Source organism: Gastrolobium bilobum, unplaced genomic scaffold, assembly GCF_033153095.1.
Source record: "Gastrolobium bilobum isolate Gb01-03AN ecotype WA unplaced genomic scaffold, APGP_CSIRO_Gbil_v1 utg4095, whole genome shotgun sequence".
NCBI classification, from domain to species: domain Eukaryota; kingdom Viridiplantae; phylum Streptophyta; class Magnoliopsida; order Fabales; family Fabaceae; genus Gastrolobium; species Gastrolobium bilobum.
The window spans coordinates 101,550-211,047 of NW_026898132.1; the positions used below are offsets into that span (position 1 = coordinate 101,550).

Consider the following 109,498-nt stretch of genomic DNA (forward strand, 5'->3'; position numbering starts at 1 on the left):
ATTTTGCTTTTGTATCAAGGAAAGTGTGCACAGCCAACTTGTATGGACCTAATAGAAGGTGGAGCCTTGTGAGAAGCACACCATGCTTGTTTGCCACTTGGTACATGTAAATCTCATTTTGGTTACCACAAGCACACGACAATTACGTTACATTATTGTAGGCATAACCTTTCACATACTGCTGGATCCCACACCCGTGACAAGTGAAAAGGACAAGTGAGGGTAGTGATCACGTCCCTCTCATGTGACAATAGAATATAATGAGACTTAGATGAACATTTTTATATCATATTATTATGTACTAATTAAGTTAATGTCATTTGTGCATTCTTTTTTTTTTTTTTTTCACGTATCTCACATTTACTCAATCATACTATTAGTTGCATACTTTGTGGTCTAAAAATTCAGAACAAACTACGGATGTTCTCATAAGTAATTTTTTGATTTATTTGTTTTTGTGATGGCAATTTTATAAATATGAAAATTTATTAATGACACTTTTGTAAATAAATTTATTTTTTAATTTTAAATTACTTTACAATAATAATTTCATAATTATGAGACTTTATTAATAATCTTTTTGCAAATAATTATAACTTTTTTATAACTTTAAATCTAATTACATTCAAACAAGTTTTATTTTTTATTTTAAAAATAAACAAAAGTATATTCAAACAGACAATAAATTTAATGCAATAGTTATATTATAATTATGTATTATAGAAAGTACATCATTATAATATTATTATTATTATTTTCTCTTTCCACATAAGTCTATAAGTTTAAAAAAAATTAATATTATAACTATATATTTTTTTAAAATATATAATTATAATACGACCTTCAAACTAAGTTTTTTTCTGCAACTCAAGATTTATTCCAACGCTACGCTAGCAATGATGATTAGGGATAAGTGAGAAAATAAGAATGGGCAAATGATTACCCCTATAAGGTTTAAGTACGATTTATTAAAAAATTTATTACTAATAAATATATGAATTATATTTATTTTATGTCGTAAAAAAATAATTATTTTATGTTATAGAAATAAAATTACAAATGAGATCCAAATGTAAGAGGAAAGAAAAAAAATAGATGTAGGACCCACCTCTGTTTTATGTGTGTAGAAAATTTATTTATGGAATTATATTTTCTTATGTAACATGAGATAAGATATCTCACGTTACACTCACAAACACATGTGGGTCCTATTGCACAAGAAACGAGAAAAAAGAATTTGAAGTGAGTCTCACATCTTTTTGAGTATGTAGGAGAGATTTATTGTCTCCTATCACATAATAGTAATATTTCTCTTTATTTATATACTCAATATAACTCCAAATATATACTCAATAATATTGTATTTGTCTTGCAATGATTGTACCAAACGATTGTGGGATGGGATCATAACGGGGGGCAAGTCACGCTCAACTTTTCGATTACCCTTTTTTTTTCTTGAGAAAAATCTATTTTTACAGGTCACATGCTCTTGCCATGGAATCCCCACCCCACAACAACTCTTTACTTCACTTCTTTTAATAATTAATTAAATTGATTTCTAAAAGATGTAATGTTATTCGTTTTAATTTTTGAAACAAATAAAAGTTACCACATAAGTTTTTAAAATATTTATTTTGTTCATGAAATTAATCTTTGAATTTATTAACGTAAAAACTAATTTAACAGACCAAATACATTTTTAGAAAATTATGTGATAATTTTATTTTTCAAATATTAATTTGATCAGTTTTATATCTTTTGAGCACTGAATTAAATGTTTACACCTTTTTCCATCATAAAATTAGGCATTGAATGAATTTACTGCTACATGTATTTTTTTTAAATCATAAATTTTGTATATATTTAATCATAAATACTTTGAAGTCACATACTACTATTGTCTGATTATATATATTTTTTCTTAAAAAAAACTGTATAAATATAATATTTTACATACACTAAAACTCTCCCTAAAGTATTGATCTTTTCTTATACAAATTATAACATACACTTCAATAATTTATTGTTTAAAATAAATATTATTCACTGCCATTATCATTTTATAAAAATTATATCAAATATAATAAGTCAACATGATAAATATTAGAGTAAATACCCTTTTTCGTCCCTCACAAATTCCACGAAGTCCTTTTTGGTCCCCAACAATTAAAAAGGGACATTGTGGTCCCTGAAATTGTAAAAAACAAGCCACGTTAGTCCTTCTGTTAGTGGGGCTCTAACATTGTTACTAACGTTTCTGACATGTACCGTTAAGTTGCTGAGTCACAGCGAAAAAAATCACCTGGACAAAAAAACGACGTCTTTTGATACCTTTTGACTTTTTTTTCCTTCTTCTTCTTCAACTTCATTTTGACGAAGCGTATAGATCGAACTCCTTTCTGAGCTGCACGTTGAGGGAACTCACTCCACCACCACCCACTAGAGTCTTTAACCCCCCTTTCAAGCACACATTTTTCTGCGAGGTAATCTATTCATAACTGCCCAATGTCTCTCCTTGTATATATGTCATCATCATTGTTCAAACTTATCATGTGGGTCACAATTTTTGTTTTCTCTGTAGATGATGGGTATGAAATTCGTAGTATTCTTCTGGATTTGACTGGTAGAAACACAGTCCCACAAGAATAGGTGGTTGTTGGACCACAAAAAATTTTCAGGAAAACAAAATCATATCAAATTTGTTGGAGGACACAAATGTGATAGCCACCACAAGCAACTTCTTCTGAGTATAGAAGTTCACTAATCAAGGATGGTTTTGTTGCATTGCCCCTCCCTTTCAAGAGCTGAATATTTTTATTGAAGAAGATATTAGTCATTACAAATTACAATTAGTAGACAATGGAGTTAAAAAAAAAAAAAACTAATCGCTACCAATTGAACCTACCAATTTGTCAATCCCTCTTTCACCAAAAAAGAAAACAGAACCATTTTCTGCAATGTTTATAAAAGGAAGAGCAACAACCAAGGGTTATACTCTTCTCCTGATAATCTCTTGCAACTTACCCCTCACTCTCAGCTTGGGACTCTTTCATATGCATCTCTCCGCTTTCACTGCTCAACTTCTACTTTAAAGGCTACCCTAGGTGAAGTTTTATCTTCTCTCTCACCTTGATACCCTCAAATTGCTTTGCTGACATAGTAATGAAAAGCAAGCAAACAAACAAGCCAATGGAAGGTGGGTGTTTGACAAGTTTTGTTCTTGTGAATGGAAACTTTGCAAAAAATAATGGGTTCAGTTCAGTTTAGTAGATTCTTCTTTTTGTAATTCTTTCTGACGAGTGTTGGTTGCATTTTCATTATAGAAAAAAAGAGTGGAGATTGGAGATGGTACCATTATTAGATAAATTTCTTCCCTTTTATGCTAATCAGTGTTAAGGATTGTGACATATGGGATTGAAGTTGGGGTATTTTCCATCCGTGTTCCCTTTAGTTACCTCCTTTTTGCTCAGGACTTTAGTTGGATTGGATGTTTTGAAGTTGACAAAGGCTAACGTTTGTTTCTTGTTTCCAAATATTTTGGTTTGCTGTTGTTGTTCTCTTCTCTAGATAATCTCTTGCAATGTGCATTTTCTCATCAGTAATATGCCCAGCAATGGCGGCAGAGTTTTGCAGAGGGTGGTGGTGAACTGTAATGAACAGGGATGGTGGTGGTGGATCCATATATCAGAGAGAACTTGCATCGGAGAGAGGAGAAGAAGAACGAAAAAAAGAAGTTAAAAGGTGTCAAACGGCGTCGTTTTTTTGTCCAGGTGGTTTTTTCTATCATGACTCAGCAACTTAACGGTACACATCAGAAACCAGGGGTGCGCAAAATAACCGATTCACTTGCCCTGCCATTGGTTTGACCTTGACCTGACCCATAAATACCTATTTTTTTTAACTGGGTTTAAATACTGACCCACTTTATTTGGGTCAGTTTTAGACCTGACTTGTTTTAATAATGACCCATTGACCCAAAACTTGACCTATACCCATTATGTGAAAAAAAGAATAAAAAATCACATTTACATTAAAAGAAAAGTTTTAACGTAAAACAATTACGTCAAAAACTTTTACGCAAAATATTTCCATCAAAATTTGTGACTAAAAAATATTCCTGTAAAAGAATTTGACGGAAAAAAAAAAAATTTGTCAAATTTTTTTACGGAATCTAAATTTCGTCAAAATATTTCACAAAAAACATATTCATCAAAAATTTCGACGAAATACATTTCCATCGAAATTTTTTGACGAAAAAAAGTTTCATCAAAATTCTTTACAGAATTCAAATTTCGGCGAAAGTTTTCGATGAAAACATTTTCGTTAAACTTTTTGACAAAAAAAAATTTCATCGAAATTTTTAGCGAACACATTTCCATCGAAAGTTTTCGACTAAATATTTTCGTCAAGTTTTTTAATGAAAAACATTTCCATCAAAATTTTCAACGGAACACATTTCTGTCGTAAAATTTTTTGACAAAAAATATTTTGATAAAAAATTTTGACGGAAAAAATACTGTCAAAATTCTTTAGAGAATCTAAATTTCGTCGAAAGTTTCGAATGAAACATTTTCCTTAAAACAATTTCCATCGAAATTTTCGCCAGAACAAATTCCCATCGAAATTTTGAACGAAAAACATTCCGTCAAATTTTTTGACGGAATTCCTTTTTCGTTTAAAATATTTGATGGAGGAAATCATTTTTGTCAAAACTTTTGACTGAAACTAAATTTCGTAGAAAATTTATTTTTGTAAAAATTTTCATCAGAGAAAAATTTTCGTCGCTTTTCGAGAAAAAGTATTCCGATAAAAAAATAAGTTTGTGACGGAATTTTTGTCGTTTGCAACATAAATTTTTTTGTGACGAAACCAAGTCAAAAACGGATCAGATCAGATTTGACCCACTTCAAAAACCAAGTCAGAAGAACTTCAGAAATCATGTTAGGTCAGATCCGACCCAGTTCTGAACTAGTTCAAAAAAATTCAAACCAAGTCAGACCTGACTTGGATCAAATTAAAGCGGGTCGGGTCAAAATACCTGACCTATAAAAATCAAGTTTGGTCGAGTTGGCACAAAAATCTGACCCGACCTGACTCATTCACAGCCCTATCAGAAACGTTAGTAACGACGTTAGAGCCTCACTAACAGAAGGACTAACTTGGCTTGTTTTTTACAATTTCAGGGACCACGATGTCCCTTTTTAATTGCTTGGAATCAATAAGGGCTTCGTGAAATTTGTCAGGAACGAAAAATGATATTTATTCTAAATATTATATAACTTGAGCTACCTTATAATGATTTGAGAATATGAATTTTATTAAAAGTATCTTGCGGCAAGAATTATACCATCAAATGTGTGATTATAAATTACTTTCATACTTAAAAAATAAAAGATAAAAATGAAAAGACATCTCGTAAGGTGAGAAGAAAAAAATGAAACATTAATTAACGATGAAAAGCAGTAAGTACCTAATAATCAATTGGAAAACGGTCTATAATAGTAGTAGAAAAACATCACCTAATTAACTTAAAAAAACGCATCTATGAAAGGTTTTATGATGCTTTTACCATAAAATATTATATATTATTAGATTTTAGATTGGCACTCAATTAATAAACATCTACCTTTCATTAAGTCAAGATACCAAAATCATGACAAAGAAATTGGACGGACATCATCCATATACCAAATTAATCACATAACGTGACAACTATACTATCCAAAAGTTGGATTGCAAAATCTCTTGTTCCCTCATAAAACTGCAGGTATTACGTGATTGATTTTGCCAGAAATAAAAAAAGAAAAGTACTTGTTTTTCTGAACATATTACTATTATTTGATTGGCTTTGGTGCATGGAAAACATGGTGGGCCATAGGCCCAACTTGAATTTCTATGCGGAAAGTGTATGATTGCATATTACCCCATAAAAAATGTACTCAACCTTATAACAATATACTACTTAAAATGTCTGGTCGTCGCTATCAAAGTACTGAATAATACTCATTTCCAACATAGTGAAAGTTTCAGTGTCCAAATCTACTAAAATTCAACCACTTAACCAAACACGACAATTCTGTCGTCTAAGATTGTTAGACATAGACATGCTTTATCATATAACAAAGGGGTAAAGATATAATGTTTTGAGAAGTTGAGGTTTACCTAAAAAGTGTTTCTCTTTAATAAATTCTGGGAATATCCATTTGGAGTTTTGGTCTTGGTTGTGGCTTGTTCTGAACAATTATGTTTAGAAGGCAATATCTAAAACACAAAATGTCATCACAACTTTTTTTTTTAAAAAAAAAAAATTTAATTTGTATGAAATATGGATTTAATTGAATTTTACATAATTACAATATCAGCTATCCATATGGTTATTAAAAAATATAGTTGCAAGAAAAATCCTTAGTTACATGTATGGTAACATCCTTAGTCTTTCTTGTCACAAACAGAGGGAAAGAGAAAAGAAAGAATGATGATAGGAAGAAAATAGAATAGCTGCAGTAACCTGCAGAAAGTATGTACTTTCAAACTAGTAATGACATTCATTTGAATGTTTATTTAATAACTTATCTTCGACAGAAAAAAAATAAATTAGTCTTCTTATGAATGAGGACTGCGTACATGCTAGAGTTTGACTGGTATACGAAGACCATCATAGCTCAGTTGTGCATCAAGGCCCTCAGACTCCAATAGTTTTGTAAGGTAATCATTCACTTCTTCATGATCCATAAGATGCATCATACCTTCAAATTGCCAATGAGGAGACATGAGAAAATTATTTTTCTGAAACATTTTGCTCTGATGGAAAATTGTAATGCTTGATCAATGAACTGAAGTAGACCGTTGCATCAAGAAAATCAAGACAAGAAACTAGAGGGAGCATCATGCTAAAGAGGGAATGGATCCTCTCATGTGATATGAAGTTATGTGAGAGGATATCAACCGAACCGTTCATGTACAAATTAATGATTATCCTTTTATTTTATCACTTTTTATCTTAATGCTTTTTTTATCACCGTTGATATGTACATTGATAATTGAGATACTTTCACGTGACATCATGTCACATGAGAAGATCTTTTCCCTGGTAAGCTAAACTTACCTGTAAAAAGTGTCCTTTTGGGTTGAATTTTTCGCACTTCCTCTAAGGCCTGAAGTGAAAGATCAGAATAAACTTTATTTCCTCAAGAAAAATTTAACAAATGTAAAAGAGATTACCCTTGGAAGTCCAAAATGTGTGGAAGTAGAGCGATCAGGCCTCAAAGCATCCTGTGGAATAATCATACATCTAATGAGCGAAAGAGAAATTGTACACCGTACTTCCAGTTATTTCATGTAAAAATGTGGACACGTTTGTGGCAGAATAGAAAGGATGAGAGGGTGAGTCACCAGGATTAAGATTTCACAGTCCTTTAAAAGAGGGTAAGTTTCTTCAGGAATTTCACTAACATCACTGTAAATTTAGACACAAGATCAGCTCCACATATATTGATGAAAAAGCTGGGCTGAATTATAACATAAGCAAGAACTTTTCCACTTAGTTAGACATCAGAAGCATTACCTTATGTAACATATATTACCAAAACGAAAACCAAGGGACCGATAACCCTGGCCATGCCACACTGGTAATGGGGTAAACTGAAGTACAATAATAAGAGGTGGGAAAAATTAGAGGCAAACCCTATGCTCAAGAAGGAACATGGTCAGAAGCAATAAGCTAGAAAATAGATTGATGAATAGGAAAAAAGTACTAAAAAAGTTCACGGGAAACTATTAAAACCGTTAATAATACTGACCTTCAGTCCATGCACAAAAAATGGTTCTTCAGATATGATATTGAATTGCAACTCTGAGACTGCAGCACCAGGTAAGATAACACTAGTATCTACTAAATAATAATGGGTCTTCTTCATCACCTGCATATTTCAGTAATGAATAGATGAATAACTTCCCCCAAAAAAATATCTCAGCAGTTGCTCATTATAGTAATAAATGGTGAATGAATCAGCAGATCATTAAAAAGAAAACCATAAGCTTTCATTTTTTTTCCCATTCCAGTCAGGTTATCAAATTGCAATTCAAATGGTGAATTCCCAAGCTAATTTTTGAATCGTGAATAGTGGACTGTACCGAATTATAAGATTCAAAGATATAATGAAAAATACCTTGAAATATATCATATAAATTAGGTACAATGCTCAATGTAATAATTTGAAACTAGGAATTGACAAAATAATTTAACCATAACTCTCTCAAAATAAAATTATAAGTCACAAGTCACAAGTCATAAATAAGTCACATAAAATAACTACGAGAAGCTTATGTTTTAGAAGAATGAAAAAAGAGCCATGATATAACCAAACAAGGTGCCTATAGAGTGACTACATGTGTGAAACAGCCTATATTTCAAAAAATGAAAAAGAGCAATAGAATAACCAAATAGGACGCATAGAGTGAGTGAGTAACTGACTATGTGAATCTCCTGTTTCAGAAGAATGAACACAAGGAATGGAAAAATCAAATAGGGTGCATTCAGCAGCGCTCCTTTACTTATTTTTTAACTTGATTTAAGCTTATTCAATTTTTTAATTTCTTTCATGAGAATTGATGAAAGCAAAGAAAAAACTAATGAATCATTGAATTGTGCGATTTGTTTCTGTAAACTTAATTTAACCGATTCATGCATATATTTCATGCTTCAAAACTATTTTTGATTCATCACATGATACAAATAATTGGCTTGCCGAATCATATTGAATCATGAGATTCAAATTGCAAATTGTAAGATTCTAACAACTATATAAGTACCATTGAGAGGAACTCCAAGCAAATATCTAAAAAGGATGACAAGTAAACCTCAAGAAATCAAGCTTGTTATGCTCCATCCTGAAAGTTAAAATATTTGAGAAGAAGGAAACTTCCCCTAAAACATTTCTTCATTTTTTGACTACAGATAACAAGCAGAAAGTAAAATAGACAACTTTGATTTAGAAGGGAAGCAGAAGGGAGAGCACCTCAAAGTCACGCTGGGCAACAAATATTGGAATATAAGGCTGAACATTGTTTGTCCAATCTCTAAGATCATCAAGACCTGGGGAGAAGAGAGGAATGGAGTTAGTCTATAAGGCCAGTCATATTTATTATTAATTCAGGCAAGCATTATACTTGACATATTGATATTAATTATCCAAAGAGTATTAGAAAGTATTAATGTCAGAGACCTCCAATTGCATCAGCATGTGAATGAGTAATAATAACCGCATCAATTGATCTTATCCTGACAGAAATACAAATAGTTATAGAGAGATTAAAAGCAAAGTAGAAAATTACAAGAAGAAAACCTGTAAGAACACCATCTACTTCATAAATTTAAGGCTTCTCAATAATCAAGAGATTCCCAAGAAAAAGCATTTAAAACCACCAAAAAATGCCAGTGATGTACAAGTTTTGTAATACTTTTTGTCTCTTAGATTGTTTAATATCACAATGCTTTTCATATTATCATGCAACCAACTCTTCCAAAAGCTTAAGCTGTCAGGTGAAAGCAGATGAATGACTTCATATTTTATATTATATTTTTTAATACAGATATTTGATAATCCCATTTATTTTGCATGAGTAATGATACTTGCACAAACTAACACTTGTGCACTCCTCACACACTCCCATGAGAGCCATTGGACAACACCGTGGTCCCACTATAACATTTTTTGAATGGTCCAAATTGTACATATACCTCAAACAGTTTGTGCAAGTGTCTTTTTGCAATTTGCATATGTCCTGGCCAAATGTTTTACTCTACCTCCAGTTCATTACCCTTGTTATTATGTTGCATCATAGCTTTTCCTTAAAGATAAAATATGGAGAGAGAAAAAAGGAGAAGCCATCTCAAGTAACAATGTCATAAATAGCTAAAGAATTGAACCTAAACTAACCCAAACGCAGGAAACCACCGGAGAGCACTTTGATAGAAAAATCTGCAACAAGTAAAAAAATTGTTACCAGCACCCAAATGAAGCAAGCTCATTGAACAATCATATCCGAGTTTTCCTTGAAACTGAACTCAAATGGCCTTAGTCCCATCTTAAAGTTTTAAAAACTAATATATTCATGGTTAATGACCAGGCTAGCAATATATTGAAGGAAAGCTAGAAATTTGATCAAGCTAGAGTGGTAACTTCATGTTCAGCAATTCAGTAAATCATTTATTATCTGCTAACTATTAATTTGTCCATGTTCCAGCAAAGTTTGGATAAGTTCAAAAAACAAAAGAAATACTGATTTCCATACTGGGGCAAACCTAAAACCATAAACAAATCACATATTTGGAATAAAAGGAAGAAAAAAATCATCCTAATTCATAATCTAACATAAGTACAATTCACATTAAATAGGGAATTCAAATCATACTTTCCAGCATCTATAAGAATATTGTGAGTTCCTGAGGAGTCGGGGTGACGAATGAGGATGCTTGTGTTAAGTCTCCTATTCTTATTACCCGGTTCGGCAGCTTTTGAACAAACCTGTAATAATCATGAAAAAAAGAAAAGAAAAAGAAAATCTCTCTTAACAACCAGTTTTCATTAAACCCTTAACATTTAATCTCATACTCTTATCACATATACCGGACATTTGTTTAAAGTATTAGTCAAACAGCTAACTCGTGGAACCCCTTCACTAGTTCCAGTCCCCATAAATATAACTTCTGTTTGTTCAACAGGTAATTCCACTCCAGCATCTCCATTAGCAGAAGCTGTGGTGAATTGAGAAGTCAACACAAATTTTATCTAATAATCAAATTTTATAAATAAAAAAAAAAAAACAATTTTTTTTTCAAAATATAAAAAAAAATTAAAGACAATATTTGCAACCGTGTTCCAATTCAAAGCATAGGTTAGGTTCCAATATCAAAGGGTAAGCATTACATACATTTCTAAAGGAAGAGAATGAGAAATTGAAAATGAAAATGAGCAAGAGACAGAAAAGCAATGGTTACTGGAGTAGAGGCGAGAATCTGCAATGGTGGTGGGGAGTGAGAAGGAAGAAGGACGCCAACGCCATGAAAATCGAGGCAAAGAGGTGAGGGAACAAGGAAGAACGCGAATGGAGGCAACCACCATTGATTCACTGTGTCTGTGTCTGTCACACAAACATGTTCCAAATTCGTTCCTTTTCGCTTTCTTCGTTAGTTACCACTAACCACCAAAACGGGAAACGCAAAGATTATGGAAAAATCATACAAGTTTATATCCTTTTAGATTCTAGTTTCGTCTATCAACGGTTATAATTTATTGAATTAAAATTATTAATTAATTAATGATAAATTTGGCCCATTAAGTTTAACCTAATAGATTATAACCGTTGATGGACGGAAATCAACGGTTAAGGTCTAAAAATGATATAAACTTATATCCTTTAAAAGGATAGATGTTTTTCAATTAATTATTTTATAAACAAATTTATTTGAAGAAAATCTTATTATAAAAAATAATTTCTTTTAAATTTTTATATTTTTTCAGATATAATATTTTATGTTAGTTTAAATGGAAATTCAATTCAATAGAATCAACGAAGTTTGGCTTACTTCCAATAATGAAATCTATATAACTGAGGTTGAATTCAGAACTTTTTCATTGATAAGTAATCATAATCTTATTATAAATCAGTGTTTAGTATAAAAATTTTGGATAGGAATAACTTTATCATCTTAAATTAATCGGGTAATCAGTAAATTAAAAATATTTGTTACCTTAAATTTTCTTTATCACCTTAAAAGAAATAAAAAAAAAATTTGTTTTTACGTTTTTAAAGAGCTCTTTGCATTGTTTAAGAGATAAAATAAATAAATAAATATTTTTTTCAATATATTACAGATTCTATAAAATTCTTTTTATTGAATATTTATTATTTGCTTTAACAGCCTAAATAGAAAAATCTTTAGTAGCTATTGCTCAAAATAGTGTTAATTACTTGATAAAAAAAAAACGAATAACTGATTATTACATATTCTCACTTTTATTTTGTGTGATATTCAAGAACTTTTCAAACTAAAAGAGTATGACTATTATGTACAAAGAGAGTATGACTATTTTGTTCCATATTATTCAAATTTGGACAAACATACTTTTATCATTTAACAGACATATATAATGAAACCAAAAACCTCGAATCACCTAACACAAAGTTTGATACCTCAAAGATATAATTGCAACACTTTTACTACAAATAATGGCAATATCTAGTACAAGGCAGCCATGTTTTTCCCACAATTCGATTTTGGGGATAAAAAATGATTACTTCTTCTTCTCTTCTTTTTGTCATACGAGGAATTTAATTTTCCTTCCTTGACCCCCTTGAAAGAAACCAGAGAAAATAAACAAAAATGGTCCATATTCAATTTTTCTTTGGTTGAGAAATAATGATAGTCATGATACAATTTGCAAAAAGTATTTCAATTTCTATTTCACTATAGCCTGTTTTTCTAAAACCAACCACATACACGAATACATCCCAATCTTTTCCCATTCAAACTGTACCAAGCAATAACCCTTGTTTACTTCATAAGGATATCCAAGTATTGGTTAAATTCCACCTCAGCATAAGCCAAACCTCCTGTGCATATAGTATCCATCAAATCCTAATACAAAAGAGAGAAAAAAAAAAAAAAAAAAATCTGGCAAACTAATTCAGAAAGATCTTAAAGTTGAAATATATATCCAAACTCCTATTATCAATAGTATCGTTGGTAAAGTTGATCCAAAAATATACCCACGATGGCTCATTCATAAATAGATGCATGTTTACATACACAAAAATTCAATAATGATACAGGTATAGCCCCAAGCACAGCATAAAAAGCAATAAACAAAGGTTTAATGACCTGTAAAACAATGCAAAAGGCTCAAACCTAACGGTTATCATCGTTCACAGTGATTTATAACCATATATGTCGCACAAATGAAAATAGGCAAGACTACAGAGCTGCATTCAAAGGGGGAAAAATTATTGAATCCTAGTAGCCAAACATTGAACTTGCAATATAACACTTTGACTCCTTTACACAGTGATAAAGTTACTTGAACATTTTCTAAAGAATTTTATGACACTATCCATTATTACTGTTAGCCATTCTACATTTCCTTACCCGTTACAACCAACATGCTCCAAACTTTTACAAATGAGTAAATAGTAGAGAGTCAACTTCGGCAACTTAAATGCAAAATTTAGGTTGTCATTACATCAAGATTGAAGTTGTGTTAGAACTTCACGATGCACTTAGTTTGTTTTAGGTTCTCATTCTCAGTTGATATGCTTTCAAAAATGCTACCTTGTTTTCACTTTGTTTCCTGCTTTCAAGAATTTACAAAGGAAATTGTGAAAACAAACCAAACGCACCGAAGTGTTGTGTCTTCTCTATCTGTGTCACGTTGAGAGTAAATGACAGAAATGATGCAAACAGAGAACACATTAACTAATTCATCAAACTTTTGAACATGCAAAAAAAAGTGAAAAACAGCAAATCCCTATGAACAAAAAATAAAGGCAATGAATATTGTTGTCTAAAAGTCTCGAGCACAGAAAAACTAAAGGAGCAAAGCAAATGTAAGACTTTTTAGAAACTTAGACATTGAAATGATCGATGGATTTGAGCATTATCCACAAAATTGGAAACTTTAACCAATCATTGGACCAATTTCAATTTTAGATATATGATCAGATAGGACAAACAAAGTAATATAATCAGCTTTAGATATATGTTTTGAAAAATCATTATTATTGTAAATAAAGAATATAAATTATTTCAGAATAAAGGGGATTTATGAATACCTTCTAAACGGTCATAATATCAAAGTCTGCGTGCTGAGAGCAATTGCGGAAGTAGGCAGTTATATGGTCAAGGTTGTTGATGAAGATTTTATATGTTGATCCAACTCTAAAGTTCAATGACTTCAATTTGCTAAAAGACAAACATTCTGGCTTTAACAAGGCTGTAGTCCCACAGGTAACCTGAAATTGAAAAAGTCACAATAAATAAATTAATCTTAGGCCAACCAAACTTACTTAATTTGAGAATTTAAAGTAGAAACCCATTCTCTCTCTCTCTCTCTCTCACCCACACACACTGTTTGCAGTCACATGTACATACAGATAAACACACACAAAGAGTTTTCTCCATACCTCAACTGTACAGAATGATAGCTTAACAGCTTCAGCATTGTGACGTCCCCGTAACACATTGATCAAACCATGTAAAGTCTCCACTCTTTTCTCTCGGTGAGGCTTTTCCAATCGATCATGTGGTTCATGAATATCAATGATCAATCCATCCAAAGAAGGAATACTAAACTCAAAAAAGGCACAAGGTGTGGAATACAAGTAGCTGAAATTGGTAAGCTGCGGAGCAGCAACTACAATCTTACATTTAAAGCGGTTGCACATCAGAGTCAAGTTACTGAGTTGGGGAGCAGATATCACAAAATCCTTAGGATTCAAATCTGACTCAAAGGACATTTCACTTAAGTGCAAATTCTTCAAATTGACACAATTAGTAAATGGATCCAAACAGTCAATTCCCGTATAGCATAGAGTGAAGCTGTTTAGATGCAAAGTTGTCAACATTGTAAAACCAAAAAGCTCAGACAAACTTGAAAATGGATTTGAAAAGTCAGCTGCAGCAGGATACATTGAAAACTGTTCCAGATGCAACATGTCCAAAGATTTGCAACCTAAAGGGGATGAGGCATTTGTAGGATGGCAATCTTTTAACTCAAGCCTTTTCAATGACTGGCAAGTAAATAAAGCCAAAGGAATTTCAACCGGCGGACTGCCAGAGGATTTTGCTCGAAGATTGATTCTGATTTCTTCAACACCATGTGATGCTGCATATTCGATGACTTTATTCAATAGATTTTGATCTGTTGCATAATCTACCCCAAAGCGATGGTAAATGAGAACTTTGATTTGAGAAGAATCGCGATGCGACAGGACCCACAACACAAATTTCTTGAAATCAACCAACCTAGTGAATGATTTGCTGCTGAAGTTCAGGCAGGGAATTGAAGTCCAAAGATACCTCCACCTTTTTGATAAAACACAAGTTCGAATGGCATCCTTTGTTTCCATAAATGACAGAATATGATGGATAACGCAATCTGGCATTTCACCAAGTCTGTCCTGACATTCTGCCACTTCACAATTATCTACATTTTGAGAAGCCAAAATTGTGTTTTTTGACTTCTTCAACACAGGACCAGATTCCAGAAAATCAGCTTTCTGCATTGCAGCTTCACAGCACTCAATGGAATCAGTGGGGTTGAAGCTCTCAATCATATTCCCATCAAATCATTACTCTACAAATTTGAAATGATCCAGTTATTAGCTTATTGGTTCAGCAGCAGTACTCCTCTACGTAGAATCTAACAAAACAATAAAATAGAAAAAAATCAGCATATTAAGATAAGAAAAGTTATCCATATCTAAGAAACACGAACAGTCAAGACGAGGAATTGGAAATCAATAAAACCTCTCTTTATCTCTTTGACCCAATCTCTGGCTCTGATAATTGAAACATGACACTAAATAACTTGAGGCTCCTTTAATAACTGATAAATGCTCCACAATTTCTATATTTACCAAAATTTCTCGGTTTGAAAACTATTCCTCAAACCCAATCCTCAGAAACAAACATAACCCTCAGAAATCAGAAACACACTAAAGACTCCAAATTTCATGTAAATAAATCAAACCCCATAAATAAAACATCCAAGCCAACCAATTTCACAGGGTCAAGAACAATCAAGAAGACAACTTTACCATCCCACGGTTGGAAAAGTCACACAAAGGCACACCCCAACATATTGGCAAATAAAAAAATGAAATAAAAAATTAATGGGCAATTGAAAAAAAGGGAAAAGGAAGGGAATTTTTGCACCTGAATAAAGGTCCTAGGAAGACGATGATGATGTTGATTATGGGGCACGCGCGTTGACAAAGGTTGAAGGATGACTGTGTCTGAAATTCTGGGGAGAGCTTTTGTTTGTTTGTGTTGTATGTAAATGTAGGCAATGGGAAATGGTAGAAGAAGTGAGAGACTCTCTCACTTCAGAGCTTCCAATTAGTTAATTCCCTCATTTTGTGGCTGCGACCAAAGTGGCTCTCTTTCTTTCTCTTTGGGCTTTTTAGTTTTCTTTCTCTTAATTCTTCCACTAAAGGAAACAGAGAGGGCAAAAAAAATTAAAATAATGTTTCTACAATTATATCATTTATTTATCTATTTATAAAAAAATGTCAATTTAATGTGAGAGATTGAGAGGGGGAAAGGTGAGTGGCATGATTTTCCATTAAATATTTCTCCTTAGGCATATATTATGCACATAATAATTACAAGATCCGTTGGAAAAAGGTCTCTCTTTGTCCACTTGTTTAGGGTAAAAGGACTGAAATATAAGTTGTGTGTAGAAAAAAAAATTGAGCTTTGAAAACTCGCCTTCATATAAAGAGAAAGTGTCGTAAAATATTTATGTGGAGAGCCTGACTTTAATAAATATTTTAAGTTTTGATATTATTTTTTTATTATTAAAAAATTAATGTCAAATCATTAATCGTGATCTGTGTCTTTGGTCATTTTTTGAAGTAAATATAGTGTTATTAGTTAATCATTGATACGATCGTGGACATAATTACCGCTAACATAGGCATAATAATTTGGGTCTAAAAGGCTCATGATCATGGGCATAATATTTAGCATTAGGGCATGTTTGGTACATAGTGTAAGATAAAGCTTGATAGTATAAGACCTAATAGTATAAGGTCTGATTGAAAATACTATCCAGTGTTTGACAGATATTGTATAAAATAATATCATCTAGTATTTGGTAATGTACTGTGTAATACTATATATGATAAAAATAAATATTTTTAATAAAAATATCCTTTAATAAAGAATTTATATAATTCTTCAAAAAATATCATATGATATTAATTTTTATAAAAATTTATTGATTAGTGTGTCCAAAATATAAATTAATTTTTATAAAATAAAAATATTTAATATTTTAAAAATTAATATATTGAAAAATTAATTTTTATTTTAATAGATTAATATTAAAATAATATATTAATTTTTGAGAATTACATTGGTCAACGATGTTAATACATCGATCTCTTATCAGGTCTTATCCCTCACCCTTAGGCCGGATTAAGTTATACATCGTTTTGATGTATTAAGGAACTATGTTGTATAAGTTTATACTATACGATCTTCACCCAAACAACTGAAGATATCATAACGTATAGTATAAGCTTATACTATCATGTCTTATACGTCTGTTGCGAAAAATCGGTAAGTGTACCGATCGTACCAAGTAATAAAAAGTGAGAAGAGTATCGTCTCCACAGGGATTGGGTTGAATATCAATTAATTGTTTCTTTTAAGAATGGAAGAACAAGAGTTGATTTGAAAGTAATAGTGGTTGTAACAATTGGGGACAGTGACCAAAATGCCACGCTTTGGCAAAAAAATTATCAAAATGCCACGCGAACAGTAAAATTTCCCAAACTGCCACGCGGCATAATTCGCTACACAGTGTAGCGAATTATGTATGCAAGTAATTCGCTACACAGTGTAGCGAAATATGCCACGTCAGAATGCACAGAACCAAAAAGTGTCATGTGTCAGAATGTTGAAATTCGCTACATAGGGTAGCGAATTTCAACAATTTTGACACATGGCACTTTTTGGTTCTGTGCATTCTGACGTGGCATATTTCGCTACACTGTGTAGCGAATTACTTGCATACATAATTCGCTACACTGTGTAGCGAAATATGCCGCGTGGCAGTTTGGGAAATTTTACTGTTCGCGTGGCATTTTGATAATTTTTTTGCCAAAACGTGGCAAAATGGTCACTGTCCCTAACAATTGTGAACTATTCAATATTTCGTGAACAATTCAAAGAGAAGATTGAAAACTTAAAATCAAAAGTTGAGAATTGAGAAAATATTGTAAAGAAACTATTGCAGTAGAGGACTCCAACACCTTTCCGATCCCCACCTTGTAATAATGATTAATATTTATGTTTAATTACCCAATTGATCAAACAATTCACCATCTATAATTAATTAGTTAAGCCCTAATCCCTTAGTAATCTTAACCTTATTAACCCTATTAGAATCTTAATCCCTTAGAAATCCCTTTTCAAGTTAATCTTTAAGCCCAGTGAATTTTCCACGTTTGCAGTTCATATAGCCTATCCCTAGTGCATACATGAACAGTTATCTTACCCTTTGTCAGGAATTAGAATCCCAATATCCATATTGCGAACCCTAACCCTCGCAATCCTAATAGAGTCGCGAATTTTAAAAGAATTATGGGATAAAGAACGAAGTAAAATAAATTCAATTGAATAATTAACCATAAACTTAACCAAAATACAAGGGGTTCACATCAAGGGTTGGACCCTTACCACAATAAAAAAAACTAGCCAGACATATTCATGTCTGACAATTTAAATAATGAGAAAGAATTCATGAAAATGTAAAACCGGAAGAAGAAGAAGTCTTGAATCTTCAGTCACCGAGAGCTTCCTCTCCAATTTCTCCTTGCCAAAAGATGATTTTCTTTTAGAGTTTCTGCTTCCTTTATATAGCCAGCAACTCAATCAGGTCATAATCCTTGAATTAATTCTGATTAAGTTTCCATTTTCCTCATAATTCCACCAATCAATCAGGTCATAATCCTCTAATTAATTCTGATTAAATTTCCATTTTTCTCATAATTCCACCAATCAATCAGGTCATAATCCTCTCATTAATTTGATTAAATTTCCATTTTCATCAAACTCCACAAATCAAGGAATGCATTCATGACGCCCGCGTGATCAGTGCCAAATTCCCGACTCCACAAATCAAGGACTGCATTCATGATGCCTGTGCGATCAGCGCCAAATCCGCGCGGACAAACAGAAAGTAATTTGCCAAAATCACGCGGATCGCGCCATTTTCGCGCGTTTTGCGCGAGACTATGCAATTTCAACTTCTCTCTTTCACTTCTTTTTGGTGTTTCCTGCTATCAAAATGCATAAATTGAGTGAGAGAATGATTGAGAAGGAATAATCAATATTTCTTGTATTTATGAGCTTATTTTCACCATATGTTAGACGCATATCAACGTCACACCAAACATGCCCTTAATGATTGAGACAGGTTATTCTGCCTACTCTCATTCTGCCTACCTTTACCTACCTTTTTGATTACCGTTCGATTATAATCTAATCCAACGGTCCATATTTGCCAAATAAAATAAACCATTTTTCTCCTTTCTTTCTCCTCTCTTCCTCTTACACCCTTTCTCTCTCCTCCTCTTTCTCTCTTCCTCGGCGCCATACCTATTTTTTTTCATTGCTGGTGTCTGTCACCGTGGACCTCTTTAACCCCCCACCCTCTTCAACTCCATGTGAAGTGAGAAGCTATTCAATTTAAAAAAGAATTTGAAAAACAAAAAACAAAAACCCTTTCTTTTTCTGCATATCTATCCAAAGCGGCGGTGCCACAAGGTGGGTTCTTCATTGTCGGCTTCTAATAGCGAGAAACACAAGGCAACACAATGCAATAATATCCAAGAGGTTTCAGGTTGTTTATGAAGAAAGTGAGGTATTAAACGGTGGAGGTTTTGGAGTTTTTAATAAATTTAACAACCTATATACTAAAGAACTCATTAAATTAATGGTAGATGATGATGTAATTTTTTCATCTATACGAAAACAGATTAATTTTCGTTTTGGAAGAAGTGATTTTAGTTACTAGAATTTTGGATTTTCGTCGCTAGGAAGAGAGAAAGGGGAGGAGAGAGAAAGGGTGTGGGAAGAAACGAAGAGAAAGAAAAGAGGACAGGGTTTATTTTATTTGGCAAATATGGACCATTAGATTAGGTTGTAATCGAACGGTAATCAAAGTGGTAGACAAAGGTGGGTAAAATGGGAGTAGGCAGAATAACCTATCCCTTAATGATTAATTTGTCTGGTAATTTGTTACGCATAGTTATTAGGGAATGAGATCCAAGTATTTGTTAGGAAATTATTATTATGTTAATAGCCTTTTGTATTAGTTACTAGTTGTAAAGTGTAAAGGTGGTTGTAGATATAATGTATGTTTTGATGATAACAAAGTGACAAAAAAACATTAATCAAGAGCAAAAAGCATTAACCATGTATGGGGATTGAAGATGCATGTCAGACCCATACAACAAAATTAATGACGTCAAAGTTGCAACAACATGAATGAGCTTTGAGAATAGCAAGGAGTCAAGAGAAATTCAATCAAGTCTAACAAGGAAGAATAGCAAAACTAAGGTCAAAGACAACAAATCATGAACAACATCTAAGAGAAGATCAAATATCACAACCATGGTGAAAAAAGAGCAAAACAAACAAATTGTCAAACATTGTTATATCCAACAAGTCAAAATATCAAGCTCAAGTAAAGATCTAAGACACAAGACATGAATCTAAGTCGAAAATCATATTTAGAATATATCTTTAGGACTTAGACTTATATGTAAGGGTATATGGTAGATTGCATTATATGAGTTCAAAATTTTTCTCAAAGTAAACATATTTTTCAAATTGCATAATCCATAACCTTTAAATAGTTTAAAGAAATTTGAAAAACTCATGGAAAAGATCTTTGACATGTTTATAACTTCAAAACATATTTACCAAGTCAAGATCTTTTATAAAAAGTGGTTGGAAAAGAGGTAAAACACATTTGAACTTAAAATTTGCTACATAATTTGGTTGTTGTTTTCCATACAATTTTTCGTATCAAATACGATAGATTTGGATCTTGTGTTCTTCGTAAAAGTTGTATATCTCTTTTTTATCTTTCCAAAGATACCAAAATCACATCAATCTGACAAGTATAACTGAAGTTATGCCTAAAATACGAAACAATGTTCGTATTGTCATGTTGGGAATCAACTACCAGCATATAGTAAATGATTGCCGCTCTTTGGTAACTGATTATCACTGCGATAGAATACCTATAACGGTTATAAACAGCTAGTTTTGAAAAAAAATCATTATATATACATTCCTAATGACTCCAGAACCAATGGGGCATCATTCCTACTAGGGGTGCTAAACGAATCAGGGGCCTTTGGCTCGGCTCGTGAAGGCCTGAGCTTACATGTCTAAAATTGGTTGTTGGCGCCAAGCTTAAACTTGTATAAAAGATCGTTTAATAAAAAGGTCACAGGCTCCAATTCAAAAGCTCGGCCTTAGAGCCTCTCAGGCTGGCCTAGTAAATTGTTTTTTATTTTATTTTTATGTTTTTATACTACTTGTAATAGCCTCTCTTTCTCCTCAATCCATTTCACCCCATTTTATTGATTAAATAGACTTTTTGAATGATTTTTTTTTATATTATGTTGTTTGGATATATATTGAATTTATGATATTTATGAAATTACTAGTGTTGTTGATTGTATATTATGTTTGGATAAATTTTTATTATTTTATTTTTTTTAAACAGGCTAAACCAGGTTTTTACTTTTTGTAAATAAGCCAGGCCACAGGCCAATAATAATATTTATAACAGGTAACAGGCTTGGTCAGGCTGACACATTTAAAGGCAGGCTTAGCCTTTTAAGACCAAAGCTCGGCTCGTCTCGGCCCGTTAACACCCCTAATTTCTACACATATTAAGTATACTTTGAGAGTCTCAACACTATCATTTGCATGTTCTTTCATATCTTTCAAAGATCAAATATATTTTAGCTCATATTTTGAAAATTCATATACCCATAGTGCTTCAAATTGTATATCCACATTTTGAGAGTGTATAATTATTTTCAAACACCTCCTCCTTTGTATTATTTAGTTGTGAGGGTTGTGAGACCCATTGTATTTGAGAGTTACCTAAATACCTAAGTAAATTTGGAGTGAAAGGCATCTAAGAGGTCGGACATTTGGAAGGTTGTAGTGGTTTGTCAAGCACCCGTGAAGCTTGACGAATAGTGAAAGAATTGATCGATCGACTTCAGTTTGGACATAGGTCACAAGTGGTAGTAATTCAACCTGGATATATTGAGTTTGCATTTTTCTAAACCCTTATTCTTTATTTCTAGGACTTTAATTGCTTCTTTGATATCTTGTATATGCTAGCATAGGCTTTATAATTATGATATATTATGTGTTATGAATTGTTTGAATGTATTCATTAGCTTTCATATATTAAAATTTGCTTGAAATGATAACTTAGAAACTAGAAGGGGCTTCTGTGAAAATTTTGTAATACTCAATTCAACCCCATTGAGTATGAAAGCCACATTCCTAACAGTTAGGGTTAACAGTAGCTATATATAAAAGTTGCACGGTGACTTGAGATTGTTGTTGAATAAAAAAATTTCCTTTTGACTCTTTCTTTCATTAAATTCTCTCTTTTTCTCTGTTAGCAACGTAACAGAGGTGCTTTAATCTTGAACTTTATATAACTATCTTTCCAAACAAAAATTTTATTTTCTCTTTCATTCATTTTCTTTTATAGGAACCAGAGTATAGCAAAAGAATAGAGATAACTATGGAAATGTAGTTTGCTCCATTAAACCATGGAATGACAACTTCAATTGATTCGTGTTTGTTGTTGCAGTCCATTCAAATGTATTTCAACAAAAGCCAACAACATATATCTATGTTTATCATTCAAGATACAACAGATGAACTTTACATTGTTTACTGATTTTTGCTTTCCTTTTCTGTTTCAATGAAGAATGACAGGGATGATTACTTTCTCAAGAATGCCATCACTCACCAGCAATCTTCCATTTGGATCTCAAACCATTGATAGCCTTGGTCAAAAACAAAGATCCCACATTTTTGTCCCTTTAAGACTGATATGCCTATAGCAAATATATAATATTAAGCCAAAAAGAGAAAAAAATCTTGATCAATCTTGGATAAAAAGGGCTAGAATTGTTATTAAATTGATAAATCTTAATCAGATATCTTGCCACTGATTTTCTACTAATTTTGTAAGAAAACGGATCAGAAAGAAGTCCAAATTGAAAGAACAAGTCTGAAGCCCCGCGCTACTAGCGCGGGTGTGGCGCTAGTAGCGCCAGAAGAACTTTTTCATCTAGAGACTCCCACGCTACTAGCGTGGAACTGGCGCTACTAGCGCCAGCCATTCAGAACTCCCACGTTGTCAGCGTGGTATCCACGCTAGAAGCGCGAAGCTGCAGTAGGCTAAATAAAACTCACACGCTATTAGTGCAGAACTGGCGCTAGTAGCACAAGAGTTACGTGAGAAATTTTTAAACAAATCCCAGGATGAATCGGAGAAAGATTAGACCAAGATATATGATGAAGATTCGATCAAGATTTCAAAGTAAGGGAACAAACTCTATAAATAGAGACTCAGACCCCATAAAACATAATCTTTGGCTGGAGAGAATTGTGAGACCAGAGAATTAAGAGAATTCGTGGAGACTCACGCTGGAGAGCAGGATTCCGACAAAGTTGAAGACCGAAGACCATTGATCTTCCATCTTCTTCTTCTTCTTTATTGCTTTCATGAATACTTTTTATTTATTTAATTTGCTAAAAACTTATTGTGAAATCGGCAAGTATATCGTTCATTTCAAGTAATAAAAGTGATAAGTAAAGATCGTTCCCTCGAGGATTAATGCACCAAGTACTAATTTAACTATTCCCCTTAAGTTGGAAAAGAAAGTTTGTTTGATTTGTGAAAGTGATTGATTGTTGGAATTTAAAAACAGAAATTTAAAAACAATAGAATGCAAGAATTAATCAAGAACAGAAAGAAAATATGAATTTGATTAAAAATTGTAAAAAGCCTGTAGCCAGGATGCACTTCACCTCCGATCCTCCCTTATATTCCTATATTGTATTTTATAATTAATTAATTCGTTTGCTCAGACAATTCATTATTTCCCTATAAAATAGTTGAACCCTAATGTCTTAGTGATTTCAACCCTTTAACCCAATTAGAATCCTAGTGTCCTAGTAATCCCTCTTGAATTAAACATTAAGCAAATGAATTAAAAGTCTGCAATTTATGTAAGCCTGTGTCTAGGTCATGCACAAATTGTTATTTTATCCTTGTCCAGAATAAAACCCCAATATGTCTATTGTGAGTCCTAATCCTCAAAACCCTAAAATTTAGAGTGATCAGTTCTAGACAGGATATGAAAAAATTAACACAGGTAGAATAAAACAAACTAACTAATTAACTTATAAAATAGCAATACAGGAAATATAAAAGATTCACATCGGGCCCGTGACCCCAACTACCAAAAAAAATTAGCCAGACATATTCATGTATGACTTAAACAAATTAAATAAATAAAAAGTATTCATGAAAGCAATAAAGAAGAAGAATAAGATGGAAGATCAATGGTCTTCGGTCTTCAACTCTGTCGGAATCCTGCTCTCCAACGCGAGTCTCCACGAATTCTCTCAATTCTCTGGTCTCACAATTCTCTCCAGCCAAAGATTATGTTTTCTGGGGTCTGAGTCTCTATTTATAGAGTTTGTTCCCTTGCTTAGAAATCTTGATCGAATTTTCTTCATATATCTTGGTCCAATCTTTCTCCGATTCAGCCTGGGATTGGTTTAAAAATTTCTCACGTAGTTCTCGCGCTACTAGTGCCAGTTTCGCGCTAATAACGTGGGAGTTTTATTCAGCCTACTGCAGCTTCGCGCTTCTAGCGTGGATACCACTCTGACAACGTGGGAGTTCTGAATGGCTGGCGCTACTAGCGCCAGTTCCACGCTAGTAGCGTGGGAGTCTTAGGATGAAAAAGTTCTTCTGGCGCTACTAGCGCCACACCCGCGCTAATAACGCGGGGCTTCAGACTTGTGCTTCCAATTTGGGCTTCTTTCTGGTCCGTTTTCCTACAAAATTAGTAGAAAATCAATGACAATATATCTGATTAAGATTTATCAATTTAATAACAATTCTAGCCCTTTTTATGCAAGATTGATCAAGATTTTTTCTCTTTTTGGCTTAAAATCATATATTTGCTGGAGGCATATCAAAGACCCACAGACAATATTTCATATGTGAAACGTTACTCTACAATGTTGCCCATTGATCTTTTAACTCCACCTTTAGGAATGTACGATTACAGATTTTCTCAAATTCATGGACCTTGAGGACAAGGTCCATTTTGTAGGGTTAGGTAATGTTACACATAGTGATTAGGGAATTGGATCAAGTGTTTGTTAGAAAATTATTATTCTGTTAATAGCCATTTTTGGTAGTTACAGTAGTTACTAACTAGAAAGTGTAGAGGTAATTAGGGTTAACAACAGCTATAAATAAAAGTTGTATGGTGACTTGAGATTGTTGTTGAATAACGAAATTTCCTTTTGACTCTTTCTTTTATCAGTTTATCGCTTTTCCTTTGTTAGCCACATAACATCATTACATAAAAAAATGTAAAAGGCCAGAAGTACAAATATTTTGTTTGAACACATTGATACTATTCACTCTAGTTACACACCCAAATCATTGTAAACTTGAAATTCAAATAAGAATTTATTTATAAAATATTACAAACCAACTATCACATATTTTTACAAAAACCAACAAGTTCACTAAACCATATATACCAGTTGAAAATACTCTTCTGTAAATAATTGTCCTTGAAGGACATCTAGCAAGTATGATGACTAGTGAATTTAAAGAATAAAAAAGATATTGTTCATTAGCAAAAAAAAAAAAAACTTCAAAGTAACACTCTAGAAGAGGTCGGTGACATTTTATTAATAGATTAACAACTTCATATTTCTAGAAAAATAACACCAGAAATGGTCTTGATATCGGAAAATAATGAAATCTTATTAAAATCTAGAAATATGATAGGAGTATATGAAGTTATTAAATTTGTATATGTGTAATTGCATCTAAAAATGATTATGAAAATTTACCAAAAAAAATGATTATAAACCATAAATTCCAAAAGAATGTCAGCATAAAATTGATTCCTTAAAATGAAAAAAGCAATATAAGTTGGGAAAAATGTGTGTCATTTTAAAGGATGTAAAATTGTGTTATTTTAAGTGAGAGAAAAAGATAGATCATGGGAGGAATGGACAAAAAAATAAATAAAGATATGGGTCTCACTTCTTTGTGATATATATATATATAGATAGATAGGTAAAATCATTTCTGCAGCCGCTTTACATACAGCAACGACAGATGTATGGTTATGATTCCCCACATTTAATACTTTCATCCTTTATATGGATATGATTCCCCGCATTTAATGCTTTCGAATATATATATTACAAGTATTTGATTGTTGCACGTACAGCAGCTGCAGAAATGTAAACCTCATATATATATATATATGGGAAAAATGTTTCTGCAGTTAATGCATATAAGTTATCTGCATTTATTTCCAAAACGACGTCGTTTTGGTATTGAAATCTTAAAAAATTATAAATATAAAGACTATTATAACCCTGAAATAAATTAAAATTACAAAAATACCATGATTTTCGTCCCAAAACGACGTCGTATTGACTTACTGCAGATAAGTTATCTGCAGTAACTGCAGAAAAAGCGAACCCTATATATATATAGGGTTTGTTTTTTCTAAAGTTACTTTAGACAACTTTATCTAATGTTCGTCGAAACGACATCGTTCTGGGGCGGAAATCATGGCGTATTTGTAATTTTAATTTATTTCAGGGTTATAATAGTTTTTATCATTCTAATTTTTTAAATTTTCAACCTCAAAACGACGTCGTTTCGGCGAACATTAGACAAAATTATCTAAAGTAACATTAGATATTTTTTCCCCATATATATATATATATATATATATATATATATGTTTTTAGCCAAACATAAGTTATGTTGGATTTATTAGCAATAAGGATGTTCATCAACCCATTCAAACCGCGGTGATCGAACCGAAAAATCGAAAATCGAAAACTGAAAAAAAATCGCACATTTTAATTGGATTGGATCGTTTTTCGGATTGGTTGATGAAAATCGATCCAATCCAAACCGATCCAATATATTAATTCCCCTCTACCTATTTGGGCATTTCCTCAATCATAGGCCAAAAATTTCTAAAACCAAGATCCATTAACCCATCAATTAAACCCAAGAAAAAGCTTAGTCACATCTCATTAACAAAATTTCATCTATGTAGAGCTTCATATCTCATTGCCCAAAACAAAAAAATATATTATCGTTTACTGATAAAAAAATTTACAAAGTTAATATATATAAAAGATATTATTTGCACAATAATTATGAAACAAATTTTAGAATTTTCAAAAAATCGAAAACCGATCTAATCCAAATCGAAAAAAATTCGATCAGATCGGATCGGATTTGAAAAATCCAAACTGAATAGATCATTATATGATCAAACCGAAGGGATTGGATCGGATAATTTTTGTTTCCAAAATCGATTCAATTCAGACCGCGAACACTCCTAATTAGCGAAGATAAACAGAGACATTTACCCTTGCTTTTGATTCTTTTTATTAGTTTGACCGCCTTTGAAGAATTTGCAATACATACAATGGCTATAGTGAGAATAAAAAAAGGATTTAAAAGTATCTCTATTGGTCCATACGTTTTTGTTATCAAGATTTATTATTATTGTAGTGTATAATTTAACTAACATTGAGACTATTGAGAAGACTGCAAAATATTTAATGAATTTGAAATGAAAAAAAATCAAGAATTTGCTCCAGAAGAACCTAGTATTGTGCTTATTCCCAAAGAGTTTATTGCCCATGTAGTAGTAAGTGGCGGTGCAAACCCATACAAAGAATTTGGTATACCATATAACTAGGGGAGTAGATGGGCTGGGCTGGGCTTTGGCCTTTTTGGCCCAAGCTTACGTCAAAAAAAATTCAGCTTATCTGGCCTACTGGCCTATTAAAGGCTTTATTTGTAGGCCAAACCCGGCCCATTTTCAAAAATAAGAAAGCCTGACATGGCCTACAGGCCTCGTAGGCCTCCCACTATATATACTAAGCACAAAAAAAATAATTGTATAGAGCAAAGAAAGTTCCATTCATGCATGCACTACTACTTCTCATAAGAAAAAAATGACAAACAAGAAAGAGTCAACATAATATCTCAGCTCTAGAATGTATATCATAGAGGAATAGAGTCAAAGAAATGGGAAAAATAAGAAAAATACAATTACTGGATGCTGAAATAAAGTCTACAAGAGAATGTCATTCATCTAAAAATCTTTAAACCACCATCAAGACAAGGGAAAGAAGAGTATTATTGAAAGATCTTCATCAGTAACATCATAATCCAGCAAGGTACCCATTGCTCCATGGTTTTAAGCTGCAACAACATGTAAAATTTGGAGACATTAGACAAGTTTTCCTTTCATAAAATAAAATAGCACAAAAAGTAAGAGATATTGATATTTGGTACTTTGTGTCTTTGTCACATAAAATAAATATTATTTTATTATTTTAATAAATTAAATAGGCCAGCCTACAAGACTGTAGGCCGGGCTTGACAAAATTGGCTTATGGCCTATTTGTTAAAAAAAGCTTTTTTATAAGTCTAAGCCTACTCTATTTTTATGAAAGGCCGGGCCTGGGCTGGGCTCAATGTAGGTCAGGCCATAGGCTGGGCTGGACCAGCCTGACCCATTTACACCCCTACATATAACCGCTACTATAGTGATGTGTTAAAGTAAAAGTATTATTTTATTTATGTGTAGAGTCTCATATAAGAATATCAATTCCATGAAAAATGAATAATAAGTATTGGTGATATTCATATATTTTTCAAGTATCCATAGTTTGATATTCTCATTTTTTTTATTTCCTTTTTTGTATTTCTCCGCCTTCTGCATTGTTTGTTTAATTTGAAGAGTTGTGTTTGTAAATTTCAAATTACAAAAAAGTTTTTTTTTTATCACATAGCCCAAGATTAGGGTATATTCCTTGCAATTTTTTTTTCAAATTAGTCTATGAAGCATTTAAATACATTGTCAAATTTAACACTCCCAATTTCTATAATTTTTAATATTATGAAGCATAAAATAATATGTAAATAACAAGATTAATTAATTTGATTATCTTAATAAATTCGCTATGTTAGTTATAAAGACTTGGAATTAAATACAAAAATTAATTGAAGTGCATGCTTAGTTTTACGAGAAAAAGCAAATTTTTCGTTAGTTCCAATTATGCTTAAATGTTAAATATAGTTTAGCCAAGAGTACCAAAGTTAGGATGAATGAAGGTTCAAGCAAGTTTTTAAGTTTGATTTGATATATGTAAGGTATTCGCTCCTTATCAACTAAAAATCCCCTTTGTCCTTTTAACTATGTCAGTGTTTAAGAAACAAATTTCACCCATTCCTATGTACATTCGTCCTATTTCTTGCCACCATTAATAACATCAAAGTTTTCAATTTTTAGTAATTAATATAAATATTTGGTCAATAAGGAGTTCAATTTATAGAAAATTATCATATAAACTATACATCATTATATTTCACACAGGAAAATAAAAATTTCAGTAGTTTTCTTTTCATTTAAATAAAAGAAAGTCCAAGAATCCGACCCGTCAACATGGAGTTTAGAGAAATGATCCACACACGACACTTTGCAGCAAAATATTTCACATACACCATCACGCAAGAAACCATAGCATTTTGCAATTGAAAAAGGAAAAAGGGTTGCATAAAAGTTCATATAAATTTGACAATTTTAAGACAACTGCTTCGTTATACTAAGCATTTGATGTATATAATATTAAATTACATAGAATAATATACCTTGTGCTGAAGCATAACGACATGAAAAGGCTTAAAGGAATAAATTTTCAATGGTTTTCTGAAGAGTGGAACTTTTGGTTAGAGGGAAAAAGTTGGAGCACATTACAATTTGTTCCCAATTAATGTAAATGGAACTCCTGCTGACAGATAATTGTGCCTTTAACAGTTCTAAAGTTCTTTTGGTTTTTGATAAAGCTTGAACTTTATCCTTGGTTTAATAGTATCTTGTTAGATTTCAGGATTTAGTCTGCTTGAAAAATAGTGAATTTGAATAATGAGAATCACCTGACGAAGATGAAGAAGTACAAATTCAAAATTGAATTAGTCTGGTCCATTAATTAAGACTTTGAATATTGGTTGATATTAAAAAAAATACTTGAACTTTTTAGGCCAAGCAAAGTTGTACCACATAAACCCGGATATTGTAGACATTTCCTTATTTCCAACACGAAGCATTTTCAATCTCTCCATTTATATTACAACCAAAGAGATCTCAATATTTCATGATTGTTGTCATTCTTTAATGAATCACATGAATAAACTTAGTAATAATGAAATTTCTATTTTTTTTTCCTGAATCACTTGAAATTTTACCAAACTCCGTTAATGAATTCCTATTATGAACTTAGGAATGACCAGGAATTTATATTCAGATTAGAGCAAAACAAAAAGTAGAATCTATATTATAAAAGCAAAGGAATTGAAAAAAAAATCCCCCCTGGACTTACAGTACATAAAACGTCTCAGAAGTCAGAATGCAATCCAAAAATCAAAAGTCTGCACTCGGGTAAGCCCACATAAAAAACAAGCCCAATACAAAGTTTCTTGCATGTGTGAGTTGATCCCACGAAAAAAAGAGTGGGTTGGACTTGAACTTGATCTTGACCCAAAAAATATTGCAAATTTTTTAATGTGAAATAACAAAAACAAAAAATAAACATGAATTTAGTCTTGTACTTGTATGGTCTCTTTTTCTGCTCTGTCTAAGTCGTGGGGATATTCGGGGAAACCTGATAGACAATTATAAGGAAACAAGATTTCAATCAGCTGAATCCCATCAATTGTTATCGTATATTAAATTATTTTTTTTGAATTTGTCACACCTTCACTTGCAAATATGCAATTTGATAAGTTAGTGTTAATATTAGGATAAATATATATATATATATATATATATATATATATATATATATATATATATATGTATTTTAAAAAAACACTCATGAAGTCATAATTGGTTCAGTAGATGGTTGAAGAGCATGTCATGATCACAAAATGCAAAGGGCATACCTTAAGCATAGACGCACAAGAAGTCCACTTATCTTTTGTGAGAAGCCTGAGTTGCTGCTATATATGGGGATGTTTGGGTATTTCAAGCTATTCTTAATAGGTGATGAGAGTGTGTGGATATTTGTGATGATGGTTACAATGACTAAACACTGCATATGCTTACATATATATAGTAAACTGATATGGGCCCAAGTGACCCAAGCCCAGATAAAATGAGCAACAACCCAACCCAAAATGCACAACCGACAGATGGAAGTCAAGTGGTACTCTCTGAGTCAAGATCTGGAGAACTCTCAGAGGACCTGTCGAACCTGAATGAAGAAGGAGAAGGAGATTCAAGGATGCATGCTGATACAAGGGTTCAAGATGGATCAGTGGAGCTGGAAGCTAGACAGCCCATAGCAGAAAGGAGACCCAGAAGAGTTGTAAGGAAACCCAATCGATCCAATGATGAAGAATTTGTATGTAAGTAGGAATAACTTAATTGTTGTTTGCTGTACTGATTTTTATCAATCGCTTGTAGATAATACAGTTACAAGAAGTTGTAACTAACTTGTTCCCTCTGAATATAAATAGAGGAACAAGGGTTGTAACTGAGCAGAAAAAATAGTGAATAAAATTCTTGATTCTTCTCTCATCTCTTTCCATGTTCGTATTCTTCCCCATTTCCTCATCCCTATCCTACGGTAGAACTGTGATTCTATCAACTGGTGCTTTCATTGATGAACATGGCTCCCGACAACCGTGTTCGAACTCTCGACGATAGGGTTGATCAAACCCAATCGGAAATCGATAACCTCAAGAGTCAGATGAACAAAAAATTCCTGGAGATCACATGCAAGCTCGATGCGATCTTCGACAACTACAGAGAACATCAACCATCAACCGCTTCTTCTGGTAGCAACCACAACCTGGGTCCCAAGGATTGTCCTGCAACAAAGAACCTGTGTCTCAAGGTTTCGAAGTTTGATGGTTCTTCAGACCCACAAGATTGGATTTATCAGATAAGTCAATTTTTTGAATACTATGACATTGTTGATGAGCAACGACTGAAGATAGCCCCATTCTACTTCTCGGGGAAAGCTTTAGCTTGGTATCGTTGGTTGAACAAGAACACAACCATAGGATCGTGGGAAGGATTTCTACAATCGCTTCAAGTGCGTTTTGGACCTTCTGAGCTCGAAGACTATCAAGGGAAATTGGCTAAGCTAATGCAACTGGGTTCTGTCATGGAGTATCAAGCCGAATTCGAATCTCTGTCCAACAAGGTAAATGGGTTACCTGAATCCTTCTTATTGAGTTGCTTTATTTCAGGCTTAAAACCTCAAATTCAGTATGAGGTTTCCTCTTTTGATCCCCCTACCCTAACCAAAGCCATAGCTATAGCCAAGATTCAGGAGCTTAAGCTCCAAACCAAAAACAGTCACCCTAAAATTCACTCTTCCTATCCCCCTTTATTACCTACACCAAACACTCAGCCTAAACAATTCAAACCAATAACCAGTGGTGACACCACTATTGCCACCAAAAGTCCTCTTAATCGTTTGACCCAGAGTGGAATCCAAGAGAGGAGAGACAAGAAACTGTGTTTCTATTGTGGGGATAAATACTTCATGGGCCATAAATGCAAAGTTTCTGTTCATGTTTTAATTGTACCGGATGATGAGCAACTTGACCCTGAGGATATTGACTCTATGAACACACCACAAGAAACCACGGATGAACCTGACCCTACACCTCAGATCAGCCTTCATGCCTTATCTGGCTTTAGTGTACCTCAAACTCTTCGCTTCAATTGCCACATTGGCAAGTCTGAATTATCATTATTGGTTGATGGGGGAAGCACCCACAATTTTCTGCAACCAAGAGTGGTTTCTACCCTTCGTTTGCCATTGGTGACTGACAAGCAGTTTGATGTCATGGTGGGAAATGGACAAACAATGAAGTGTGAGGGATTTTGTCCAGCTGTTCCAGTTCAGATCCAAAAGCATGTTTTTTTGGTTGATTTTTATATCTTGCCCATTCAAGGGGCAGATATGGTGTTAGGAGTTCAATGGTTGCAGATTTTAGGACCTATAGTGTTGGATTATACTCACTTTACAATGCAGTTTTCTTGGCAAGGAGAAACAATTAAATTGCAAGGTGATAAACACACTGGTCCTATTTCTTTGAACCAATTTAGAAAAATCCAACATACAGGGCAGATTGCATCACTCTACCAACTCACTTTGTTGAGTTCTAGTTCTCCTAAAGAAGAGCCAGCTATTGCTCCTCCTGTCCAGAAATTGCTAGAAGAATTTGACACCATCTTCCAAGAGCCACATGAGTTACCTCCTCATAGGCAATTGGATCATGAAATCCATTTAGAGCCTAACTCAGCTCCGGTCAATGTTAGACCGTATAGATATCCTCATTTCCAAAAGGGGGAAATAGAAAGGCAGGTTCAACAGTTGCTTGAATCTGGGTTCATTAGGAACAATACCAGCCCATTTTCATCTCCAATTTTACTGGTTAAGAAGAAGGATGGTACATGGAGGTTTTGCATCGATTATAGAGCTCTCAATAATATCACAATCCGTGACAGATTTCCCATACCCACTGCAGATGAGTTAATGGATGAACTAGGAGGTTCACAGATATTTTCTAAGCTGGATTTGAGGGCAGGATACCACCAATTGCGAGTACACCCAGCTGACATACAGAAGACAGCTTTTCGGACTCATCAAGGTCATTATGAGTTCCTTGTGATGCCATTTGGGTTGACCAACGCACCTGCCACATTCCAAGCTACTATGAACTTACTTCTCCAACCTTTTCTTCGTAAGTTTGTGGCTGTATTTTTTGATGATATTTTAATTTACAGTTCTTCATTAGAACAACATTTAGAGCATTTGAAATTGGTGCTGACTTGTCTGAAAGAAAATCAGTTTTTGGTGAAAAGAAGTAAGTGTGCATTTGCCCAAACAGAGGTTGAATATTTAGGCCATGTAGTATCAAGGCAAGGAGTTAGTATGGATTCTAACAAGATACAAGCTATGGTAGATTGGCCACCTCCAAAAAATATTAAACAACTCAGAGGATTTTTGGGCCTAATCGGGTATTATAGGCGTTTTGTGTGCAACTATGCATCAATAGCTGCCCCATTAACAGACTTACTGAAGACTGACTCTTTTGTCTGGTCCAATAAAGCTCATACAGCTTTTATTAGTCTTAAAACAGCCATGACTTCTGCCCCTGTCTTGAGTTTACCGAATTTTTCTATAGAGTTTATAGTAGAATCTGATGCTTCAGATTTGGGAGTTGGGGTTGTCCTTCTCCAAAGTGAACATCCCATTGCCTATTTCAGCAAGAAGTTATCATTGAGAATGCAAAAGAGCTCAGCCTATGTGAGGGAGCTGTATGCCATCACTGAATCTGTCAAGAAATAGAGGCAATATCTCTTGGGGAGGAGATTCACTATAAGGACAGATCAAAAGAGCTTAAGGAGCTTGCTGGATCAGGTTATTCAGACACCTGAACAGCAATATTATTTAGCCAAGCTTTTGGGATTTCAATATTCCATAGTTTACAAACCGGGTAAGGAAAACAGGGTGGCTGATGCCCTTTCTAGGTACCCTACTATGTCTTTAATGACTCTGGCAGTAGTGCATTTTGATATTCTAGAAGAGTTAAAAACAGAAAATCAGCACCGACCATTTTTTCAGCAATTACATCAGAAGCTAGCTGTTGAACCAGACCTCTGTTCTGATTATGAGGTTCGGGAAGGTCTGTTATTGCACAAAGGCAAGCTTCTCTTGGATCCAACCTCTCCCTTGATTCCACAAGTGCTTCAGGAAAATCACTCTACTTTAACTAGTGGCCATACAGGTATTCAGAAAACTTTGTCCAGGACCACTGCAAGTTTTATATGGCCTGGGATGTCCAAATCTGTTAAGGATTTTGTTAACTCTTGTCTGACTTGTCAACAAGTGAAGTACCAAACCCGAAGCCCTGCTGGTCTTTTACAGCCTATACATGTACCTGAACGAATTTGGGAAGATCTATCCCTTGATTTCATAGTTGGCTTACCACTGTCACAAGGCTATACTTCAATCCTAGTGGTTGTGGACAGGCTGTCTAAGCAAGCTCACTTTGGTGCTTTACCAAAGAGGTACTCAGCAACTAAGGTAGCTGATCTTTTCACTCATATGATTTGTAAACTGCATGGTATTCCTAGATCCTTAATTTCAGATAGAGACCCTATCTTTCTCAGTAGATTCTGGACAGAATTATTTGAACTCAGTGGCACTAATTTGAGAAGGACAACAGCCTACCATCCTCAATCAGATGGTCAGTCAGAAGTAGTCAACAGGGTACTAGAACAATACCTCATGTGCTTTGTAGCAGATAACCCAAAAAAATGGTCTAATATCTTGCATTGGGTTGAATATTGCTACAACACTTCCTACCATACTTCAGCTGGCATGACACCTTTTAAGGTGGTATATGGCCGTGATCCTCCATCTATTCTGCAGTATATATCCTCTACTGCTGAATTAGAAGATGTGGATAAATGGTTGAAAAATAGGCAGATTATTCTATCTCAATTGAAGGAGAACTTGCTTCATTCTCAGCAAGTCATGCGAGAGCAGGCTAACAAACATCGCAGGGATGTTCAATATAAAGCTGGAGACTTAGTATGGGTATGGCTGCAACCATATAGACAAGTTTCAGTAGCCAACAGAACCTCCAATAAGCTGTCCAAAAGGTATTTTGGACCATTTCCAATTCTGAAACGTGTAGGTAAGGTGGCATATAAGTTGAGTTTACCACTTACTGCCAAGATACACCATACATTCCATGTATCCTTACTTAAGCCATTTAAGGGTGAACAACCTATTTCCCCATTGCCACTGCCAGAAATTTTTCAAGGTGGACTACCTGTTTTAGAGCCTCAACAAATTCTGTCTACACACATACAGCAAACAGGGGATTCTCACATTAAACAGGTGCAAGTACTGTGGGCAGGCATGCCAGGTGAATGTGTCACATGGGAACCTTGGGAGGAGTTTTCCAAGCAGTTTCCATCCTTCAACCTTGAGGACAAGGTTGATTTTAATGGGGGAGGTGTTGATATGGGCCCAAGTGACCCAAGCCCGGATAAAATGAGCAACAACCCAACCCAAAATGCACAACCGACAGATGGAAGTCAAGTGGTACTCTCTGAGTCAAGATCTGGAGAACTCTCAGAGGACCTGTTGAACCTGAACGAAGAAGGAGAAGGAGATTCAAGGATGCATGCTGATACAAGGATTCAAGATGGATCAGTGGAGCTGGAAGCTAGACAGCCCATAGCAGAAAGGAGACCCAGAAGAGTTGTAAGGAAACCCAATCGATTCAATGATGAAGAATTTGTATGTAAGTAGGAATAGCTTAATTGTTGTTTGCTGTACTGATTTTTATCAATCGCTTGTAGATAATACAGTTACAAGAAGTTGTAACTAACTTGTTCCCTCTGAATATAAATAGAGGAACAAGGGTTGTAGCTGAGCAGAAAAAATATGAATAAAATTCTTGATTCTTCTCTCATCTCTTTCCCTGTTCGTAATCTTCCCCATTTCCTCATCCCTATCCTATAGTAGAACTGTGATTCTATCATAAACAAAGATCTTTAATTCTGTTTTGTACCTTCACGTATTAATTAAGCCCTTTTGAATAGCATAAGTCCAATATTCTTAATAGGTGACGAGATAATGGGTGGATATTTGTAATGATGGTTATAATGACTAAACACTGCATATGCTTACATATATATAGTAAACAAAGATCTTTAATTCTGTCTGTACTCTTCACATATTAATTAAGCCCTTTTGAATAGCAAAAGTCCAAATATTCTTAATAGGTGACGAGATAATGTGTAGATATTTGTAATGATGGTTATAATCAAGGTAGTCAAAATCAGAATTTTATCTAAAATCAAAAAGGGAATAAAAAATCGTAAATCGTAAAATCGTAATATAAATCGTAGATTTTACCTGCACTCTAAAATTAAATTTTTATATATATATATGCTTATGTATAAAAAAAATAGACTACTTGCCACCATCCTTAAATCCAAAAAATAAAATAAAATGCAATGTATAAACAATAAATTAACACTTAATTAAATTGTGTGTCTAGTATATATATAATACCACATCCTTTCAGTGGTTAATTTATATCTGTTTTGTTTGTACATATTTGATATATATATATATATATATAGGTCAAGATTATTTTACTCCATTGTAAGTTATACTCTTAATCTTATCCTTTGAAAATTGAAACGAAACGATGACACGAAACGATGATGGGAAATGCCATATATTTGCTCACAGCTCATCCTTTTGAAAATTAAAACCGACATATATTGTTTAAAAGAGATTATAAAATCTAAAAATAGCTCTTGATGGCCTAATAGATTTCTGGGTACAAATTAGGGAGGTATCATTTTAAGAGAGAGGAAGAGATAGATAAAGGAGGAGAGAGAATTGATAAAAATAAAAATAAAAGTCTGGGTCTCATCTCTTTGTGAGAGTGAAAAGATATAAATTGTGTCATTTAAAAGGATAAACATTTTTCTCTCTCTATATATATATAGGAGAAAATGTTTGTCATTTTAAATTACATAAAGTTATGTCAATTTAAGAGAGAGAAAAACACAAAATAATATTTTTTATTTAAAATTTAAATTAATAAAAAAACTACTTACTTTCTCCCTCGTGATTTTCATTCTTCCTGTCTATCTCTCTCCTAAAATGACATAACTAATGTCATTTAAAATGACAAAGATCAATCTATATATATATATATATATGAGACATGATCAAAATCGAGACCATTATTACTCTACCAGCATTTGAACCTGGACCATTATGACGTTGTCGTCCAACAACTACCGTATCGACCATGAATGATACACATTCCTAAAATATTTGAGCTAAAAAAATAGACACTTTCAGATAATAACTAAAAATGTTCAAACAAATCAATTAAAATTCACTGAGCAATGAACAACTTGAAGTTAAGTCACGAAAAAACTTTTCTCTTTTGGTTACTGAAGTCACGAGAAACTTACAGACTTGATACAAATGGATATACATCAATTGAACCAATGGAAGAACACAATAAGATTTATGGTTGAAACAAAAGGTTGACACATCAGTGCACAAAATCTGTGCATCGATAAGACTAAGGGGATATTATATTATTACTATTATTATAGATAAGCACAAGATATACTCCGAGTTGGACACTAGCCGACTTAATCACAATTTTCTTCAAGAAATGTCTTAAAAGCAATTATTCAGAAGAAGCACTTTTTATTGAACACGATTACAGCATTCATGATTACACCTTTTTACTGAAACCTCTGGTTGGTATTTACACACTCCTTTAATTCTATTATGGCTAGCTCCACAGCAGCCACGTTTTCTGGATAAGTCCAATTTAGTTCCCTTCTTTTTTCTTGATCAGCAATTGCACACGTACTTGAGTTTATACGTAAAATTTCACGAAACTTTCCACTTTTCGGGTTTTTCTTCTCCACATTTCGAATTCGGTTTAACAAATAGATATGGATACGCATTCTAAGAACACAAATAGTAAATACAAATATAACAAATGATCAGAGAAAGAAAATTTATTTTGAAGGCGTAAGCTGACGTACGCTAAAAATTGCACTAATTAATTTTAAATATATTTATACAGAGATAAGTATTTATGATCCACATGTACATTAACGCATGTGTAGGGTTTAGAATAAATTTCGCGTGAATCTTTCATGTTTGATACGGGGGTTGATAAAATTAATACATATGCTTTCACTCGTGATAGGGGTTACTTTCGTATGTACTTATTTATTTCATTGAGGGAGAATTTTTGACTTCATATAACATTAAGAAGTCTTATTTTTCATTTTAATGGTTGATTATATCCATTTGACAGTTGTAATTTATTTAAAATTAATGATTAATTAATAGATATATAAAGAATTAATTCAAACTAAAAGCTTAAGTTATTGGATGAGATTATATTAATAGTTTTACATATCTCTATTATGCCCCCCTCACATGATAGTTCATTGGGTTTGAAAGATGAACAATGCACATACACACCTACCTGTACTATAAAACTCCATGAGATTTGATTCATTATTAATTAAATGGGAGACGGTAATGATCGAATCTGTGACATCGAGACTCTGATACCATATAAAGAATCAATTCAATCCAAAAGCTTAAGTTGTTGGGTGATACTATATTAATAATTTTATATATCTCTAATATAATTCAGTAAATTACAGACATGAAATAATAAAAATCAAAAGCTAAAATGAAGAGTAAAATTTTTTAATCTTATATAAGAATTAAAAGATCGTCACTCTATTTCAAAATTGTGTGGTACTGGGTGGCCCATACAACCATATTGATGTTCGGGTTGCCATGTTCTCCTTCCGTAAAGAGGGGAGACGGCCCTTAATCTATTCATTTTAAATTTTCATTTTTCAAACTCCTAAGTCGTGATTCTTTTGGTCATTAAATTTATATATTTAGCAATTGTTAACAACCAGGGTAGTTGCAATGTAATAAGAAACATTAATATCATATTTGTATATATATATATATATATATATATATATATATTATTTTCTTCTCGATAGCTTGAAAACATAGGGCTGATCCTCTTCGATCGTTGACTTCTAAAATTTCTAAATTATGATACTAATTTGACGTATAAGATTACTTACTTTCCTAGTTACTTCTCTGACATGATCTTTGAATTTTCTATGAATAATCTCATATTTATTGAACAAAGTTATTTGGTATGCCGTGACTACTACTATCCTTTCTCTTTCACAAATTTCTTAGCCAACAGTGTTGTTCTCTATATAAATAGATATCAAAGCACCCTCCACATTCTCACATAACAACCATGACTATCTCTACTATTTGGCTGTGTGTTCTCTTTTCTCTCATTTATGGCTGTGGTGTTCTTCCCATTGAAGCTACCCACTATGTTTACAGAAATCTTCAGAGTCTATCTTCTGATTCCTCCAATCAACCTTACAGAACTGCTTATCATTTCCAACCTCCTAAGAATTGGATAAATGGTATATAATACATTTCCTTCAAATTTTCTCTTACCCTTTCTTCCTTCCTTTATTTTCTTTTCATTTCTTTTTTATTGGAATTTATATCTCTAACAAGTTCTTCTTTTGCTTCTTGTTTTTGTCCCTTGACATGTTACTCTGAAATGGACATCTGGTTGAATATGGACTTGTAGATCCTAATGGTGAGTTCTATTCTCTTATGGATCCTCCTCAGTATACTAATTTTTTTTGGCAGTTTCCTTCAATCCATCATATTATATCATCATCCCTATTCTCATGGTCTACACATTTCAGAAGATAACAATATGATTTAAGAATTTCCGTAGAGCTTAGTCAGTATGGTTGAAATGTTCAAACATAAAATAAGAAACTAGGAAGAGTGCAGAAAATTACAATGTATCCAAGAGTTTATTCAAAGGCAGTTCCAAAGCTGTATGGAAATCATAATATAATGTGCATATATAGAGGCATATTCTTTATAGCAGGGCCAGGGTTAAATAAAATGAGCGTATATATTTGATAAAGAAGTTCGTTTCCTTCCACTTGGTGGGCCTTTTTTTTATATTATAAACACAATGCATGCATATGATAGTTTAAGGAATTCACAAGTTGATGCTTTTTTTTGGGTCCCATCTCTGATTATTTTTGCCTGAAAAATAATAAAATGTCTTTATATGTGGCTTTTATGTAGGACCAATGAGATACAAAGGAGTTTACCATCTGTTCTATCAATACAATCCTAAAGGTGCAGTTTGGGGAAATATTATCTGGGCCCACTCTGTATCAAAGGATCTCGTGAATTGGACCCCACTAGATCCTGCCATCTACCCATCTCAGCCGTCTGATATCAATGGTTGTTGGTCAGGGTCAGCCACAATGCTTCATGGGGGCAAACCCGCCATTTTATACACAGGAATTGATCCCCTGAATCATCAAGTTCAAAACTTGGCCTACCCCAAAAATTTGTCTGACCCATTTCTTAGGGAATGGGTTAAGTCAGCTAAAAATCCTCTATTGGCACCAACTAGTGCTAACAAGATCAATGCAAGTTCATTTAGAGACCCAACTACTGCTTGGCTAGGCCAAGATGGGTATTGGAGGGTGCTTGTTGGGAGCAAAATAAACACTTTGGGAATGGCAATTTTGTTCAAAAGCAAGGACTTTGTTAATTGGGCTCGAGCCAAACACCCTTTACATTCAGCCCAAGGCACTGGAATGTGGGAGTGCCCTGATTTCTTTCCTGTTTTGGATAAGAGCCCATTGGGTCTTGACACATCTGTGAATGGTGATGATGTTAGGCATGTACTCAAGGTTAGCTTGGATGATAAAAAACATGATTACTATCTAGTTGGAACTTATGTTGCTGCCAAGGATATCTTTATCCCGGATAAAGGATTTGAGGAAACTGAATTTGTTCTGAGATATGATTATGGAAAATTCTATGCATCAAAAACGTTCTTTGACAAGGGAAATGACAGAAGGATTTTGCTAGGTTGGGTCAACGAATCCTCGAGTGTTGCTGATGATATGAAGAAAGGATGGTCTGGAATTCAAGTGAGTTGGTTGCAATTTCGTAATTATTTATTATTGGTTTGTTCATTTGATCTAAAATCAAGACAAGACTTGAATAAATTAAAAAGTATTTTTTTTTTTTAGTTGTTACGTTAGTTTATAGGGTATGGTTTATGGTTTTAATATAACATGAGCCAGCTCAACAATGACAAGAGAGTTGGGCTCCAGTTTTTCTTTTTTCTTTTTCTAAACAAACGATGTTGACTTGAAGCAGTTTATGTGAAACAATGTGCATAGATATAATATAAAACTTTTAAGTTCCATCACTCATCATCTGAACTTTTAGGTAAAATTTTCATTGCTTTAAAATTAAGTCACTACAAGATAAAATCAATTAAAAAATAAGTTTGTATTATATCTGCACTTCAAGTATAATTTTTTTTTTTTTTTTTTCATGAAAGGATGTGTTAATATAAAATTATTAAAAAGCCTTATTAGCTTAAATTTTTAGGTGAAATAATTATTTAATGCAATGGGATAAAATTTCACCGATTCACGTGTATTTGCAGGCAATTCCAAGAGCTATCTGGCTGCATAAGTCTGGTAAGCAGTTGGTACAATGGCCAGTGGTGGAAATTGAAAAGCTACGTGCAAACCCAGTCAAGTGGCCCACCAAAGTGCTCAAGGGTGGTGATTTGCTTCAAATTAACGGTGTCACAGCGGCACAGGTATGTTTAACTTGTTACACTCTAGTAAGAGTAATGCTATCATATTATATATATATATATATATATATATAGGGGCAAGATATTGTTACACCGGTATAAGAGTTAGAAGTCTTACATTCAATCTTGACAATTGATCCACTTGTATCCAATGGCTCACATTACTAAAAAATTTGAGCCCTTAGATATAAGTGAGATTAACGAACAAGATTAAGAGTGTAACTTACACTTATGTAAAATGATCCTGACCCATATATATATATATATATATATATATATATATATATATATATATATATATATATATATATATATATATATATATCTGTCTGTCATCCACAAGGTTCTAGAATTTAATAATAAGATGTTTAATCGAGGTTATTTGAACTAAGATAGAACCGATGCACGTGCAAAATTATATGTACAGTAGTAATTTAAATAGCATTATTACTTTCTCAACAACTTGTTATAAATTTTGCTGCTTTAATGAAATGAAGTTTCTGTGGGACATTTGCTGCTTTCTATATTACTGATTATCATATTCTAAATCAAATCACTCAATCATCCTCCAATAATTGATAATATTAAAAGGGGAAATTAAGAATAGAATATGGATGAATTGTCCACAGTAATAAAATGTGTATGATTATTTTCAAAATAGATTAATATATCATTTGTCTTTGCAGGCTGATGTTGAAATTGCATTTGAAGTGAACAAGATTGAAAAGGCTGACGTATTAGACTATTGGACAGACCCCCAAATTCTATGTAGCCGAAAGGGTTCAGCAGTTAAAAGTGGACTAGGACCGTTTGGTTTGCTAGTTTTTGCTTCAAAGGGATTGCAAGAGTACACATCAGTTTTCTTCAGAATACTCAGATACCAACACAAAAATTTGGTGCTCTTGTGCAGTGACCAAAGCAGGTTTGTCTAATTATTTACATCAACTCAGCTTCTCTCCAAACGCGAGTTTTAACTTTTCTCTAATATAAAAATTCACCTTTGACAGGTCTTCCTTGAATAAAGATAACGATATGACTACTTATGGAACTTTTGTGGACGTGGACCCTCTTCATGAAAAGCTGTCTTTGAGAACTTTGGTAAGTTCCAATTTATGATTAAGATGCACGAGCTTTTTTTTTTTTTTATATTATTTAGAGGGGTTTTATAAAAATTATCTTGTAGGAAAAGTGATTGTTTTATGTTATAGAGATTCGTTTTGCGTGTAGAAGTTTTTTTTTTTTTGCTGCGGGTCCTACAAAATGTTGTGTATATATGAAACTTTTTGTGATCATGTTAAATGATAGATGATAAACCCTATTAAGAGCATATGCTTAAACTTTCTTCAATCATAAAAAGTCAGGACAAGTGCACGATCATACTAATTTAAAAAAGTTTCAATTTATAATGCCTTGACATTTTATGATGCACTGACTTTCTTCAAACTAAAGTTGTACCAGTGTGACCATATTTATTGAAATAAAAAGGTTTAATTTATGAAACCCTGCGATATTATTATGTGTGAATTTTATTTTATTTAATTTTTTTGGAAATATGATGAGTAAACTTTATTCGAACATAAAAAGTCAATCTTCAAACTAAAATGTACTTTACCATATCAACATGAGGACTTAGGTATTTTTCCATTACCCTTTTCATCATGTTTGCATTTTACCCTTCTAATGCATGAGTTCCGTCTCTTTTGCAGATTGATCATTCTGTTGTAGAGAGTTTTGGAGGAGAAGGAAAGGCTTGCATCACAGCAAGAGTTTATCCCACATTGGCAATCAATGATAAAGCACGAGTGTACGTTTTTAATAATGGAACTGCTGATGTCAAGATCACAAGATTGAGTGCTTGGAGCATGAAGAAAGCACAAATAAATGGAAACTAAGCTGTTACCAAAATAAAAATAAAAATGGAAACTAAGCAGAAAGGGGGAGATGGAATACTGGATTCAGAACAATGAAAGTTTAAGATGACAAATTTTTTTAGTTCTTCTGTTAGTGCCTCCAAGTATTAATAATGTGACATTGATATAGATGCCATTCATCTTAGACTATATTTGATAAAAGATTACAAAATAAAATGAAATAAAGATTGTTTGAGAATGATGCCATTAATGTGACATTATCTATACTGAATGTTTTCCCATTCTTTAAAGCCACAACAGAGAACACGACTCTGAAGACCGGACTGCGCTGTGGGCACGAGAATTTTCAATCTTGAAACCAAAAGTGAACCATGACTTTTCCGATCAATTCACATAAAGCATAATGAAGTGAGGCCACCAAAAAATATATTTTCAATTCAGATGAAACAGTTTTGCTTTTTATTTATTTATAAAAATGCATGAACCATTCACCGAGTCATGATTAGGTTTGACTGAGTTTGGCTAGGTTTTGATCGGGTCTAATGCATGACCGGTATAATATTTGACTCGAATCGGTCTGATAACCGGTTCAATGAGGTTCCGGGTCAACCCGGCCGAGTCGGGGCCAAGTTTTACACTACTAATTTCAAATTTGGTGGTGGCCGCAGTGAATCTAAATTCAAACCAATTTACATTTAAGATTGAGAGTGAAAAAAATTAAGAGAAGTATGAAAAAAAATATTAGAAAAATTCATAAAATATAATTTTATTTTAAATTTTAATTAATTTTTTTTTAATTGGCGGGTTGGTGGGTTGACCCGTCAACCCACCATAAAACGGGGTGGGTTCAATTTTTCAACACATACTCAACGGCGGGCCAACCCGCCCCTCCCCGTTTTTGGCGGGTTGGTGGCGGGTCAATCCAAATTGTCACCCCTACCACCGAGTTCATACTTGATGAGAAAGAACTTAGAGCTCCTGACTTTGTTCAAGAAATTAATATTTGTAAATTTTATTTTGTTTTTGTTTTCTGTACATGGTTCCTAATTGTTGTTCCATTCTTATTGGCTCGACCAACTGATTCATGTCTTGGGATCAAAGATGTAAATGAGTTAGGTCGGTCTATAGGGGCCTACAACCTAGTTTATATTACGTCAAACTTAACCTATTACAAATAGTCAAATAGAACAAGCCTAAGTTTTTTTTAAAATCTATTTAAAAAATAGATCATATGTTTTTTTTGTACATTTCAGGCTATAAGCCTATAGGCCGACCTATCATATTATTTATATTCAGCTTAAACAGATTAATAGACCTAGGTCAAGATTTTTATTTTTTAAATACAGGCCCTATGAATTCTATGTGCACGCGGGTATCTCTCTCTGGGGTTAGATCAGACTTGTAATTTAGACATACACAAACTAAAAAATTAGGTCAGTCCTAAAGAATTTTACACAAAACCTAACCTTACTTATTTACACTCCGCACCGCTGAAACTTTTTCCGTAAGTAAGAAATTGTATTGTATATCACGACACCTCTGATATTTTTGCTAGGAACGTATAATCAAGTTTTAATTCTCGAGACTAAACTTATCAGAAGACCAAGTGATATTTACTATTGTGAGTGGCCCAGAGCCTTGAAATTGGGATATTTGACTTTATTAGTCTCTGCACCAAACGTATTTGACTAGTCCAAATTGTTGTCTTCAATGTAACGCATCAGACCTAAAAATGGCACTGGACTTGCCGCTTCTAGATGCAATATTTACAGTGCTGTTTTCTGTCTATATATTTCCCACGCGGTTAACCTTTCTCCTTACCCCAGCTATTATCTCACGTTTCATTCTCTGTCCATATACCTCTCTGTATCATTCTCGGTTCATATACCTCTCCCTCCATCAGTTTGAATTTTTGTCTATTTTCATTCTCAGTTTATATCCCTCTCCTTACATTAGTTTAAATTTTTGTCCCAGCGTAAAAAATTTTTACAACAGTTTGAAATTCTATCTCGGTGTTAAAAGTTTGCACCGCTTGTGCTTCATTCTTCATTCCCGGCAAATATGATTTTAAATAATTTTTATTTTATTTGGTTAACTTAGGGTAGCCCAAAAAAATTACCATGTTATAAAATTAAATTCTTAAAGGGTTTATTAAAACCTTAGGTTAGCTTAGGTTATTGACTTTACATAGTAATAATGTGGTATTTATATTAATAAAACCTTAGGTTAGTGGCCTTAAAATTTATTAATGTTATTACTTAGTTTTCAAAGGTTGTATATTTATATTATTAAAATCTTAGGTTATTGACTTGAAATTGTATTAATATGGTATTTATATTAATAAAAATATGCTTACCAAAACAACTATATTAATAACCCTATAGGTTAGTGGCCTTAAAATTTATTAATGTTATTATTTAGTTTTCAAAGGTTGCATATCTATATTATTAAATCTTAGGTTATTGACTTGAAATTTTTTTAATGTGGTATTTATATTAGTAAAACTTTAGGTTAGTGACCTTAAAATTTATGAATGTTATTATTTAGTTTTTGAAGGTTGTAATCTATATTATTAAAACCTTAGATTATTGACTTTAAATTATATTAATGTGGTATTTATATTAATAAAATTAAAATTATAGGTTAGTTGCCTTAACTCTTTATTAATGATATTATTAAGTTGATGTTGGTGTTATATTAAGTATATTAAAAAAAATTAAGTTAGTGGTCTTAAATTTTATTAATGCAGTATTTATATTAATCAAACTTTAGGTTGGTGACTCTAAATTTTATTAATGTTATTATTTATATTATGTCGAAATTTTGGATGAAAATCATATAACATCAAAAATAGAGACAAAGTTTTTTTCCTGTCGAAACTAAAGACGAAATTAGAGACGGAACAAGACTTGACCATAATCACTAGCATAAATATTTTGCGAAAAAAAAAATATTTAGTCAAAATTTTTGTAGAATCTAAATTTCGTCGATACTTTTAATGGAAATATTTTTGACAAACTTTTAACGAAAAATATTTCTGTTGAAAATTTTGAAGAAACACATTTCCATAAAAATTTTCGACGAAAAATAATTTCGTCAAAATTTTTGTCGGACAACATTTCCGCCAAATTTTTTTACGAAAAATATTTTCATCAAAATTTCTAATGCAAAATATTTCTGTAAAAATTTGTGATGAAAAATATTTCAGTAAAAAATTCAGAGGAAATTTTTTTTTGTCAAAATTCTTTACATAATCTAAATTTCGTGAAAATATTTCCCTCAAAATTTACGACGAAACACATTTTCATAAAAAAAAATTCGACGAAAAATATTTCCGTCAAAGTTTTCGATAAAAAATATTTCTAACAAAATTTTCAACGGAACACGTTTTCGTCAAAAAATTTGACAAAAAATATTTAGGTAAAATTTTCTAACAAAAAACATTTTTGTAAAAAATATCGACGAAAAAATATTTCGTCAAAATTCTTTATAAATTCCGTAGAAAGTTTCTGTAACACCCCGTTCTAGAACCGGATTGTTATCATTGCGTACGACATTAAGCGCAGTTACAATCACATTGGTTCAATTAGAAAACCGGATAAATTTTTCCTTTTTAAACAAGCCGGATTTAAATAACCAAGTGCGTGATCGTAACTATATATACTTTGCGGAATAGTGGGACTAAACTTAATATTATATTCCCATTCTACTTGACAATACGTCGTTAAATGTCTTCATCACTTTAATTATCAAATTAATTCTAAACTCCTTTTATGATTCCCATCTTCTATTATGTTATAGGATTCTTCATTAGCTACGCGTGGGTTCAAACCGCGCTCAAATCGGAGCACCGTAGCCAAAGTTATGCATTTTCTAAGAAAATGGTGCGAAACCTCCAGAACCCCCGCGCCCGTAGCGTGAGATCCACGCCCAGAGCGTGGGAAAACAGAAAGTTGATGCCTCAAGCGTGGATCTGGCGCCCCAAGCGTGCATGCTACTGTCTGATATCGTAATTTGGCGCCCCAAGCGTGAATCTGGCGCCCCAGGCGCCATCCACAGGGCTGGGTGACCCAAAACAAGGTCATTTAACCTACCTATGGTTTTCCACTCATAACTTGAGCTATACTCACTCAAATTACACCGTTTTGGTCTCTATGGAAAGCTAAGAGAAATGTCTACAACTTCCATAGAGACATCAAAGTCCAATTCCATCACATTGGGTATGAAAATTGGTCAACCGGACGGGATGTAATTGTTTTCTCAACATTTTCCAATTTAGCACTAGGTACCTAATATAATTTCCAGCTCAACAATCCAATATTCATCATGCATTCATATCCTTGAAGTAAATAGCATTAATACAAGTTTAATTACATAACGGGGGACTTAGCTACAAAAGGCTATGATCATCTCTTGGCTCTCATCAACCAAAGAGATATCCAATGGCATGATCATCGGCTAAGTCCATCAAATATAACGAGATATACATACGTCAATGCTATCAATGATCAATCCTATACATGTAAATCTACAAAACAACATGTATGATCTCAAAACATCATTTTCTTCATGCATGATCTACTGCAAATAAGGCCACTTGCCATCAGAGGCTCCTGCAGCATCCTTACCTGAAAGGGGGTCCCCACAACACGGGGTGAGATATACGAATATATCTAGTAAACCAGGGGTCCTTGGAGCATCTCTCCACCCCACAGTTCCATATCAGTGTAATAGCAATAACAATAATAATGTAGTAAATACATATCTATGCAAAGTGCAACACATCTCCAGGAGAAATCCCTCGAGCTCTCAAGCTGTCCTAAGGAAACTCAGATGCAAATAGTCCTACTGGCCAGCTAACTACCAAGTATGATTTACGCATCGTCATGCAACATACCAACATAGGGAAACACCATCCTATGCCACACCAAATGCATACACATACGTATAACAAAGCATTACACTATTTTATTGCATTTATATACACAATCACAACCTCTACCCTTTCAGGGCTTGGTAGAACAGTCAAGGGAATTACTCCCAAGGTCCGAAGGCTTACCTCAAGCTTTAGCCAACCTTTGTTCCCACCAACAGTTTCTGCAACCAGTTACAATTATCCACTCACCAAACAAAACCTACACAAGGTTTTATGCAATTAACACATATTGCATCCAATCACATCTCATAGCTATCAACCAAGCTATACAATTCATATCAAACATAAGCATGAACTTACCTATCCAATGGAGCTAATCAAGCTCCATAGCTTGCTCCAATGGTTGGTCTCTCAAGGTTGGTCCAATTGCCTCAATCCTAGACAACACCAAGGCATAATCAACAACCAACCAAACCATTTATTAACAAAGCAAGAAATCCAATCTCTAAGTGTCATATTCTTGCCATTTTCCAAATATACTCACTTAGCTATCTAAGCTCATTTTCACCGATTAAATGTTCCTAGCATTTTTCACAACATGCTCTAAGCTCCATTCTTCCTAGAACATAGCTAATTTAACAACATTTCATCAAAAACCCTAAAACACTATTCATAAACCCTAACTCATGCAATTTTCCATGAAAATAAGGTTCAAGGGGTAGAATCTTACCACCAATGGTTGCACAACCAAGCAAGGAGCGCTCCTCAAGCTCCCATGGAGGTAGAAATTCCCAAAACCCCAAAATCTCACAAAGGGCCAAATTTTTTAGAGGCAATATCTCTCTCCACAATGCTCCCCACTCAAAACTAAGCTAGGATTATGAAAGAGGGGAAGATTTAGAGTGGTTTAGGCTTTTGAATCACCCAAAACGGTTGGGATTTGCTCCCTCCTCTCTCTCTTCTTCTCTCTCCCTTTCTTCTTCTTTTTCTTCTTCTCTATTATCTGGCGTCGACGGGTTTGGGGAGGGAATTGGGTTCCTTTAGTTACTTTATCACTTAACATAGGTTAAGTGGTAACATGTGGGTATTAGTTCGCCTATCTATTCAACTCCATTAATTACCAAACTTTACCCAAAAGTCTGGAATTTTATTATAGGAATATTTATAATTTTATTTTTATATTTTGGGCACTTTCGCCAGTATCCATTTATACCCCTTAATTTTCGCTGAGTACACTTTTTAACTCCAAAGTGACTCAGATTCATTTCATTAAGCCTTATACTTAATTTTACTCACTAAAATATGCTTAATTATTTAACTACATGTAATTTTTATGGTATCAGAGCAGGGCCTCTCTTCTAGTACGGTGTGGTTCGAGGACGAACCAGGCGGAAGCTGGTGGGCATGTAACATCTCGGGCGCTGACGAGGGCGGGGAGTGATTGCCGGTGCGAAAGGGCATGGACAAGGAGCGGCTCCTGGCAGGCTTCTAGGGACGGGGGTACATGAATGAATCGAATCAACACCCGAAAGAGAGGGATTCCATAGACTGTGCTGGTATGGGACGGTACAGTTGGGAATGACTTATAAGAATTAATTGGTACTCCTTATACAAACAAGATGCATCTACTTTTCGGTAGCCCAGATCGGAAGAACTCCACAGTTAAGCGTGCTTGACTTGGAGCAATTCTGGGATGGGTGACCTCCTGGGAAGTTTTCCCGGGAAGTGTGCGAGTGAGGACAAAGCACACTGAAAAATCTCGTGTTAGTGTGTGAGGACAGTCATTGATTCTTGCAAGTGGTCGGGCGTTACAGTTTCGACAGGAACTTTTTCCTCAAATTTTTTGACAAAAAAATTTTCATTGAAATTTTCGTCAAAACACATTTCCATTGAAAAATTTGGACAAAATATTCCGTCAAATTTTTTTTACGGAATTTCTTTTTCTGTCAAAACTTTTGATAAAAAAATTTTCTGTCAAAAATATATCAGATATCATTTTCGTCAATATTTTTGACGGAAACTAAATTCAGTCAAAAATTTTAATAGAAAATTTATTTCTGTAAAAAATTTCATCTGATAAAAATTCAATCGCTTTTTGACGAAAAATATTTCGACGAAAATATAAATTTTTTGACGGAATTTTCGTCGTTTTGCAACGTAGAAATTTTGTCAAAAATATGTTTTTTTTTTGTACAAGAAATATGATCTTCTTTTTTTTTGGTAAACAAAATATGATCTTTTTTTTTTTTTGATAACAAAATATGATCTTTTTTAGTAATGTGAAAAATACACAATTAAAAGAAATTTAAATTTAATTTTATTGTGAACCCTTCAATTTCTCCTTTACGATTTTTAAAAAAAAGGTAAAATTGTAAAATTATATTATGAACCCTTCAATTTCTCCTTTACGATTTTTTTAACTCCCAAACAGAGAAGAGAATACCTTTTGATTTCCTCCCTTTCTTTTCCTCCCTCCCCTTGGATTCTTTTCCTTTTCTTTTCCTACAAACTCTCAAACAAAGCCTCGAAGGTCCATGTTTACTATCACTTGTTTGGTGAAAACTTCTCGGGGGTTTAAGCCTTTCACATTCCTAAAATATTTGAGCTAAACAAAGAGACACTTTCAGAAAATATCAGATATAAAATGTTCAAACAAATAATCAATTAAAATTCACGATCTACCAACGAGCAATTGAAGTTAAGTCACGAAAAAACTTTTCTCTTTTGGTTACTGAAGTCACGAGAAACTTACAGACTTTATACAAATTGATATACATCACTTGAACCAATGGAAGAACACAATAAGATTTATGGTTGAAACAAAAGGTTGACACAAAATCTGTGCATCGATAAGACTAAGGGTATAATATATCATTACTATTAATTATAGATAAGCACAAGATATACTCTGAATTGGACACTCTAACATCCCGAGCGCTGACGAGGGCGGGGAGTGATCGCCGGTGCAAAGAGACACGGACAAGGAGCGGCTCCTGACAGGCTTCCAGCGTGGGGTTACATGCATGAATGAATCGAATCGACACCCGAAAGAGAAGGATTCCAAAGGCTGTGCAGGTATGAGACTGCATAGTTTGGGATAACTTATAAGAATTAATTGGTACAACCTATGCTAACAAGATGCATCTGCTTTTCGGTAGCCCGGATCGGAAAACTCCACAGTTAAGCGTGCTTGACTTGGAGCAATTCTGGGATACGTGACCTCCTGGGAAGTTTTCTCGAGAAGTGTGCGAGTGAGAAAAAAGCACACTGAAAAATCTCGTGTTAGTATGTGAAAATAGTCATTGATTCTTGAAGCGGTCGGGCGTTACAGACACTAGCCGACTTAACGACAATTTTCTTCAAGAAATGTCTTGAAAGTAATTCAGAAGAAGCACTTTTTATGGAACACGATTATAGCATTCATGATTCTACCTTTTTACTGAAACCTCTGTTGGCATTTACACACTCCTTTAATTCTATTATGGCTAGCTCCACAGCAGCCACGTTTTCTGGATAAGTTCAATTTTAGTTCTTTGATCAGCAACTGCACACGTATTTGAGTTGATACGTAAAATTTCCACTTTTCGGTGTTTTCTTCTTCACATTCGAATTTAGTTTAACAGTGTGAAATTTAATGGATATGGATACGCATTCTAAGAAGAAAAATATATAGAAATACAAAAATAACATATGATCAAAGAAGATTGAGTGTAAGCTCAATAACATTATGTGAAATGCTCAAAAAATGACAACCATACATGTCATCTTTGCTAAGAATCATCTGTAGACTGTAAACCTCATTGTCGATTGTCAAGTGCAGCTTATACAAAATATTGTTGATATTGATCCATGCAGTGATACAAACCTTCAAAACCTTCCAGTAGACTATTCGCTCATCTACTTATATCTCACAAAGCGTCTAATGGATAACTGGTATAAGATAAGGAGACCTTTCATTAGAAAGGAATAAAGCAAGGTACAAAAACAACATATGTTATAAAGATTCCCTGCAAAATATGTATATATGAGAAGATAGTGGCGGACCAGGAATAGTTTTTTATGTCTGCATATTTAATGGCGGGGTTCGGGGGCAGCGCCTCCGATTTTTTTTTGCAATCAATCATCTCTTTTTATAAAAATAAAAAAAGAAACAAATGATAAAGAGAGCATGGGAAATGAGTACGTGACAGGGGAGAAATAATAAGTTTTCTCTCTAATCAATTTGCGTTGCTACATTATTTTAATTATCTCCGTACGTTATTACGTTACTAACTAAGAATAAATATCTTTTTTGGTCTCTAACAAAAAACTCGATTAACACTTTAGTTTATTATAAAAAAAAAAAATTAGTCACCTGATCCATATGAAATTCAAAGTGGACTCATTTTGGTCTTTTTGAGGAACTAATGTAGGTCTTTTTTGAATTTATGAGAGACCATGATTTTAACTAAATTGATCAACTTTAAGATTTTTAGGGACCTCGAGACTATTTTTTTTTGTAAGGGACTAAAATGGGGACCATGTTTTTTTGTTAGGGACTTAAAAGAGTATTTACTCTTAATATATATATTGAATCAAGAGACAAATAAGCACCAATAACCAAAAAAAAAAAAAAAAGGCTGAAGTAAAAATATTTATGACCGGACTTGTGGGCATTTGCCCGCAAGTGGGTCCGCCACTGTGAGAAGATCATAAACAATGTTCTCTCTCTCACTTCACTTTTTGTCTGGGTGGGATGGGGAGACAAAACTATTTGAAATTTGGGTTTTCGATACAAATTAAAAACTTAAATATCAACATTTCTATTGCTGTCACACAAGGGTTTATCAAGGGTTTTGACTTTTTAGGAAAATATAAAGTGTCCGTCATTGCACATTATCTGAGCAGATTATGCAGGTAGGAATTATCATAATCACTCATGCACCCGGTGGCCTAGAAAGCTAGAACTCATGATCTCTCCTCAGGTAGAGGTGGCAAAGCGGGTTGCCTCCCGCCCCGCCTTTGAAGGTGGGCTAGAAATCTCAAACCGTAACATTTTACTCTAAAAGTTAAAAAAAAAAAAAAAAAACAGTCCAGGCGGGCTGGCAGGCTTGGCGGGCAACGGGTTTGAAAAACTCAGTCCGTCCCGCCCCATTTGGCGGGCGGGTGGACTGAGCCGACCCGGCGAGCTAAGCCCATTTTGTCAGCTCTTTTCGAAATTTTAGGAGTGCCATATCTAAACATATTACAAAGGTGTTATCATACAAATACTAGTAGCTGCAGCAAGTATCATTATTATAGAGTGGGAATAGCTTTAGACTTAAATACAATTCAGTTGCTAGATTATTCTATTAGTGCCTCCAGTAAAATTTTAAGGCATCAAGCTTAATAGATACAAACATTGGTGTTGCAACAGTATTTCAAACGCCAATACATTACCGTTCTCTATTTTCATAACACTTTGGAGAATTGTATCCATTTTTATTTTCATATCAGAACTATCATCCATGTGTGGCACTACAAGTGTAAGCTCCCTGATAAACCCTAATGTACCTGAGAAATAAGGCTATAGGTAGAAGCTTTAGAGCAGTGGTCACACCTAGCAAAAATTGACTGGATGAGTATCTGAATAAAAAGATTCTCAGATATTTGATGACAGTCCAAATGGTAAAAAAGGAATAAATTTGTTTTTACGCACGAGGAGACTCAACTAATACAAAGCCTAATTCTTATCATCCGTACAAAGCCCACATCTTCTAACTGGCCACCATTTAGAGTCTTTAGACCATTGCAAAGAAACTGAGAAAAGCGCATGATACTTAACACTAGTTTCTGCAGACCTTGAACAACTCCCATGACCCAAAAAACCCTTTCCATAACGGTGCTATGCCGAAGAGATTATTGTGCTGTTGGTTGAGGTTGATTTGGTGTACCAGATTGAAGTTATTGTTAGTTTGTAAGTTTTAGGTAACTGTGGTGGTTCAGCCACAGAGGAGGTGGCCAAAGGAATGGAAAAGAGAGATAGCAGATTGTGTGTTTAGAAAGAGAGAGAGAGTTTTGTGTGAGTTCTCTCTTTCCTACATGGCATGTGACCAACTCACTTAACCTTACACGTCAGCAATGTTAATGACATCGTTTGAGCTTGACTGACAAAAAGACTAGCGTGGAATCAGTTTGTCTTTCTTAGTGACCTTGGGGCTAATCTTTTTTTATAAGAGACTAAAGTAGAAACTGTGTTTTTGTTAGGGATCCAAAATGAGCTTTAATCAAAATTTAACCTATACCCAACATTCCACATCAATCAGGTGGTGTTTGGTTGGGAGCTTTTCAGCGGATATCTATCTTTCTCAAGTATGGCTTTTAGAAACACCATGTTTGTTTCAACGTTTTTCACCAAAAACTCATCTATCCAATTTGTCTGGATTTATGAGAAACATAGATATCCGCACTGTTTAGAAACCTAATTTGAAGGTGGGATTTTTCGGAAAACCGATTATCTGACTTTTAATGCACTGTTGATTTCATAAAGTTACCTAATTTTTCCAGTAAAGTTTTTCCCCACTAAACAACTTTTTTTTACATTTTTCTACCTATCTCACTTTATCTATCTTTCCAATCATTTCTCTACTATTCCAAAAAAATTTCCTGAACCAAACACCCCCTCAAAGAAAACAGCAATTAATAGGATTATTTTTCTATTGGGCATCTGCATCTTGAGCTTCTGCATACTGTAATACTAAGTTCTTTCTACACTACAAACTTCTTTCTCACTGTTTCATATTGTTCAAATGGTATAACTTAATAAGAATAAATTATTATAATATGTTACCAGTGTCATGTATATGATCTGTTTAAGAAATTTTATTAAAAAAGAAAAGAAAAACAAATATGTTATGGTGGTTATGGTAGCGTGTTCTTCTTTAACTCAAATTCCGACTCTAGTAAATTTGAATGGTGGAAAGTAAAAGGAAGGGCAGCCCCTATAGTACTATAACAAACGTGTTAAAACCAGGCCATAAATCAAGAACAAAGAAAGGAATAAAGAAAACATCCGATAAATGCCTAGAACTAAAAGATCAAATGGAGCTTTACAGCAATGACTTACTAACTATCTGCTTCCAAATGCCTCAAATTTTTTTTTTAATCGTTAATAAATATGCCATCCTCTTCTATAGGATATGTTCTTATAGTGTTGTTCACCGTTCGATTATATATACCTTACGTCCTTTACCAACCTTAAGTCATAAATATCTGTGGGCTAAAGTCAGAATCAGCTTCAGTCACTGCTATAATCTGGTGCTATTCATACTCCATACTCAGGTGGTCCTTTGGCCTACGTTTCCGACTACCCTTCTTTCTCACTTTCTCCTTTGGTATTTCTTCAAGTTGCTCTGTCAAACATTTATGCACAATATTTTTCACTTCATCAAGTAAATCTCTATTATTAGAATCCAACCCTTCTGTTGAGACTATATCTGCAATGTTAGCAATTTCCCTCATAGCAGTAACCTGTAAAAGTATGTAGCAGTCAAGTACTCATAACATATATTCATGTGAAAGATAAGTAATGATAACTAAGTAAACACTTACTGTTCTCTGATACTCTGACTCCAGAGATGATGTCACTCTCCCAATATATTTCCGAGTAATCTTCTGGTACCACTGCATGTACTCATTTTCATCTGCAATATCACCACCCTCAACAATATGAAGCCAACGCTCTGACCATTCTTTGAGAGCCAACTCCATTTTCCCCATCAAGTCTACCCCATGATCCACTATACGGCTCTTCCTCTCCCACCTTTCCACATCTTTTGGGATGGTTTGATGCATGCCGAATTGCCTTAAGCAACGATCTGGAAGGTGCCTTTCTGCCTTGTCAAAACACAATAGCATAGTCCTAGATTCCCGTAAAATCAGACTAGTTTTAATATCTTCTGGTATGGTTGTACAGTCCATATCCTTGTAAGGAAGCCACTGTACCTGTGTATTAACACTGAAGCAGATTTACTATCTCCTTCTACCTAATTTATCAAATAAGACACACTATTAACACTTACATCACAAGGATTAAGAGAGTCCAATGCCTTTCTGTAGGACACTACATTACATTTCGTCCTCGAACCACTTTTCCCTTTCCATTTAAGCACAAAGGGAAAGCAATTATTATCAGGTTCTTGATTAAATTTTGGCAGTCCAACATTGAGGCGAGAATAACACCAACACTAAAAATAATACTATTTGGTCAGTATTCAAACTGAAACTATCAGCCAAAAAAAGGGTAAAAGGAAGTAACGTTGTAACCTGTACTAGAGTTAAACAGCCACTAATGGTGCTTTGAGATTTAAGGGAGGCATTGCCAAGTGCTCTATATAAAAATGCCAATGCTCCTGCACCCCAAGCAAACTTCCCAGCCTTGTCAAAGTTTTCAAACAAAGAAAGGTACATAACAGGGACTTTGTTCCCAGTTGTTGTAGAAAATATTGTACTGCCTACTAGGTATAGAAGGTAAGCGCGAGTACAGCGCACAGTTTCTTCTGGTGAAGCATCTTCAGGACAATCAGAAAAGAACTCTTTGAGCCAAGTAAGCTTCACCATTCCACCATTCAGGTCCTCTGGTACTCTCCCTAGTAATTTTTCACAAACTGAACTTGGTGCACTTATTGGACCTATCACAGGTTCTCCATCAATAGCCAATCCAAGTAATAATGCTACATCTTCAAGGGTTATTGTCAATTCTCCAACAGTTAGGTGAAAGGTATTTGTTTCTCTCCTCCACCGCTCAACCAAAGCCGCTATCAGTGCATTGTCAAGACTAATAGCAGGAAGTAATCGTAGGTAACCAAAACCAGCCTTCTCAACTAACTTAATCTGTTTAGGTGTGAGCTTCCATTGATCAAGCATCGTAGTGTGTTCATGGCATCTAAGCACACCACGCTCCTGTGGATTTGGTATGAATAATATGATCATATCCAATAATATATTATTGAAAAATAAAAAATCATGTGACTTAACAGAAATTGTAAATAGATCAGAAAATCCACCCACCTGTCCATCCCAAACTGCTGAAGAAACATGATTATCTTGATCATAGAGTACATAATTATCAATTGGCCCAGGATCTTCATTGAGCTCCATTTAGGAAAGTAATGAGAACTGTCCAAAAATCACAAAAAGAGATAACTATGAATCAGCCCCAATTTTTTATGCAGTGGCATCTTATCAAACTCACTGCTATTCTTAATTAAGCAAAAATAAATTGACACGGGACAAGTGCATGTCAAGATTACAACTAATTGTTTCAGAGCTGACCTTCAGATTAAGTGTCAATTCGATGTCTGTTTTCCCAATCGGAAATTGCATCAGATTAACTTGCATATACAGTTGAGCCATGTTTAGACTAGAGTCAAAGCATGATTAAAGTTGCTTCTACAAAAACTAACAGCCGAAAGACCTCTGTTTCAGTTTGTCTCACTATTTTGCACCACCTTGATCAAAAAGAGAAATTTAGATATTTAGGATTAGGATATAAACCTTGGACTAATATAACTAAAAGTTCAAGCACTTAAAAACTTTATTCTGCTCTACAAGTATACATCTAATAGAAAAATGCACCATGAGTCCATGACATTTTCACTGCAATTAAATTAAAGCGATTTCTTTAGGGGTTAATTTTATTTCTTTATCTTTCCTTTTAAACTTTATGGCCTAACAAAACAATGAAAAGAAAGTGAATTCAAATTCCTTTTTGGCATTATTGCTTTCCTTTCACCTGTAGAATAAACATATAGCCCCAAGGATCCATTTTCCATGGCTACTGCAATGCTCACTACCATAGAGCATCATGAGTCTTATAGTTGTCCCGTAGAATTTTCCTTCAAGTTCGATAAGCAGTTTCTGTGATAATAAATTGCGCTCGAAGCATTTCTCTATTTTATGTACCAAGAAGCCTAAATAGTGCAACTTGTGGTATGACATGATCCCTAATCTTCACCTCCAAAACATTGCTAACTTGTATCTGGCCAGACATGCGTTGCATACCCTTTGTATTACTCCAACTTAACCAAAAACGTTTCATTCCAAAGCTTTTATCTCCATTATCCACATCTCCAGTATGTCTTCATCAGTGTAAATATTCAACTTTTTTAATTCCTGACAACCATTACCTATTTTACAATACCCAGCTTCCTTGGGAAGCTCTTGATGCAGGGTAAATGTTCAATGCTCACACTTAACCTATCTTTCTCCATTCCCCTGCCCTAACAAGTTCCAAGGACCTCCTTTGTAACCCAAAACTAAAAAGATGAAAATTCCTACAACTTGTGGGTAATCAATAATCCTCACCAGCTCTCTTAAGTAAGCAGTGCTGATTGCCCATTAAAGTCTGATAATTTTCAAGTTTCAACACATGTCTTTCCTTTTAAACCTTAAATAACAAACACTCACTAACCCATGACAGTTTTTCTTGACCCTAATGGATACATACATAACAGGTAATCAAGTTCCCACAAATTCAAGGAAAAATGAAAAACCCCACAATCAAAAACCATTAATTTATCCAATACATTGATACGAGAAACAAAAAGAATAGAGAGAGAACCTGTGGGAAGCATGGTTCGTGGGTCAATGGGATGGCAAGTGAGTCACCGAGTTTCGAGGAGAACGAGAAACCAAACTGAAAGCTTTAACATATAATATATAATACGAGAATAAAAATAGATTGAAGTTGTTCGCAGCGGCTGCCACCTAAAAAAACTGGAACTAGGAAGTGGTAGTGGTGGCACTGGTGGCGGAGATGAGCAAGGATTTGAGGCAGATTTTTTTTTTTTTTTGGTTGGTTGTAAAATCAAAATAAATAAAATATAATTTATTTTAAAAAAAATATATAAAGACAAAAGTTTTTATTTACATTTGAAAATTGGATATTTTTCTATGAGTTTGATTTTTGTCATTTTAGATGACACAAATTACGTCATTTTAAGAGAGAGATAGACACAAGAAATGAAAATCATAGGAGAGAAAGTAGTTGTTTTTTTTTTTAAATTTAAATTTTAAATAAAAAAAAATTATGGGTATATCTCTTTCTTAAAATGACATAACTTTATGTCATTTAAAATGACAAATACTTTTCTCTTTTTCTATTCAATGAAAAGGGAAAATATTTCTTATGTGATGCCATTCCTATGAAATTTTTAATATACACTCGGCCTACCAAATTTTTTGTGCTCCTTTTTCTTTTTTGATAAAAAAAAAATACTTTTAAACTTTTTTTTATATTTCACTCTTCATTCTTTATAATTTTCATTTTTGGCTCGCAGCACCGTACTCTCGAACTATAAAACATTGTTTGTGAGTTGATTTTTGGAGGGGAAGAAAGAGAATAAGAGAGTTTTATTAATCTCTTTTTATGTTTGTGAGTTTAAAAAAATTAGAGAAGGAAATTGGAGATTTTTGCAAAATCCTCTAAAACTCTTCCCACCCTTAGAATTAAAGTTCCCCCAATTTGGAGGGATTTAAACAGAATATTAAAAATTACTTATCTAACCTTAGCATTAAAATGTGAAAATTATATAAATATGAATCATTTTTAAATGTGACATTATTAGAAAAGTCTCAAATACCGATAGCATTTGTTGATGAAAAATAATTCGTCGAACATAGTGACAAAATTTTTGACGAAAATCACATTACGTCAAAAATAGAGACGAAAAAAGAATTGGCCATAATCACTTATATAAATTTTTATCGAAAAAAAATTCTTTCAAAATTCTTGATAAAATCTAAATTCCGTTGAAACTTTCAACAGAATATTTATGTCAAACTTTTCAAGGAAAAATATTTCCATCAAATTTTTTTGACAGAAAAAAATTACGTAAAAATTCTGTCAGAAAATATTTCTTTCAAATTTTTTTACGAAAAACATTTCCATCAAAATTTTCAAATGAACACATTTCCAGCGAAAATTTTAGACGAAAAATAACTCCGTAAGAATTTGTGAAGAAAAATATTTTTGTAAAAAATTCTGATAGAAAATTTTTTGTGTCAAAATTCTTTACGGAATCTAAATTTCGTTAAAATATGTTCCTCAAAATATTTGACAAAAAAACATATTCGTCGAAATTTTCGACGAAGAATATTTCCTTCAAAAATTTTAACGAAACACAATTCCATTGAAAATTTTCATAAATATTTCTGTTAAAACTTTTTTGACGGGAAAAAAAATCGTCAAAATTCTTTACAGAATCAAAATTTTGCTAAAAGTTTTCGACGAAAATATTTTCATCATACATTTTGACAGAAAAAATTTCTATTGAAATTTTCGACGAAACACATTTCCATCGAAAATTTTAGACCAAAAATATTTTCGGCAAAATTTTCAACAAAAAACATTTCTATCATAATTTTCAATAGAACACATTTCTGTCAAAAAATTTCGCTAGAAAATATTTTCGTTAAAAATTTGACAAAAAAATGTTTTTGTAAAATATTTTGACACAATAAAATAATCTGTCAAAAATTTTCGATGGAAAATATTTCCGTAAATTTTTTTGACAAAAATGTTATTGTAAAAAATTTCTACAAAATAAAATATTCTATCAAAATTATTTACGGAATCTAAATTCTATCGAAAGTTTCACAAAAATATTTCCTTCAAAATCTTCATCGAAATTTTCGTTGGGACACATTTTCATCAAAAAAATTTGACGAAAAACATTCCATCAATTTTTTTGATTGAATTCTTTTTTTCGTCAAAAATTTTGATCGAACTTTTTTCGTCAAAAATATTAAACAAAATCATTTTCGTTAAAATTTTTTACGGAAACTAATTTTCATCGTAAATTTTGACAAAAGTTTAGTTTTGTAAAAAATTTCATCGAATAAAACTTTTGTCGCCTTTCGGTGAAAAGTATATCGACGGAAAATAATTTTTTTCACAGAATTTTTATCGTTTGCAACGTAGAATTTTCGTCGAAAATATGATCTTTTTTAGTAGTGTAAAAAATACATAAATAATTTTGTGTAGAAATTTTAAACTTAATTTTATTTGTAAAATGTAATAATTATATTAATTTTAAAAATGGATAAAGTTATAAAAATATCTCATGGACTCTAGAATTTCTCCCTCTCCCTTACCAGTTTTTTAACTCCCAAACAAGGAAAGGGAATACCCTTCAATTACCTCTTCTCCCTTCCCCTTTTACCCCCTTCTTTTCCTTTCTCTCCAAATTCCCAAACATAGCCTAAAAGAATTGCTCCACCTCTAGGCTCTAACTCAAAAAGCTTATGAAGTCTAAAAAAAATACTTATGAAATGTGGAAATACTATCTAAAAAAAAAACTTACTCCTATTCAATAATTTTAATAATTAAATTTAGTGTTTCTTTTGGAAATAAAATGTATGTTAATTGTGTTCTAGTTTTTTTTTTTTTAAACTGTTTTGTACAATAGTTATGAAAATATGTGTTTTATGGGCTTTTTTTTTGTTTGAAAGTTAAATGTCAAAACACAAAATAAAACAAATTAAATATGTTCTCTAAATTTAATATAAAAAAATTATAAATTTTAATTTTTTTACAAAAATAGGCTTTATTAGATGGGTTCTTTTTTATTTCTGAAATTTAAAAATTATTTTTAGAAACAGTATTAAGATAGAACAACATGTTCAACTGATTAAACTGAATTTATATTAAATTATATAATAAATATATTAAAAAAAAATTCAGATAAACAAATGATTGTAGGCTAGTAATAAGTGCTAAAGTGTCCATCAGGATTTTCATCCCGAGGGCTGCAAAATCTAAATTTTACATAAATTTTCAAAAATTGGTTCAAATACATAAATTTTAATACATTATATTAACATCATTATTACAAGAGTACATTAATTGATAGTATATGCTAAGACATATCTAAGGAGGTTGGGTTATTAAGCCTATAGTCCTAAGTTTTACACCTCGTTAATAATATTTGTTACTACTTATACATTACATGGAATAGATTTAACCAATATGTCTTCTTCCATGACTATATGAGAATTTATGCTGACATGTACTTAGTCGAGAAGTATGCCAACACTTAACCTATTTGAGTTGATATATATATATATATATATATATAACAACTTGAGAATTTATGCTGACACTTAAAATGTTAAGGTATTATATTTCGGTTTGAGATTTATGCTGATATGTAACTGGTTAAAGTGTTACATTATGTTTCGAGAATTATGTCAGCATGTAACCTAGTTACATTGATATATGATTATTTGAGAATTTATGCTGATACGTAATATGTTGAGATGTCACAGTTTGATCGGATAATTATGTTAACTCACAATCTAGCTCAATTGTCAGATTATGATATAAGAATTCATGGCAACACGCGACCTAGATGAGTTGTGATATTATAAATTTGTGCTGGCACATAATATGGCTAAGGTGTCATATTCCAATCCACTACTAAATCGGTTGTCATATTCCAATCCACTACTAAATCGGTTGGTAGTCTGATTATCGTTAAAAATTATGATATGAGAGGAAAATAACTTTTGAAAATGTTTAATTTTATTTTTTTATATTTTTTTCCCAACTTCCAAAATAATCTTTTGAATAGAAGAATCACTTTTTCTTTACTAATTTTCCTCTATTCACTTTTTTAAATAAGTTCATGTATGTGTATGTGAATCTTCTTGCTTAATATACAACAAAACATAATAATTTTAAATTAAACAGTAACATAAGTTATAACTGTTCCATCCTTCTTCATATTTCAATTTTCGGCGCTTTATTACCCTCCTTTTTTTTTTTTTTTTGTTTATGGGAAATACTATTTTTCTATCACAGAAAGAATGAATAGTATTTCCTGTTCAGACATTAAAAGTTAAGTTTTTTTTTTTTTTTTTTTTTTAAAAAAGTAATGGAACCCACTGATTCTTATTTGTGCAGAAAAATTCAGTTGTCAACTACCACATAAGAAAACTAAACCCCTTTGTTTATATATTCTTTTTCTTTTTCTTTTTGTAGGGGTGTTTGATACCCAGATTTTTTTTGGATTCCTTGGAAAGCTAGGCATGGAGAATTGGAAGACCACAATTGGTAACAAAAATATTACACTTTTTCCTGAGAAACAATATTGCCCGGTTTTACCGTTTATGTATGAAAGTGGTACTAAATTTCTCGATCACAAGATGAAATATTAGTTTTTCCGAGAAGTAAAAAGAGAACCAAAATGTTGTGAACAATAATAACCCTACTTTTTGATAATGTTGAATATAATACAATATTAAAAAGTAAAAGTAAAGTTATTTTAGTAAAATAATCGTATATTCTCACTAATATTTCACAGTCAACTAAACACACACTCACTAAAATAAATCACAAAATTTCGAAAAAATATGACCATATCAAACAATTTTTTAATAACATTTCAGCAAAATATATTTCTTATTATATTCTAATAATTTATTGTTACCAGATAAATAAAAATCTCCCCCATAGGTTTTTCAATCTTGCAATTCCACCAGCATCATTCAAGTATCTTCCTCTGTGTCATGACGACGTCGTTGAGTTCCGTGAAGAACGTGATGCCTCCAGGCCTCGTTTCCAACCTCCAAGAAGTGCTTCTGAGCAGAAAGGGCACCGAAGAAGAAGAAGAAGGTGTTGAACAATCGATGGACAATGCTGAACCCTTAGATTCACAGTCACAACTCTCTTCTTCTTCTTCTTCTACCACTACCACTAATGAGGATGTTGTTGTTGACAATAGCTCCAAGCCCATTGTGTTGGTCACCAACAGTGATGGCATTGAGTCCCCGGGTCTTACACACCTCGTTGAAGCCCTTGTTCGTCAGGGCCTCTACAATGTTCATGTCTGCGTTCCTCAATCGTGAGTTACTTGGTTTATGGTTTCATGATTCAGTGATTTTTCTGGTTTCTTTCTCTATTTGGCTATTTCGTTCAAATTTTGGAATTTTTTTTGTCTTGTATCAATTGGTTCTGTTATTGAACTTGGGATGTCTTTGTAATTTGTTAGTTCGTAAAAATGATTGCTTTAGGGACAAATCGCTTTCGGGGCACTCCGTGACTCTTAGAGAAACGGTGGAAGCATGTTCTGCTGAAATTAGTGGTGCTACAGCCTTTGAGGTTTCAGGTATGACTTCAGTTATATGTTTTTTTTTTTTTTTTTGAACTTCTGTTACTGTTTTTACTCTTTCTTCCAGCTTTCTTAAATATACTATCATGGGATTGTATCGGGTTTAATGTGATTACTATTCTAAATTGTTTGGAATCATTTTTTTTCAGAGGAGTTTAACTTGGTCTGTTATTTACTGTCCACCACCATTCCTCTTTGTTTGTTATATCCCATGTGTATCAAGTTCATTTAAATTGGTTCATAGATGATGTGGATTTACTGGGTTGCTTTTAGTTGTGTAGAAAAGAAAATTATTATTCAATGTATCAAGTTCACGTAAACTTAGTTCATCAATGATGTGGATTTGCTGGATTGCTTCTAGTTGTGTAGGGGGAAAAATCTTTCTCAATAATCTTCTATGGAAATTCAGGACATATAGCTACTGATTTTCATATTTTTTTTTTTTTTTTTGATAACAACTGATTTTCATATTTACTTGGCTGTTATATTACTAATATAATGCATCCAGAGTTTGGTAATTTTTGCGTGGTTTTATAGTTGTAGTTGTAGCTACCAATACTTGCATGGATTTCTTATTCTTTTCTGATATATAATTCAGGAACTCCTGTGGATTGTGTTTCACTAGCATTATCTGGGGCCTTGTTTTCAGGGTCAAAGCCAATGCTGGTTAGCATTTATATCATACAATTGATGACTATTTGTGTTCTTCTAATTAATAAAATACTTAAAATTTATGGATGAATATGATATAAATTTCAGGTTATTAGTGGAATTAACCGGGGATCAAGTTGTGGTCATCTCATGTAAGTTGTTCCGTTCTGCATAGAGTTAAATTTATAAATCCATATTAGTATACAATTCCTACTTCCCCCTGATAATATTCAATCTTAGTTTATATTAAACCTGTGTGCACCCTTATGCATAGTCAAAACTTCTAATACTTTAAGATTCACCAGGTTCTACTCAGGTGTTGTTGCTGGAGCAAGAGAGGCATTATTATGTGGTGTACCTTCGTTGTCAATATCATTAAATTGGTATGTGGATTATTCTTTATTATATCCAGTTTGAACTGCATTTTAGACTGCTGGAGGTCGTGAATTGTTACCATATCCTGCTGCAGGAAGAAGGATGAAAGTCAAGAAACTGATTTCAAGGATGCAGTAGCACTTTGTTTACCATTAATAAATGCTGCTATCAGGGATGTCGTAAATGGAACTTTTCCCAAAAGCTGCTTTCTGAATATAGAAATTCCTACATCACCCTTAAGTAACAAGGTCTGCAAATTTCATTATAATTTGTATACTTTTATCAAGCACTTTGCTGTCTTATGAAAATGCTCTAAGTTTGGCCCATACATTGTAGAAAATCCAGTATGGATGAGATTCTTGACTGATAATCAAATCTGGTGGTGGGATTTTCCTTTTGTTAAAATGAAAGTTGATACATATGTGGTGGGACTTGTAAGTACTTACAGAGTCTTGAGAAAGCCAAAGGAACCTGAAGAGGCTTTGGTTTCAGTGAACTTTTTGTTTGTGGGATGGCCGTGAAATTTTTGCTGCTTTTAGTTACATGATAAAGTGTGATTCTTCTTATTCTTCTTTTTTTCTTCTCCACTGGAAGTTGATCATGAGTTGCACAAAAACGTGGTTTGTAGGATGGGAAAATATACAGAGGAACATTACCTATATGGATATATGGGCTTTTTGTTTTGGAAACTTGCTCTTTCTCAGAGAGGGTAGTGAAAGTGTGGAATTTTGATTGACCTCTGTTACCCTTTTGTAATTAGGCAATACATTTTAGTTTCACTGTTCTTATATTTTGGTTCTCTTTGATCTCGGTAATTTAGTGAACTATTTTTGGTGCTTAGATTCTAATATGACTTCTGCGGTATTGTTACATGGACAGGGCTTCAGATTGACCAAGCAAAGTATGTGGAGATCCACTCTGAACTGGCAGGCGGCTTCAACTAGCCACTATCCTCCTGGTCATTTCTTGGCCAGTAAACAAGGCCTTGGTCTTCAGCTTGCCCAGCTTGGCCGAGATGCCTCCGCTGCTGTGGGTGCCCTAAATAATGTCATTTTTGTGCATTCTGTGTAATCTGGAGGGATTTTAGTGCATCTATTGATGCTGATAGTAGAATCTTTAACCTCTTGCTGTACTTCAGGGTGCAGCTCGCAGATTAACTACACAGAAAAAGAATTTGGAGATTGTTGAATCAATTGGAGCTGCAAGAAAACCTGATTCCAACAGGGTGAAGAAGTACTTCAGACTAGAGGTATGGAAGAGAGATATATTTTAATTATGTGCTTCTACAAATTACACTTCTCATCACATATGATTGAGATTGTTATTTTCACTTCAGTGCTTTTATATGTTTATGTTTGTATGGCAATTAAATGATTTTAAGTTGTTTCTAACCAGAAGTGAACTTAGCTATACTGTACTTGTATTTGCAGTTTTTGAATAAGCAGCAGGAAGATATAGATGACGATCTGGATTACTGGGCACTTGAAAGGGGATTTGTAAGTTGGAGAACTGAATTATCTTTAAGCATGATTATCAGATTATCTAACGTGAAATGTATTATTATTTTTTTTTTTTTTTTAATTTATACCTTTTTTTTTTATGTTCTTAATGGCGGCATGCAAGCACCTTCATTAGGCTGTTAGTATGTATGCAACCAAGTTTGTTTATTTCTTCTAAATGAATATTGCATCTGATTTGGATGAACAGGTTGCAGTTACTCCCCTCTCTCTTTCTCCTCATATTGAAACGGATATTCAAATGGTAGCTTCTGATTGGATATCTTCTGTGCTTCCTAGTGAACAATAAACTCGAACAAAGTTCAGCGTGATTGTGTACAGTTGAGATTCATGATAATTCTTTCTTTACTATTTTCTTCCTTGAAGCAAAGGTGGAGCAGAAGCCGAAGTCACATCTATTCTATAGTTGATATCAATCTGTATTGTTCTTTTTCGTGTAACATTTTTTTAATTCTCCTCTTCATTGTTTCGTTTCCGTTGGTCGCTATTTATTTCTGATGTGAAGCAAATGCTTCTAGTAATCTCCTAGGCATATTTTAAAAAATGCCATTTCGTCTGTTTTTAACATCAACTATCAGCAAAACGCTTGAGCAGTTATAATTTTCAACCAAATGTTTGTTTGTAAGATATTTTCCTAGACTCTGGTCAGATCTCTAGGATCTACTTTTTAAGAACAGAAAAGAAAGTTGAGGCATTAAATGGCATTGTTGTGCACACAATTTTTATTCGAAAATAATTTCATTACGACAACACTTTACACAAGCATTTCAAGGTTCTCAACCTTTAAAATTATTATTTTTTTATGTTAAAATGTTGAATAAAAATTATTTTAATGATGGTCAATTAGATTCACAAATTGCAACACAGGCAGCAATTTATAAGTGAACTGTATTATATAAACTACATGTGATGGAATTCTTCATAAATTAAATTGACTCTTTACTTTTTTTTAAAAAATTCAAGTCTCTAATTATCTTATTTCTAACTAATGCCAAATATAAAAATCAAATAAATTGATCCAAATTTAATTATAAGTTTGTCAAACGCTGCAAGTCCTAAAAGTTTTTAAAAGCAATACTCTCAAAGGTAAAATTTTATTAAATAATGTTTTAATTTAATCTAATAAATATTGGTCATATTTCAGAATAAATTACCACATTGCTCTCAGTCTCAGGTGTTATGATTTCAGGAAATTTGATTTTCCGGGTCGGATAGTACCAACCCGAACTTGAAGCCCATCAAAACTCCGATCCAGCTTCTTTGTCCTGCTCGTTCTGCTTCTTCTTCTGACTGTGGGTGCATAAACTAGGGTTTAGGTAACGCTTTTGAGTAAAACAAAGAATGGCGTCGAAGACACTTGTCAGAAGTGGAGCTTCATTGTTGAATCGGCTATCAAAATCGCTTCTTCATCCTCAAACTCAACCTCAGCTATTCCCATCCCTCTCTAGGTTCCCCGATTCTCCCCATTTTCCCAAAAACGACGCCGAATCAACGAAGAAGTTTTTGGCCTCCGAAGGGTTCCTGTACCCATGTGGCATCCCCTCTCTCCGCTTCTTCTTACCTGATGGTACAATCACAATCTTAAACCTCTACTTTTTTATAAATAAGAAAATATAAATATGGGTGAAGATGGGCATTTTTAATTGGGACAAAGTTTTGATTTTTGGGTGCTTTATGAGAAAAATGTGGGTTAACATTAGACACCTTTCACTTTGTAGCAAGTGATATATCCTATGGTATAATTGACTTCTTGTTCTTTTTTTTTTTCTTTTTTTTTAAAAAAAAAAAAAATTTTGTTGTCACTTTAGGGTTGTATAAGTGTATTTTAGAATTAAATTCGCTAATAACAAATTATGGATTATTGAATTTTTGGTCTCTAGTATCTGATGAGTTATTTCTTCTTATGAATTTGCGTCTCTTGTTCAATTTCTGTTTTTCTGGTAGATATTTTTTTTGGATATAGTTGCATGGCTCGGTGGCTTGGAAGACTATTGCCTTGATTGGCTTGTTCCTAATTAATATCTTTGGCTTTAGCTTTGCAATTAAGAAATGTGAGTTGAAGTGCTTGTGTAGGCATTATAGCTACAGTAAACTTTTATTCAGAAAATGAAGAAAAAGATGGATTTTGTTTTCAATTCAAATTCATATCAAACGAAGCTTTTATTTGTACGTTTGATTGGTTAATTACTGGATTGATAACTGATGCCATGATTTTGTGATCTTAGCACTGCTGTGATGTGTGTTGTGTAGTAACAATCAATTTCTGTTTTTCAGTTTACTGATTTATTTGCACTCTTTGATCTCAAAATAGATAAAGAAGATCTTATCTAGTTAGGCTTTCCCTCAGGTTAATGCATCTTTGGCTTTAAAGTTGATGGCAGATTTCTAGAATGAATACTAGAGATGTATTTCTCAACCTATGTTGCTTCATGTTCTGTCAGCCCTTAATTTAGTTGTTGACTATGAGGCACTTATCTGCTTTATTTATTTATTTATTTTTTTGGAAATTAAGAAAAAGAGAAATAAACCACATGGGGGATGCAATTAATCTTTATGATGCACTCAAATTGTTATGTGATATGCAACGCTTTACATTTCTATGACAAAGTATATTTCCTGTACCAACATAAAATGGGATGGTGTTTTATGAAATTTTAAGTAGATGACCTCCCTCTAGAATTTTGTAATTAGTATTTATCATTGGTCTGCAGGGGATAATTCTTCCTCAGAAGATCCAATGCTTTTATTCCCCAAAAGGACATTTCAACCTAGCCTTATCAAGCGAAAGAGGACTCATGGATATTTTGCCCGGTGAGTCTCTCATCTTTTTGTTCAGATGTCTCCTTTATTATATGAAATAAGAAAAGATGACTAGTTAGCCCTTGCTTTTCTTCTCCATGAGTGTCAATGCTATTAAGTTTTATAATTCTTGTGGAGAATGTCACCATGCTTCAGGATACTCTATGGCTATGCCAAGACCAAATGAGGCATATGCCAGAGGATTTGAAGGAATTAGATGGTCAATTAATTTTGACACCTCATACAATTTCATTATACATTATTTTTCTTAGATCCCTTGGCTTGTTGGCATAGATGAATAGATAACTGAGAAATTGTCAAGAATATTCAAAAACCTTTTCAATTAATGAAAAGTAAAACCTATGCCTGAATTTTATACGGATTGTTTCTTGGAACGTGAGACCACATTGAGTATCATCTTTCCTTGTGTTGCCTATGCCTCTTGACTGTGGTTGCTTTGGTTTTGGCATACATAAGTTGATAATGTGGACATCTAGCATAATCCAGATATTTTTCAATAACTGAGAGAAAGAATGGATAAATGGGTGTTGCATTTTAGACTGGCCAGGCAAAGTGGCATACTTAGTGCATGCTTTTAGGCCGAAGGACTACTTGCTTCTCTTTCTTACTGGGATATATATGTTTTTTGTTTAAAATTGTCAGTGGCCCTTATCATTGAGTGAATGGTCATGGGGGTGCTTCCTGGCCAGTATGAAAAGGTCTTGCATTCTCACTTATGACTAGTGGGACAGAACTGTTGAATTTTACATATGGCTGATATGCAAATTCACAGTAGTAATCTCAAAAACAGAACTGTGTCTTGTAGATAATATAATTTTTCTTTTACATGAGCAGGAAGGCAACCAAGGGTGGCAGAAAAGTAATTGCTCGAAGAATAGCCAAGGGTCGGTCAAGGATTACAGCTTAGTATCATTGACTTTGGAGCTAAAGATTCAATGTAGAAACTTAATGCAATTCATGATAAGACCCAGTGAAACAAGATGGATTTTGTTACCTTAAGAGCTCCTCTTTGGGACAGGGATGGGGTTCTGTGTACGGTCTGCTTTGAGCAATTTTTCAGGCAACTACTGTGTATGGATATGTTAATTAAGATACTGTTTGTCGTCTATTTGAGATTCTCGTCAGTTGCAATAATTTGTAACTCCAGTATTAATTGCATGTCCACTACAGCAGAATGATCTAGTTTGGTGGGTGTAATGATCCTTGTTTCTTTGTCTCTGTTATGAGTCCTAACTCCTATGCTAATTCATAGGTATATAAGGATTTTATAAATTAAGCTTAGATTGATGTAGCAAAAGAAGTTAATGTCAGACTAAGGGTGAGTTTGATTTGTTACAAAAAAATGGATGTGCGAAAAAATAGAATAAAAGTATACTTCGTTTGATTTTTCAAATAGTATTGGTACTAGACAAAAAGTAATTTAAAGGATTAACACAAATATCTAAATTTTTGTTATCTACTAAATCAGGTTATAAAACTTTGTTCCATCAGAAGAGAAAATATTAATAATCCTTATCTTTTAATTATCCTAGCTCTATTGCATGCAAAACAATGAACACTATAAAGATTGTGTCATTTTATTGATGGACATAACAAATTTGTCAACGCATTATTTTTTAAATAACGAATAACACAAAAAATTGTACTATAGTTCAGCAACTTTAGATGTATTGTCTTGTTTACAAATGGCCCTCGATATACATCAGACCCTATCTAAAAATGTGTCACGTTTACCAGTGCACTCAGCTGTTTCTTTCTTTTTCAATTCCATGTGACGAAAAGCATCAAGAAAATTAAAGGAACCTGAATGTGGCCCACCAGCTTCTTTGTGTATATGCCAGCCCCCCCTCCCCTTCTCTTTTTCTGTCGTACAAAAGGCCAACCCTTCAATCATGATGAGACTGGAAGCCCACTTCCGTTATTATGGGCCCTTAAAATTATTGAGCAAACACAGTCCCGGCTGTCTCCACGACGGCTTTGTTGAATGATTTAACGATAATTATCAACACATTAACCAAAAAAAGAAAGATAATTATCAACAGATAAAAGAGAAAGGAAAAGGGGTATGCATAATATCAGCTTATGATTTTACCGCGAAAGAAAAAACATTCAGTTTATGATTGAAAGGGGCAAAGTTTCTAAGATTGATTCTTTCTAGAAGATCCATATGTTAACGACGGAATCATAATTTCTCAATGCTCATTATCATAAATCATGCTCTCAACTCAAGTAAGAAAAAAAAAAAGTTATAGCTATCCCTATTGTAAATAATAAAATAAAAATCATTTTTTTTTTAAATTTATAACTGTTTAAGGAAAAGATTATATTTACCATTATTTTAGACTTACCACTATTACTACTTCTTTAGTTGCCATTGAATTAATTTGAAATAAATGGTTGAAAAAGAGAAAAAATTTAACTTGATTTCAAATTAATCTAACGATAACAAAAAAGATAATAAAAATAATAAGTCTAAAATTGTGATAAATATAACCAACCTGTTGTAATGTTTAGAAAATATATGTTTCTTTACTCATTTGAAGGTTATGGAATGATGCAGATTTTTAAATAATCTTTCGACTTGGTCTTTTTTTTTTTTTTTTTTTGGTGTTCTTCCAAATTGGTTGGGTTGTGCTTCCAGAAATAAAAACTTATAATAGATAACAAAGCTAAGTTTATGCTTGGCATTTTACAAAATAAACTTGGTTTTTTTTGTAATTATCTCTTTGAGCTGGTTACGAGACTAATTCTGAGTCGGGACTTAGTCACTCCCCAATATATATTTTATGGTAATCGAATCTAGATTTTCTCCCCACTCTACTCCGCCTATCTAACCTAACTTAGAATATTCCGAATCCTAATTTTATTCCTCTATTTTCTTCCACTTTTCCATTTAATTAAGATTGAAGTGACTTTTTATTCTTCAATCTTTGCAAAAGTTTAACCAACTTAGAAGGAAAGTCTAATTTTTCCTGCGGGGGAAAGCAAATATCACGATAGAATGGTCCCTTACAAAATGCCGTTCGATGCAAAATTAATTTAACAGTAACAGTGATACTTTTGGGTCCTTGTTTCTACATGAAAATTTAAAAAAAAAAAAAAATGGAGGAAGAAACCAAAATAATTTTATTCTACTGCAATGTATATTAGAAACACGAGTCGAATCTCATCAAATGCCATATTGGGAAGATGTAAAAAAACACTGTAATTTCAAACTACATCCTAACCTTTGGATTAATTTAATAGGCAACTCAAAGAATTGAATCCATAGAAATACGTGGAGATTTGATTAACCTCAAAAAGTTAATTAAGATCTGTTATAAAAAAAATAAATATAAACTCTTAAGAAGTGAATAGTTTTATTTTTACTTTTACCAATCAACGTCGAGGAATCTTAATTAAAGCAGGTTTTTCGTCAGTTACAAGATTGTCCACATTGGTGCATATATATGCATGCTTTAAGCAGTTCTTATCACATTAAAAAGTATATAGCATGTTGGCCTACTGCGACCCGACCATGCACATTTAAGGACACTTTGGCGTCGAGTTGACCATGATGTGTACGTCTTTTGTCTTTGTCAAATAACGTCATCCATAAATGTCAGAGAGAGAGAGAGAGAGAGAGAGAGATGAAGCAACAGAAATAAGTAGCTCTCTCCATAAATAATTCATACATACTTTTAGGTGACAAACATGTGAAATAACCGACACATATTTATGGAACTTCAGCAAGCATCACTTAATGGAAGGGCCTGAACTAGCAAGGTTCAGGTTAACAAATATGAGAACTACACCCTCTTGTGCAAAAGTTCTAGATTTAATTAAATGCATTGAAATAATTGAGCTCCTTGATCATTATAGAGATCCCCCCATTATTATATTATACATAACATAAATAGATAAAACTAAATTTATATCTAAATACAGCACCAATGCTCACTCCCATCCCGAAGGAATTATAGGGTTTGTGACTATTTTACTGCTTGATACTGATGATGAGGTTGTTGAGGATGGCAATGATGACATGAGTGCATCAATGTATTCCAATTGATTCGCTGTCACAGTTTGGTAATGTGGATAATTACTAGGTGGATAACACTGAATTTTTGCTGGACCCACATGTTCCTCAAAGCTTTCACCGACTTTTGGCACAATTGGTTCCACCAAATGACATTCATATTGCTGCAATGCAGTTGGGTTGATGAATTTGTCTACTACATAATGTGGGGTGGTATCATTTTTTGTAATTTGATTTTCTTGATTTGGATTAAGATGAAGAGCTACAGAACCCAATGGCCATGTATCTTCTTCGTAAGAGGATGGATTGGATGGTAGTACTGTTTCTGGAATTGGATTCTGATTATAAAAGAAATTGGCATTATAATTGTTAATGTCTACCTTAATATCATTATGATCAAAACCTTGTAGGATTGGAGATGGGGTTGGAAGGTATAGCTGGTTTTGGTGATGATGAAAGTTTAGGATCACATTAGGGTTTGCAGTTAAAGGAAAGAAACTTTCCATTGAACCAATATTGCTGGGGCTGTGAATATCAGAAAATGTGGCAAAAGAAGGAACAACATCATGAGAAAGCAGTTTCTTCTTTATGTTTGAATGCCAAAAGTTTTTCACCTCATTATCTGTTCTTCCAGGTAGGTGCTTGGCTATCTGAGCCCACCTATCGAAAAAATTAACTCTTGTTGAGAAAAGTAATTAAATAAAGCAACTTTGTAATAATAATGTTGATGATGCACATGAAAAAAACAAAGGGGGAAAAAGAAAAGAAAATAAAAGAGGAGAATCTGGCTAGCAATGGCTACCTATTGCCTAGAATGCTGTGGAGTTCGATAATGAGGGCTGCTTCTTGAGGAGAGAAACTTCCACGTTTCAAATCAGGTCTTAGATAATTTATCCATCTTAATCTGCAACTCTTTCCACATCTCTTCAAACCTGCACATCATGAAATGAACATATATATAATAATTTCAAAAGTTTTAAATTTTGAGAATTTCACAATATTGAAAATAATGTGAACTGAGAAGAAAGATTAATTAATGGTAGAGTTCGATCTTAATTACCTGCAAGTTTTGGGACAGAACTCCAGCAACCATGTCCATAAGTTGTGATGTAGTTAATGAGTTTTTCATCTTCCTCAGGTGACCATAGCCCTCTTTTGACCTTCTGCTTGTTGCAACAAGAGTGGTGTCCCATTTCTTCTTTCTTTCTATTCCTATCTCCCTTACAATTCCCAAGTACTAATACTAACACATCCAATGGACAACAATGTTAGTTCTAGTCCAAGCTTGCAAGAGGTTACATTACAAAAAGAGTACTGTCAGCAGACTGAACAGAGAATTGGATGATATCCAGAACTGTGAGTCCACTGAGGTAGTGAATTTAATGTGGAAGATGTACCATGGAGGCCCAGTTAAGGTTTGTGGAAAAGAGCTAAAAATTGCAGTGTCACCTTGCAAGAGTTCTAGCCTTATATATAAAGGATTCTTCATTGCTCAGTGTGTTACTGGGTTGTACATATGTGTCACACATGCAGGTGGTAGGACCCTATATGTTGACAGGTCCCGTGCACATTGGACTTATGTAGATGAAGAAAGTCTTCAATGAGTTGGTAAAACTAGATATAGATGAAGAAAATCTTCAATGAGTTGGTGAAACTTGTGTAGATTAAGAAAGTCTTCAATGAGTTGGAGAAACTTGATATACTTTGTAATTGGTTTACCTCTCCAAGTTAGTTATATACTTGATTATGACTTCATGAACTAGCTAATTATATAATCACATTTGCATCTAAATTCAAAGTTTGTAAGCTATAGCTTTGAATCCAACGTGCTTTCTTCTTCGAATGTTACTAGTACTTGGTTTACATATTTACATGAATTCCAAGGTTAATTTAGCATTGCAATTCACTGGTCTTTTCAATCCCTTTCCATTAGGACCTAATCTGTTGGACATTTCTTCGTAATTTTGTGAACCGACACATCTTCAAGATTCTGATGAATGCTTCAAATTGGAGTTAACACCTACAATGAAATATATGGTCAACTAGTCAGTTTATTTAACAGAAGAAAAAGGGTACCAAAGCTAGCTAGAACTAATTTAATTTAAATATTAAATTATTTGAAATGTGCCCAAAAAAGTGTATATATAGATGGGGATTCTATACGGTTAAAAATAATGTAAGAAATCCAGTTTTTTATTTAATGCTTCACACTTAATAAACTATATCTACAAATTTTTATATAGTCATAAATTTAAAAAGTTTCTAAGATTGATATTTCCTTCGTTTTTTTTTGTAATTGCAGAGAATCCTAATCCGATTTGTATTTTCTTATGGGCATTTTTTAATAAACTATATTTCTGTGTTTTGTGGGCTATACATTATATTAATTATATTATGTTATTTAATATATATTGTGAAAATTAAAGTGATCAAATAAAGATGCCTAAATAGATTCAAAAGTATATGTGAGACAAATGAGTGAATACCAGTGTTGGGCCAACTAAGTATAATGGAGGCATATTGACCCAACAATAAAGAAAAATACTATAGAGGGTTATGGTCTCCATTATGTCAAATAACAACCCTAGTTTCTCTTTCTCATCAAGAGAGATATCACACTAAAGAATAAGGATTACGACTATTTGACTGAGAAAAATCGCATACTCCAAAGAAAGAGATCATACTAAAAAGTATGGATTATTGTTATTTGACTGAGGAAGATCGCATATCCCAAAAGAGAATATCATACTAAAGAATAAGGATTATGGCTATTTGATCAAGGAAGATCGCAGGCTTTTTCACCCTTTTGTCCTTTATTAATTAATTAATAACCATTTTGCCCCTGATTCGAAACTATCTACCAATCTGTCCCTCTTTAATCGACTACCTTGCATTTTTAATCGACTAAATGGCCAAAACAGGCAAAAATGGCTGTTGGGAGATTTAATCGACTAAATCTCCCTATTTAGTCGACTAAATCTCCCAACAGACAACAAAGGAAAACAAGTCAGTATGATTTTTTAATCGATTAAGTAGGGAGATTTAGTCGATTAAATCTCCCAACAACCATTTAGTCGATTAAAAATGCAAAGTAGTCGATTAAAGAGGGGCAGATTGGTAGATAGTTTCGAATCAGGGGCAAAATGGTTATAAATTAATTAATGAGGGGTAAAATGGTCAAATAGCCGAAGATCGCATACCCAAAGGAGAAGATCGAAGTTATTCCGATGCTATAGAGACAAGTATGTCTCCACCTTTCTATTAATATTCTTTTATAATTTGGTATGATGGATCTTTTGGTTTGTAGGTGATGATTATCACCATAAGTTTTGGAGGAATTAATATTCCAACAATTGGTATCAAAGTCATCGTCATATTAAATCATAAGAGAATTAAGTTTTGTATTTTTTTTTAATATATCAGAGTCAAACATCAGGTTATGTCTACATGTTAGCTGGAGAGGCTATTTCTTGAAAGAGTGCTAAGCAGGCAATCGTAGCTTCCTTTACTATGACCGCTGAATTTGTAGCTTGTTTTGAGGCGTCCAACCATGGGATATGGCTGCAAAATTTTGTCACAGGGCTGCGTATAATAAGTGGTGTTTAAAAATCACTGAAGATTTATTGTGACAATAAGTTAGCAGCGTTGTACTCCAACAATAACAGAAGCTCTTAAAAATCGAAGCACATCAATATTAAGTTTCTGGTAGTTAAAGAAAGAGTTCACAGTGGCCAGATTTTCACAGAACACATAGGGACGAACTCCATGCTTGTGAATCTGCTTACTAAAGGTTTAGTGCCTAAGGTCTCTCACGAGCGTACTGCTTATATGGGTGTTGTTTTGTTTGATAGCACTATGGTTTAGTGAAAGTTCTTTATGTTGGTGTTCTGTGTACAAACATTTATATGTGTGTTTTTTGCAGAATAAAGATTTTATGTTATTTGTGAATATGCATATTTTATGCTTATGTTTCTGCTTTGTTTATGCAAAAAATTAAGGATTGATCTCATAAGGACTAAAGTAGGACCAGTTGGAAATATGTATGGTAGAGATCACATTACGTGTAATTTTCATGCCACTCATTCATACTCGATCTATGTCATTGAGTATATTGGTGTGATGATCATGGAAGGTTTAGTTACACTTGACAATGACAAAAGCTGCCAAGATAATATAGGAGATTGACCAGATTGTCTCTAAGGAGAAATCTAAGGATGCATAACATATAGTTGCATGCTAGAGATATATGATATAATTATCTAAGGTCAATGTATACCCCAATGAGAGATTGTTAGGAAATTATATTGTATTAATAATTATATTGTGCTATTTAATATATATTGGGTAAATTAAAGTAATCAAATAAAGATGCCAAATAAATTCCTAAGTAAGTGTGGAATAAATGAGTAAATACCAGTGTTGAGCCAACAAAAAAGAAAAACATTATAAAGGAATATGGTCCCCAGTATGTCAAATAACAACACTAGTTTCTCTTTCTTATCAAGAGATAGACAACACACTAAAGAATAAAGATTAGGGCTATTTGATTGAGGAATATCGAATGCCCCAAAGGAGAAGATCATACTAGATAATAAGGTTAAAGTTATTTGACTGAAAGATCACATATCTCGAGAAGATCAAAATTATTTCGCTACTATGGAAACAGATATGTCTCTACTTTTTTGTTAATATTCCTTTATGATTTGATTTGATAAATCTTTTAATTTGTAGGTGATGGTTATCACCATAAATTTTGGAGGAATTAATATTCCAACATTTTAGACTGGCCAGGCAAAGTGGCATACTTAGTGCATGCTTTTAGGCCGAAGGACTACTTGCTTCTCTTTCTTACCGGGATATGTTTTCTGTTTAAAATTGTCACTGGCCCTTATCATTGAGTGAATGGTCATGGGCCTGCTTCCTGGCCAGTATGAAAAGGTCTTGCATTCTCACTTATGACTAGTGGGACAGAACTGCTGAATTTTACATATGGCTGATATGCACATCCACAACAGTAATCTCAAAAACAGAACTGTGTCTTGTAGATGGTATAATTTTTCTTTTACATGAGCAGGAAGGCAACCAAGGGTGGCAGAAAAGTAATTGCTCGAAGAATAGCCAAGGGTTGGTCAAGGATTACAGCTTAGTATCATTGACTTTGGAGCTAAAGATTCAATGTAGAAACTTAGTGCAATTCATGATAAGACCCAGTGAAACAGGATGAACTTTGTTACCTTAAGAGCTCCTCTATGGAACAGGTGGTGGGGTTCTGAGTACAGTTTGCTTTGAGCAATTTTTCAGGCAACTATTGTGTATGGATATGTTAAGATTCTGTTTGTTGTCTATTTGAGATTCTCGTCAGTTGCAATAATTTGTAACTTTGCATGTCCACTACAGCAGAATGATCTAGTTTGGTGGGTGTAATGATCCTTGTTTCATTCTCTTTGTTATGAGTCCTAACTCCTATGCCAATTCATACGTAAGGATTTTATAAATTAAGCTCAGACTAAGGGTGAGTTTGATTTGTTACAAAACAATGGATGTGCAGAAAAAAAAAAGTATACTTCGTTTGATTGTTCAAATAGTATTGATGCTAGACAAGAAGTAATTTAAAGGATAACATAAATATCTAAATTTTTGTTATCTATTAAATCAGGTTATAAATCTTTGTTCCATCTCATGGATAAAAATATTAATAACCCTTATCTTTGCATTTTCATTATTTTAGCTCTATTGCATGCAAAACAATGCACACTACAAAGACTATGTGTCATTTTATTGATGGATATCACAAAATTTGTCAACGCATTATTTTTTGAATAACTAATACCCAATCTAAAAATGTGTCTCTTTTCCAGTGCAATCAGCTGTTTCCTTCTTTTTCAATTCCATGTGACGAAAAGCCTCGAGAAAATAAAAGGATTCTGAATGTGGCCCATAAGAATGATAAACTTTATACGACTGGAAAACGAAATAAAGGGTACGGAAGCTGATTGGTATGCAAAATGAGGCCCACCAGCTTCTTTGTATGGGCCCCCTTCAAAAGGCCAACCCTCCAATCATGATGAGACTGGGAGCCCACTTCCGTGCTTCTGGGCCCTTAAAATTATTGAGCAAACGCTGTCATGGCTGTGGGCTGTCACTACATTCTTTTTTCCTGCAAAAATGAATGATTTAACGATAATTATCAACCCATTAACGAAAAAAAAAATATAGATAATTATCAACAGATATAAGAGAAAGGAAAAGGGGTATGCATAAAATCAGCTTATGATTTTACCCCCAAAGAAAAAACAGTCAGTTTATGATTGAAAGGGGCTATGTCGCTCTAAGATTGATTCTTTCCAGAAGATCCATCTGTTAACGACAGAATCATAATTTGTCAATAATGCTCATGAATCATGCTCTCAACTCAAGTAATAAAAATTAAATTCTTCTTATATATATTAGTAACTTCTAATCACCCCCAGGTTCATAGAAATAACTTTTAATCTTCTCTCTTTATTTTATTTGGGGGTGCAAATAGTTCAAAATGCCTACCGTGAAACCTGTGCCTTATGGCTTAGTTCATTTTAGACCTATTTTGACCTACTTTATTTAGCAAACAAATCAGGTTTACGTTTTTTTAAAAAAAAATATATATATTTAATTAGTTAGTTTAAGACTAATATTTTAAAAAAAATGCATATTTGACTTACTAGTTGGCTTACTTATTTATTATTTCAATGTATAAAAAAATTATAATACTTATATAATTTATTAATTATTAATTTAATATATTCATTTTTACTTTATACAGAGTATATTAGTTTTTTTTTAATTTATAGCTATTGTAACGTTAGAAAAGAAAATATACAAATTTCCAAAAGGAAAAAAGAAAAGAAAATATACCAGATTGGGGTTAATTATTAGTCGATTTCAATTTCAAATTTTAAAATTCTTCTATTCCTATAGAATATTCTCCCTATTATATAGGAGTAGAAAATTTTCAGATTAACATTCATTAGTTTATAAGAGATTCACTTTCTATTTAATTTGAATTGAATTAAATCGCGTCTAAAAAAATTTAGATGGTATCCAACATGATAAGATTATTATTATTTTCTGGAATATGATAATATTCATATGAAAATTTTAATTATATTTTTCTTGACTTATTTGAAGGTTATCGAATGATGCAGATTTTAAAATAATCTTTCGAGTCGGTCCTTTTTTTATGTGTTCTTACAAATTGGTCGGGTTGATGAGCTTCCAAAAAAAAAAAAAAAAAACCACTTATAATAGATTACAGAACTACGTTTACGCTTGGCATATTGCAAAATAAATTTGGTTTTATGTCGAATCCTAATTTTATTTCTCTATTTTCTTCCACTTTTCCATTTAAGATTGAAGTGACCTTTTATTCTTCAATCTTTGCAAAAGTTTAACCAATTTAGAACGAAAGTCTAATTTTACCTGAGGGGAAAGCAAACGTCAAGCTAGAGGCGGAGGCGGCCTCAAATTTGAGCTTGAGCCAAAAAAGTTATATGTGTATTTATTTTTTTTAATTTTAATTAGTTCATATTATAATATATTTAAATTATATTAAATACAGAACATCTGAGTAAGCAGCACTACGAAAGAATTATAATTTTATTACATATTTTTTAATTTTACTAAAAATAGTTTTTTATATATACAAATGAAAATTAAACACATAACTTAATACAACTTACCCAAATCGTTCATCAAAAATATTTTAAATTTTATATAAGGAAAAATTACAAATTATAACCCGGATCAAATTATAATTTTAATCCGAACCAAATTATAATTAATTATATAATTATATATAATAAATACAATTTATTAAAATTTAGCGCGAGCCAAATCAACACTCAAAATACACGTGGCTCCGTAACTGCTAGAATGGTCCCTTACAAAATGCCGTACGATGCAAAATTACTTTAACAGTGATATTTTTGGGTCTTTTTTTCACAGGAAAATGAAAAAAAAAAAATGGAGGAAGAAGCCAAAATAATTTCACTATAGTGCAATGTATAACTCTTAATAAGTTAAGAGTTTTACCAATCAACCTGGAGGAATCTTAATTAATAAAGCTTTATCATCAATTACAAGATATTCCACATTGGTTCATATATATGCTTTAAGCTGTTCTTATCACATTATAAAGTATATATGCATGTTGGCCTCCCGCGACAACATTTAACGACACTTTGGCCTCGAGTTGACCATGATGTGTACGTCTTTTGTCTTTGTGTAATAACGCCATCGATAAATGTCAGAGAGAGAGAGAGAACAATGAGTTAATCTAAAGTACACAACTAGGTACATGACTGGTTAACAAATATAAGTAGCTCTCTCCATACATAATTCACACATATTTTACGGCCTGTTCAGGTGTCACGTATAAGCATGATAGTATAAATTTATTTTATATATGATGACATTTTCAGTTATTTGGTATGACCATCGTATAGTATAAGCTTATACAGTATAATCCCTTAATACATCAAAATGATGTATAACCTTTTTTTTTGGGTGAGAAAATGATGTATAACTTAATTCGGCCTAAGGGTGAGGGACAAGGCCTGATAAGATATTGATGTATTAACATCGTTGACCAATGTAATTATCAAAAATTAATATATTATTTTAATATTAATCTATTAAAATAAAATTTAATTTTTTAATATATTAATTTTTAAAATATTGAATATTTTTATTTTTATAAAAATTAATTTATATTTTGGACACACTGATCAATAAATTTTTATAAAAATTAATATCATATGACATTTTTTGAAGAATTATATAAATTCTTTATTAAATGATGTTTTTAGTAAAAATATTTATTTTTATCATATATAGTATTATACAGTGCATTATCAAATACTAGATGATATTATTTTATACAATATATTGTTTTATACAATACCGTGCCAAACGTTGGATAGTATTAAAATTCAATCAAGTCTTATACTATCAGGCCTTATCTTATATTATACACCAAACATGCCCTTAGGCTAACAAACATGTAAAATAGCCTACACATATTTATGGAACTTCAGCAAGAATCACTTAATGGAAGTCCCTGAACTAGCATGGTTCAGGTTAACAAATAGGAGAACTACACCCTCTTGTGCAAAAGTTCTAGATTTAATTGAATGCATGGAAATCATTGGGCTCCTTGATATCATTATAGAGATCCCCTCCATTATTATAAGTTATATATACTATAAATAGATAAAACTAAATTCATATCTACATGTAGTACCAACCAATGCTCATGGCTCCCATCCCGAAGGAATAATAGGGTTTGTGACTATTTTACTGCTTGACACTGATGATGAGGTTGTTGAGTATGGCAATGATGACATGAGTGCATCAATGTACTCCAATTGATTGACTGTCACAGTTTGATGAAGCGGATAATTACTGTGTGAGTAACACTGAATTTTTTCTGGACCCACATGTTCCTTGGAAGCAGATGTAGTTGGGATGCTACAAACATAATCCTCAATGCTTTCGGTGACTTTTGGCACAATAGGTTCCACCAAGTGACATTCATATTGCTGCAATGCAGTTGGGTTGATGAATTTGTCAACAACATAATGTGGGGTGGTATCACTTTTGGTAATTTCACTAATTTGATTTTCCTGATTTGGTTTAAGATCATGAAGAGCTACACAACCCAATGACCATGTATCTTCTTCATAAGAGGATGGATTGGATGGTAGTACTGTTTCTGGAATTGGATTCTGATTATGAAAGAAATTGGCATTATAATTGTCAATGTCTACCTTAATATCATTATGATCAAAACCTTGTAGGATTGGAGATGGGGTTGGAAGGTATAGCTGGTTTTGGTGATGATGAAAGTTTAGGATCACATTAGGGTTTGCAGTTAAAGGAAATAAACTTTCCAAAGAACCAATATTGATGGGGCTGTGAATATCAGAAAATGTGGCAAAAGAAGGAACAACATGATCATGAGAAAGGAGTTTCTTCTTTATGCTTGAATTCCAAAAGTTTTTCACCTCATTATCTGTTCTTCCAGGTAGGTGCTTGGCTATCTGAGCCCACCTATCCAAATAATTTACTCTTGTTGAGAAAAGTAATTGAATAAAGCAACTTTGCAATAATAATGTTGATGATGCACATGAAAAAAAACAAAGGGGAAAAAAGAAATGGCTACCTATTGCCTAGAATGCTGTGGAGTTCGATAATGAGGGCTGCTTCTTGAGGAGAGAAACTTCCACGTTTCAAATCAGGTCTTAGATAATTTATCCATCTTAATCTGCAACTCTTTCCACATCTCTTCAAACCTGCACATCATGAAATGAACATATATATAATAATTTCAAAAGTTTTAAATTTTGAGAATTTCACAATATTGAAAATAATGTGAACTGAGAAGAAAGATTAATTAATGGTAGAGTTTGTTCTTAATTACCTGCAAGTTTTGGGACAGAACTCCAGCAACCATGTCCATAAGTTGTGATGTAGTTAATGAGTTTTTCATCTTCTTCAGGTGACCATAGCCCTCTTTTGACCTTCTGTTTATTGCAACAAGAGTGGTGTCCCATGTCTTCTTTCTTCTATTCCTATCTCCCTTACAATTCTCAAGTACTAATACTAACACATCCAATGGACAACAATGTTAGTTTTAGTCCAAGCTTACAAGAGGTTACATTACATTACATTACAAAAAGAGTACTGTCAGCAGACTGAACAGAGAATTGGATGATATCCAGAACTGTGAGTACACTGAGGTAGTGAATTTAATGTGGAAGATGTACCATGGAGGCCCAGTGAAGGTTTGTGGAAAAGAGCTAAAAATTGCAGTGTCACCTTGCAAGAGTTCTAGCCTTATATATAAAGGATTCTTTCATTGCTCAGTGGGCTAACGGGTTGTATACATGTGTCACACATGCAGGTGGTAGGACCCTATATGTTAACAGGTCCCATGCACATTGGACTTATGTAGATGAAGAAACTCTTCAAACGAGAGTTGGTGAAACTTGATATAATTTTTTTTTTTTAAACTCTGAACAACGGTTTCTTTATAAAAATGTAAAGATAAAGTGCTTATAATCGACCCTCTCATTCCTACTTTGAAAAAGTTGAAGAGACTGAGATTTTCACTTTGGATGCATGAAGCTGTATTTGCAAGATCGAGTAAATATATAATTTGATATAGATCACTTTTTCAACTATTGTAAATTTGTAATTCATCAAAGCTAGCCACTTTCAGCTGTAATGTAAAACTCTTGTAATTAAGCAAATTAAAAAAGTTATTATAAAGATTGCTACTTTTAAAAAGTTATATGATTAGCTGCTAATTACTACAAGAAAAACTGTCTCTTTATTGAAAATCTTGCATGCTTGTATAGATTCTTAAAGTTTCTCGATGAAAAGCATTTCCTAATTAATTATTAAAGTTGGAGTTAAGGCGAAGACAAGAGTGGCTAAGGCTTTACACATGATCAGATTAATTATTTTATCTTTTTTTTTTTTTTTTTTGGTGAGGTAATTATTTTATCTTTACTGTAAAAGTTTGTGCTCTTCCATAAGTACTTATTCCACATTAACTTCATGGATAAATTCTATTTTCCTTATACAATTCACTCTTATTCATAAATTCTATTTTATCTTTTTTAGCACCGCGTGTTGACATTCCCCCCCCTAGACTAACAATAATAATGCGACAAATAGTATCATAAACAATTAATGTGAAAATATTTATATATCAAACAAAAGCAAAAGGAGGAAGCAGCCAAAAGATAACTTCATGAACTAGCTAGTTATCTAATCAAATTTGCATCTAAATTCAAAGTTTGTAAGCTATAGCTTTTTGAATCCAACGTGCTTTCTTCTTCGAATGTTACTAGTACTTGGTTACAAGGTTAATTTAGCATCGCAATTCCCTGGTCTTTTCATTCCTTATAATACCATTAGGATATTTCTTCATATTTTTACGAACATACACTTCTTCAAGATTCTGCAGGTGGTAGAACCTTGAAGAATGATACTTAATTTCAAGATATGTAAAGGAAAGATGACACTTCAAAGGTTTTCTTTTCTGACATAATGGCTCAGTGTACACCCTCAAACCCACGTGAAATGTGCTTGATTCCATAGGTGAATGTATGCTTGAGTAATGATGTTTCTTGACAATTGACATATGTTAATGCACTAACTTCCAAACTCATGATAAAACATCTTGGGTATATCTTTGAGAAGAAAATATTGAAGTTTGTTGTAATACTCAACTTTTATATGGGAAAAATAAATTTTATATCGTGGGAGAATTCTAATTTCATATCATAGATACATCAAGTGTGTGATCCGTTTATTTAAAAAAAATAAAAAATGAGTGGCACACCTTTTTATAGTGTGTAGGAAGGGTTTGTTTTCTCATGCAACATGAGAAAAATAAATCCCATAAATAATTACATAAGCACTTGAATTGAAGTTGGGTTCATTCGTTAATAAAAGTCAATTTAATAATTAATTAATAAAAATCATCATATTTAATTAATAATTATTTATAATAATTAATGATATAATTAATCTAACGATACATTTGTTCCGAACCAATCATATTGGCCCTATCACATTGGCTAACTACTAAGGCTCATATTCAAGGTATCATCCTGAGAGCTTTAGACATTTATTGTAGAGGAACTCTCACACCCTGGTATCAATTTTATTTCACTCAATATTCTGAGAGGAACGATTGACTCAAGCACAATAGTAGAAATTAAAATAGTTATGGTTCTTCTTATCATGATCAGTGAATATTTTCCACCCACAAATATTCCTCTTCAATTAATAAAGAGGCATCTTAATTCTATAATTTATGAACTATTATATATTCTGCCAAATTCTAGAGTTATTGTGCCCTTATACCATCTCCCTCCTAGTTTCTGCCTGAGATATTCAAGGTGACTCACTCAAGTTTTGATTCATACCACCGCCTCTTAAAAATTTAGGGGTGTGCAAAAAAACTGATTCACTTGTCCTACCCTTGATCTGACCCATAAATACCTATTTTTTTTGAACTGGTTTAAATACTGACCCACTTTTATTTGGGTCAGTTTTAGACCTGACTTGTTTTAATAATGACTCATTGACCCAAAACTTGACTCATACCCCTTATGTGAAAAAAAAGAAAATCACAATTACATTAAAAGAAAAGTTTTAACGTAAAACAATTACGTCAAAATTTTTTACAAAAAATATTTCCATTCAAAATTTTCGCAAAAAATTTTGACGAAAAATATTTTCATCAAAATTTGTGACAAAAAACATTTATGTAAAAAAATTTCAAAGAAAAAATTGTTTATCAAATTTTTTTACGAAATCTAAATTTCGTCAAAATATTTCACAAAAAAACATAGAAATTTTTTGACAGAAAAAAATTTCTTCAAAATTCAAATTTCGGTTAAAGTTTTCGACGGAAACATTTTCGTTAATTTTTTGACAAAAAAAAAATTTCGTCGAAATTTTTAGCAAAACACATTTCCATCGAAAATTTTCAACTAAATATTTTCGTCAAGTTTTTTGATAAAAAATATTTCCATCAAAATTTTCAACGGAACACATTTCTGTCAAAAATGTTCGTAAAATTTTTTGACAATATTTCAATAAAAAATTTTGACGAAAAAATATTCTTTCAAAAATTCTTTAGAGAATCTAAATTTCGTCAAAAGTTTCGAATGAAACATTTTCCTCAAAACAATTTCAGTCGAAATTTTCGTCAGAACACATTCCATCGAAATTTTGAACGGAAAACATTCCGTCAAAATTTTTGACTGAATTCTTTTTTGGTTTAAACATTTGATGGAGAAAATCATTTTCGTCAAAACTTTTGACGAAAACTAAATTTTGATAGAAAATTTATTTTTATAAAAATTTTCATTAGAGAAAAAATTTCGTCGCTTTTCGACAAAGTATTCTGCCAAAAAATAATTTTGTGACGAAATTTTTGTCGTTTGCAACGTAGAAATTTCGACGAAATTTTGTGACGAAACCAAGTGAAAACCGACTCAAGTCAGATTTGACTCACTTCAGAAACCAAGTCAGATCCACTTCAGAAACCAAGTCAGGTCAGATCCGACCCAGTTCTGAACTAGTTCAAAAAAATCCAAACCAAGTCAGACCTGACTTGGATCAAATTAAAGCGAGTCGGGTCAAAATACCTGACCTACAAAAACCAAGTTAGGTAGAGTCAGCACAAAAACCTGACCCAACCTGACTCATGCAGAGCCCTACTAAAAACAATGTTATATTCAGATATTTTATCTTAACCAGAGAGATAGACGTAATTTCACCACTGAACATTATAAAATTTCAGTGTATTAAATTTTTGCATGCATATCTCGTCCATAAATCAAGATATATATTAAATGCTTCATAAAGTGGAAAACATAATAAGCTGATATTAATTAAGAGAGTCCGAACTATACAAAGACAAACATTCAATAAGTGTCAGATGGACAATCATAGTAAGCATCAATAATTTTATAATGTCTTTGAATTACAAAATTGATGCATATATCTGACTAGCAAATAAATTCGCTTGCCAAACATATTAACTTTCCTAATAACTAGTCAATCCTCCTTTTTTTTTTTGTTTAATTACCAAGTTCGAAATTCTATTGGAAATTAATAGTTAATTAATAAATGTGATTTAATAAATTATAATTATTAAATTGGAGAAAATCAACGATTAAGATTTGATGTCAAATTGCAATGGCGGCTAAGACCCCAGCTAATTTTTAAAAATTAGCCACATTTTAGACGTAGGTAAATAAACAAAGCTAAGTTAAAGGATAAAATTTAGTGTTTGTCACCAGCTAAATTTTTTTTGCCTGGGTTGAGCAGTTTTGCTGGCTTAGCCACTAGATACTAGTGTCAACTAATATATATATATATATATATATATATATATATATATATATATATATATATATATATCACTACTAAAAAAGTCCATTTTTTCGACGGAATTAGAAATTGCGTCGAAAATTTCAACCGAATTTTCGACGGAAAAATAATGAAATTCCGTCAAAATTGTTGTGATAGTTTTCGACGGAAAACGAATTTCGTTGAAAATTTTTGACGGAAAAATAATGAAATTCCGTTGAAAATTTTGGACGAAAAATCAATGAATTTTCGTCGAAAACTGATGTAAACTTTTTTTACGAAAATCAAATTCCGTAAAAAAATTTCAACGGAAAAACAATGAAATTTCGTCAAAAATTGTTGTAATGGATGTCGACGAAAAACGAAATCCGTAAAAAAAATTCGACGAAAAATCAATGGAATTCCGTCGAAAACGATTGTAATGGTTTTCGACAGAAAATGAATTCCGTTGAAAATTTTCGACGGAAAATCAATGGAATTTCGTCGAAAATTGTTATAAATATTTTCGACGAAAAATGAATTCTTTCAAAAAAAAATTGATTTTTTTTTTTAATTTCTCTCTACAAAATCAATACCAAATTTATGTACTGTAGTTGATACAAAAAATAATCAAAGTAAATAACATATCAAAATTAAATCTCTTTAATCAATACATTAAATACACAATAGTTCATATAATATATTAGGCTAAAGATTAAAAAATACTTGTACAATTAGCTAGCGGTGTACAATAAGTATATATTGCAACTAGAGCTGGCAAAACGAGCATGGCTCGGTGGGCCAACCCGCCCAACCCGCCAAACGGAGCTGGGCGGGCTGAGTTTTCCAACCCATCTCAAAAGCGGGGTGGTCTCATTTTTTGGCAGGTTGATGGCGGGCCTAGACGGGGCGAGGCGGGTCAGTGTAAAATAAGCTCGGGCTGGCGGGCCAATACGCCAAACGGGGCAGGGCGGGCTGACTCATTTTTTGGCGGGTTGATGGCGAGGTGGGGCGGGGCGGGGCGGGGCAGGCCGCCCACTTTGCCACCTCTAATTGCAACCTTAAAAATTAACAAATAAAATTTGACATATCAATACACAATGCGAAACTGACTTCATATATTTTTTCAAAAGTTTTCGACGGAATTTCTTTTCCGTCTAAAATCTTCGACGGAAACGAAATTTCGTCGAATTTTTTTTGACGGAATCTATTTTCCAACAAAATTTTGGACGTAAAACAAATTCTGTGAAAAATTCCGTCAATAATTTCAACGAAATTTTTTCCATCGAAAAATTCCGTCGATATAAAATACATTTCTAGTAGTGTATATAGTTCTATTAAAATACTTATATATATAATTCTATTAAAATACTTAAAATCTTATTATTTTGTTAATTTTTTCTTTCATTGACTCTATGTATGTATTAAAAATACAAAGAAATAAAAATAAAAATAACAAATGATAATAATTGTGTAATTTTCTAACTGATAATATATAATAACATTGAAATCATTGTATTTTGTCCAAATAATTCTTTAAAATGATAAATGATATTTTTTATCTAATTAAATATTTATCAGTTATAATACAAAAAAAAAATATTTTTGTTAATATTTTTAGGGAAAAATATTTGTCATTTTAAATGACATAAAGTTATGTTATTTTAATAGAAAGATAGGCACAAAATAATATTTTTTATTTAATATTTAAATTAAAAAAAACCACTCACTTTCTCCCTCGTGATTTTCATTCTTTGTGTCTATCTCTCTCCTAAAATAACATAACTTATTAATTTAAAATGACAGACACCAAACTCATATTTTTAACCATATTTTTTTTAAAAGAACATTTATTACGTTACATTCATTTTTTTACCATTTGTTTCGGACTGAATATTTGATTTAGTAAGCCCATCCGTTAAATCGGTTCAAAATTATTTCGTTACCACATTCCAATTTTCCAATACGTGTAAACTCTGCTCGCAATTTTTTATTTATTTATGAACCACATGTATTTTTTATGGTAGATATTTTTGTTCGGAGTGGATTCATGATTAAAGTTTTGAATTCCTTCCAATAATGATATTGAAGGTTGAACACATACTTTCATACGTCAACTGAGCTACAATCAGTGGCGGACCCACTTGCGGGCAAATGCCCACAAGTGCAGACACAAAATTTTGGATTTCAGTTTTTTTGTTGTTGCAGGTCCTTATTTGTCTCTTGGTTCAATATATATATTAGGAGTAAATATCCTTTTAAGTTCATAGCAAAAAACATGGTCCCCATTTTAGTCGCTTACAAAAAAAATTTGTCTCGAGGTCCTTAAAAAATTTAAAGTGGATCAATTTAGTTAAAATCGTGGTCCCTCACAAATTCAGAAAAGATCTACATTAGTCCCTCAAAAATACCAAAATAGGTCCACTTTGAATTTTACAGGGACCAAGTGACTAATTATTTTTTATAATGGATTAAAGTGGGGACCGAATTTTTTGTTAGAGACCAAAAATGATATTTCTTTTTATATTAGTTAGCAACGTACGAAGATGATTAAAACAACGTAGCAACGCAAATTGATTAGAGTGAAAACTTATTCTTCCTCTCCTGTCACATACTCATTCCCATGCTCTCTTCATCATTTGTTTCCTTTTTCATTTTTATAAAAAGAGAAGATTGATTGCAGGTCTGACATTCTCAAATAAGTTAATATCTAGAAACGAGGTCTTCAGTGTGATTTTGCTTGCATACTGTATAGGTAGTGTTGACTTTTTTATTAACCACTATAAAATAGAAGGATGATGTATGAATGTACTGGAGTACATTCTCATATTTGTTTTGGAGGATTGATACGATTTAGAGGAAAAATAATTAGTCAAACTATTGTCTGCAGCTTGTTATGGAAGCAAAGCGTTGATTTAAACTTTTTTTAAAAAAAAATTCCGAGGGCACACCCGCCACTAAATGTGCGGACATTAAAAAAAAATTCTAGGTCCGCCATTGGCTACAATCACTTGGTAACTATGTTCGCAACTTGACCCATGGCATCGTGACAATTTATAATATAAACACAGTTAATTATGGAGAATTAGTTCTTACCAAATATGAACAATCAAGTTAGGTACATTAACTTAAGAAATTATTGACACATTATAAATGATTAATTATTATAGTTAATTAATTAATGGTTAACTATTATAATTAATGGGGTGTTATTAATTTTATTGGCCTAGTGTATCTAGCTTGATACATTATATTTATGTAAAAAAGTATCCTCAATATAAGCATGTGGTCACAAAAATACTTTGATACATTATTACTGTACTTTTTAACATTAGGATTTAATTATATATTTTAAATCTTTTAATTTTTTTAATTGTTATGACCATATATTAATTAGAAAGTTTATATTAATAATGTGCCAATATATTATTAATTAAGGGTATAAAAAATGTATACTTTATAATATGGTGCATCAAGTTTAAATTCATAAAATTATATATTCTTTTATGATGTATTGATAAATTCGTAATTAAGTACAAATATTATTACAAATAATAAAGTGATTAAAAAAATATCATTTTAATGGAATTGTGCAATTAATAAATTATGATAGTTTTAATTATTTAGACCAATAAAAATAATAAATAATTCAAATAAAAAGTGAATTAAAAAATAAAAGTAGCAAGAATTCAAATAAGATTTAAAGAGAATCTAATTGCTGGCAACTTTGTTTACCCGGGGTACTGCATTTCATTATGATAGACGGAAAGCAAATGAAGAAAAGTATGCATTCACATCCTGTTTAGGGATTCCATGGAAAGTTCTGCTAAGAATAATTGGGTCGTATAATCATTTTTGGTTGGATGATCTGAATTCTAAATTCATGCATCTTATAATGCTTCCTTTTCATAATTTGTGTTTTGCAGTTTACCAAATTTAGTTGTAGACCCTTAATAACTATGTTAGATGTACTTATTGTTGAAGACCTTTGTTAGAAAATGTTCATGGATTACCAAATGTACACTAAAAAAGAGAGAGAGAGAGAGAAGTAACTCTTCTGCAATTTTCTAATTACAAAATTCGTTGATGCCAAAGTATACTACAAAAACTTATCTTTTTTTTTGGAAATATTCCAATCGGTTGATCGCTTCGCAAATAATCCGATTCAGGGCGGGTCCAAGATTAAGGCTTTAAACCCCTCCCAAAGGTGGTACTGGGAGGATTCGAACACATACTCTCTCTTCACCTGCTCAGCTCCCATACGCTAACTGGGCTACCACTATTTGGTAGAAACTTATCTTTTTGAACCTTCAGCACTAATTTAAGATCATTTACATAGTAAAATTAATAAGATGAAAGGCTGCCAAGCATCTAGGAGTTCGTGTAATATGTTGCTTGTGAGAGAAAAAGTAGGGGCTTGGCATGCTTATGATAAAAGAAACAGCTAGTCCAAACAAAATTCGTACTTAATTGTAGCACATGCAACATTTAATAGCACTAGGTTCTTTTTTCTTTATTTGTTGAGCCATCAAAGGACCATAGTTGTCACAGTTTTGTTTTTTCCCAGCACATGGACAAATCAGAACAAGTACATGAAAGAAGGCTACGTAATTCTTTGTCCTCTTCTTATTCCAGATTGGTTTGGGTATGAGTCATTTTCTGTCAAATAGTTCCCTCTCTTGAGAAGGTGGGGTTTTTTTCCTTCTCTTGATGCATTGTCACAACTAAGACCCAAAACAAGAAATTAAGGTGACTTCTGGCTTACCTAAACTTATCTTTAAGTTACATATATATGATACCTTGGTAAATCACCATAGGATATCAATTTGAATATTTTAGATATCATAACTATAATTCTTGGAAACTGAGGTGTATTTCGAAGATTGATATTGCAATGCTTATCAAAGCAAAAAAACTATCTTTCTTGTCCACTAGATCTTGGATAGCTGACTAGGCTTGAGATAACATAAAAGGTAGATTTAAAATAATGCATGATGCAACCAGAAGTTCATCTTCAATATTGATCCACATGCACGAGTACTTGAGCTATACTAGAGATAAATACTTGCTTTGCTCACACACGTGCCCAAGACACTAGGATGGGAACAAGGAAATGGGAAACGAGTTTTCCCATTGCTTTTACACTTCCATTAAACATAAAAGGAGAAAATAAACAAACTTAGGTTTTAACTTTCATGATTCAATAAATAATTGGCACTGATATATTTAACTTAAGGCCCATATTGGTCATATCAGATTTGCTAGAGGAAATAATGGGAATGTAAAAGAATATGAAAACAGAGCTAATATGCTTTATAAGGCAATGAAAACAAACTACAATTGCCCCACAGAAAAAGGGATATCCAAGAAAACAACCCTTCAATAAGATTCCACTTCATCTTCCTTCTATTCATGGCAACCCCACTTGAAAGGAAGTTTGCATACTTACTCCAAATTAAAGAAAGCATTCCACTCTTGAGAAACCATTCAAAAAAAATTACAACTTTTGGTGGCATCTTGATTTGTTGCCATTATTAGCGCATAATACCACGTGGAAATCCTCGGTGAACCGAATAGCAACCTCGTCATGAGCATGTAGGCCATGCAGTAAGAGAAGTCAAACCGGATTGGAGATTCTTTCTAAAAGACTTATCAGTTTTTGTCCATAGTTATGAAATTGACCTAGTAACTATTTCATCGTTTGGTCAATTGGGCACTCAAAATATTTTCAGTATTCTGTCTATCTTCTTTCTTCAATGTTCAATTGTTGAGTGATGCACAAGCATTGGTGATGGGGATATTTGTGTGGTCCTTCTAGAGCATGAATGACTGAACCAATGGACATGGTAAAAGATGTTCATTTCATCATGCGGACCACATGATTTATAATTAATTAATCTTTGTTCCTTAAATGGAGATGAGAAATGTCTATGATGTTTTAAGCATCTTTTCCATTATATTCATATCCGCAACTTAATCACCCAATCTAATAATGTTGGTATACGCTATGGGATCGATGATGTGATGCAAGAGGAACATCTACCAAAGTGCCACATTTTGACAATTTTTTTTTATCTAAATGTCACATACAGTACTTTTTATTATACTGTCACGCGACGTAATTCGCTACGACGGGTAGGGAATTACGTTCACCAATAATTTTGTAACACGTGGCACATTTTTGCAGAAAAAAACTGACTAGACGTAATTTGCTACTAGCTAGTGATAGCGAATTTGGTACGTAATGAGGCCACGTGTCACGAAATTATTGACGAACGTAATTCTATACCAGTAGTAACGAATTATGCCGCATGTCAATCTGATAAAAAGCACTGTTCGCCTATTATGTGGGTAAAAATTTTTGCTAAAAAGTGACACTTTAATCACGGTGCTGTGATGCAATCATTTTTATTTCCCCACCCATGTAAATAATAATTAGTATTATAAATATTAATTAACATCTATTAATTAGATAGTAAATAACAATTATTATTATTTTGTAAATAATATTAAATTTATTGAATAAAAATAATTTGATTAAAAAATATTAAATTTATTATCAATGATAATTATTTAATAATTAATTTTTCTTTTTCTTTTCGTGATTTTTGAAAAATTCAAATATTTGATAAGGTTGAAGGAATTCAAGTGATCGTTTTTTTCAAATAAAATAATAGCAAGGCATGTTGATTAATCGTCCCGGAAAAATTAGATTTATAAGACACAGAATAAATTTTTTTGACAAATAACTCTATCATCCAAACAATTAACAACAGTACACAATATCAGTACTCACCCAATTTGAATGATGGGGAATGATTCGTTCACAAATTTTTTTTTATAAATTTTTGTAAATTATATTATGTATTTTCGGAAGTACATATATGATGTAGTTTGTAAACAAAAAATTTGTAAATATAACATTTATACTTGAATGATTACAAATATTTAAATTCATTTAAAAAAAACAAAAATTATTTATTAAATTATTTATTAAACAAAAACAAATATTTAAATTCATTTATTCAAAAAAAAAAATATTAATTGTTATTCAATTCAATAAATTTAAGGAAAATCTTTTTCTTATGTTGACGTAGATAAGTTATCTTATGTTAGTGAAATAAAATAATAAGAGAGACCTACAAATACAAATAATTGGAGAGACCTATAAGTTATCATTATTTTTTCTGCAGTTAATGCAGATAAGTTATCTGCATTGAGCTCAAAATAATGTCATTTTGGAGCGAAAATCAATGTGTTTTTGTAATTTTAATTTATTTCAGGATTATAATAGTTTTTATAATTATAATTTTTTAATATTTCAACACTAAAACAACGTTATTTTGAGAGTCAATGCAGATAACTTATCTGCAGTAACTATGAAAATATTTTTCTGAAAAAATAAAGGTAAAACTTATTTTTATTATATGTGTAAAAAAATGAGTTATATGTTGAATAAAATAAATATAATTCCAAATTTAATGCACTTTATAAAACAGTTATAATTACTTTATTCACCTACCGAATTATTATACTAACTATTTGCTAATCAATAAACACACTTGGGGCATGACGCAACGTGGGCAACGTGTTTATCAGCTGCTGTCATGTTGCAGACTGGTCACATTGACCCCTTAATTCCAAACTGGTTATAGACTCGGTCAGATTATTCGGTACGTGGGTTTATTGATTCTTATTAATTCCAACGTGTTTATCAAAGTGGGTATTAATTCTTATTAAAAAAAAAGTGGGTATTTAAACTGTACAATCCGGATAGATGTGTATAAATTTAGGATTTATGTTTGTCATTTTAAATAATATAAGTTATGTCATTTTAGGAGAGAGATAGACACAAAAAATAAAAATAATGGGAGAGAAAATGAGTGATTTTTTTTAATTTAAATTTTTAATAAAAAAATAATTTCTTGTGTCTATCGCTCTCCTAAAATAATATAACTTTATGTCATTTAAAATGACAAACACTTTTCTGATAAATTTATTCTATACTCAAATTTTTTTTATTGTAATTTCTATATTGTCTATCAAAATGTATAATTATGTTTATTTAGAATTATCAAAAATTATGTCCGGTAACAAATGCAAGGATTGATTTGCAAAATAAGACTCTGATAAGGCTATCTTTATTGGCCTCCAATTTGCGTGGGACTGTGATGTGAAACACATTATTGTTGAGAGTCGCTCTGCTTTGGCACTCCGACACTCTACACTTCAATACGTATTATAGAAATTTAAAAAAAGGTTTAAAAGTCGCGTTGCGTTGAGTTTTTAGTTCCAACTATTAGATTCATTAGATTACGATTACCATTTTATTGAGTTCAATATAAATATTTGAGATATCTTATGTTTCTTTGTAAAATTGATGAATATTATAAGTTTAGTTTCATTTTTTTAAAATTATTGAATATTAAATATAATATACATTACATAAATTAAAAATATTATTTAATATCAAAACGTGTCGAAATCTAACATTTTTTTTTTTTGATAACAAAATCTAACATTTTTTAGAATTAATATAGTCGTATCATGTCACGTGTCCTGGGTCGGTATCGGTGCTAGCTTTGGCTATAGAGTCCCTCAACAATAGGAATGAAACAAGGTTAACTCCCCACATTGTGAACTGTATCAAGGATTGGTGCTCCAAGGATTGGGAGATCAAGTTACAACTTATCAAAAGAAGAAGAAACAGGCGCGCGGACGTTTCGGCAAAGCTCCCCCGTGACTCAGTTGATAATCTCATGATTCATCATGAGTGTCCCCATGTTTTGGGTCGTTTGCTGGCTTAAGAGGCTGGCAATTTGATGTTCTAATTTTTGTTTTCGGGCTTCGGCCCCAATTTGTATTAAAATAAAAAATAATAATAATAAGACTTTGACATAGAAGAAGATATTATCATCTTCAACCAACCTCTTCTTCAAATAATTAGATTACTGGATGGGGATTTATTTGTTTTTTTGTAACTATAAAACTGTTGCATCTTTATATATTATTTTTTCAAGCTTACACTCTCCATAATCATTGGAAAAAAATAAAAAGAATTATTCAGTGTCAATATTAAAAAACAAAATTAATATCATTTTTTAAATTTCAAATTAGTTCTCCCCCTTGTTCTATGCTTTCAAATTTCAATCCAATTTACATAGAATTTTTATTTTCATTTCAATTTTATTTTTTTATAACTTTAAATGTTTAATTGTATTTTTTTTTGTAATTCTTATATGTATTTGTGAATTGAAAATGATGCATTGCAACTTAGATATTTCACAATTGGTTGCTGTTTTAAAAACAATGTTATTTTACTTTAATATTTTTTTTAAAGAAAATATGTATAACCTGAATTAGTAAAAACTTATCATGTCACTGATTTTGATCAAAATTAGTCGGGTCCAACTGATTTTCACCAAATGTGTTGCATGATCAGTCCATTAACTAATTCAAACCGGTCAAGTTATCGATTCATCGATTGGGTCAACCCGGATAGAGGACTCGAGTTTAATAATATTGGTTCCAACATCCTTAGATCTAGTATTTTTTTTAAATATTTTGACCAGTGAGGTGATAAAACTCAGGGTTGAAATTTTATAATGCACAACAACAATTGGGTAGCCAAGCCTGAGGGATTGAGCAACTGAAGCATCAAAACAAAAAAATGAAAACAAAAAATATTGGTCAATCTGAAATAAAATATTCACATGTACTGCATGAATGGGCACCTGGATTGCTGCTAAAGATCTTCATTTTTTTTTTTAATATATAAAAGTAATTGGTCCAGCGATGAGATTCTAAGATTTAATATGTCCAAAGGTAATATAGAGGCTGAAATCTATGAATTAGTTGGGTTTGTTACGACTTCCAACATTTATTTATAAAAAAATCCTTCAAATATGAACGAGAATAACCGGAGCAATTGGATTTTTTTTTTTAGTTTTCCAACTGATTCATCTTTCGACTTACATTTAGTTCGAGCACTTGTCAAATCCTATTAAAGGAGCAATTTTTTTTTTTATTTCCGTAGTTTGAACTTGAAACTTCTAATTAAGAGCCCAAATTACTTTCTATCTGTGCCAAGGTGTTTGTTCAGAGAAGTCGGATTTTACTAGCATTATTTTGTGATATAGAACAATACAACAATCTTGTGCCAGTTGTAATTATTACTATTATTATTAAAAAAAAAATGATATTTAACAGTTCAAGGTAATAACAGTCCTGTTTAACACAAGCTACTAGACTCCTATGCAATTCTCTGCGAATTAGAGTCAACTATGTTTTATATATCACATTGTTATTATAACAAATCAATTCTTAGAAAAAAAATCAAGAACGTCTCACCTTAGCTGTTCTAGAGATTGTAGTTGGCAGAGAGATGAAAATATTACGAGGGCGAGTCCTTCTCACCGGAAGGTAATGAGTTTTGAGTCTGAAAAATAATTTTTTTTATAAGATTGTGTAGCATCGATCTTTTACATACAAACATTTAATAAAGCTTAAAGTCAGTGTTACAGAATAATATAAAGTATTAAAAAAGACCATCACTTAATATCTTAAGGTTTTGAGTTAAAGTGATTCTTAACGGTCGGAAATATTTCTTATGTTAGCTCATATTTCGTACTTAGATTTTAAGATAGTGCAACATACAGCTATGACCATGAATGTATCCGAAAACAAAGAGCTACTAATTATAAATTGGTGTATACACACCTTACAAATTGAAACAGTTTGCCATTTCATCTTCACACCAAACCACGTGTATTTTCCACACTAGCAATTAGCTATTATCTGTGAACTTTTACACACACTCATCTCACTAAGGTGACAACAAGCTGTTGGACTCATTGAAATAAACAAATTCCAGCCATTGTCATGGCCAACTACTTATCTCCAAGAGTATATCGTTTGTGATAACTTGCCCTTAGAGGTGTTGCATATAGATCCTTCCATGAATTAACCGAAGGATAGGAACCAGAACAGCTTCTAGTATCTCTATTTAGAAAGTCTGTTTTCGGGCTATGAGACAGACAATCATCCATAAAGAGTCTCTTTGAATTCTGAGAAGAACACCTGCAAGCTTTCAGTTTAGCTTTTGTTGATGTTGTCAGATTCATGTAGTTTGGTTTATCAATATTCCTTTCCTCTGTGGCTCCCACCATGACAGTGTTGATAGATGGTAGAGATTGTGATCCAGATGTACATGAAGTCGATACAGGGCTATCATCATACATGCATTCAGAGCTTATGGCAGAAGATGATGGAGTTGATTGACTAGTTTTAACAGATTTAGTTGAAATCCTTGTTGTCACACCATTCCTTCTTGCTTTGACTAAGCCATTTTGATGATATGGATTAAAGGGGAGAAGATCATCACTTTTCCTGGACATTGGAGTCATGTCAGGTGAATCAAAATGTACCTCTTCCATCAACCTACTCTCCCATGGCTTGGCTGCAATCCAGCGTTCTAACAAGCTCTTACTATCTATGCTGCGGTGCTTGAGAGGAGTCACTGGCTTAGAAGCTGTTGAATTTGGACTAGCACTCACTGTTGATTGCTGAAAGCAAGCAAAGTTTATTAAAGCAAATATATTTTGGTAATCATTTTCACTATTGAATCTCACTCTTACCACAAATATATTATTAGATCTTCTCAACCCCATTACCTGGGTAGAGAGAGAGTATGCCATTGTTCTATCCCTCTTAATTGCTCCTTCTTGCCTCATTTGTAGTTTTGTTTTAACTTGTTCCACAGTTCCTGGAATGTCACACCACCCTTGCTGATAATAACATGGCAAATTTTGCTATATGTTAAACTTAACACCACCCTGGCATCAACATTGCATAATGTTAATAATTGTGAGGTAAATTATAAAAAGCTTATGATACCTCAGCCTGCTTAACAGGATCAGCTTCATCTAATAGTTTCTGCACAGCTTTCCCTTGTGTCTCCACATTCCTTGCCTTGACACGTGCTTGAACTCGCACAAGAGCCTGCATGCACCTTAGAGTAACAGCTGCTTGCTTTCTCACTTGCCTACCACGAAATATAGCTTGCAGCCTCACCACTGCCCTCAGGGCCCTCAAAGCTCTTCTTGCCTGCAACATTAATAAGGTCAAAATAAACAAACAAAGTGAGTGGAAAAATTTCTTGACACAAAATATGCAAGCACAAGAAACATACGTTCAATATGCTAATCAAAAGAGTGGAAGGCCCTTTCTGTAACGAACCCATCTACACAGTGTTAGAGCATTTCAGAAAACTAGAAAAATTGCAGTTTGATGTCCAACAGTAGCCCCACAATAACCATACCAAGCAAACGTGAACATCATAACTCGTAGCAAAAGCTTATCTTTAGTAGTGTTACTAACAGGTCGAAGTTTCAGCATGATTGAACTCATTTCAAAATAGTGAAATTAACAAAACAAAAGCACCATTCAACCCATTTATAAATTTTCTACAAAATTTCATACTATGATTAGGAGGTCCTGATCGAAAATTGAACTTGGAATCTTACCCAGCACTAATTTTTTTGTCTAGAATTCCATGTCTTATTAGTATCTGAGGCCTAATTACATGCACCATCTGCTTCTTATATAACTAAAAAGCTAAAAACAAAAAAAAAACAAAAAAACAAAAAAAAAAACAAAAAATCCCTTGAAAAGCAGAACAAGCTGCATCATGATAATGCAAAAGGTTTGAAATTAGGTAAGTGGCGAAGAATCCTACTTACCAAGAAGCCTCGAAACACAGCCTGAATACGAATGGAAGCCCATTCCTGCTTGATAATCATGAAGTCTTTGTGTGGAGTTCTTAAAACAGTGGCCACTGCAGCAGCAAATGCTTCTTCATCCACCACAAGCGAAGAACACCAAGGCTTATCAGAAGCAACACCGCCATGCGCTTTCTTCATGGAGGATCCACACCCAAAGCCTTCTGAAGAACTCCTCCATAACTTCCATTTTTTCTTACTCTTATCACTACCCTTCTCCTGAAAAAGCAGAAATATACTAAATAAAAACATCACCAGAGCAAAACATGCCAAAAAAAGAAAGAAAAAACAACATATATCCCAATAAAGTTGCAAACTTGATCGTTCGTGGAGAGCTTTTTGAGAGAAATAAGTGACTTAAACCATCTTCCAGAACCACCCATTTGAGAAAAGAACTTGTTTTTGCAACAACAACTGGGTGTTGATGCAGTGTGTGTTATGAGTTTGGAGCTGCTCTTAATTGGCTTAATTAAGAGAAAAAAAATAAGAAGAAGAAGCAGAAGAAAAGTTTTGAAATTTGAACGGTTTGTGAAAAGAAAAAGTCTAAAAGAACTAACACAACGGTAACGGATAGGTAGACGTTTTTCTTTTGTCTGTTTGTCTCACTCTCATGTCCAGCTCAGAGTTGACCTGTCATGAGTGCGACAGCTGAAACGCTGCCGTTTTAACATAGGAATCTCCCAGGCCCATCATATTTGACATTCACCCAATTGAAGCCCATTTAAACAAAGCCCATTGTTACACCCATTATATTTCGGGGTTTGTCTGCAGCATAATAATTAAAAAGAATATAATTTCTCATATTAACACATAGAAAAGTGGGTGAGATCTCCTAAGGAGAAGAGGGAAAAAAAAATTAAATCTCACCTTTTTTTTGGTATGTGTATGAGATAATACAACATTGAAAAACTATATTCCCATAATTAAATATGAAATTGTAAGCCAAGATATTGGTGTTATTGAACAGAAATGATTTTGTAAGATATTGATTTCACAAATTAATTTTTAAACTGTGTAAGATTTTTTAGACTTAGCTTATCTTAAGGATTTGAATATCTTTTTTAACTTTCTAATATCTTAAATTATAAGATATTCGTATTTATAAAATAAGCCGGGCTTATATATATATTTCTAGTTTATTGAAATTTAGCGTAGATCTTAACTCATAAGTCACATATATTCTGGCTCTTTGACTAATTCGGAGGTTTTATTCTTTTAATTTATCAATTTGATATTTAATTCACGGTATTAATTAATGGAAGTCATTTAATGACGTGAGAGAGACTCACTCAGTGTCACTGAGTGCCGCTACGATGCCCCCGCGTCACTCACACTCTTTTTTCTTTTTTCTTTTTTCTTTTTCAATTGAGTGACGCCCTCCACCCCTGGGGTACTCATAGGATTGTGCAAAAGTTAGTTACTTTACCGTAAAACTTCGGAAAGTCATAAATTTTGACTCGGGTATCCAAATTAGATGATTTTTTTTTTATTTCACATAACTTTTCGAGATCTACGCAATGACACATCATTTGACATATTTTATCTTCTATTAACATAGTTCAAATGTGTAGCACTAGTTTCACTTTTTTTACATATTTGAACTATGTTTGTGAGAGATAAAAATGTCAAATGTGGTGTCATTGCAAAGATCTCGAAAAGTTATGTGAAATAAAAAAAATCATCTGGTTTGAATATCCGAGTCAAAAGTTATGACTTTCCGAAGTTTTATGGTAACGAGAGTAACAAGATTGTGTCGATTGGCACAATCCTGTGAGTGCCTCAGGGGAGGAGGCGTCACTTAATTGGAAAAAATAAAAAATAAAATAAAAGAGTGTGAATAATGCGGGGGATGATAGTGACGCTCAGTGACGCTGGATCCCCTCACGTCATTAAATGACCCCATTGATAAATACCAAATTAATAAATTAAAATCTCAAAAAATTCCGATTGGTCAAAGAGCCATATATTCTTCCTATTTTAAATTGAATTTAAATTAAAAACCTCTTGTGTTTAGAGAGTCATTGCTAATGCTCTGTAATTACAATACAACAAAGCTGGAGATCAACTTGAAACATGTATCATTGAAATTCCCTTGTTTATTATTGGATTCTAATATACATAACTAACCATAAAAAAATGGCAAAGAAAAAATAAAACTGCATATCTTTACGGAGTGTTGGTAGAAGGTAAAAAAAAAAAAATTCCTAAGAAAATGGGATGAGAAAATTATTTGCTTATGTTTGACAAGTGCTAAAGTAAAAATATGACTGAAATTTTTTTTTCCATCATTTGCTTTTTTATGTAAAATAGTTGGGGAAGATTATCATAGAAGGGGTGGAATTATTTTTTTCCATGTGGTGGGAAAATTAACACACAACATTAGTAAAATTAACTCAACATTCTCGGAAAAAATTTGGTCTACCAAACATCTTTTAGGGCCCGTTTGGATGAACTTTTCTCTCTCCAAAAACTGCTTTTTTTAAAGAAAAAAAGTACTTCTCGCTTTAAGTTCGTTTGGATGTCTGCTTTTAGAAAAAGCAGAAGTTACAAAAAAAGCCAAAAACTTACTTTTTTTAAAAGCTAAAAATTTTAACTTCTAAAAAAAGCAGAAGTCAAAAACCAAATATATTTTTCAAAAACTAAATATTTTTATAAAAATATAAATAGTTTAACTTTTGTAAAAAACACTTATAAAATAAGAAAGAGATAAAAGCTACTTTTTCTAGAAGGTGAAACAAACAGGCTCTTAGTAGCGTAGCCAAAAAAAAAAAAATGTTTACCAAAAAAAAAAAAAAAACTTACCCAAAAAAAAATTACCATCATATTCCCAAAAATAATTTTTTTTCGTTAAAAAAAAATTTCTCCTCTACTAAACACCTCCTTATTTAAAACATATTCAAACGGAGTTGTTTTATAGGATATGTTTTTGTCCTGCAAACAGGAAAAAAAATGTATTTATCCTATACACCCAGTGACTAAAGTGTCACTTTTTGCTAAATTTTTTATCCAAATATCACGCGAACAGTATTTTTTACTAGACTGCCATGTGTCATAATTCGCTACCACTAATAGCGAATTTCTTGGCCAATGATTTCGTGACACGTGGCCATATTACAAACCAAATTCGCTATCACTGGTAGCGAATTATGACATGTTAACTTTTTTCTGCGAAAGTGTGCCACGTGTCATAAAATCATTGGCGAACGTAATATGCTACCAGTCATAGTGTAACATTCCCGTCTCGAGCCGGTTCAATTAACATGCATATATAAACAGAAACAGCGGAAGACTTAACTTACGAAAATACGAGCTAACTTTTTCTTTTTCTTTTTAAATTCTCATTCGACGTAAACGAAAATTGGACAGAGTTTCCTCTATAAATCGGACAACTGGGAATTTTCCAATCCCACTCAGAAGCAATTCCTGATAAACAGTTTATACAGCACATCAATCCAGAAGTACTAGTCATGCAAATATAATCAGATACCCATCCATGGACGCATGCTTAACTTGGCTCAGTGCCTCTATATCTAACAACATGCAATCCAAAACGTAAACATATCTGAATACTACATCATCATATAACGTGTCTGAATACTCAAATGTACATGCATCAAACTGACAGACATGTACAAAACATATACATGCCGTATACAAAATAAAGGATCTAACATCATGATCCACAAAATACTGAAATACTAAGTGAAAGCACTATACTCCAAAATAGAAGTAGCCTACAGCTACTCAAAATCCAATACGTCCAAAATCCGCAGCCACGGGTCGCGTCCCTGACTAGAGAGGTCTCACCGGGAATCTGGGCACCTGAAAATATGGCCCCAACGAGGGGTGAGATTACAAATCTCAATAAGCTCCAGGTTTATAGAGAATTCTCCATACCCATGGCTCACTCCTGTATGAAAGTCAGATACAGAGTATACAAATACAACATATAGCAGATATGATAACAGAGCAAAGCATATATCCATATTATATCGGAGGCGTGCGCCGTCATTCCTAATGGAGGACCCCAAGCAGAAATCAACGCACGTGTTCCCAAGGGAGGACCCCAAGCGGAACTAGCAGAGACGTGCGCCGTCATTCCGAAGGGAGGACCCCAAGCGAAAATCAACGCACGTGTTCCCAAGGGAGGACCCCAAGCGGAACCAGAACATGTCAGAGGTGTACATCCTCAATCCCAGGGAAGCCCCAAGAAGACATCAGTGTACCATATATCAATACAGAAATCACATCAGAGCAAGTCATATCATGTTATCAAATAACTCTATATGAATGCATCTGTACAAAGTATCATATCAACAGTCATACATTCCAACCACAGTCCACTAACTATGGTGGAGCACTCGTGCAGGAAAAGACTCCTTAAACATAGAGCTTACCTTTTGAAGCTTTATCAATCTGCTTACTTGTGGCACAAGTAACTTTTTTTATCTTCAAGAGATTCCGATCCTTTTCAGTCCCTAGGTACACCTAGAGAGAGAATCCAAAATACAAATCAATAAAATGTTATCATGCCTAGCTTTCACATAAGGCATACATTTTATCGCTTTTTTTCGTTTCTTTATGTTTTTTCCAATACTATGCCAATACACAAGTCTAGATCTCTTTATAATCATTGGTATTCTTTAATTTAATCAAATATTCCCTTTAGAATTTTCAACATAAATCATGCCATTTTACTTTAAGAGGCTGTGGACCTATAATTAGGAAATCAATAGATTTTTCCATGATTTTTTTTCAAACCATTTCACTTCATGACTTATCATTTTCATACTTTGAAATACACATATTTTATTCAAATAAAATATGACAACATCTTTCCCTAAACATCCTATAGGTCGAATCCTTTAAGGGAATTTCCAAGGATCCTTCTCTTTTACAATACATTTTCCTCACTTAATTTAACAACTACACATACATAAATATATATATATATATATATATATATATATATATATATATATATATATATGAGGTAGGATCCTTTGACACCGGTGTCAAATTTAAAGTTTGACACCTCATCTAAGAGCCGTTAGATAAAAAAATATCAATGATGTCACATGCTTACAAATCAGAGTTGTTGATCTTTTTTAATCTAACGGTTCTCAGATGAGGTGTCAAATTTTAAATTTGACACCGGTGTCAAAGGATCCTGCCTCTATATATATATACACCAAGTTCCAATTTAATTTTTGGGAATCTCAAGCCCCTTTAAATCCTTCAAGGCCGAAACATCAAGGGTATGTTTCAAAGGATTTTCTTTCAAATTTAACATTCTTACTAACTCATCCAAATTCCACTTACTTGCACACATAAAACCCCTCTTAATACGTCAATTAAAATTTGCACAATAAATTCTATTAACCCTATTAAAGGCCGAAACATAGAGAGGAAAGGCATATGATTTTTCTCTAATTTTTTTACATACATACAATGCTCCTTTTTATTTCCTACATCCAAAATATTAATGATTCATCATCAAATCAAATTTTTTTAAAACATAATGTTTTCCCACCAAAGCATATTCATAATTTTATAACTTAAATAATCCAGACACTACCATGAAAATAGAGGTTTTTTACCTCTAATCAACTACCAAAGCCTAGAAGACACATCTCCAAGCAAGACTCCTTCAAAAATGCACTTTTTCTTCCATGATGAATAGTGTCACGAAAATGAGATGACCAGTATCGCTCTCCACACACGAAATCAGCTCAAACGGAGGGGTGGAATAGCTTCCTTTGATGATTTCCTATGAGATTGGTATATTGGGTGGAAGATTTGGTGGCTTAACCATGGAGAAATCAAAGAAAGAAAAAGACAAACCCTAACCCTTCCCCCATGGCTGCAGCTCGGTTTTGAGAGTGAGGAGAGGAGAGAGAAACTGATTTGGAAATGATACTTAAGTGACTTAAGAACGTGAGCACATGTAGCCCTTTTTAATCCGGTTATTTTTCTATCGCGTATTTTACTCAAAATGACCCGGGACTTAACTTAAAGCTACAGATATATTTTTATTTTTCTAGAGTCATTTACATTAATTTTTATTTCCTCAGGAACAATATTCATAATTCACAGTATGGTTTCTGCACCGTTTTTGACGAAATGCACTGTGAACCACTAACTGTACTTTATTTATTTTTGAAACTTAAAACTTATACACTTGTCATTTTCTTGGGCCTATATTGACTTGCTTGGCATATATTGGACTTTCTTATTCTTATTTCATCAATTATTGGCTTATGGACTCTACCGGTTGCTTAAACAGCAGTACAAAATACCTAGTAGAAACACTATTCACGAGATTTTCACGGAAAGTGCCAGACTATACAATTTTTCGTTCTGAACTCATATATGGAGTCAGAATTGTCAAATTATGTCTCTAACATCATTTTACTAATTTTAACTCTACCAGTTAATTCACAACACTGCAAATTCTCCGGTAGAACGCACTGTTCATAACCTAGTCATGATTACAGTCAAAATACTCGAAATCACTCACTAAATCTAATTATGGCATTTAAATCCTTAAATTAAATCTCTAATTAAAATTTACCAATTAAGGTCATTATACATAACGAATTACGCTCGCGTGGCATCTGGGTAAATTTTTTGCCAAAATATGATATTTTGATCACTGTTATGAATAAGGAAGACTTGTATTTCCCTTGTTTCATTTCCTTTTATTAATGAAGTGTCTAGTTTGCTTCAAATATACAGTTTCCGTTATGGAGAGAAAAAAACTACTTTCCAAAATTTTATTCCAATTGGTGAAAGTAAAAAAATCACGAGATGTTTATAAAAGGTGTAATAGTAGGTCGAATTTGATGGCGTGCTACACTCATACAGAACTGACTGATGTATGTAAAATATTTTTGTGGAGAAAGAGGTTGAAAATCATGGTGAACTTTGTTTGGTTCATGACTCGGAAACATTTATGTCCTTCAACCAAACCAAATCTTGACCTTTTTTTTTTTCTTTTTTGGTGGCACAAGCCTAATTGCTTTAGCGAATTAAATGCATAGATACATTACTACCACCAATCAAAACATTGGGTATTACATGTCACTCT

At 32.8% G+C, this 109,498-nt stretch overlaps 10 protein-coding genes and 1 long non-coding RNA gene across 18 annotated transcripts; 4 read left to right on the forward strand and 7 right to left on the reverse strand.

The window, feature by feature from the left end:
* Positions 1–6,459: 6,459 nt before the first annotated feature.
* Positions 6,460–11,184, reverse strand: LOC133313038 (putative hydrolase C777.06c). The gene is made up of 12 exons (XM_061514344.1): positions 11,000–11,184; positions 10,629–10,756; positions 10,414–10,526; positions 9,939–9,980; positions 9,225–9,280; positions 9,018–9,094; positions 7,800–7,919; positions 7,565–7,641; positions 7,393–7,456; positions 7,222–7,272; positions 7,106–7,154; positions 6,460–6,746 (listed from the first exon to the last, which is right to left on the reverse strand). The coding sequence occupies exons 1-12, from the start codon at positions 11,121–11,123 to the stop codon at positions 6,628–6,630; spliced, it is 1,020 nt and encodes a 339-aa protein (XP_061370328.1). The 5' UTR covers positions 11,124–11,184; the 3' UTR covers positions 6,460–6,627.
* Positions 11,185–12,239: 1,055 nt separating this feature from the next.
* LOC133313027 (putative FBD-associated F-box protein At5g22720) lies at positions 12,240–16,134 on the reverse strand. 3 transcript variants are annotated; one of them, XM_061514331.1, is made up of 4 exons: positions 15,935–16,134; positions 14,182–15,353; positions 13,831–14,010; positions 12,240–12,615 (listed from the first exon to the last, which is right to left on the reverse strand). In XM_061514331.1, exons 2-3 carry the CDS (start codon positions 15,331–15,333, stop codon positions 13,834–13,836), a joined length of 1,329 nt encoding a protein of 442 aa, XP_061370315.1. In that variant the 5' UTR covers positions 15,334–15,353; positions 15,935–16,134; the 3' UTR covers positions 12,240–12,615; positions 13,831–13,833. The 3 variants fall into 3 exon arrangements, with proteins under 3 accessions (XP_061370315.1, XP_061370313.1, XP_061370314.1); XM_061514329.1 differs by having other exon boundaries at positions 14,182–15,419; XM_061514330.1 differs by having other exon boundaries at positions 12,240–12,640; positions 14,182–15,419.
* Positions 16,135–31,819: 15,685 nt separating this feature from the next.
* On the forward strand, positions 31,820–34,519 carry LOC133313043 (uncharacterized). The gene has a single exon (XM_061514349.1). The coding sequence runs from the start codon at positions 31,820–31,822 to the stop codon at positions 34,517–34,519; it is 2,700 nt and encodes an 899-aa protein (XP_061370333.1).
* A 2,625-nt stretch (positions 34,520–37,144) lies between these two features.
* On the forward strand, positions 37,145–44,510 carry LOC133313022 (beta-fructofuranosidase, cell wall isozyme-like). 3 transcript variants are annotated; one of them, XM_061514323.1, is made up of 7 exons: positions 40,044–40,221; positions 40,395–40,403; positions 40,913–41,775; positions 42,303–42,461; positions 43,145–43,380; positions 43,466–43,556; positions 44,165–44,510. In XM_061514323.1, the coding sequence occupies exons 1-7, from the start codon at positions 40,044–40,046 to the stop codon at positions 44,348–44,350; spliced, it is 1,722 nt and encodes a 573-aa protein (XP_061370307.1). In that variant the 3' UTR covers positions 44,351–44,510. The 3 variants fall into 3 exon arrangements, with proteins under 3 accessions (XP_061370309.1, XP_061370307.1, XP_061370308.1); XM_061514325.1 differs by lacking the exons at positions 40,044–40,221; positions 40,395–40,403 and adding an exon at positions 37,145–37,166 and having other exon boundaries at positions 40,886–41,775; XM_061514324.1 differs by lacking the exon at positions 40,395–40,403.
* A 4,281-nt stretch (positions 44,511–48,791) lies between these two features.
* Positions 48,792–49,644, reverse strand: LOC133313017 (uncharacterized). Its single transcript, XR_009751758.1, has 3 exons — positions 49,566–49,644; positions 49,389–49,464; positions 48,792–48,957 (listed from the first exon to the last, which is right to left on the reverse strand). It is a non-coding gene; the product is annotated as an uncharacterized LOC133313017 (long non-coding RNA).
* A 6,554-nt stretch (positions 49,645–56,198) lies between these two features.
* LOC133313037 (protein MAIN-LIKE 2-like) lies at positions 56,199–59,948 on the reverse strand. The gene is made up of 7 exons (XM_061514343.1): positions 59,785–59,948; positions 58,497–58,672; positions 58,233–58,340; positions 57,489–58,124; positions 57,245–57,409; positions 56,775–57,167; positions 56,199–56,693 (listed from the first exon to the last, which is right to left on the reverse strand). Exons 3-7 carry the CDS (start codon positions 58,320–58,322, stop codon positions 56,484–56,486), a joined length of 1,494 nt encoding a protein of 497 aa, XP_061370327.1. The 5' UTR covers positions 58,323–58,340; positions 58,497–58,672; positions 59,785–59,948; the 3' UTR covers positions 56,199–56,483.
* A 4,785-nt stretch (positions 59,949–64,733) lies between these two features.
* Positions 64,734–68,451, forward strand: LOC133313055 (uncharacterized). 3 transcript variants are annotated; one of them, XM_061514362.1, is made up of 11 exons: positions 64,734–64,839; positions 64,876–65,068; positions 65,238–65,332; positions 65,934–66,001; positions 66,095–66,138; positions 66,292–66,369; positions 66,456–66,609; positions 67,241–67,390; positions 67,500–67,610; positions 67,792–67,857; positions 68,069–68,451. In XM_061514362.1, exons 1-11 carry the CDS (start codon positions 64,734–64,736, stop codon positions 68,165–68,167), a joined length of 1,164 nt encoding a protein of 387 aa, XP_061370346.1. In that variant the 3' UTR covers positions 68,168–68,451. The 3 variants fall into 3 exon arrangements, with proteins under 3 accessions (XP_061370346.1, XP_061370345.1, XP_061370347.1); XM_061514361.1 differs by having other exon boundaries at positions 64,734–65,068; XM_061514363.1 differs by lacking the exon at positions 64,734–64,839 and having other exon boundaries at positions 64,969–65,068; positions 65,216–65,332.
* Positions 68,452–69,057: 606 nt separating this feature from the next.
* Positions 69,058–72,011, forward strand: LOC133313054 (uncharacterized). Of its 2 annotated transcripts, XM_061514360.1 has the most exons (4): positions 69,058–69,445; positions 69,597–69,614; positions 70,590–70,689; positions 71,533–72,011. In XM_061514360.1, exons 1-4 carry the CDS (start codon positions 69,220–69,222, stop codon positions 71,603–71,605), a joined length of 417 nt encoding a protein of 138 aa, XP_061370344.1. In that variant the 5' UTR covers positions 69,058–69,219; the 3' UTR covers positions 71,606–72,011. The 2 variants fall into 2 exon arrangements, with proteins under 2 accessions (XP_061370344.1, XP_061370343.1); XM_061514359.1 differs by lacking the exon at positions 69,597–69,614 and having other exon boundaries at positions 69,064–69,445; positions 71,533–72,002.
* Positions 72,012–74,634: 2,623 nt separating this feature from the next.
* On the reverse strand, positions 74,635–75,909 carry LOC133313045 (transcription factor MYB26-like). The gene is made up of 3 exons (XM_061514350.1): positions 75,777–75,909; positions 75,519–75,648; positions 74,635–75,376 (listed from the first exon to the last, which is right to left on the reverse strand). The coding sequence occupies exons 1-3, from the start codon at positions 75,907–75,909 to the stop codon at positions 74,635–74,637; spliced, it is 1,005 nt and encodes a 334-aa protein (XP_061370334.1).
* An 8,094-nt stretch (positions 75,910–84,003) lies between these two features.
* Positions 84,004–85,305, reverse strand: LOC133313046 (transcription factor MYB24-like). Its single transcript, XM_061514351.1, has 3 exons — positions 85,173–85,305; positions 84,915–85,044; positions 84,004–84,802 (listed from the first exon to the last, which is right to left on the reverse strand). The coding sequence occupies exons 1-3, from the start codon at positions 85,303–85,305 to the stop codon at positions 84,004–84,006; spliced, it is 1,062 nt and encodes a 353-aa protein (XP_061370335.1).
* A 15,213-nt stretch (positions 85,306–100,518) lies between these two features.
* LOC133313047 (protein IQ-DOMAIN 6-like) lies at positions 100,519–102,791 on the reverse strand. Its single transcript, XM_061514352.1, has 5 exons — positions 102,726–102,791; positions 102,370–102,627; positions 101,525–101,734; positions 101,302–101,415; positions 100,519–101,193 (listed from the first exon to the last, which is right to left on the reverse strand). Exons 1-5 carry the CDS (start codon positions 102,789–102,791, stop codon positions 100,519–100,521), a joined length of 1,323 nt encoding a protein of 440 aa, XP_061370336.1.
* Between the last annotated feature and the right edge of the window lie 6,707 nt (positions 102,792–109,498).

Bases quoted from the DNA above. Each gene is read 5' to 3' on its own strand.
- LOC133313045 (XM_061514350.1), bottom strand. From the start codon at position 75,909: ATGGGACACCACTCTTGTTGCAACAAGCAGAAGGTCAAAAGAGGGCTA. The intron at 75,649-75,776 runs GTAATTAAGATC...CATGATGTGCAG, and splicing joins TTCTGTCCCAAAACTTGCAG to GTTTGAAGAGATGTGGAAAG. The intron at 75,377-75,518 runs GTAGCCATTGCT...TTTTTTCGATAG, and splicing joins CACAGCATTCTAGGCAATAG to GTGGGCTCAGATAGCCAAGC.
- LOC133313054 (XM_061514360.1), top strand. From the start codon at position 69,220: ATGGCGTCGAAGACACTTGTCAGAAGTGGAGCTTCATTGTTGAATCGG. The intron at 70,690-71,532 runs GTGAGTCTCTCA...TTACATGAGCAG, and splicing joins ACTCATGGATATTTTGCCCG to GAAGGCAACCAAGGGTGGCA.
- LOC133313038 (XM_061514344.1), bottom strand. From the start codon at position 11,123: ATGGTGGTTGCCTCCATTCGCGTTCTTCCTTGTTCCCTCACCTCTTTG. The intron at 10,757-10,999 runs GTAACCATTGCT...AATTCACCACAG, and splicing joins AGATTCTCGCCTCTACTCCA to CTTCTGCTAATGGAGATGCT. The intron at 9,095-9,224 runs GTCTCTGACATT...TCTTCTCCCCAG, and splicing joins ACATGCTGATGCAATTGGAG to GTCTTGATGATCTTAGAGAT.
- LOC133313047 (XM_061514352.1), bottom strand. From the start codon at position 102,791: ATGGGTGGTTCTGGAAGATGGTTTAAGTCACTTATTTCTCTCAAAAAG. The intron at 101,735-102,369 runs GTAAGTAGGATT...TTAATGTTGCAG, and splicing joins CTGTGTTTCGAGGCTTCTTG to GCAAGAAGAGCTTTGAGGGC. The intron at 101,194-101,301 runs GTAATGGGGTTG...GCTTGCTTTCAG, and splicing joins CATACTCTCTCTCTACCCAG to CAATCAACAGTGAGTGCTAG.
- LOC133313037 (XM_061514343.1), bottom strand. From the start codon at position 58,322: ATGGAGCTCAATGAAGATCCTGGGCCAATTGATAATTATGTACTCTAT. The intron at 58,125-58,232 runs GTGGGTGGATTT...CCAAATCCACAG, and splicing joins CAGCAGTTTGGGATGGACAG to GAGCGTGGTGTGCTTAGATG. The intron at 57,168-57,244 runs GTAAGTGTTAAT...GTTAATACACAG, and splicing joins ACTCTCTTAATCCTTGTGAT to GTACAGTGGCTTCCTTACAA.
- LOC133313043 (XM_061514349.1), top strand. From the start codon at position 31,820: ATGGCTCCCGACAACCGTGTTCGAACTCTCGACGATAGGGTTGATCAA.
- LOC133313055 (XM_061514361.1), top strand. From the start codon at position 64,734: ATGACGACGTCGTTGAGTTCCGTGAAGAACGTGATGCCTCCAGGCCTC. The intron at 65,069-65,237 runs GTGAGTTACTTG...TGATTGCTTTAG, and splicing joins CATGTCTGCGTTCCTCAATC to GGACAAATCGCTTTCGGGGC. The intron at 67,391-67,499 runs GTGGGTGCCCTA...GCTGTACTTCAG, and splicing joins GCCGAGATGCCTCCGCTGCT to GGTGCAGCTCGCAGATTAAC.
- LOC133313046 (XM_061514351.1), bottom strand. From the start codon at position 85,305: ATGGGACACCACTCTTGTTGCAATAAACAGAAGGTCAAAAGAGGGCTA. The intron at 85,045-85,172 runs GTAATTAAGAAC...CATGATGTGCAG, and splicing joins TTCTGTCCCAAAACTTGCAG to GTTTGAAGAGATGTGGAAAG. The intron at 84,803-84,914 runs GTAGCCATTTCT...TTATTTGGATAG, and splicing joins CACAGCATTCTAGGCAATAG to GTGGGCTCAGATAGCCAAGC.
- LOC133313027 (XM_061514331.1), bottom strand. From the start codon at position 15,333: ATGATTGAGAGCTTCAACCCCACTGATTCCATTGAGTGCTGTGAAGCT. The intron at 14,011-14,181 runs GTATGGAGAAAA...TTTCAATTTCAG, and splicing joins TATCATTCTGTACAGTTGAG to GTTACCTGTGGGACTACAGC.
- LOC133313022 (XM_061514323.1), top strand. From the start codon at position 40,044: ATGACTATCTCTACTATTTGGCTGTGTGTTCTCTTTTCTCTCATTTAT. The intron at 43,381-43,465 runs GTTTGTCTAATT...CACCTTTGACAG, and splicing joins TTGTGCAGTGACCAAAGCAG to GTCTTCCTTGAATAAAGATA. The intron at 43,557-44,164 runs GTAAGTTCCAAT...TCTCTTTTGCAG, and splicing joins AGCTGTCTTTGAGAACTTTG to ATTGATCATTCTGTTGTAGA.